This window comes from Solea senegalensis, linkage group LG8 (genome assembly GCF_019176455.1).
Source record: "Solea senegalensis isolate Sse05_10M linkage group LG8, IFAPA_SoseM_1, whole genome shotgun sequence".
In the NCBI taxonomy this organism is placed as follows: Eukaryota; Metazoa; Chordata; class Actinopteri; order Pleuronectiformes; family Soleidae; genus Solea; species Solea senegalensis.
In genome coordinates this window covers 20,279,031-20,381,106 of record NC_058028.1, presented here as the reverse complement: position 1 = coordinate 20,381,106, position 102,076 = coordinate 20,279,031, and the positions used below count along the sequence as shown (strand labels likewise).

Genomic DNA, 102,076 nt, shown 5'->3' with positions numbered 1-102,076 from the left:
AGGTGAAATAGTGTCTGGAGAGGTGGGAGTACTCACTGGTGAGAAGGGGATGAGTTTAAATACCTGGGGTCAACCATCCAAAGCAATGGACAGTGCACAAGAGAGATAAAGAAAAGAGTGCAGGTAGGGTGGAGTGGGTGGAGACGAGTGTCATGGTGATGTGTGACAGAAATATCGCAGCAAAAGTTAAAGGGGAGGTGCACAAGACTGGAGGGAGGCCAGCTATGGTGTATGGCTTGGAGACAGTGGCGCTGTCTCAAAGATAGGAGGCAGAGCTGAATATGCTGAGATTTTTGTTGAGCGTGACAAGGATGGACAGGATTATTAGAAATCAGCATGTTTGAGGGACAGCTCAGGTTTAACACTTTGGAAATAAAGTAAAAGAGGTAAGGTTGAGATAGTTTGGTCACATGCAGAGGAGGCATAGTGATTACATGGGACAAAGGATGCTGCTGGAAAAGAAGAGAAGACCACAGATGTACGTGTGAAGGACATAAGGAATATAATATAATGTATTCTAAACATAATAAAAATAAGTGAATGAAACACAAATGTCTCCCCTCTCTCTCTCTCTCTCTATATATATATATGTATTTTTTTTTCTTATTTGATTTTTTATTTTAATCTTTATATCACTACTATAGATTCATGTAGGGCTAATGCAGGAATCTTGCAGGGTTTTTTCTGTCTTCTGCATGTGTGTACTTATGATTTCTGCGGTGCTCTTTCATGGCAGCATAGCAGAGGTCTGGCTGAGTGTGCGCACATTTCGCTGCAGCTTGTCAACGCATCTTTCTCAGACACCAGCGGATGGGAGGAGAGGCGGACAGAGTAGGCAGGGAGAAAGAAAGAGAGGAGGGAGGCAAGAGGTGGATGAGCGGCTGGTTGAGACATAAAGGTGTCGCCTAATCTACTCTCAACACCCAAAAGACAGACTTCTGTCTTTTAGTGATTTTACGGGACATACAGTATGCCGTTTATTCTAAGCAGAGCGTAAATCGGGGAGTCATCCACTGCTCCTGACGCGTAAAGGCTGCCCCTATTACGCCTTTAGCCATCTCCGCCGGTAAAGGATGATAGGCGTGATTGTATAGCGTCAATTAATCACAAAGTACCATTACAATCCACAGCGAAGGAAGAGCGGGAGGCACAGCATGATCCGAGGATGATTTCTGCCAAGAAAACTCCGGAGAAGAGTCGCTTTCCTATCCACTATTTGGTGTGGCACAACAAACACCGACAGCTAGAGAAAGAGCTGGCAACGAACGAGCAGGTGAGACAGAGAGCAACGATCAAACACATATCTCCACCTATATACCACACGTGTAGGCCTGTGCCTTTATTGCCAGATGTTATAATAATGGTCATGTTGATTTAATTGACGGTGATGTACTGTAGATCCCACCCATGGACCCACCTCGCACAGGAGACTGGTCAATGAATTGGATTAGCGCAGTTAAGTGTTATCAGCAGAGTGGAGGGAGACACTTACTTTAGACTTTACATGTCAAGCATCTGTGCTTCTCACTGCACTGCATTTGGGGCTTAAAATATTCATCTTCCCAGTGATTCTTGTATGCATGGGAAGTTTTATCAGGAGTTCATCTCTGGATATATTCCAAGTGCAAATGAGTGTAACTGCTGAGTCTGACTGTGTTGCAGTGTGTACATGTACAGTGTATGTGTGAGTCACTGGTGCTTTTGTGCCTGTGTGGCATTATTGTGTGATTTCTACTCAAAATTATACAGGCTCTCTACCTTCCCACCTGCACCTATAAAGCTTTCTGTGTGGGTGAAACAATGCAGATGCTGAGCATGTGTATGTGTGTGTGTGTGTGAGAGAGAACTATAACAGTAAATACAATAATCCAATCATTAAGGCATTATATTCACTCTCCAGAGGAGGATTTTCCTCATAATCTAGAGCATGAAGAATTATTTTCCCTTGCTGGTGAAATAACTTCAGTGTAAGTTGAAGGACTCCTTAAAATACCAGCCATACTGTTGTTTGTGTGTGTGTGTGTGTGACATGTAAGAACATGTATTCATGTGAATTCAGTCATTCTATATTTTGAAAACGTACTATAGCGCTTTGCCATTACACAACAGATGCTCTGCGGGTTTACTGAACACATTTTTAGACTGCATGCTTCATACTGCGGTCTCAAGACATCACACATGTACTTCTGTCCATGCACTTTCATGCACACGCTTACCTTATTTTGGTTAGAAAATCATAACTCAGGAAGGCCTCTCTTTACACCAGGATAGTCAGCAAGTGCCCCAGCCATCAACTGGTTTACCACAATCCCTTCATTTACAGTGAGGGAATGTGGTAGTGACATTTACCAGTTAACCCTTGACCATAAACTATTAGGGCAAAACTGATCTCATATAGTGACAACGCTGAGGCTCTAAAACACAACTTAGACCTCATATTCAAGTCACACCCTGAGGTAATGTACTTAAATCTTCCAATGGTGCATTTCCACCGGCTCCACTCGCCTCGCCACGCCATGCTGCGTCTTAGTGCCTGCACCGTCGAGGTTCCAAGCGTGCTAAGTAGGTACTATGCGATGATTGGTCAGACTGAGTTCTGTCACAGGAAGAGACGTCCCACATGTTTTATACATGTCGCGTATAAAACAAAGTCTACGCAGTTTCACTGAACCGTGCAGTGATGACTCCGTCTAAGTTAAGTAGGTACTTTTTTGTAGTGTAGATGCAACCTAATCGTGCCGTGCTGTGCCATGCTGAGGCGAGGGTGGGTGTGAATGTGCAACTGAACTCAGATGCGCACCAAAGAAGCAAACTCTGGTTCACCTAAAAACATAAGTCTCGGTTCGCTTCAAGCGAACAAAATGCGGGAAGAGGATGCGTGTGGAGAACAATAGCTGGGAGAAATGGCTAAGCCCATTGTTGCAGTGTATATTCGCATAAATTAACATAAATAAATAAATAACAAGACCGATAGGATTTGATGCAACTCCATGTTTTGCTCGTATGTGGTGGAAACAGAAGTTGCCCTGCATTAACCAACAGATGAGCAAGTTATCTTGTTCATTGTTTGTCTTGTCTTCTCCTTCAGTAATTCTTGATGCAGCACTGCCTCAGGCGAGGAGGGGTATACGTTATTCAAAAGGTTTGGTTCGTTTCACTGAAGTGCAGTGTGAAAGCAAACTGGGACCAGTTGAATGTTGCAACACCCAATTGAACCGAGTCCCCAATCGTACCGAGTCTAGCAGACTATTAGGTGTGAAAACGACCATAATCAACTCTTAATATTTTTATTAAGTTTTATAATTTTAAAACGTAAGGACCTCTACAGTCATTAATGCTAACGTGTATGCTAAAGGCCAAAAGATGAATGTGTCTCAAAGCATTCCACCAGAAATGTTTAATCTCTGTCAAAAATTAAGCAGATGAACAAGAAATTAGCTTTTTCACACTGATCTCTCTACTGATGCTGATCAGAGCTGTAGCCAATAAAAACCAGTGTGCACTTCAGAGTTTATTACCCTGAGAGTGAATGCAGATTAAACATCTTCCAACTGGTAAAAAAAAACCTTTCCCTCACTATTTTCATGCCATTTCAGAGGCACTCTCTCAGACATAATTCTCCTGAACCTTATCAGTTCCCTTGGTTTTAGGAGACAGGCAGTAAAATGCTGTTCTTGTTGCCATTTCACTGTGGATGAAATCTGTAATTTTAGATGCAAACCACCTCTGTGTCTCTTGCTTATTGCATGTTTTTGTGTGTATGAAAATGTAAGTATGCGTCATGGATTTATATGTATTGTCCAGTGTTTTTTGTGTTCATATTTTGCATATTCAAACTTCCAATTAAACTAACAAACGTAGCATCACATCAGATCCCAGAACTCACCGTTTGTACCGTGCAGACACGCAACATTCTTCAGCACTAACTTTATCAGCCTAACAAGTATGAAATGCTAGTGACAGGTGTCAAGCACCCTTCATGATAACTATGGCACTCCCATAAGAAGAATAAGGTCCACCAACACACTTTGACAGCACAGGGACTCTGATGCCATTTTAAAGCTTGAGGAATAATGACAAACATTAAATGTGTAATCTCCCTCTGATAGATCCACTCTTGTAACTATCTCTCTGAAAAATGCTCAAGCACTATTTGGCTGGCCTGATTACATGCACTGACCTAAACTCAGATTTGGATGTTTACAATGGCCACAACCTAAAATTATCACTAACCTACTTTAACAATGTCCAGATAGGCCAACCAAGGAGGAGAAGACATGGTGCAGTGCAGTAAAGATAGTGATTGTACTTATGCAAATATCACTTCCACAGAAGATACTGGTTGAAGAAAATCATATTACAATCATGATGGGAAATGGTTTGTTGTAGTTGTCTAAATGTTACTTTGTTGAACGTATTGTCTCTCTGCTGTGGAGTAACATAGCTTCAGTGCTGTTGCTCTTATGCACATTGGATGACGTTAAGAAAAATATAGTGCCATTGTGGGTCGTCTGCACACCATGGTGAACCACTGATAAATCTTTCAAATATAGCATACTGTTCACAGAGAATTGCTTTTTTTAGTTGGGCTGAAAAAATAAATCTTTAAAATATAGCATACTGTTCAGATGGAATTGCTTTTTTTAGTTGGGCTCTTGAAGGGCTATAACATGCTTTCTCTGTTGTCCTTGTTCACAGCAAAACAATGCATAAGTCATGTTTTAGGTCTCCCTGTCCAAACAGGCAGCATGCTGTACTTTGTTTACTGTATGCAACACACTGACTATACATAAGTACGTCATACATCCCTAATTAAAAAAGGAGCTACCACTATAAAAGGCAGTAAACACTCCTTAAGGAACTGTCTGTTTAGAAGTACATTAGAAAGGTCGACCTCATCTGGCATACACACACAAACTTATCTAACTAAAGTGAATGCTCCCCTTAAGAAGACATTGGCAGATACATATTATGAGCCACAACAGAAAAAAGGGGAGTAGAATAGGAATATTTGAGGGAAATATGCATAATCCTTGTGGCATCAACATTATAATATAATATAACAATGCTGTGCTTTGTTATATTTGTTATATTTTCCATTTTACTGCATGATAGGCATTAGGATATCACATGCTGTTACAGTCCAAATAACAAAGACAGTGTTGTGTAGATATGACACAATAATGCATGGGCTCTGATGAATTTAGCTTTTGAGTCAGTACAGTATATCACTGGATAATTCCACAGTAAAAAGAAAAGAAAAAAAAGGTCATCTGTAGCCATCTCCATGTCAGAGCTTTTAATGGTCTGTTTGCCTTTTGTTGAAATGATCAGACTCATTTTATTGAACATCCAGTACTTCGTCTCTCGACTGCTCTCTTATTTTCTTCCTGTACAACAATGCAGCAGTTGTGAGTTGTTAGTGAATGTATTCGAAATGTTTTGGGGGTTTTTCAAGATGGGAGTGGAAGACTCCCATCTTTCCCAATTTTCCACAAGCAGCATGTACCAGATTGCATGTTGAAAATATAGTCTGCCAAGGCTGTTACAACGCAAAAAGCCAGAGAAAGGAAACTGAACTGGAAGAGGGTTAGAAGAAATGCCAGGAACACACAGCTGTCCACATAGAAAGTACAATGGGAAAGATAAAGATGAGATGTTGTAAAAATAGGAAGAATAACGTATATTAAAAAAGGGATGAGATTTCAGGTTTTAACTGTTCTGGTCAGTCATAAAACTAATAATAAAACTTGTCATGAATTAAGATGGATGGGAATGAGAGAACTGGCAGCACGATAGGTAATGAGGTCAAATGTGTAAAGCAAGGAGGCAATAGTTAATGACACAATGTACTGACGGGAAGAAGAGGGACTGACAAGGCGATGACAAGAGTGAACACAGAAGTGGAGAGGAAGTGAATAGGTAATAATGAGTGCTGTTGACCAGGAACAGTGTCTGTCTGGATTGCACACAGACGTAAAAGCACAGTGGGATTGATAAAGACCAGGGCCATTTAAGGAGTAATGATCTATCTTAAGACAAAGGCAGGAAATGACACATAGATCTCTCTTCTCTTTCTCTGTTGCTGGTCTTTGTCCTCTCTGTGTCTCCATGTGTCTGTCCCCAGCTCTCTCTTTTTCCTTCAGTGTGGGGTTTGATAATGATGCCCTCGGCAAGGTGCTAACGCTACATCAGCATTATAAAATCGTATGCCAGGTGGCTGGAATGAGGAAACAGAGCCATAAATGAAGGCTCTCGTGTCCATTGTTGTCACCCTAAGTCTAAACTTTAAATGGGACCCATATGCCACATTTGCCTCTGCCTCTGTAGCCGTCTTCTTTAAGCCTTTTCTCTGCAACCTGTCTTTCTGTCTCCTCAAATCATATCCAGCTACTATTTAAAGTTTTCCTTATGTGCTTCTCCTGGTGCACTTCCACCCCTTGTTTCCTACAGCTATTTATCTACCATCCCCACTCTCAACATTTTCATTTTCTCAGTCGAGACTGTTGGCATGCATCCGTCAGGACATATTCAGCCTGAGGGGGCCGTCAATTACTTTTTCCTGCTACATGAAGCCCAGGATGTGGCAAAGGCATCACAGGTGCCATTCTGCTGTTTTTCTTGTCTACAGCAGGGTGTTGGTGACACACCGTTTGATAGACCATGGACTTTTGTACGCACAGTTTCACAGTCTATTGCCCTTGTTTGATAATTTGGATTCATCCATTGCCTACCACTTTATCCTCCACATGAGGGTCGCAGGCGGGGGATAGGCGGGGTACACCCTGCACAGGTCGCCAGTCCATCACAGGGCACACACACACACAGGGAGAACATGCAAACTCCATGCAGAAAGGCCCTTGTTCTGACCCGCAAAGGCAAGAGTTGGTTGGGTAAATGCTTTAAATATCTAAAACGCATTGCAGCGTTTGTAGCAACTGGCCTGAAGTTTCTTTTGACAATGTTTCACATCTCATTTAAGAGGCTTCTGATAAAGTAAAGTCTTTTTCCTCCAAACATGTCAACTGAGGCAGCATCATGTCGTGTGTCCTGGGCCTTAAAACCAGTGTGTGAGTGTGAGTGTGTGACCTTAAAATATAAACAAATGTCCTTTAAACACAAAGACGATGCTGATTTAGCATATCAGTTCCACACAACGCCCTGTGTTTCTCGTTTGAACCATTTTGATCTCATGTTGCCCAGCAACATTCTGACCCTGCACATAGGAAGTGATTTGTTCTATGTCAAGACAGAGGCAGCAGCAACATTGGGTTTTTAAAAGAAGACCACTGCAAACAGGCCAGTGTAAAAACACAAGAAGCCACAAAAGGTTTCAGAAGAAGATGATTTTGCTCAACAACAAAATCCAAATGAGATGACCCAGTCAACGTTCTTGTTGAAATGGGAGGTGGGATTTCAATTTTTTTTGCCCATGATGTTCTTCTTACTGGAACATTAGTGGGCAAACTCCTTTTAAGCATATGCAATCTATCAGCCCCTGGAGTCCTAACTCTGTGTGGGATGCTGGAGCGAGTGCACTTGACTGGTTGTGGGCTAAGAGTGCTTGGGCAAGGGGAGTAAGGAAGAGCAAGATCATGGCTGGGTTGGTAAAACCGCTTGTGTTGTGTGTGTGTGGGTGTGCATTATGCTTGAATTGCAGGATCTGCTTGAACAGATGTTCAACCTTGATGAGAATGAGGAAGTGGTGCGTGTCACTTTTGGTGCTATAAGTGGTCTGGAATTACGTCAAGTTCCCCCACTCCAACATCTCCAAGGCAGCCTGACCAGGATTCACGTTCAGCAGCAAGGAACATGAGTTTTTATGGAATGTTCTGATCACGTTGAGCTCCTTGCCATTTGACTCTGGTGATGAGGTTGTAGACACAGCAGACAGGCTGGTTCACCACCAGTAGATTTATGTATGAAATGCAAGATTCACTGGAGTGAAGCGGGGTGTTTTTGTCAGGTTTTGTCTGTACATTTACCAAGCCAGAATGTGTAGTTCTGTATCCTTATGGAGCTGCAGTCAGCAAGCTGTGTCTGCTGAAGAGTAGCAGTGTCAATATTAAGTTTGTCAAGCTTGATGTTTGATGTCAAAGCTGTCTGAAAGCCCTGCACAGACACTTCTGATATACCAGCTACAGAACTCAATTAGCTAGCATATTTGTTACAATATCATTAATCAAATGAATGTCATTTAAATTTACAATTGTTGCATGTTTACAAAATCTCCAGATTTAATACAAATACAACAATCATTGACCATACAGTGACTTTAAACAATTCACCTTGTGAATTGAATTTTATGAGAGATTTTTGTGCGGGTCTGTTTTTTCGACCAGGTCGTTTTGTCCAGCTGGCCTGCCTGACCATTGTAAGCATTGCAATCTCCAGCAGATACCAATATTACTCAAACCCAAAGCTAGGTAAAACTGGATTAAACAGCTAACTATGCCGTCAAAACATTAACTGAGGTACTAAAGTTTATCCAAAAGTGAGGTCCATGGCTGGTGAGGCACTGACTCAAGGTCAGATTAACAAATACATCAACCCAAAAAAGCAGCTTATTCACTAGTCAGCTGGTAGCGTTTATATTTACTACTGGTTATATTTCATACCCATCAGCGTTTGTTTTTGGCAAGAACACATTTGCTCTGCGCCCTCCAAGAAAAAGCAGCACGAAGCACTTTCAGTGCAGCAAGGTACCGTCTGCTTCACCTTATGCCTTGTCACTGTGGTTTTATCCAATTCGCAAGACAATGTACAATAAACGCATCTGCAAAGATTATATTGGCCACATACATACACACACATCAACCCAGTGTGTGAGGGATAGCACACCGCACACCTCACGTTTCTCCCCTGTATTTAAACAGGGAATGTGCACATTCAGGGATTTTAACTATAAAAATGATTGGAATCATACTGTAAACACACTTTTTGTACAGACAAGTGGACTAATTGATTTATCATTATTAGTGTTTTACTTGTCATGATGCCAGTGGAGGCTCTGCCTCACCTGCCTTGTCTGACCGCATGTCCCTGGTCAATAAATATTTTCCAACATTTAATGTGATCTGCACATCTTCAGGCAGTGAAATCCTGAAAGTCCCAGAGAAAATGATCCTATGATTTCATTATCAGCTCTGACTGAACACAACACAATGTTTTTTTTTGTTTTTTTCCGCAACAGGCTACAGCTGCTACATTATCTGACTGTTCTGTCTCCATCTGTGGGCACGCTTGCATCTTTGAGAATAAGGAGTGAGCGTTTTGGTGAGGTCTGTCAGCTCATTGCAAGAGACAGGTGTCAGCACCTGTAGATAAGCATCAGAGAACCTCTCTCTCTTTCTGGTTGCTATTCTGACAGTTCCATCATCACCCCACTCGTTTGTGATTTCGCTCTTTAAGCCCGTGTCTGCGGTTCTGTTTCGATCATGTGTTAGAAAATAGTTCAGCGCTTTGCTATTTTGGTCCATTTGGTCTTGTTTCCACTGCTGCATTGTGCAGTCCTCTCATGCACCTTCAGGAGTGGAAATGAATCTTGGATGTATTACTGTAAACATGCTTGTTTGTTTGTCTGCAGGGCATCGGTCATGCTCACACCACCACAGGTGATGCATGATGATGGTTTTGCGCTTAAACTCTTATTTCTGAAGCAGTGTCACAGAGAACACAGATCAACGTTTCATGGTAGCCTTGCGTTTGTCCAAGTCTGCTGTGGATGGAGAATAACAGAGGCAAGAGGAGACGCAGAGGAAGGAGAAGTTATTTTTATACTCCTCCCTCCCATCGCCACCCTCTGCTCTTGTGCTTCCCATGCACAAACATTTTGGGAAAGCTCCTGTGTGTATATGCACAATTCTGTGTTTGTGTATGGTGTGGTTTTTGTATGAAAGATTGATGTTGGCCTAAGTACCTGCCAAGCTGCATCAGGCTGGGCACACACTGAGTGGGAGGTGAGAGAAGGAGCAGATGCCCATCAATAATGCAACCTCCACTGAGCTTTCTATTGAAGAGGGTGAGATGGGAAGAAATGAATGAAAGAGTGGGAAGGAAGGGGAGAAGAAGAAGAGAAAAATTTGACAATAAGACAAAGATACGGGTTAAGGACAGAGAGACTTTAAACAGAGAGCGTCTGATGCAAAGAAAGAAAATCAAAGTAATGATGACAGACAAAAACATTTAAAACGTGGTTGATCTTTCGTTTTAGAGGAACATGTAGGATTGACAGAGGATAAAAAGGAGACTAGCGAGGTATAACTTGAACTCTGTACTTTCATTAATTCAAAATGATATGCAAACATGTATGTGTGGTGAAATAATGAAGTTCTTACTTTTCATCTAAAATGCAGCAGTTTCTTCTCATAATGTGGAATTTAGGAACATTGTGTTTAATAATGGAAAAGTTTGACCTGGACTTTATTTTCAGAAGAGAACAAACCCGCAGTGAACACATACTGAAAATGTTCTCTACTTTCAGTGGGTGAAAGGCAAAACAGATAATTGATTAGGTCGTCCAAGTGGCTGCACGCGGCCAACTCTGCAGTAGCAACTGCAACTCAACCAAACTTAATATAATTCCACAGTCTGAAGTTGAAGAAAAAGCTTTTATCCCATCAAACAGATGAACACTTCTCTTCTAAAGCCTGTTTGCAGTCATCTTGCTGTACTAGCGCAATGTTCCTGTTGCCTCCAACTGTCTTGACATAAAACAAATCCCAATCACAACGGGCAACATGAGATGTAAACACCACTATATTGGGAAGTGAGAGAATAGTGTACAGCTGAGAGGCTCAGTCAGCATTGAAGGAACTCATTTGACGTTTGAATGCAACATGCATAATAAATATGAACGTGATGTTAAAATAAGAAACACACTGCTAAATCTGTGCTCACCTAAATTAAATGGTTTCATTGCATATTTTCTCAAGCCAATTAGACAGTTTCATATTTACAGTATAGTACACCTCAAGTCAAGAAAAAAGTGCTCCTCTTGAGACACACCCTTCACCTCAGACCGCACCACAGTATGCCCTCATTATGAGTTCATTGTTGAGAGAAGAGTAAGTGAGCAACTAGGGACAAGCAGGGATGACATAATGTCCCTCCTCTAACTACCAAACCACACAAGTCAAAGTCCAATGGGACACGGTTTTGTGTGCGTGAGAGAGAGAGAGAGAGGGGGAGAGAGATGGCTAATATGTATACACAACTGAGGCCTCAATCAAACAGAGGAATCAGGTTTTTCTTTTAAAATTTCAGATTTTTATTTAGATTCACATTCAGCAAAAATCCATTTTGGATCTGCAGACCTTGCAAAGCTGACTATGACCACTATGACGAGATATTGCATCTCCAGTTTCTCTGCTTCCATGATTGAAAGTAGAGCTGAAGCTATTACTCGATTATTAATCGATTACTAAATGAATCGTCAACTATTTTGATAATCGATGAATCGGTTTAAGGCTTTTTTCATTATTAAAACAAGATTTCTTATTGTTTCAGCTTCTTAAATGGGAATATGTTCTGGTTTCTTTGCGCCAGATAACAAAGAAACCATTTTAAACCTTTAGTTGCAGCTCTATTATATTATATAAAGTTATTTTTTGGACACTGAAATACTATTTGTTTCATTCACTTGCATTTAACAGAGAGGACAGTTAAGTCAATCTGTATTTAGATTGTATTCACATTTAGTCACGTACTGTACATGGTAACACAATGTGCTTTGCAAAAGAAATATTGTTTTAAAGTAGCAATAATAGAAATTATACATAGTATATGTGATACATCTGTGGAGGTACACATCTCATTGCATGTGGTGCACAGAAGTCTGCAAGATTGTTCTTTGATGACAAGTTTACATGAATAATATGTAAACATGTCGAAACCACTGCTATCCCACTCCCTCCTCCGTTTCTTCTGCACTGTTCTCATGGTGTGGATTTTAAGTCTCTAGGTGGAACGGTAAAGTCTGTCTGCCATCAGTTTCACTTTCTCTCTGTCTCGGCCAATTCTGATGCAAATTAGACCAAATGAAGAGCAGGCTGCAGTTTGAGATCGACACCGGTTCCTGGTAACGCTGCGAGGTGTCATCACAGCACATTTCTCACATTACTCCTGTTGATTTGACAATTTAAAAAAGGGGGACGTGTCATACTGCTATGATGGTTTCCAGTTAAAATGACAGAGAATTGTTGGATCGCAATATCCACACACATTAGAGATGCCTGCCTTCCACTTAAAAGATCTATTTACCTTTGAGTAAAGCAAATCGAAGCAAAAATAAATGTGCCCATGGGACAATAGAGTGTATCATGATGTAATGTAGCATCTTTTGTTGTATTTAAGTCAAGGACTGAAGGTGTAGAAAAACTGATGGGTGAGAATACATGTGTGGAGGCAGGTTTCTGATGCTCTCTCAGTAAAGGTTTTGAGGTCAGAAGCAGAAATGAGGTGTAAAACACCATGAGGTACTTTCAAGCTCATTAAGTGAGAAGCATTTCCTGAAGTTACAGTAAAAAATGCCTTCAAATCCATGCAACCAATGTAACATTTGGAAATGCTTTGTCCCCACAGCCATCAGGCTTTTTAACAGTGACTGGTGAGCTGCCGCCCCCCCCCAGATCCAAACAAGGGGCAGGTTGCAATTAATGGTGCAATATTTACTTATTTCATTTCCCCTTTTTACTCTTTATGTGGACAATGGATTTCTCCCATGGGATCGCTAGATCTATCTATCTATCTATCTATCTATCTATCCATCTATATATATATATACACATATATATATCTGTCCATCCATCCTCTGGGTTACCTGTCTGCCTCTCAAACCCCCTTTTCTTGGGAAACTGTAGCTCAGGAGGGATGAAGTCTATCATTGTGTTGTTGGCAAAGACACAGAACTGTATTTGCCCGCTGTGTCATCAGTGTGAGGATGGGATGTGTGAATGATGGAGAAGGTGTGTGTGCACAGTTCACGATGTGATGAGGTATGGCTGCATCATGTGAACTCTAAAATAAAATGCTTTTAGCGGTCAGAAAGTCTGGAGAAGAGCTGTATAAATGCAGTCCATTTCCCAGTTGCCTTCTTATGTGATAATCCCAGTCATTACCTTTACTATCACCCCTCTTTCTTTCAACACTCTCCACCCCTCCTCTCCATATTTCCTTGTTTTTGTTCACCCTCACCAACACATAGCCAATTAAAGGGGGAGCAATAAATGAAAGGACATGAGACAAGTGCTACCATAAAAAAGACAAACAAATAAAATAAAAGGAGAGCCGAGTACACCAACTTGTTCCAGTTCCTCTTGCTCCAGTTTTTCTCCCTTGTGTTTCTGACATAAATTTGATCAGATTCCCAAAACCCGATACTCAATGCTTACTATTTATACATCTCACCACGATGGACACCTTCCAATCCTTCCTCTTGACTTTTACAGTTCTTTACATTTTGGCTGACTAACATGTTTTTCTGCAGTGTCCTTTGAGACACTGCATATGCAGACACACACACACACACACACACACACACATGCAGTACTAAGAGTGTGTATTTGCATGTTGTACCTGGGCTACATTCACACTATGCAGCACACACACAAATAATGCTGACGCCTCACTTTCCTCCCTTGCGTTGCTATAACACGCTATCACATCAGTTCCCCAGCCTCCATGGCTCTTGAGGCTCACCTCCATGTTGTCGTCTCTTTCTCTCTCCTTTTCCTCCCTTTCTATTATATTTCCTCACCCCTCCCTCTACCTTTGCTTTCCATCATTTACACCAGCAATCTGTCGCTCTTTTCCATCACTCTCTCCTGAACACATTGCTACACGTTTCTTAAAGATCCACATTATTTGTGTCCATCTCGTCCTCTTGTCTCGTTCCTTTGAGGGATACAGAGAGCTGTTAAATAGAGTTACAGATTGTACAGAGATAATACGTCCATTAACACACACTTAACACCACGGTATCGGGTTCCTTATTATCGGAACTAGCCAGAGGATATGCTTGTAACATTTGGAGAGCATGTGCATGTGAGGATTCTGATGTCCACCTCTGTGGCTGTATTTGCATTTATACACTTGTGCGTGGTTGTGTTTGTCCTGTGTGGTTTTCCTCATTTCCCTTGCACATAACAGAAACAGAAGGCTGCAGTAACTGCAGTGTTGTTACATTACACAACAAACTTTTCGGTAACACTTTACATTACATTAACATACCACGCTATTAGGGCCTGAGCGCCAACTGGTGCAAAGGAGACATTGATTACTTTTCCATTGAATTTGATTGCCATAGGATTCATACTGTTATATATGCACACTATAAAAAGTCAGACACTCTGCGTTCTCCACGGTCTAATAATTTTTCACAGCTTCCTTGAGGTCTTTATTGCTCAATCAAAGCCATGCCACTTATCTCTGAAAGTAATCCTTAATTAGAATTCAAGCCCGCAGCAGACTGACAGAGCTGACCTTGGGTCATCCTACACCCTGGATAGCGGCTGACAGATGTGAGACCAGCGTGGTAAAAAGTTGCTGATGTTGGAGGAGCACACGAAGCAGAGGAGCATAAAAACCGGCTCGGGGAATCGACGGGCGGTTTCAATACAGAGCTTGTAGTTGATTAAATCAAATGAAAAGACATGACATCTCATTAGAAGCACCAGCGCCGCAGTTCATATAATGATAAACAGATTGTAAGTAAAGTGCGCTCTTTTGCAGTTTGACACAGCTACAACTTGTTGGTTTGTAGGAATATTGCTGATCAATTATGTCCCATTACTGCGTCTGTATGATACAGCAGAATGCATGTCAGAGGGAAGCGAGAGCAAGTGATTAATCAAGTGTTCCAGTATGCCTGCACCTACACTACTGGAAATCCAAATAATATAAACACCTGCAATAGACCATTTACATCACTATTCCAGGTTTGATTATAAAATGTATAGCACTTTTATCAAGCCATTAAAGTCTAAATTGTTTTGAGATGTAAATCAATTGGTTTTCTATCGCCTTAGAAGTACTCTTTTATATGTACTTTAAGCGAAGGCTTTGCTTTATGGAGATCACAATCTTATGCCACTGTTTCTACAACAGCCCGAATACACAAACCACCCCAGACTGTGTTTCACTGGAGTGAAACCTTACTGTGTAAATGAAGGTCACCCTTTCTCGTATGTAAAGCCCACTGTAGTTCCCAGACGCACTTGGGAAAGAAAAGGAGTGAGCTGTGGAGTCCTCCGTTTGATACGACCTGTAGTCTGACTGTTTGATGTCACTAATTCCTGGACTTTTAAGATGTTGATGGTAACAGGTACTTTGCCCGGAATGTATAATCTCTCCAGAAGGACTGTTTAAACTCACTAATTAACACCGTGTTTAAGTAAAAAATGAATTGTTCTTGTGCGTCAGAGAGTAGTCACTCTGATTGCAGCATTTATGATAAGCTAATGGCCTGTTGACTCCTCAGTTGTAAACATGTAGTCATTGTTTTTCCAGAGATGAGAAACACTAAGGATTTTTTTTTTAATAAATGTGGTGTGATGTGTTCCAATAAATCCCTCTTTTCGTGAATTTATTCTTTTTAAAGATGGTGCAAACATCCTTCATCGTCACTCTGAGCATCTTGGATGATCGGAGAGGATTTTAAAAGCTAACCGCAATAAATCTTTTAAATTCAGAGCATCAAAGCACGGGTATGATTAATAATAAAGATTAACACAAATGTATTATGGCTGACAAATTAGGTTGACAGCATTAATTGTGCTGTTGCTCAATGTTTTTTTTTAAGACCAGCGCAGTTTACACATTCACAAGAAAAAAAACATTGGTTTTCAAAGATGTATATGGCAGATCTAGGACAGTGCTGCTTATTTACTAGATCTGCTTTTTAGGGTGTCAGATGTAAGGCTACAGAAACAGCTCTGAGATCAGAGTTGGGGTTAAAACTACCATAAGTGGGACTCATGAGTGCAGCACCGAACTATGTGTGAGTGGTGCCAGAGTGATTAGCTCCTGTCACTCTTCAGCACACATTATTCTCTCCCTCCCTGTCTGAGCAAGAAGACCACAACAGTGACACACTAATACCCCGATTTCCTCTCCTCTCCTCTCTGTCATCTCTTATCTTCTCCTCCATCCACTCTCTTCTCATTACATCCAGACTGATTTAGAGACTCTGGACCCTCGTGGGCGGACTTCTCTCCACTTGGCTGTTACTCTGGGACACCTGGACTGCACTCGGGTCCTGCTGCAGCATGGGGCAGATGTTAGCAAGGAGAACCGCAATGGATGGACCGGTGAGTGTGTGCGTACGTGTACGAGAACGAAGGAAGAGCTGTGTACGTATGGAGAATTTTCAAGGAGGTTTGGAGTGCGTTTCAGAATGAAAGACTTTCACGCTTCGTTTTATACAATAATAACGCTGTCAAAGTAATTATGAGTCTGTGGTATAATCAGAGTAAATGATGAGGATTTCGCACACTTCTGATTAAATATTTAACTTCATTTCGAGGACATGAATATTATACATTGCTGTGAAAGCTATGTTTAACTGCAATAGATGCGCATCATCCTTCGGAGTGACTGAACTTGGTTGTAGATTGATTGCGCTCCCAAGTCTCCCAGTGTATGAAAAGCATGTGCAAAAAAGCCATTCCAGTATTGTGCGCCTTCCGACTGGAACAATCTACACAACAAAACCTGGTTTTCTGGAATCTTAATCATTAGCCTGTCACTGCTTTTAGGTTTCTACCCTTTGGCTCTCTAATGTCTGCAATTTGGCCAAGTTGTCTTTGTTGAGGTGTGCGTTTGTTGCAGTCTAAATGGCATTATCCTGGTAAAATAACAATAAAAAACAATGAAGACCTTTCTGCTCTCAGATATTAATTGCTCCCATTTTGATGCCTTTGGATAACTGTGAAGTGGCTATAACATATGTTGTTATTTTTTGGGATAATGGCTGAGCACAAGCAGAAGCAGGAGTAAATGTTTAAATGGTTTTTAGGAAAAATTGTGTCTCAGGTTCTAAATGATCAGTTAATCCAACCAATTTACTTGTCAGATTATGACTATTGTGTCTACTGTGATCACTGATGATTGCTACTTTTGTTATTGTTGCTCATGAGTGATTGTTGTTATTGAGTGAGTTTCAGGTGGACAGACAGAAGGCAGAAAGGTTGCAGCACTTGTTTGTTTGTTGGTTTTTAAACCATAAGTTGAATGATCCAGCTGTGTCTCAGAGGTGGAAATGGTCCTTACTGTTCTTAGGTATTGATAAGGAGACAGAGCTCAGGTGTGTATTGGTGGGAGATCAGGAAACAAGAAGCCATGCTCAGCCAGCAGCACACAGTCAGGCACAGAAATCAAAAGCAGTTTAATCTATCCATCTATAAATGCAAGGACTGTCAGTCATTCAGTCGGTCTGTCAGTTCATTGCATAACTGTCCAACAACAGGTCACTTGACCCGCTTCACACTTGGCAGGTGACCAGTGTGTGCAGTGCCAACTTTGGCAGTGTTTCGATAAGAAACGCAAGAGATATAAAGAAATCACTACAAGTGCCACTGTCACCCGCACACACACAACACAGCACCATGTTCCTTGCATAAATGTAGAAGAGACATACAAGAGATATTGCTTTAAAATACAAAACAGGAAAACCACAGGCACTCGTTGAATAGTGAAAAGTAAATGTTGATATAGTCAGATAAGTGTACATTTATATATAACATGAATTTTTACAGACCAAACAGTTAAAACTAGTCTACAATGTTATATTATATATTATATATATTATATTATATTATAATAGCTCTATTTTACATTGGCACTGATGGGTTTTGCAGTTTTGGTCCCTTAATGATTTGTATATATATTTTTTTTTTTTTAAAAAAACACAAATGGCTCATAATGCTTCACATTATCTTCTGCCAGATATAGTGTCTCCTCTCTGCTGGCACTGTGCAGTGTCGTGTAGTTTAGTGTGGTGTGGCGTTACAACTGGCAACGAGAATGAAAAGGCATGAAAATCAATTTGTGTTTTAACCGTGATATTATATTATACATATTGTCTGGCATAACAGCCTTCACCGAAGTCCAGTATCCTATTTTTTGTTATCACTCTCCATTTATATATCCGAATGTGAAATAAATGCAAAAACAAACATGTTGGTCCTAGTTGTATGATATTATATTTTAATGTATTAGTGCATTTTAAGTCTTTGGCACATCGTTATGTGGGTTCCTTGGATTACATTCACCTGATTTATTACTAGCCTGTACAGCTTTGTGTGTTTACCCCTATCCATTTGTTTGCTAATAGAGAAAAAGAAAGGACATTTTTCAAGTGTAGCCCATCCTGTGAGTGACGGCCTGATGAATGAAGGGGAAGCTGCAGTAATTAGTCTTTCCAGGCTTTCCTTTGGCATAATTCAGTTCGTCTTCAATTAAATTTCTCAAATACATTAATTTTAGATGAGACCTCAGTGATCGTCTCTCCTTTACTATACGTTATTCTCTGTCTCTCACTCTTCCAGTTCTCCAGGAGGCAGTGAGCACCCGAGATCCAGAGCTGGTGCGCCTTGTGCTTCGTTACCGTGACTACCAGAGGACTGCCAAGAGACTGGCGGGCATCCCCGTCCTGCTGGAGCGACTACGCCAGGTGGGATTTCGCTCACACATGCAACAATGTGAAGCATAAGCAGCAAGAGAGACAGAGAAACTCTCCCATGACATACACGCTTGCACACATACATGGACACATCATCATGCACGTCAGCAAATGGCACATCAAAAGAATTTGTAATCTTAGGTTTGTTTAAAAATAATTGCAAACTCTTTTTTTTTACCAATTTGAGAAGAGAAGTGTTCAAAGGATTCAGTGTTTCTCAGTGTTGCACAACTCTGTCTCAGGGTAATCTGAGTCATCACTATCCCCTGAAGAGGTAAGGAGCACTATCCTTCAAGCCACAATAGCACCACAGGACAATCTTGGCCCAGGAGTAGATTGAGCACTGGTTATTCTCCTAAAAGGAAACTGTGGAGATTCAATAGATTGTGGAAAAGCAGCTGCTCCAGAGTTTGTCCTGTTCAAAGGCTCCAGCTATAAATATATATATGTATATATGTATATCAATCACATACACAAGCATATGTACCCGAGAGACTGTTTCATCAGCCTGCCCTTAAATTCAACACTTCCTATGACCACATCTTTCTCTCTCTCCATCCATCCATCTTTCTCCTTCTCTTCTCTGTGTCCAGGCTCAGGACTTCTATGTGGAGATGAAATGGGAGTTTACCAGCTGGGGTGAGTTCAGTCTTTGTGTCAGTCTCATCAGAATAACAGTCCAGTGTCGACCAGTCTGGAATAAATTGTGTTATCATCTCCCCGTGGAGCTGAAGTGGCCAGTTTCTTCCGGTACATGGATGTTTACACACTTCCTCTAACAGCTCTTCAGCCAAAACCAAAAGTGGATGTTTTTTGCAGTCAAATCTCTATAGTAACAAATTGCACTTTGCATCTATGTACAGTATAAACAGTATTGTTGCTACATGTGGTAGAGCTACAGCAATCTGCCTGTCTGAATGTATTTAATGATAACTAAAGGTCCCACCATCTGTCAATGTGATAAAAGCCTGTAATTGTTAGACTCTGGGACAGTTAGACTCTGTGTTTGCCCTCAGTGCCCTTGGTCTCTCGTATCTGTCCCAGCGACACCTACAGAGTCTGGAAGAGTGGTCAGTGTCTCCGCGTTGACACCACCCTGATGGGCTTTGAACAAATGACCTGGCAGAGAGGAAACCGCAGCTTCATTTTCAGAGGACAAGGTCAGAGGTCACACTCTACTCTTTACTCCGTGTTATTGTGCCAGAAGGATACATTCATTTTTAATGTACTACCAGACTACAAATGTAATAGTCATGAGAGCAGATGCCAATTATTTTAAGCGATAGTTTACCAATTTATTTGACATTTATTCAAAAAATAATCTATTGTTAAAGCCCTCATGACATGGTTCTTCGAGCTTTAAATGAGCTGCAAGGGAGGGTATTGTCACCGTGTTGATTGGTGTTTAGAGTAGACAAAACCAGTAAATGGGCTTTACAGCTACAACACAGCATCACAAATTAGGTAAACATGGAAGACAATCTACTCTCTGATGTGGATCACCTATATCTGCGGTATGATTTTGTCTCACAGGCTCCAGTGCAGAAGTGATGGAGGTTGACCACGACAGGCAGCTGGTGTACTGCGAGACCCTGTCCGTCTCGTCCCTCGCGGTGCTTTCGCCCGGCCGGGGGAATTCGGGCGCCTCCTGCAGCGCTGCCTCAGGTTTGGGCGTTTTGGGAGCGGTGCAGCCCAGTGACGAGCAGGTAGCAGCCAGACTGTCTGCACCTGTGGTGACCACTCAGCTGGACACACGCCACATCGCCTTCGAAAGGTCAGACACAAGTCACTGCTGGTTTTAGATGAATGCAGATAGAGATGAATAAAAAGCTCCAGTATGGAAGAATTGGGGACATCTAATGTCAGAGTGCAGCTTGTCATAAATGGAGGACTCCTCCGCTCTCCCCGCTGGTTTTCTGGGGAAGCACCAGGGAAGTACAGTGGCCTTCACATGCCAGAGCTGGCACTTCGATTTTATTCGTTTCACATTAAGTTAGAACAAAGTACTCTTCTATTAATCTGTGGACAGTATTACTATCGAGCATTACTATCAACAAGTATCGCCAACAATAACCAGCCCGACATACTTCATCCATGCTTCCCAACTGGAATGTGGTCAACTCAGAGGTGATGTCACGGTCAGTTCCAACTAAACGTAAAAACACCATTTGTCTAATCTTATGAAAACCAAATGAACTACAGTAAACACACATTTAAAGGTAAAATAACATTTCCAGCTACAGCTGTAAATAAGGCTACCCCATATTTATTTTATGTGTGCTCTTCTTATTTTTTGAATAATTAAGCAAACTTTGATTCGGTGATGTAATAAATAAGGATTTGGTGCAACGTTCTAAAAGAAATGAGAAAGGAGATCAAGCATCCACCTTTTTTTTTTTCCCCTCCACCTGCAGCAGCATCACTGCACAACAATACGGTTCAGCCACAGGACATGTTCTACTCTGAGTGCTGGCTCGATTTTCTCTGAGTGGAGAAAATCACTTGTGTTGTCGTTACTGTTGAGCATCTCTCACTCGTCTCCTACACTACAACCCACAGCTGAGTGGCACAAGTCCAAGCACGTTCTCTCGTGGCTGTCAACATGTAAGAAAACATAAAAAAGCAGCAGCAGTACATGGAGAACGTGGAGACAAAGAAGCTCAAGGAGAAGAAATTGCTCGAGCTGATGTGTAGCTGATGTATCTACTAATCAAAGCGGCGGAAATTAGCCTTGGGTTAAAGCATTTTTGAGTAAATTCCAAAATGATGTTGTCATTGTTGTAATTTGAATGAACCTATGTAACCCCAGGTACGAGTAAAAACATGGAATTAATAAGTAATAAGAGAGAAATGCTTTGGGGTTTGGATGCTGCAGGCATTTTTATTCTTGTAAATCCATGATGTAAGCACAATGTAGCAACTGTGATTAAATTAGAAATTTCTTCACGTTTGCTACTGATTTTATGTGAGCAAGAACATTCTTGCAAAGGGAAAACAAGGTTAAATTAAAAATATTCTGATCGTCAGAATCTCACAGACTCTCCTAATTAACGCTTTTGATTGAGGGGCTCTATTAGACACGTCGCATAACTTAACCTTTGTTATTTAACTGAGGGCCCTGTCACATCAGGATGGATAAAATAGCTTCAAGGGCCCTATAAAGACATCATGTAATAACCAGTGGTATTTGGCAGAGGAGCCCTTTTTTTCAGATATCAGGGATGAATAACAAACTGTGGTATATGATTGAAGGGACTTGTTAAGATATGACACATTAGCATTGTTATGTGGCTTCAGGGCCCCATTAAATGATCAGGATGAATAACGTTGTAATAAAAATATGGGAACAGTAGCACTGAGGCTTGGGCTTCGGGGGCCCCCTGGGCGCGGCAGGTAATCCTTGTTTCTAAGCTAAATCTACTACACTGCTATTCTGAGAAACACAGAGCGAGAGTCATGTGGAGCTGACTGTGTGAACGCGTTTGACGATGGTTTGAATGTAACATCGGGGCGTACTACAGTTTAACACTCTTCATGTCCAGTATGAAGTGGTTGTCTAAAAATATATATATGTGTATATATATAAAAAAAAAAACTGTGTCGAGAGGAAGCAAGTTGTGAAGGTGTTGAGGAGCACATTGGCTGCAGGCTGTGTGAATCAGCGTCAGACCACTTCACAAAAACTCAACACTAACATCCCATTCCCACTGATGAGGAAAAATCTTTTTTTCACCTGCACTCACTCGGCAGTGAGTGGAGTGAGTCTGAAGGGGAAGCAATGTTTTGGCAACAGAAGTTACACACTGCAGCTTTAAAGAGAAACCGAGGTAAAAGATTGCAAAATAGTGGACACCACAACCGTGGGCAATAGTGTTGTGGTTGTTTTGTTTTTTTCTCCCTCTAAATCACCACGCACCTGACTATATCCACTATATTTAGTGTGAAAGAGGCACGTGGAGCAAAAAGACCATCATAAACTGATGACATTAAAGTGTGGGGGGAAAAAACGGAGCGATCCGTTTATGAGCATATCAATTTAGGAGCATTTTGGTATTCGAAGAGAACAGTTTTATAGCTCAGCATCATAAGGTTACATTGACACAGTGATAAAAAGGAGGTGAAATGGCAGAACCCATCTGATTCTGGTGAAGTGGGGAAATAATAGTTGATGTGACAAGAGAGGGATGACATTAATTTTTGTACAGAGAGAGAGAGACGGAGGGGGTAAAATGTAAATAGGAAGCTAAAGGGGGGTAAAACAAATAGGATGGATAAATGAAAAGTGATGAGGGGGAATAAAAGTCTTGCAGTTTGAAACAGAGATAGATGAATGGGACCCAATACTGTATGGGATAAAGCACTATGTGTAAGCCAAAAACAGTGAGGAAGAGGAGAATGACTCAGGGAGAGATGTGGCTGGGTAATCATCTCCCTGTCAGACTTGTACCTTAGTGTCACCTCTGTGAATTTTCCTTGGTCAGCACTCCTCACAACATGCCAATAATCTATTTATGATGCTTTACAGCAAACCACTCTGTCAAGCATCGTGGACAGGACATCCACTTAAGAAGTCTGTATGCACAAACAAATACAGCCCCGTGTGTTGTTATTAGAAGCGTGGAATTACAAGAAACTACACATTTAATAAATTGTGTGTGTGTGTGTGTGTGTGGGGGGGTTTTCTCTGGTTTCCTTCCACAGATCAAAAACATACAGATTTGGGGATTAGTTAAATGAATGTGAGTCTTTATGTGGTCCTGTGATGGCCTGGCGACCTGTCCAGGGTGTACACTGCCTTTCACCCTGTATCAGCTGGGATTGGCACCAGCACCCCCTGTGACCCTCATGTGGAGAATAAAGGGATGAAATCTTAGCAGGAGTTTAATCAAAAGTCAAACGATGAGATGCCCATTCAGGGCCAGCTCCTTTACTGGGGCCATGAAACAAAAGTGTCCTCATATGGAAACTATTTTTCACTTAGTAAAACATGCCAAGTCCTCTTTGGTGATAATACAAGCAGACACTTAAACTAATACTGTACCATATGCACCCGTCATATGATGTTAGTGTTGCACTTGGGGGAAGAAAAACAATAAAAGACAAACTCCAAATACACTAAAAACAGGATTTGTTTCTGATCCAAGTTACCAAAAAAATGTCTGGCTGAACAGAGACAAATGTTACGATCCATGTATTTACTAGTGAATGACCATTTTGTCCTTTTTCTTGAAAAGCTCAGTAACACAGCCTGAAGGTAGCAACACAAAAGCAGTAAAAAGTGGGGTCTAACATTATTCTCTCTTCTATTTATTTAAAATGGTTCCTAACAGGTTGCTGGCAGTGATTATAAGATAAGACAAGATAATACCAATTTCTGAAATACCATCACCTTGGGTTTCATGAAGATGGGATCTGCCCATGTGACAACTTGTCGTGATGTCACCCATAAGAATCTGAACACCCGTTTCTGAAGCCTCCAAAACTTGGTTAACACCATGTTTGTTAAGTTCTCAGGTGTCACTTGCAACCAGGCACCTATTGGACCATACCATCCGTCAGTCCACTCATGTGTGCCATGCTTTGTCTATTTTCCTCTAAACTGGAACAATAACTAATTCATATTCTAGCACTTTATCCTCCACATGAGGGTCATGGGGGCTGGAGCGAATCCCTACTGATACTACTCAAAGGCGGGGTACACCCTGGACCGGTCGCCATAGCAGGGCAAACACATGGAGACAAAAAAAAAACACTGTCACATTCACGCCTACAGTCACTTTAGAGTGTTCAATTAACCTCTGCCTGTTTGTTGACTGTGGGAGGAAACTGGAGAAAACCCCTGTGCGCAGGGAGAACATGCAAATGCCACATGAAAAAATAGAACATCATTTACATAACTGGAGAGGACCTGAAACTAGTGATTGAGACCATTAACTCAGCATGAAAAGGTTTACAGATGTTCCCCGTAGTCTTCCATTAAAACAATGTTCTTTCTGCAACCAGTGACTGTTGCAGTCCATGGCACAAAGAACAAGTGAGGAAGAAAATATTGTATTTTATTTTCAAAGAATAAAATACAATATGTTTGAATGATTAAATCAACATTGTTTTTGCTTCTTGAAAAGTGTAGTTTGATTTGTGAAAAGTGAAAATATTGACACAAATCTAATTCCGTAGGAACCTAAACGGTAATTTTTTTTACCGTGACAGTCTGAAGGAGTGATAATTTTACTTTCTGATGCATTTTATAAACAGTTTTCTCTGAGGTATGTTGTTTGGGTCGGACACCCACTGAGACTGAAACACAGAGGACTGATCTGACGTGTGCTAAATCTGTGTTTTCAGGAATAAGAGTGGTATCCTGGGCTGGAGAAGTGAGAAAACTGAAACAGTGAATGGATATGAAGCCAAGGTAAAGAACACGTTTGTTGTGTTGTTGATCATGAACTTGAAGAACATTCATCAGAACATGAAACCGCAGAGTTTCCGTGTGAAAACACAACACAACACCTGGTTGTATAAGTGCTCCTGAACACATCAGCGATGCACCTGGGGGTCATCGGGTGTTTCATTCAATCACAGATGTGCGTGTTATTCCCCCAGGGAGTCAAAGAAAACAATTGGGGTCAAGGTAATGCATGTACCCAAGGGCAAACTACCATATTGTGGGACTAGTAGAGGATTATCTAATCTTAGAGGAATTACCTCGACCCCATTTATTTTCTTTGACCCCCCCAGAGGAATCAATGGGACACGAGTGTCAGATCTGTCGCCTGTGTTTTAAAAAGCACTTCAGACAGATCCTGCAGGAAAATACCACAGCCTGAAAAGCGTCTCTTTTCTTCTTCATTATTGATTTGGAGTTACAAAGACGCACAAACCACTACTGTTGATGGCTTCTCCTCTTGGATGCCGTTTACTCTTTTCTTTCCCTTATCTGTCACCCAGTATTAACTCAGCATAAGTGTCCTGCTCAATTTTTAATCAGCATTTTCTTTTTATGGTCACCAGTGAGGAATTTTGTATTCTGCTGTGTGATCTAAGTGAAATGCGTCGGTCTATATCTTGCATATTTGGCAGTAAGGGTACAATATTAAGAAAATGCATTTGTTTTTAATTTGTATAACGAGGATACTAAAGAAAAGAAAGGTAACAAACATCACACTGCTTCATCACCAAATCATTCCTCTCTGGGATCCTGGAGACCTGATTATTTTTTTATACTCAACACAACCTCTTTAACACAGCATAGATCATGGTGCTGCCGCACAGTTACACAGATGCTGCTGGTGCAACTGTTTTATGTGATTATATGGCTGTTATTGTGCTTCTCATTGCAAGCAGACTCTACAGAGTTAAGAAATTCCTTTTCCCCTTACCCTCCATGACCATTAAAGCCTTCAACAGCTTTTGCAATTCATGTAAACATGATATATATATATATATATATATATATACACACACCGCAGACAGACACTATAAAGTCTAAGGCTAATTTCCCACCGGGACAGTAAAGTATTACCTATAATATAAAATACTTCTCTTTCCGACTCTTCAAATGTAAACCCCAGCAATAAAACATGTTGCGATACAGTGGAGTTTTATTTGCTCCAGATCAGTGATTGCCGTTGACAACACCTGTTAGAAAACATGACCCTCTCAAGGGCGATTTAGAGATGTCGGTAAAAAACCGGAGCGGGGAGTTACGTCACTGTTGTAGGACAATATTCATGTACATTTTACCATCTGCATTTTTGCCTTCTAGTCAATTTGGGGAATATTTACAGATCATATACATATACTCTGATCTGCATATAAGACTTTGATCACATCAGAAGAAAACTGGAGGAAACTCTGTAGGATTCTTGAAAAGTCACTCAGAGTTTACCGTCCTTCTATGTCAGGTTTATGCTGCGTCCAATGTGGAGCTGATCACGAGGACCAGAACTGACCATCTGTCAGACCAGAACAAGAACAAGACAAAAGGTAAATTTGTCCACTCCTTAGACCATCCTGATGTTTTTTATGTGCAGTTGAATCTGTAACTTCCTGCCTGCGGCACAACAACATCTCCAATACAAAAATCAGTGATGAGTATCCACCTGAGCTCAATCGCCTCACCACAGGGCTTCCACTAACGATCTGTAACATTTGGTGGCTCTGTCTTGTTTTCTGGTTCAGATCATAAATCAGACTGGATTAGCAACTTCAAACGGTCTGAGACAGCCACGAATCAACCTTCACAATCCCATGAGAGCGTCTCACTGACACACACACACACACACACACACTGTTTCTTCAAACAGCAGCTCAGCCAACCAAATGTCAATGTACAGACTGACTGACATCGATGACATTAATGATAATTAATGGACCTTTTCGAAACTTAAAGCACTCACTGAGTTTCTAATTTATGAGGACACCTGCAAAAAAGTTTCATACCAATAAGCTGGTCTCAGTGCTGAATGTTGTTTTGCTAAATTTCCCCTTTGCATATATCATTAATTTTACTCCTAAGGTGATGCATCCTCCTCCACCTTTCAGGATCGAGTCATACTTTAATATAAACATAGACATGCTGCATTGAGTATTTCAAGTGAATAAATATTTTAAGATAATTCAGTTATTACATAAAAGATTATTTCTGTGAGGTCTTTTGAAAAGTGCAGGCAGGAAGGTGCAGATTTAGTGAAATACTGACACAGACTTACAGTCGGTTGGGTGGACACAGTGGCAGGAATCCAGGGAAGCAGGCAGACCCAGACTCAGCAAAACACATGGACAAGGACTTAAGAGAAATTTATGGAACCTCCCAGAAACAAGAATCAGGTATTACTGAACAGATGAGCTGACCAGAAAAGACTGGGAGCACACAAAGGGGAGGCAGGGATCACTGAACACAGGTGAAACACATCAAGGCGGGACAGGTAATCACAGAAGAGGGAAACAGGTCAGGGAGTAAAGCAAAGCAAGAAGCACACACGATGGGAACTTCAAAATAAAACAGGAAATAATAAGTTCAAAGTCCACACAGTTTCAAAAGAGTCACGATTCTTTATCAGACACGATCGGGGCAAACTCACTTCACTTTCAATCAGGTCACTTACGTCAGTTTAGCTTGGCTGACTCCACTTCCCTCTCAGATGGGGGAGACCATAAATAGTGAGCCTGAAGCCTGAAGAAAAATGGCACAGCAGGCAGTTGTTATGGAGATGAATGAGTCCATTCCTCATCGTGTCATTCAGCCGCGGCTTTGAAGTCGTCTGTAGTGAACAGATAAAAACTCAGTCTAACTCATCAGTTATGTTTGTCTCTGAGCAGGTGGGAAGACTCCACTGCAGAACTTCCTCGGTATCGCAGAGCAACACATGGGGCCAAACAACGGGGTGAGTCACAAAGTTATTGTGATGTCATCTCTGCACGAGTCAGAGTTGAAAGAATGGGACGGGCTCGTGCTGGAGAGGCTGTTACTCTCTTCTCCACTTTGGCTCAATATTTCATGGACTGAAGTCCTAATTTCTATAATAATTTGCCCATTTATCGAGTACTCTCCTTTTTGAAACACCCAATTTATCTATATTTTATAATTCCCAATTAACGTCAATGAACATATCACTGGGGCGGCAACATGCTGCAGAGAACTATTTATGGATGTCACTGTTGTCGCCCCCGGGATAAAAGAAAGCAGAATCGCGACTGAGTGAATTATAATCCTCACCCTTATACTGTAGCTCCCTGTATGAATCACTGTGTCAACAGCAGAGCATGGCTGCAGAGCAAGACAGTCACTCAGCAGCTCCAGCCTGCTCTCACATATCGATTATGTTTTTTTAATTTGCTTCTGCCACACAGCATCTGTGACTCATAACTCCCTCCGACTCTGAATATTCTGACTCCCCCGTCATTGTTGCCTCTTTTACAACTCTGCCTTCTCCCTCCAGACCACTGCGTGCTCCAGCTTCAGATAGCTTGTGCAAGTGTAAACCTGTTATGTAATTTGGTTTGGATTTTGCCAAACCCTAAACGTTTGTTTGACGGAGGCACTGACTGTGATTGTGAGCAGACAGAATGATGGCCCGACTTTGACAGATTTAGCAAAGACAAACTCAGCGGTTGACAAGTGAAGCAGTAATTAGTGCAGCAACACAACAGATGCATCTATGATAATGAGGGATAATCCTGCTCTATATTTTTGGCTTGAGAGCAAAGCTTTTGAAAGAGCTGTTGAAAATGTCTGTGATAATAGGAAAGCCTTGAAATCCCAGTGGGTGGCGAGTGTTTTATTTGTGCTATTTGAGTTTGAAAAGATGTAACACTGTCATTTTTATTGAGCGACAATAATGCCCTTGCAGGTGTTATTATATTCCGCAACTGGAACAACCTCTAATATTACTCATTATTTTAATAGGCTTTGGTAACTCAGATGTCAAGCCCTGCAGTGACCAACCCCGCAGCACTGACAGCCGAGGAATACTTCAACCCCGGCTTGTCACCGACTCAGAGGGACATCGGCCACGCGTGCCAGCTCACCACCAAGACCCAGAGGTGAAAGAGAGTGACAGGGAAACAGACAGGCAGCCATGCGCACAGGAAAGTCACCCTACAAACTCACTGCCAAGTGCCAGAGCTGACAAACTGAGAGACAGAGAAGAGGCAGACACACACACACTCCACCAGCCATGACAGCTGACCACTAAGATTCTCAGATGAGAGAGTGATTCATACAAGAAAGAATGAAAGTGAGCGAGACACACACTGTATTCACAGTGGATTTGTGCAAAACCGGAGAGAGTCAGACAGTCATGGAGAGTCTGCCTGGCTGACAAGTCATTATCGTCATGTCATGATTTTACCAAAAGAAACAAAAGAACACATTAAAATAAAGCAGCTCTGCAAGGACAAAAAAAGAGGTTTTAAAATGTGAAATCAAAGGCAAACATGAAAGAAAATGCAAAGCATTTTTCCAAATACAACTAGTATATTGATTTTCAGTACCATTACATTACCCCTGTAATCATCGCACTGACGTGAGGCCTGTCTGCTGTCCGTCAGGAGTCCGTCTCATTACTCTCTGGCACTTAATAAAAAGTGACAGATCATCATGAGGATGAAGTCTTTAAGGCTGCGGATCACACTCTCAATCCCGTGTTCCTTATCGAACGCGTTCAAATATAACCATTGATTGGTCACAATTTGAACACGACTCAGCAGCTTGAGTCCGTCTCTGTTGACTGATGTAATCGATGCCTTTGTGCGCCACAGGCCAAAGAATAGGCCGTTTGAATTAGGGCTCAGTTTACATCACTTAACATGAAGCCAGGACTGTGTATTCATCAGCGCGCTCTGGACAGACGACCGGCTCATTCACAGACTGCACGTGTGTTTGTTTCCAGGTTTAAAGCCAAGCTGTGGTTGTGTGAGTCCCATCCTCTGTCCCTGGCAGAGCAAGTGGTGCCTATCATTGATCTCATGGCAATCTCCAACGCCCTGTTTGCCAAGCTGCGGGACTTCATCACACTGCGCTTGCCGCCCGGATTCCCTGTGAAGATCGGTGAGCACTGGGAGAGGGATGGATGGATGGATGGATGGATGGAGGTTTTGGGAGGTTCATTTTTAATTCAAAGAGATTGAAAGAAAATAAACAGAGAATTGGAGTAAAAATTTGAATTATAAAATAAAAACAGACCATATAATAATAAAACGAGAGGAAGAAAACAAACAAAATGGAGCATGAACTATGATAGTGCAGCATAAAACAAAAAGACAAATACAATTTACTGCAAAATTATTAAAAGAGTGTAAAGTGCAGAAGACTAAATATCCTTGAAAAGAGCGCACATGATAAAAGCAAATATTTCAGTACAGTTCACCACTGGTAGTTTGTTCCACTCGTGTGCAGCATAACAACTAAATGCTGCTTCACCACATTTGGTCTGAACTCTGGGCTCGACTTTCTGACCTGAGTCAGTGGATCATAAAGCCCTTTGAGGTGTGTACTCTTTAAATATGTCATGAATGTATTCTGGACCTAAATTATTCAGTGATTTGTCGAGCAGCAGCAGAACTTTAAAGTATATTCTATAAGTGTATGATAAGAAGTGTGAGTAATGAGCTCTGATCTCTTTGTGTTCTGGTTAAAACTCGGGCTGCAGTTGTTTAATCTTTAATCTCTTTCTGGGGAGTCCTGTCAGAGGACTGCAACAAGAAAATGACAGAGCGACCATATAACACTTGTTTTTGTCCTCCCTCCACTGGCTTCCTGTCCAGTTCACTATTGATTTCAAGATTTTATTGCTTGTTTTGGGGGTTTTAAATGGGCTGGCCCCAACCTATTTATGTGACTTGTTACATCTCCAAACTCCTGCCAGAGTCACAAGATCGAATAAGGTGCAAAACCAGATGTGATTGTGCCTTTTGCAGTAGCTGCTCACAGTCTTTGGAATAGTTCACCTTATCATGTAAGAGCTGCCCAGACCCTGAAAACACACCTGCTCTCTTTGGCATTCCTCAGGATGATCTCGACAACTTCCCTTTTCTAACACGCTGCCTCATTCTCATTTGTTGAGCTTGCTTTTTGACTTGTTTTGACCTGCCTTGTATTTGTTGTGCCTGTGCAGCACTTTGGTCAACTAAGGTTGTTTTAAACGTGCTATATAAATAAAGTTGACATTGACAATAGTCGAGCTGGACTGAAGATGAAAGCAAGGATGAGCCTTTCCTGCTCTGTTTGGGACATAAAACCTGTGACTCTGGATGTACATGTATATTCAAGCTGATAAAAGGCTGTTTTGGTTATTGATTTGATGACCGCTGAAGGTCAGATCTGAGTCTATCGGCACACCATGTTTATGGAGAGACTGTGACTGTGAAAGTATTGACTGACAACAATTACCTCAGTTTTCTCCTGATTTAACTGAAGAACATTTTGGTTCATCCATTTATTTACTTGCTTCAAACAATGACCCCGTGACTCTGTTGGACTGTAGTCATCTGGGGACAGTGCCAGATATCTGCGTGCCATCCGCACAACCATGATATTCAATGTTAGATTTCTGCAGAGTTTGACCCAACGGCAGCACATATAAGATAAACAGAAGCCACGAAAACAAGGAAAGCAGATTTTTGCCACTTGTATTAAAATCTACACTTGCTTAAGTCAACAATATCTCAAGAATAAGTTTGCCTCTTTTCCTTGACAGCCTTTTCCAGCTGTAAACTGAGAAAATCTGATTTTAAACGATGGTACATAGGAGTTGGTAATTCACTACTGACTCAGTAAGTTCAGAATGTGTTATTGTGTGACTTTGTTCGCACTAGATCAACATCTCCTGTGTCCTTGTGATCTAAAAACACTGTTTTTCTCTATGGACTTTGGTGTGCTCTCTTCTAATAACATGCACGGTTGACCGGGTAGTGAAAGCAATGCAGAGACATGGTGAACAGATGAATGCTATTAAAATGTCATATTTCACATCTCCACTCTCTGCAGAGATCCCTCTCTACCACATCCTAAACGCCAGGATCACCTTTAGTAACCTGAACGGCTGTGAGGAGGGGATGACTGTCCGCACTGACAATGAAGTTGGGGTGGATGGGGACAGACAGAGAGAAACCCCGAGGACAGACACCCCATCTCCAGGCAGTGACTCGTCCAGTGTCTCCAGCTCTAGCTCCACAAGTGAGAGCACATTCACACACACACACACACACACACACACACTACAGTGTTCTGCTGTGACACAGCTGCATCTTCTTCTCTTGCATCATCTTCTCAGCTCTCTTACACGCTGTCGATTTGTATTTCAACAAGCTCCTCGCTCTATAACTCTTCACATTCACTGCATAATGCCTGCGATAACAGAGTTTACAGTTGCGTGATAGAGTTATGAGCGGTGTTTATCACGGGCTCAGAAGGCAAGGTTATGTTCTCCGCGTTGGCTGTAAAATTACAGCTTGCTTTCATCGTCCTATGACTTGAGTCAGAATCCCAACAACACTGTTTAAATCTGCTGTCACAGCTGAGTCGAAGACGTAGAACGCCAAACAACAGAACGAGGGCAAATTTCCAATTACATCTTACTCTCGCCTGGAGTTCTTTTCCCTTCTCTCTTCCACTATTTTGCTTTTCTACGTCTTTTTTTACCCCTTTATCTGTTGTGTCTTTCACTGTTAGATAACATCCCTCTCTTGCCCTTTGCCCTCCCCTCCTGTAGTGTCATGTCGAGCTGGAGAGATTCCCCCGTGTGTGTTTGAGGCCCCACCTGGATACACCATGCTTGGTGGCAAACAGAGAGACAGCATGAGGGAGGAGGAGGAAGATCTGTTGCAGTTCGCCATACAGCAGAGTCTGCTGGAGGCCGGCTCCGAGTACGATCAGGTGCGGGCTGATGAATGTGATGAATCATTGTCTTCTGTCCTGAAATAAAAGAAACACGTAGGAAGAGTTTGTTGAAAGGGAAGTTCACTGAGCCCGGTCTACATGTGTTACTGTCAGGCTTTACATTCATTCAAACAAAACAATCAGCAGGCTCATCCTTAACTTATATATATAGACAATGAATGAATTATGGGCATTTACTTGACACTAAAGCCATAACTAAAAGCAAAAGTGTCTTTCTTTTCTTTTTTAGCAGACATATGACTTAAATAAACTGTTTTGGCTCACGTCTAAAGGGTCGGGGACTTCTGCAGATGCAGAGCAAAAACACAGTGGACATGATTGACATTTGGCAGTTGTCCTAAAACACCACTAGCCTTCGCAATAATGATGTGAGAGCTGCTGTTATTACAAGCCTGAAGCCTGAGTGTTGCTCTTCTTAGACTGTATCTATAAAAATGGATGGAGTCCAGACCTGGAAGTAGTAGCAGTTCACCACAAGGGGGAGACTGTGCTGGTTGCAAAAGAACTGAAGCGAAGTCTATGCAGCAATGACCCAACTTCTGTCTTGATTTATAAAGACAGTGACATTGTTTTCATTTGCTCGTTTCAGCTCTTCACCAATTGCACATTACAATAAGACACAGCACATAATATATGTGGACACCAGTATGATTGACAGCTGGTATTGTCCAATAGGCCTGGTTTTATGTGATCTTACAGTTGCAGAAGAAAAACATTGAGAGTCACAAGGTTCCAAGATGGTAGTTTGTTTTGCAACAGGAAGAAAATGTTCATTTTTATGTACAGCCATATTCTGAGGTACGACAGGACCTTGACAACATTTAATTATCCCGCTTTTGATTGTGTTGAATGATTTAGTCCTCCCACGTGAACATGTGCGACTCTTGTAAAGTGCAAACACCCACCACACCTCACAGAAATAAACTGCCCCATACGTCAAGCTCAACCAGGCAAATGATCAAAGAAAAGCAGCAGCTACAAAATAAATAAAGTAAACCCAACACTAGAGTAGAATAAAGCATGTGATGTGTGGCGCACAAACCCATTATGTCCAACACTGCTTCAGCACAGGTGCTATTTAGAGATCCAGTTCCTGACAGTCCTTGGCCCTCTTCCAAAGGCACAGAGAGAGACAAATAAATAGGGCTCAGTGAGACGGTTAGAGGAACATCTTCTGAGTTTTCTTACGTTGGACGCAGGAGAAGAATGTAGAGGAGAGAGAGGCGGATGTCACCGTTTCTAACGTCATCTTCCAGGAGCCTGCTGTTCACAACTGTTGTGCTGTTGCTTCAAACCAGGCTAAAGAAGGGGATGGCACTTTTATTTACAGGTATAATTATGAGGCTAGACAGGTTCTAAAGGAGCATAGTGCTGAGGTTGCTCCTTCAACGGCAGTAATAATGCACAAGCTACATTACAGCCTGTCATCGTGGTCATAAGAGTCTGCATTAATTTTGTACGGCGATAAAACCCAATTTGCAGTGTCGTCAGAGTTTGCCCTGGTCTCGCCTTGGTTTGATAGACGACAGCTAATGTTTGATAGACGACTACTACAAGGACAGTTTTATTCACACTCTGGAGGAGGTGGATAAAAATGCACGTCCAAATCCTGTATAGAGGACAAAAGCAGCACACAAGGAAAACAGAGAGGTAGTCTGTGCACTGACTCGTTCAAAAAACAGGATGGGTTAGAGGAGCTGCTTTGGGTCTTGTTAACACAAGCATTTGTTGTCACACAGTTAAACGCAGGATATTTTTGGCCATTGGCGGTGAGAAGTCTTTGGATTGTCACTGTCAAGGTTCCCAAAAAGCAGTGTGGCTGGAAGACACTCAAGAATCTTTAATATAAACATACTGCAGGCAGCAGAACAGGCAACAGGATAATCTTCTCATAACAGGGAGAATCCAGAGACAGAGATGGAAAGCAGAATGATCACGTGACAAAAAAATGAAAGAAAAAAAAAGGGAGATAAGAAACAAAAAAGGGAAGGATTAACAAGACACGGGGGACAGGTGTGGATAATCAGGATGGGTTAAGTAGGAAAACGATATACAAGGGAGACAATTAACAAATAAAACTGTCACAGACAAAAGGTAATATCATATTATTAGAAATATAAATCCATACAAATAACTTAAATACACATTTCCTAACAGAAATTAAAAGTCCACAGGCCAAAGTTCACTCTGTGGTCAAAGTTAAATGATGCAAACTTTCTTCAAACGGTGAAAATGTTCAATAAGAATAAATTCTTGCAGAGAATTAAAGTCGGTGGCTTTACATGTTGTTCACCATCTGTCAAATGCTTGTGTGCTTTCTTGTGCCTTCACGAGTGTCCAGGCTTCATGTGACCACCGCAGGGCAGAGGCAAAAGCACTAACTTAACAATCCATTTCACTTCCTCTCAATGTGGGTAAAAGCAACGAGATGCTTTTACCAAACTGATGAGCTGGAGAGAAGGTGGAAGAGGAAGCGGACATACCTGTGTGAGCAGGTGAACTGGCTTCTCTGCGGCCAGAATTAGATATAGAGGAAGAGGTTGTGGGAGAATCAAAGCAAGGTTTTCATCCATGACCTGAGCCAACAAGCAACTGCAGAAAAAAGCCTTTTGTTAAAAAGAAAATGACAGATTTGTATCAACAAAAGAGCCGGAATATATCTTTATATCTATCCTTTCACTTCTGTTATTCCTTTTATAGACGAGCAACAGATACTTTAAATCACAACTCATCTCTGGAGCCAGTATTAACTGTATAAGGAGAGATTACATCTCCATCACCCTCTTTTAAATCACACATGATGCTCCCTCTGCATGTGAGCTGCCCTGCACTTCACTCACGGTGCTAACGTCAAGGACAAACAACATAAACAGCTTTAGTTCCGCTAACTTACCAGCAACTAAAGCTTTAAGCTCTTTTTTAATCATTGAATGGAATGCTGAAGTGTTCCACTATTTCCTGCAGTTGTACACTGCTCTAACGCGGGAGCGGACAAATTGACTAGTGACATTTCAATTACATACACAAGGAATCAAAAACAAATTGCACACAATTTACTTTGCACGCAGAAAATCCTTTGAAAGGATTTATCCTGGACGAGCCCCATTTTAAAATAACAAGAGGGCAATACTTTGTTAAATTAAAATTTATTCAACAAAGGAGTGAAAAAGTGTGAGGGACGCCACACCAATCGTGATCCTGTCCACACAACGATTCACTGGGTCCAGTGGCAGGCGAGGAACCACACAGCCTACTTTACATATCTAGAAACTGAACCAACAGGGTCAAGGCCAGGGGACAGCGGCTGAAACAATAAACAAAATCAAATCATACAGAAGATGATCCTAAAATGTGATGTGCTGTGATTGGCTGATATGGTATTTGACACTGAGCGTTAGGCTCAATCAATATTAGCAAAAGTATGTTTCATATATAGTGTCTGCAGTTTACATTCAGTCAGGTCATAACTCACAGTCTGTGTGTGTGTGTGTGTGTGTGTGACACTTAAGCAAACATAAGCAGGAAAGAGTCTGCACCGAGGAGGGGGAGGTAGGCTTGTTTCACATGCCTCATCATTTCCCTGTCCCATTCTGTCCGTCTACTTCCTGTGCCCGCTCTCTGACTTCCTGTGTGGCCTCCTCTTTGTTGTTCAGGTGACCATCTGGGAGGCTCTGACTAACAGCAAGCCGGGAATGCACCCCCTGTCCTGTGACCCGAGTCGCCTGGAGAGGTCAGACTTGAATTATCTCCTCTCCTCTACCCTTTTATGTCAGTTATCAACCCAGTCCTTGTTTCTTTCTCTCCCATTTAAAATCGAACCTCCCTCTGATCACTAAAGAGCCTTTTGTTATATAAATAAATGGGATTTGTGTCACCAAAAGAGCTGGAATAAAAAAAAGAAGAAGAAGAAAAAACGATAAAAGCGATAGATTCTGCCATTCAGTCACCCGTATTGAATCCTGAACCATCTTTTCTTCCATTCCTGTGTGTGACTTTAGCCTGTTGTCTCTCTCTCCCTGTCTGTTGATAAGAGGATGAACACACACTTTGTCCTGTTTGGTTTAGTTGAACATTAAAAATTGATAAATCATTAAAGTAAAGGTTGTCAACAAGCCACCGGGCTTGTCGATGTAAATTTACTTATCACTGGTTTATAACATTCGTGCATGATTTATTCATCAATTATGGATTGTAAACAGTTATAACATGGTAAATGTGTATCTAAGGCAAGGGTCTCGAACTAGTGGCCCGTGGACCACATGTGGCGCCCCTCACTCGATGTCCTGTGGCCCCTCACTTATTATAAAGTTAGAACTTAAATATACTTAATAGTTTGTTCTACTTGAAGCTCTTACTTACTTCTAGCTCTTATATGTACCCAAATGTTTAAATGCACTTTTGTAAGTCGCTTTGGATAAAAGCGTCTGCTAAATGACATGTAATGTAATGTAATGTAAAGAATGAAAACTGGCCCTTGACCAACAGTCAACAATATTTCTATTATAATAATAATAATAATAATACATTAGGTTATATTTACCCCATTATTAGACATAATAAATTATATAAGCTTGCCTGTGTGAGCTATAAGTCAAAAGAAACGCTTTTACTTTGGAAGGGTGTGAGATATGAACATGTTTAATTTGACATATCATTATTATTATCAAGTTAGAATTTATCCCAAACTGTTAGACTTCTTTCACCTGACTGGCCCCCTCCTGACCAGACTAGAAGTTCACTGGCCCCCAGGTCATTATGAGCTGGAGGCCCCTGATCTATGGTAACCACTGTGATGTTTGTGTCATTTAGTGCCATTGGTGATACACTAAAGTGTATCTAGTCCACACACTGAATAAAATACCTCAGTAATGACAACATAGTTCAACCTCCTCCACATTATAATAAGGTATTCTGAAGTAATAACCCACGAGAATAACTTAAGCCTCGACAGGATTTACTGCCCGATAATCTACTCACTGAAGACATTTGCAAGTCATGGCTAATCACCTCCTAATTGGCTCATTAATATAATAGCTAAGTGTGAAATATTCGCTCGTGCTTTTTTAAAGCATGCTGAGAGAGAGAGAGAGAAATGGCCAAATATAAAGTGTGAAACCGCAACATAAAAGCCATCAGCAATTGCTAAATCTTCACGTCGTTACTTCTCAGCTGTCACCTTGTTTTCATGAGGAGACATACTTGTCCACAGCTGTAAGAGAATATCAGCATCATTAAAACAGTGCATGGTATTAGACTGATTCTGTGAAGTACTGTTTCATGATGGAAGTATTCTCGACAGTGGTTCTGTGTTGTGTTTAAGCCTCCAACGGCTAGGTGGCAGCAAGCTTCCGGCCATGTGACGCTCTCCCCTTTTCCTTTATATCAGGTATAAAAAAAAAGATTAAATGAATAAATAAATAAATGTTTTAACTCAGATTTTAATGCCTGCTGATGACAAAAGTGCAGAGAAATGTACTTTCAATCACAGACAAGGTGTCTCACCGTGTGCGTTCTTCTGCCAGGACCCCACAGCACAAGCCCCACCCCCCGTCCAGCCTCTGCTCCACCCCCTCCAAGAAGACGACCACCTGCAGTTACAACGAGCAGCTGCGCATCGCCATGGAGATCTCAGCACGGGAGCAGGAGGAGGCGGTGCTGCGGCGGCAACGCGAGGAGGAGGAGCTGCAGCGCATCATCCAGCTGTCACTTATGGACAAATGAGAGCTGGGAGTGGTCGGGAGAGGGGGAGGTGGTGGGTGCAAGACAACTTTCAAAACTCATGTAAGGGGCTGGGAATCAGTGTGGGAATCAGTCGCCTCCTCCATCGCCTCAGCCAGACCTCTCCCACTAAGCCATATAGTGACGCTGCTGTCCGGGCCTCAGACAGGAAGAGACGCCATGTTTCCTCTTTGTGATGCCACATGGTACGTCTCTTGACCAGTGCCAGTTTACAACCAACAATACATCCACCAGTTTAGAATGCCTCGTGTGATGAGTGATTTCTGTCTGTCTGCAGGTCTGTGTGTGAGTGAGTGAGTGTGTGTGTGTGTGTGTGTGTGTTTCAAAACCAGCTCTCTGCACAGGGGTGAACAGGTGAACAGGTCACCCTCAGTCCTGTGAACGGCGTGTGTTCGGCCAACACACACGCTCCAAACTGTGATGGTCCCTTTGCACAGCAGCCATTTTGCAGAATGTGGAAAATGGCCTTAGTCCTCCAGGTTGGAAAGCAAGGATTAATCACCAGGGAGCAACTCCACTGGTGGCAAAGTCTGAGTGGAAGTCTACGGGAAAATGAGTCACATGATTTACAACATCAGTGAACATTTTCCTGAGGAGTCCATCACTAGTTTCAGGTCTTCTTCAAAAGCACACAATGTCAATTTTGTAAAAATACATTTGGAGGAAAATGCATGAAAAACTATGGCACATATGAGTGGACACCAGTGTGACTGACAGCTGGTAAACAGTAGGAGCCTGGTTGGAGGTGACATGTGCGGAAGACTGCGTCCAATGTTTTATACACATACAGTCTATGGAAAAGCTCAGGTGTCACTGATCAAACAAACTAAATATTTTAAATATGTGTTCAAAATTTAACACGCAAAATCTGGTGCTCATGTGCAACTACAATGTTTTTTCATAAATAAAACTTGTTGTTGATACACTAATTTAACACTGAACAGTAAACTGTAAATAATGGCCACATTTTGGAAGTTATTCTGGAAAAACGGGCAAAAGCGTGTACTCACGGGACATTTTCTGGCCCTTTCATGGTCCAGACGGACATATTGATGCTCATGTGTTAAAGGGTTAATTTGATTATTTACACCTGGGATTTTCCGACTGTCAAAATGGCTGCTGTGAAAAAGGGCCCATTTGCATGGAGGACACAGTGATGAGTCAGGACTGGCGGTGTGGAGAGGACTCATTATTAAAGGTTGGTCAAGTTGAGAATCTTGAATGTCCGAAGACCATTCAACTTCCTCAGTTTTTACTGAAAAACAAATAAATAAACAAACTTTTTCTCTTTTGATTTGCACAAATTTCAGATGTACTGTACTTTAGCTTGTGGGTGGATCACATATATGACTGTTAATGGATGTAGACGATGAGCTTGAGCACAAAGTTAACCCGGGTGGGTTTTTAGTTTTAGCCTGACGTGATTGACGCGCAGGAGCACAGATGTAAACGAGATAACCAGATGTACTTCGAGTGTGGAGGAGTTTGTCGTTGGCCTGTGTGTAATCCAAACAATAAAGGGACAATGCTTATGGCTTGTGAGTGAACTGTGGAGTCGAACATAAATGCACGAGCAGATGATTCATTTATTCCTGTGTCGTCAAAGTACAGCGTGTATGTGTGTGTGTGTACAATATTACAGCATGGTCTGCACCCGTTTTTGTTTAGTCTGATGTTGATCCGGCCTGGAGACCTGCAGAATGTGATGCTGCTAATATTAGGTTTGATTATTGCACAGCAAGAGCTGCAACTAACGATTATTTTCATAATCGATTAATCTGTCGATTATTTTCACGATCAATCGTTTGGTCCATAAAATATCAGAAAACCATAAAAAATGTTGATTGGTGTTTGTCAAACCTGGAAATGATGATCATCTCAAAATGATTCACTTTTAATGATTTCTTTGTAATCCAGAGCAAAGAAATGAAGAAAATACTCACATTTAAGAAGCTTAAACTATTGGAAATCTTGTTATAATCATGAAAAAAGCTTTGAAACGATTAATTGATTATCAAAATAGTTGTCGATTAATATAGTAATCGATTAATTGTTTCAGCTCGAGAGCTCACCAATTGTAATTCAATGTAATTCATGATTACTTAAAGGTCCAGTGTGTAAGAATGAGTGACATCTAATGGTGAGACTACAGATTATAACAAACTCTTTTCCAAGCACATCACTGATGGATGATTTTCTCCTTCTGTTGCATCTACGTTTCAATTTTAAAACACTGCTTTCGTGCGGGCCAGTGCAGGCATACAATATTCCATTGTTATAAAGTATAAAGAGTATAAAGACTTGACAAAGAGTAATTGTGACCATTCTTCATGTATTATAAAAAAGATACTGATGATTTGGTATCTGTTCATCCTCCTGGTCACATGGTGCAGCATTGCTGTGCATCTGACTGCTACAGGATGTTGTTTATTAATTTTTTTAAAAATTTTTTTTAACCTGTGCCTTAGAGTGAGGAGGAGGATGTGCACTCACAGCTCAGACAGGTCACATTAAAAACACCAGGATGTCCTAACAACAGCTGTAACCAGGTTCTTCATGAGTGGCAGGGTGTTTAAAAATGCAGATTATTTTAGCCTGGTTTTCATGTTCAGTTTCCTGTTCCATTTTTATTTATTTATTTATTTATTTTTGAGAGCTATTTAACTCACGGCTTACTTGAGTAACTATAACTCCACCTTCGCTCTCTCCGTGTGTCTGTGTGTGTGTGCAGCATATTATGCCCTTGCATGCTGCAGCAAGAGAGAAAGGACAGAGAAATGAAAACAAACGTTTATCCCAATGAACGATCCAGCAAATGTGGAAACACTGGGCCCGTTGATCAAAAATGATGGTGTGACATTTTAGCAGGGTGGCTCGTTCTTTAAGCAGGAGGAACACACAGCACGGAGCTCTCAGCAGGGTGTGAGATGATCTATTTCTGTGTGTGTGTGTGTGTGGTTACACACTGGACCTTTTTAATATAGTTAATATTGCAGGACTCAAGGCGAGCGAAACACTGGGAGACAGTTTTGTTGCAAGAACTGGAACACTTTCACACACCATCAGCACAAACTGACAACCACCTCTCTACCTTTCTGTAATTCTTAATTAAAGCCTGGTTGATAAGACATTTTTTATTTTATTTTACTCTTTAAAAAATGTTGCAGAGACATTTTCATTGTGTCTGCTGGGAAGTGAGTTCAGGTAACGATTCAAATTAAAAAGCATCTTTTGGAGCAGCAACCTTCGAGTGGGTTTGTTTGTTTTTAAAATCCCTTTTAAAGTTACAAACGGCTTTTATACACTTTTGAATCCTTTGACCACCCCCCCAAACACCACCCCTCCCCACAGCGTCAGTTTTCTATGCATGAGAAAGTTTCCTGCTCCTCTCCAATGACAAAAGCAATTCATATCTCACAAGATATGGAAAGCTGCAGTCAGTCACCACCAGAGTGAACTGCTTTTTTTTTTTGTTCTCTGTGACATCAATTCCCAGCACCTCAGCCAAATCCAAGGGTTTTTTCGCGGGGATTTGACGGGGAGTAGAAAAGACAGCTTGGAGACTCTAAGCCTTGGAAGAAATGCAACTCTCTGTACCCAGGCTGCTTTCATGGTGGGCGACAGAGATGGGAATAATTTAATAATTTTTTTTAATGTGAATCGGCAGCAGTGCCACTGCAACATCGCCTTTGCTCTGACTCTGTCAGACATTACGAATAACATGAGGACGACGGTGGCTGCAAGTGTGTGAGGTGAATCTTTAAAGACCTAAAAGCACAGTGTGTGTGAGTAAGAATAGCTGAGAGCATCAGTATGCAAATAGAAGGATGCTAATGTCAGCTCTCTGCACCCAGAGAGACAAACACTCTAACTCACGCACTCTATTTAAACACTCAAGCACGGAAAACGTGAATCTTGTGAGCTTGAGAGTATATACATTTTTTCTTTTGGAAATTCTTTGTCATTCTGTGGCTGCTGTGAGCCGTTGTGTGTGTGTGTGTGTGTGTGTAACAGCAGGAGTCCCATTGGCCTACATCTCTACATTTAATTACTCTCATGACACAGTAGGTAAAATGTCAGCCTGAAATAAACTGCACTGAGCACTCACGTAGATCTTTTCCCTGTGGAGACAGACAGTACAGACTAGTTCAGACTTGTTTCTGTTGCATCTTAAGTCGTCGTGTTGGCCACAGTTAAAGGATTTTTACGTTTTTCAAATGGATGGGAAACCCATACTGGTCAAAATCACTGGATCGAATATTGGACATATAAAAATGTACTGCGCTATATCACCTGGCTTCACTTTCACAGACTACAAAAATATGAATTAAAATGAGGCATCGTCCCATCCCTAGTTTACACACATTTTGACTACATTTTACCAATTTCCCATGTTTTCTTCACTCAGTGCTACAAGGTGCAGTTCTGTGTCTGGCCAGCAGATGGCAACAAAGTCAAGAAAATGTTTTTATCAATCACCTCGTGTTTGGTCTTCACCTCAGAAAAAGTAGTCAGAATGAAAGAGCACAAAGAGAAAAAAGTCTCTGCAGTCAAAACAAACTCACCATATTTATTTACTGCTAAAGAATTTAATTAAAAAAAACAACATATCAGCTTCCCTGGTTGAATTAAAAATCTGAATAAAGACAAGTCTACTGAAACCAGTGCAAACAAATCCTTCCCAGAGTAAGAAAGAGCATCTCAAATAAAAAGAAATTAATCTAAATAGTAAAGTGCATGTTTGGAGAAAAAGCCCCTCCTGTTGCTGCTGTAGAAACTGAACAGGTTGCGAGGGTCACACACGGAAACAAATGCTTCTTGTTTTTTCTTTTCTTTCTTAAAAAAAGGGAGACCGCTGTAGTGGTGTGCACAATTAAGTAATGCACTAGTACAGTCTTAGTTTGGACATTCATATAATTTCACAACTGTACATAAAACCTCAACTCCAGTTGAGACACATCCAGTGGTTTACATGCAAACATACACTTAAACTCTTCAGTCACATCACCGAGGTTACGCAGCGTCTACACATTCATACTCGTCATGCAGACTCTCACACAGGTGCACAGCTCCAGTCATGTCCCTTTCAGTCCATTGCACATTGAGGTTACATGGTGTTGTATAGCACCGCGACGGCTCGCTGCTTCTTCTCCACAGACACTTTGCGAGAACGTCTTGACGCGTGTCCCCTCGCCTGCAGACACGACGCAGCTTCTTCCCTCTCACCAGTCTCTTCTGTCGGACAGTGGGGAGAGGCAGAGGAGGGGCAGAGAGACCGCGGTGAGGCGGAGTCGTCGTGGGACGATCCCAACTTTTCGGCACAAATGTTTCGAGACAACACTTTCTGCTTCTTCCAGGTGTCGTCAGAATGAGCTGGGGACGTGGAGAGGGAGTCCTGGGAGTGTGATGAGCTCGTCCTGATGTGTGGCCTCAGGTCCAAGTCACTGAGGTCGTTAGCTGACAGTTCCAGACAGTCCAGTTTAGCCAACGACGCTGACCTCTTCATGAGAGAAGGGGGTGTGAGGCCTGCCTGGCGGATGCGAGCCTCCAGCTCCATGGCTCTGTGCCACCCACTCGGCTCAAGGACACTCTTCCCCTCTTGTCTGTTTTGGAGCCGGTGTCCCTCATCCAGGTCTGGAGGGCTGTGTTCAATGCTCGCCCCTTTACAAGGTCCTGGTTCTGTGTCCATCCCGTCTCTCAGGCCCTGAGGCTGTTCCAGTTGCTGTACCTCACTGTCTGTTGTTTCTAAGCTGATGCCGTCATGGAGGAAAGCCTGCAGCTCTTTGAGTGTCTGCTGAATCCTCTCGAGCTCCTGACTGCCGCGTGACAGTCTGCACTGAGCATCACAGCTGGGACCACAGACTTCTTGACTGCCTCGGGAACTAGACTCTAGCTTTTCATCCGTTTCTGACTCCTGCACCGTTGCCCCGTCCAGAGTGATTTGGTCTGAAGAGGCCGGGCGCAGGGTTTGGCTGAGGAGCGGGGACTGTCCTTGGGACTGTGATGAGGTATTTAACGATGGTTCTACTGACTGAGGAGTAGAAGCCAGTGATGATGTCAGCATATGGCTATCTAAAGGTGTGTACACAGTGACAGGTATAGCACCAGAGATTTGGCTGTTATTGGAGTTAGGAGAGCAGGGAGGGTCTGAGGGTTTGTGCGTGCCTGAGGAGTCGAGACTTTGTAGTTCATGTTGTGACCCTGTTTGCTTCTCTCCATCTTTGGACTTCGTAGACACAGCCATGATCTCTCCCTGAGTGTTGCTTTGTTCTGTGGAGTGACATGGGGAGCAAAGCGGAGGATGCTCAGCACTTGGGGAGCATTGGGACAATCTAACAGGAGGGTTCTCAGTGTTGGGCGAATGCAACGGGGACCGCTGGGCAGCCGCCATCTCCAGTTCCTGCCTCAGCTTCTGCTCCAGCTGCTTGGTGGCCCGCCGCACCGAGCCCGCCGGCCAGTCGCATGGCAGCATGGAGGGAGAATGTGGGTGCGAAGGGGGAGATAAAGAGCCGGGGCTGACGTCACAAGACTCCGTCCCCTCCTGATGTGGTTCCTGGGGAATGAGCTGAGCGCTGTGGGAGGACGGAGGGAGAGATGGAGAGGGGGTAGGGGAGGGGGAAGGGGAAGGAGGTAGGCATGACACTGGATGGCATATGGCTTCGATCTCAGTGACAATATGGCGAACTGATATGCCGTTGTCGTGGCGAGGGTGATGTGAACAGTCAGGACCGGCTTTGTCATCACATTCATCAGACAGCGGAGACACCTGAGAGTCACAGAGGCAGACAAAACAGTATCAATCATGGGCTCATGCCGTTTCCCCATAGTGCATCTGTAAACCAGACACTTATATTACAGGTACTGATGATGATGAACACACACTATCTATGATTCTATTCTTGTTCTCCAGCAGGTGTCACTATGGTCCATGCAGAGTTAGTGTGTGGACAGTTTTAGTCCAGACTTTTCAAAAATAAATATGAATATGTGAATTTTAAAAGACCACTAATGACTTAAGATTACGGCTAACATCTGTTAATTAAATTAAAACACACAGATACTGTTCAATACAAACTCTATTTACACTTAGGCTACACCCACACTACTATGCCTATTAGAAAATGGTGTTTTTCACAGTGGACATTGTGGACAGTGGAGAAATGAGGAGCAGCATTTCTGTGAGTAGTGTGGATGTAGCCTTGGATGCCAGCTTCTGTTGTTGTTTTCTGTTGTTTTTGAGAATTGATCAGACAACACAAAACATCTGATGACCTCATCTGTGATGATTCTCAGTCATCAAGGTCATTTTGTCTTCAGAAATTCTGATAGAGCATGAAGTCCAGTTGCCAATATCTCATCTACTAAGATCTTGTTAATACATTTACACCATCCATAAATGATTGCCAATTCAAATATTATCTGCAGCAATACAGCTAAAAATAAAAGGTATTATATCTTAAGAGAAATGCAAGACAGGAATCAAAATCAGCCTGTACCTGGCTCCCGTTCACCTGCTCCTCTTCATCCTTTATGCCCATTTCTCCATTTTCCTCCTGTGATGTTGGAGTCCTCTGTAGTGTCTGCTCTGAAACTGTTCGAGTTCCGCCATCTTGGGCCAAGCCCAAAAACTTTTCTCTGGCGCTGAAAAAGTCGATGCTGTCTGTGCTGTGGTTTGACGACCCATCGGCGTCACCTCTGCTGTCGAGGGCGCCGCCTGTCTCTATCCCACTGGGGTTGTTGTTGTCGTCACTGGCAGGGAGTGGGAGAACCAGTGTGTGAGGGGTGGTGTTTGCAGGGCTAAGAGGGCTGTGTTTGTCACTCGATAGATCGGATAATGATTGATCTATAATGTCTGAGTCAGTGGATCCCAGTGTGAGAGGGGAGATTTCTTCTGAGCTGCCTCGGTCATGCAGAATGAGGGAAAGTTCTGCTGATTTGTGCTTGGGCACTGAAATGGCCAGATGTGTGGGAGGACTGCGGCGCACACGCTGGAGTTCTGGAGTGGGAGGTAGGATGTGGAGTGATGGTGGCGGGTGGGGTAGAGCAACAGGCACAGTGACAGCCACACTCGCTGAATTGTCCAGTCTTTCCTCTGGGACTACAGTGGCTGCTCGAGGTCTTGGGAGAGGAAGCAGCAGCATTTCGTCACAATCTGATCCGACCTCCTCCTGAAACGGTGACTCACACAGACCGTTGGTGTGAGAGTGTGACTCAGGTGTGTGTGCGGCCTTTGATTTGGCAGAGTCTTCCGGTTCAGCACCAAGTGTGTGCAGCACAGCCACACCCAGGAAGTGTTGTAAAGACGGGGAGGAGGCATTGTTGTTATTGTTGTGAGAGTCCGAGCGGCCAAGAGAGTGAGAGGACATTTTACACAGCAAGTCTGAGCGATCTAATAGGTCGCTGTCAGAGTGGGAGCGCCATAGTTTATTATGTCTTTGTTTGCTGTGGAGGAAAAGAAAAACAATGTCTCAAAACCAGAATACAGTGTACAATTACATGCAAGTATTTCCAGGACTGGGTTTCGAACATCAGTAATTTGTACCTCACTATCACCTGACGTCAGAAATAATTTTTTCAGTTGTTGAATTCGATATTCAATTGATATCCAAGCCTCAGGAGTTGATCTCAGGAGCTTTGGTGAGCATATAGGCATGCAGCAAACTGTTTGACTGAGATCGAACAGTATTGATGATTGGCTGTCTTAAAGCGTGCAGGAAGCACGAGCACGAGCAACAATGAGCAGAGATGGAGCTGAGAAGAAGCGGAAGATGGGACTTATGTGCATGTCTGTGTTGTGTTTTGAGAGGCTGTGGCTTGTTCAATGAATTCAGATGCTAAAGCTCTAAAGTGCACTGAATAAATATGAGAGCAGAAAAAAACAACCGGACCAGATAAAACAGAAGAATTTCACTATCATGTGTAATGCCATTTTTTGTTAAAATGGATTTAATACCCAGGCCTCGTTGTTTCTGTATGAACGCTCACCTGGCCAGTAAAATTCCCTGATATTCCTCCAGCTGTTTCATGAAGGAGGGGTTTGGTTTGGTTACAGCTCTTCTCTCCTTCACATAGTCAAAGGCAGTGTCCAGATCCCAGCCGTACTCCTTCATCGCGTAAGCGATCACTGTGGAGGCAGAGCGGCTCACGCCCATCTTACAGTGAACCAGACACTTAGCACCAGCTTTCCTATCAGAGAGAGAGAGAAGATTGTATTTCATTACAGCAACATTGAAAACAACCTAGAGAATGTAAACATGTGTGTGACACTGTGTGCGTTTGTTTACTTGGCTTTCGTGATGAACTTATAGGTTTCATTCCAGTACTCCAGCAGGTTGGTGGCCTCCTCGTCGTACACTCTGATGTTGTGGTACTCAAACATCCCTGGGAAAAAGTTGTCTATTTCCCTGGTCACATTCAGGATGTACCGCACCCTACATAAGAGACGGGATGAGGAGGTGTGACTTGCTGACCTTTACATGTCAATCATTGTTAACAACATCAGCATTTCATATTTCGGTGCCCGTTACTCAGATGATAAAAGTTGAGCTAATACCATGTTGAACAGACATTTGTTTGTGGTGGCTATTAGGCAATTGTATATTTGAAATCATACAATGTTTTATACATTGGTAATATGCTCCAAACAGATGAAAACCCCCAAGGTAAAAAGACATTATCATATAGTTTGTTATCTATTGTGTATATAACACATGGACTACAGAGAGATTAAATCAAATGCATCAACTCAGACGACATTTATTGCATAAAGACTTATTTAAATGAATTAACATTGAAGTAACACAGAAGTCCTGTAGTGACTGATCTCTTACCCACTGTTCTGCAGCTCCTCCATGTTCGAGGCGTTCCACTCAGAGCCCTAAAGAAAACACAGGTTCAGTTACTTTTTTATTTTATTTTTATTTTTTACCATTGTTGTTATATGTCCTTGTTTTTATTTTATGTATTTATGTATTATGTTCAGTTGAGTTATTAGTGGTAATGATGTTGAAATGTTATCAAAGAATCTTAAATATCAACATATACTACTATTTAACATAAATGTTTACATGACCAACAGTAAATTACTACAGGATGAGGATGAAGACATGCAAACTGCTCTTATTTTTTTCTCTGATCTCTAAGTCAACAGATCGGTCATTGATTGCGAGACCACGTGGCTCCTGGTTCTTACCAGATAAACATGCTCAAAGATTTCGGTGGGACTGTCCATCTGTCCCAGGATGACTATCATCTCCTTGTCTATGAACTCTTTGAACTCCCTCAGGTTGCACGCCATTTGCATCTCCAGCTCTGTTCGGATCTGGGAAAGAAAGGATTACACACTATTCAGAGATGCACCATGATTGTTAGGAAAAAAGTGGTGCTGCATTTCTGAATAACAAACGTTAACATCTAGCCCTCATAAGAATAAAATAAATAAATCATTCTGAATTTGCATTTAGATATAATTTCTGTTTGCAAGACCACGACTTATCTTCAACCTAAATGTAAATTAATTTCTCTGTGTGGCTCTCACCTCTTTACAAGTGACGTTCTCCAGGTCTTTCTGCATCATGATCTCTCTCAGACGCATTTTGATCAGCCTCTCCGTGCGCTCCCTCTCTGTGGGCCTGCATAATACACAGACAAACAAAACACCTTCAACACATTTTCTCTCACCTCAAAAAACCTTTAGACACAAAGGACCACCTTCACAGTCACAGTAGCAATTCTTGAATTCTCTTCATCGTTTCATTTCAGACTCAATGAGATTACTTGTTCCACTAGAGAATTGCCACTTTGTCCGTTTCTCAGAAACTGGAGAGGGAGCATAGGAATCTGAGAGCGTGGCCCATCGGAGATCCACAACAAAGTCCTCTTGAAGAATATGTGTGTTATTGTGCTTGGCTGTGTTTTTAACCACTGCTGAGGGAACTCAGCCTTTGGACGACACACTGATGAGGCCAACAAGTGGCGTAATTACCTCTCAGGAGAGAAGAGCTCAGTTCACCTCCTTCTTATATTGTCTATTTTTCTCTTGTTCTGCTTGCTTCTGATTTGTTAGTGTGATAATACGGAAGGGGTGAGTCAGCAGTCACAAAGGGCCCACTGTGATGGTAACAGGTGTATAACTGCAGGCATAAAAAGCATTTATTTGCATTGGATGAATCTTTTGGAAAGAGTCAGCTTGTTGATATCAATGTTGACTACTGAACTCAGGAGACTGAGTTCACAGGGCAGAGAAAAATAAAATCTTTTCACGTGCAGGGTTACACTTAAAACACAGGGTACACTTAAAACTCACAACAAGCCTCAACTTGCCCACAGACAAGCTGAGGGACAAACGGCTGGTCAGAAAAATATTACTTTCATTTGACAGAAATTGAAATTAATTCTACATATTTTGTATTGACTTATTTTGTAAATGCAACATCTAGTTATTTTTCATTACCACAGAATGAACCTTTATTTATATCAGTATCTGGATCAGCCCATTCAGTAGCAACATCACTCATAAATATTGCTAAATTCAATACACACTATATATTCATGCCCCATACATTATATCATGTTAACATGTCAACATTAAACTAGTTCCTGCTATCTCACCCTTTCACTCAGTGGTTGCACAGGGGAACAAGCTGCCATGTCAACAAACAAAGCGGTCACGTAGCTTTGGCACTCACCCTGTGAGGTAATACACAGACATTATGAACAACTGTGTGTGTGTGTGTGTAATCTTGACGGAAAGTGTATTTGGAAAGCAAACACACCTCCTGCAGAGGGATTTCCAGGCAAGCAGGCAGTAAATATGGGTGGTGCTTGATCATTTACTCATCGTCTCATTTAATTTCCCACTCCTTGAACCCAGGGGCATCAGGTAAAGAGCAAAACATCTTTCTCGATGCCCCATTCGTCCTCTGCTTCCCTCACTTTGCCTGCCACCTGCTTCTGTCCATCCCTGGGTCTGTCTAGATACCGTTTGTCCAGACGAAAATCAAGCCAGCTAAAGCCAACGGCTATTTTGGACACTCAAATACCGCTGAAGAGAACGTGTACAAATCAGAGCGACACTCCAAATAGGTAGCAAGACACATGACTAAGCAGCAAGGAGGGGAAATTCCCTGCTATTAGTAAAGACATAAATCCAGCTGCCTGTCTCGTTTCCTTTCCTCTTCATGCCCCAATGTGATCTGGTGACAACTCTGTGTTCGATGGATGAATAACAAAGGCGTGTATGGTTGTGTGCTTTTGTTTTTGTTGCTTCTGGTTACACCAAGAGGTGACAGACAGCACGTCAACCCAGGTCCAGAGTCTAGGGCTGTAAACACTGGCTTAGAGCCTGCAGTCGTCTGCTGTGGAGATGGAGCAATACTACTGGCACGTGCAGAGAGGTCATTCAATATCGCTGTTGTGAAGACATGGCTGAAATGTACTTACTGTGAAACACCTTCAGCTTTTCTTAATCTGTGATGCAAGTGTGTGTATTTCTGTGAGAAAAATATCAAGCCTTTTCATGTGATGCATTTCTGGGATTACATGTTCACAGACTACTGAACTGCATAACCACATGTAATCATGTAAATATCTACGCTAATCTACACCACATAGATATTTCATGGTTAAAATGTCAGTAATGTCAGCTCAGATCACTGCCATCTCTTGATAAAATGTTCAGATTATGTCATAGCCAGATTACCTTGTGAATTCCAAGTGATAAGATAGCTATTACTACATAATACTGGATACAGGATGATTCATAGATCATTTAGTTAATGCAGTATAGGCTGCATGGAATGCAGTGTTCAGTTTCTTGTGTGTATTCATTCAACACATCCTCTATTTTGAAAAGGTGAGCGCACTCACTCCACAGGAATTTTACAGCACACATCAATGGGGGCTGAGCTACTGTCCGGCATACAAAATAAGAACTTGTGAAAATGAGTCAATGCCCAGAATGCACCATAAACCATAAAATATTCCACATATTCCACCATCAGTGTGAAATGCTGTGGATTTATGTAATACACATCTGCCCACTGTGACTTACAGGTCTGTGAAGGGGGCAGGTGAGTTTGCACGGTGGGACTCGACGTCCTGCATGGCGTTCCACTCATTGATACAGAACTGGTTAGAGGAGATCCTGCTCTGGTAGTAGCTGATCCAGGTCAGGAACAGGCTGCCTGGGTAGTGGTTATGGCAACGAGCCACATCACATGCTTTGTGGAGTGACTGGAGGGCTGACCTGGAGCACACAGTGACACATGTGGTTGGTTTGAGAGTAATAGAGAAAATAAGCCCTTCAGTTTCAATAGTGTCCTTCCGCTCTAAAAATTACGGCGAAAGGAAGTGGGTTTTTGTACAGAGAGTAGGACTGTCACTTTTCATCTGACATGTGACTATCTGTTTGAATATCAAGGGGGTGGCGTCAAAATAGAGGGCCCAGTGAGCACCGCTTGGCTTTAGATTCACTTGGAATCCATCAGAAAAACGAGAGGGGGTTCAATTCTTAACCTTAAATTGTATGGGGTGCATGGGGTGGAAATATCCAAATATCTCTTAAGGAATATCATGTCACGTAATATTCATTACAACTTGATTTTTGGAAAAAAGTGACAGCCCCAACATAGAGAGAAAAGAGGGGAATGAACATATTGGCAATGGAAGTTAATAACTAGAAGAAACAACAGAGATGTGAAGATGGGAATGGAAAAATGACACCAATGGAGAGACATAATGAAGAGATAGAACACAGATACATTAATGTATCAGAGAATGCTGAAGCAAGACAGTGGTCAAAGTAACAATGAGACAAGAAAATGAGGAAATGAGGACAATGAATGAGGAAATGAAGAGGAAGCAGTGCATATGAGACAGAGAGACAACAAAGAGACTGGTAAGCAGACAGATAATGAGACAAAGGAGGAGAGTGAAGATAAGTAACTGTGACAAAGATCGAGAGCTGGATGTCAAAGTCAAAAAAACAAAAGACTGTATTGCACTGCATTATAATCTTCATGCAACTTTACAAAACATGTGTTGAATAAAACAAAGATCACTCACCACATGGCCTGGACTGAAACTGGCTTGAAGACATGAACCCTGTTGACGGTCGACACACTAAAGCCACTGTGGAGAAAGAGAGAACAATTGCAAAACTGCTCACAACACAATAGCCAAGTAAGACGGAGCACATGGGAGCAGTAAGAGGAAACAGGACATAGGTGTGGTGTCTTACCCATCTCCATCCAAGTGGATCAGAGTGTCACTCCACAGAGGTAGCACCAGACCCACAGTGCAGCAGCTGGCAGGAAGCAGTGAACAAGATAAGTAAGCACAGGGTGACACAGTCATGCTTCCTTTTTACTTTACTTTGAAAACTAATTTTAGCTGCTGGTCACTTCATAATTACGAGATACTAGTAGATTCAAAATGGAGGCTAATAATTAGATTAAAGGAAATCAATAATCAAAACAAAAATGTCCAAATTAAAGCAAAGCTAAAAACAGGTAACACACCATATCTTCCAAATTAACACAACAGGTAAAAAGAGTTCATGTGACACTAGAAGAGAATGGTGCACTGACCTATCAGAAGAGAGAAAGTCAATGCCGAGCACAATGCTCTCCTCTGTGTCCTGTCTGCCATTGGTGGAGACCACCACCATGTAGCGGGTTACCTGAGGGTGAACGCTCTCCAGACGAACAGCCTGAAAGAAAAGACAAAAGGGGAGTGATGAAGAAAGAAGGAGAGAGCAGAAGTGGGCAAAGAGAAAAAAGGCAGGCCTTGAAAACCATTAGACTCTGGTGGAACTTTTCTTAGCTTAAGAAAATAACCCCTCATATGTAATCAGGGATACTAATGGAGGCTTCAATATTTTATCACAAAGTTGACATTACAAATTGGAGTTTTAAAATGTGTCTACTGGCAGAGACGATCTATGAACATGCTCCTGGGGACCGATCTTGCTTTACATGTCCAGTGTGCAAAATTCAGGTGAAATATTTCTTTCTTTCATTTTTTTGGAATATTCCTTTATCACAGATGCTGCAGGCATCAAGAAATGACAGGAAAAAAACCCCAATAAGTTCAGTTTATTCAGTTTTATACATCTGAGAACAAGGAAATGAAACCAGTTATTGTGTTTCGGTAAATAATCTCCCTCATACAGTAACAAGGCTTTGTGTTTGTGGATAACTGACCAGTCGGATGGTGTCCTCTGGCCGCAGCACAGTGAACATGGTCTGGAGATGTTTCTGGAGATCACCTAGACAGACAGGATTTATAAACTCTCATTTAGATTTGGTTTATTTTGAGCAACAATTACATTCTTGGAATTTAAAGGTCGACGTAACACTGAGGATAGTGTATCATTTCCCCCCAAGGCAAGTTTCCAGTGCATTCATACTCTTTTACTTTGGCCTTTTTTCACACAACAAGCAAATACACGGACACTTTTTTATCAGCACATTTCACTACACATTCAAAGTTCTATTGCACAAGCAGCAACATATTTTTTTGCTTCTGGTATTTATGTTTTTCACTGTTATTTTATCATCCAGAAAATGCCAAAGGAATTCTCATCACCTGCCAGCAAACAAGCTGTACTTCACATGGAATGCATCAACGTTTCAAAGTTAGCATCAGCTGTCACCTATGATGCACATAAATGTTCATTTGAGCTTGAACTCCTATAGTACAGCTGCCATTTGAGTGTATCTGAGTACAAACAAGTCTTTACCTGCATGCTTGTTCCTGCGCTGGCTGACAGGAGGTGCAGAGTTAGGTGTTGGGCTCTTCCCCCTGGGAAGAAACACTGCTGCACCTTTCACCGTGAGAAAGCTCTCACTGATACTGTGAGGGAAGAGAAGAGGGAAAATGAGGACATGACTAAAAGATTCAAAAACACTGCTATCTAATTATCTATCTTGTTATTCAACCGTATTTATTTATTTTGTATTACTTATGTACTTATAAAAGTGAACTTTATTTTTGTGATCACTTCCTTGCACATATTAACCCTAATTTCTTATAATGAACACAAGATGGGGACAAGGAACAGATGGGTGTTGTCATGTGCTTATGTCAGTGTCACAATGCTCCATTCAGCTGCCCTTCGCTCTGAAGTCTCCCCAAATCAGACGGATGCAAGCAAAACAAGATCCAGGCCCCAATGTGAACCCAGAACACAATGTTCTCTGCGTCTCCATGCAGCTGGATTACACACACACACAGGCTTACTCACACTAACAGCTGCCAGTAGAGAGGGATGGGAGGATTGGGAGGAGACAAGGGGTCTGAGAGGAAAGACAAGAGCAAGTCCCCTCCTCCACAGTGTTGGCGCAGTGATAAGAGCTGGCCAGCACACAGCAGGTCATATTAAATTGTGTTTTTCTCTGAAACACTTATGGACACTACTAGGCTCGACTATACTCGTTTTTTTGTTTTTTTTTGGTCTTTGCCATTAGGGCTAGCTGACGTCAGCAGACTGCTGGTTACTGATTATGAGCGCAACGTCTATTACAAGAGTAAAACCCGCCATTTTTAAAAACTGGTGTGTTACAGTGAGCCTAAATAGCTGCTATTTACAAAAATACACTGTGGTATGCCGACAAGGTGCAGCAGTTCCTGTGTTTGTTGGTGGCTGACGTGAGGATCCGGAGAGAGCGGTGTTTGCGTTGCGTATAAAACAACATCACAGCAGTTTTGCGCAGCCATACTGTGCCGACCGTGCCCACGTTGAGGAGGTACTTTGAAGTAATGGAAAACAATGTGTCTCACACCCAAACCGGGTAAAGTCGAGTCGAGCCGAGCAATGCTCGGAAAAGCGACATTTGCCTCAGAGAATGCATTATAGACTCTGTTTCACATTCATACTGCACAATGTGTGTGTGTGTGTGTGTGTGTGTGTGGGAGAGAGCGAGGCAAAGTGTTTTATGTGTTTAGATTCTCAAGGTGACACACTAACTACAGACCTACTTCTGCAGTCACTTAGTGTCAAATGACAGCCATGGGACGAGTAAACCATTACCTTTATGATTATATGATGCTACATAAGAGGTCTTGCTGTAAAACATCTCTGTCTATACCAGTGTTTTATGTCTGTATCAAATATATCCATACTAATGCACCTGAAAATGCATAATACATGACCTGGTTGCATAGTGGAAACATTCTAAAACATATTGGAAAGGTAAATGAGATCTTATTTTGAGCTTTTGCAGAATAAAAAATGATGGTTCCCTCCTTTGGGGTGGGCCATATGTCACTGATGGCAGTCACTGGTGGTGATATCGACATGGCACGCATATGGTTCAGAAATGGCTTTGGTTCAAAAGTTGACTGATACATAACACTTATATAAAATTGACACAATTAACACAGCTATGTTGTTCTTTATGTGGTGGCTAACTTTACCAGCAGCTGCTCCAGCTTCATTTGCCTCAGAGAACTTATCAAGACTGTGCAGTTCAGGTCCAGAGAGATCAAAACGAGCCATTCACAGTGTTTCTGTTTTTGTATCGGACAAGGAACTGTAGCCCAATGCAGTTAAAACAAGCTGAGTGCTGGTGTATGGAACCAGACCCAACACTGATTATCATTGTAACATACAGTATGTCCACCTTGTGTGATGAAGCTGCTCTGCACAGCTGCCTGACAAAAAAACAAAGAATATATTGTGCCTCATTTATTGCCAATTTAGTGGAAAGATCATGTTTTCAATGGAGTATACATTTTTTTTCAATACCATGATATAATACTATATAAAAATATTGTGACGTAAGATTTAGATTTTTATCACCCAACCATTCTTCTAATAACAGTTTCCGTTAATTACGTAAACTGTGGCTGCTCGTAATAAACTCATTTACCACAGTTTTATAATGATACAATTTTTTACACCTCTCATAACAACAATAAAGATCTGTTGTTTTGCATCACTGTAGAGCTGAGTGCAGTGCTCCGTTATCTCTCTCTTACCACGTCAATTTCAAGAGAAACACCCTCTTGTTACTTTTATAGATTTTTCGCTGTATTTTTAGATTGTGACAGTGTTGTCGTAATACAGTTACAATATGACCTGAATATGCCTAGCTGTTGTAGTTCAAATGTAGTAAATGTCAGTGAAAGTTACAGTTCACTGCAATAATCAGCGGAGTTGATCGACCTGTTCTGCTGAACTTGAATGAGGGCGGGAAAGGAAAAGGACACACTAAACCTCACTCGGATAAACCAAAACAAAAGGTGATGACATCAAAGGCACGCATTTCTGTTGAAGTTACACAAACTGTTTATTAAGATAAGAAACCACTGTGTTGGATAATCTCTATGCCTTCACAGTGTGCTCCAGGTCTACACTCAATGAACCTCTACAGTTCATCAGGTTCTACAGTTCTTCAGTTTCACACTCATGGCAAACTAAAAAAAACATCACCTTTTTCGCTGTAATTTAATCTCTCCATCCTCTCAGACAGCCAAAAAAAGTCCTTCCTGGATTTTGCTGAGACAGACACAGATGTACAGAATTGGGAGACCCAGACAACACAGATGAGAGAGGAAAAAAACAACATTACCACAGCCTTTTTCTGAGCTTATTTCCCATAACTCACCCACCCTTGACCCAGCTGTTTCCTTTTAGTCCTCTCTCACTCTGTCTCTCTCTTCCTCTTCTCTGCATTTCTCACAACTTTGACTGTTGCCCTAGTTTTCATAGTCACTCTCCTCAATTCCTGCTGCATCATGTCCTGATGAGCCCTCACATACACACAGACTGTACTTGGCAATGACCATGTATAGTGAAGCTACTGTACAATGTCCTCTGTAACACAAAACTCACACTCATGCACGTGCATGCACATACAAATGACCTCTCACGCTTGTGTAGAGAGACATTGAGAAGGTGGAATCTAATCCCGAGAGCTGGAAGAGTGAAGGACTGTGAACGACTCAAATAGTATTTCTAAATATACAGCAGTCCTTCAAAAGTTTAAGCTATTCACAGTCTGTATTCAGAGAGAATGGTCACCTTACTGTACATGTACTGGACATGTCAGCAAGTGCTCAGTGCAGAGGTTTAACAGAGACCTGCGTCTAGTTAGATTACTGAGACTGGTTTTAGACAGGGTTAGGCAAACAGGCAAACTTTAAAGTCATAAAGTAATGTCACAATGACTTTTTGTTCCAGCCTGTAAATGTGCTCTACTTTGCCATACATTACATTGAACTTAATACAGTGGATTTTCAGAACAGCGGTCAATTTTGCAAATGTTACTGCATGGGGAAATCAAGCATAACATGCACAACCAAGCTTTAGTGACAGTTCAAGTTCAAAGAGGGCAGGTGATGGCATATCTCACATTAACTATCTGGACTGTGGCTTCCTGTCATTGTCTAATTTATCTTGGCATAGTTGTACACATTTTTGCTTCAGTTAAAAACAGCATAAAAAGTCAGAGTTGTGTGCAGCACTGTGTGCAGAGGTTTGGCAGACAATCAAAAGAACATGTTTTTTTACTGTCCCTTTAACACAAAATCTTCAGTGAGGTTAATGTGCTGTTATTGACATATTCAGAGTTTCAAACCTAGTGCTGCTAAGCAACAATGTTTACTGCAATTCAAATCTATGCACAGCAGGACAATGAAACAATGCTGCAATTTTGTAAAAGTAATTTATTATTTGTTAAGCTTTAGTACTGACAAGAAATGTTTCCAAAATGTCTCCAAAGGCCTCTGTTCAATCAGAGTACAGTAACTGTAATTCTATAGGGACTATAGGACTGATAAAGAGGTAGGGTGAAAGGAAAGAGGGGGAAAAATGCAATTAAATTGTCTCCACAGAGTATGTGAGTGAGTGAAAGAGTGAAGGATGAGAGCTAAAGTCAGTCAGTGCGCAGCACAGAGTGGAGTGGGTCATCTTTTGGTATTCAGTTCTCCCAGGCTATAGCCTGAAGTGAAGCAGAAGGCACTTGTTAGGGCAATAGTCACAGACACAATCATCACTATGTAAGGACCACTCCACACAGTGGGCAGATAACTGAGTGACCCCATTCCAGTTGCCCGTGTCCATATTAGTCACTCCTAAGAGGAGAGTGGGATAAATATAGGACCTGGCTCTATAGAGGACAGGGCCTGCAAAGGCCTTATGAGTTTGCACCCGACGCATATGCAGCTCAATGGGAAAAGTGGGGATTTGGTTGCTGTGTGTGTATGTGTGCGTGCTCCCAGGTGGACTATCAGCCAGTGTCACAAGCAGAGAAGGCAGTGACAGATGGATCAACAGAGGGCAAAGTAATGTATGCAGTGTCACTGTCCTCGTTTGAGTCCAGTTAAAGTTAATTTCCACAAAAAGTTTAGTGGTGGTTTTCAAAGTGGTTTTCAGTGGTTTTCAAAGCCAGAGGCACATGAAGGGATAAAATGAGAGCAGCAGGAGCTAAAGAGGGCCAGGCCAGATAACAGAAAGGGATACCAGGTCATACTAAAGATAGACTTTCATCAACCAGCAGAGATGCTAGTTGACATACTGCCCAGACCAACTGTCTTCTGTATATGTGTGTTAGAGAAGGCCACAACATTCGCTATTGCAGTCTCTAGTCCTGTTTCCTTGGTGACCCAGTGCACTTGTCATGGTGCAAACAGCAGCCATCTCAGCGAACTAAACATACCTGTCCAAGGCATGCAGTGCTATTCTGAGAAGGATTCAGATTACATTTTAACTTACAGTTTAAACAAACCCTCCAGTCAAAATGAAGCCAAATGTCGCTCAGGTAGTAGCAGTGGCACAAATACCAGGTTTGTTCCATTACCACAATTTTTTTTTAACTTTAATAGGGATGGGCATAATTAATTGATGATCGATTAATTGATCTTTAACAATTTCGTCAATGGCGTATATTTTTCGTCGATTACGTAAAACTAATGCAGGTTATGTTGCGTAGTAAGTGGAGATTGGTAGGGCGGCCATTACAGAGCCAGGGGGAGACGAGCCTGCGTTGTGTATAAATAGTGATATTTAATATAAAAACATTAATGATTAATCGATAATCGATTGTTATTTCTCCCGACGACTGATTCAGAAAATTCTATCGCATGCCCATCCCTAAACTTTAATAGTGTCCTTTAAAAAAACAGAACTTTCAGGATACGCATTCACTGACAAACACCATCAAATGACAGGCTTCACTGTGGGGTACACAAAGTACAGCTGGTAAGATTCCATGGCATTTAATCAAGTTATGCATGTTATTTGATTTTAGAGGCATCTCACGCAAACGGAAACAGACACACAATTATGAAAACTGACCTATATCCAGCTGCCTATAACCCAGATGACCTGCTGAGTTTCCCACACACAAGCATGGCACTTAGTCACGTTTCAGTCTTATCAGTTTTCTTTTTCGAGAACACCTATACAAAAACACTTAAGTAAAGAGGAAGAGAGGGGTTTACCGGTATTTCTAAAATTGCTAGGATAACAATGGTGTTTTAGATGCCATATAGCAACAGACAATACTTAACTCTATCAACTGCCCCGGGGCTTGTAATTACACACTCAAACACTGGTTAAACATTACAGAGTCTTGCTGACATTCTGGCGCTTACAGGCATTCACACTATAAGCACATCGACACATGTACACAAACATTGAACAAGCCAACATGTACACACAAGGTGCAATAAATCAAAGGACCCTAATATCATGTGATGTGACAAGCACCGCTGTCAATCCTGGATATTACAATGGGTGGGGATGAAAACAATCATTATGCACTTTGGCCAACCAAACCAGGAAGTCAGAGGATTCCCACATCTGCTGATATTTACAAGACACCCAGAAGACATTATGTGAGTGTGGTGTATTAATATATTTCCAGAAACCTTCCTTGTGAAAAATAAAAGTAAAAATAAACATACAAGTTTCCTTCGAAACTGGGTCCATTTCAACCAAAACCAGTTTCCTCAAAAAGCTCAACGCACAATCTTGTTGCAAACCAGACACACTGTCCGTCTGTGAATAACCAGACAGGAGGCCAATTCTCAAGTAGGGGACGACCAATTACATACTTCAGGGAAATCTAACAATGTTGTGGAAAACACTGTAATGCTGCAGTCATTTATGCATTGATGTCCCTCCACCCCCCATATTTACTGAGCTTATCTGAGGCCGCTCCATGTGACCGTTTGGAAACCCTGGGACAGACGAGCCTTTGATCTGTCCTGACAGGCAGACTTGTTTTCACTGTATGGACAAGTTTACTAACTCTCTTTGCAACTCACAAGCAAAAAGAAGCCTTTGCTTCACTCTGGCTTGATGTCTGTAGCTCACAGATTAGATCACAACAAGATAAGTGAGCTAAGACGATCTCTACATTTTTTCTCAGGGCTTCCCATAACACATATAATATTTAACATACACTACTGACCTGAGGGTCAAAGGGCTAAACTTAACTGCAGAGGCTTTGAATTTTTTGGTCACAAAATACAAACAGTCGTGTCTAATGTAAGCTGTGTGGCCTAGTCACACATCACATGATTTACCATGATAATGGATTATATTAAAAGCAACTTGGTTTCATAATTATCAGACATTAAATCTGCGTAATATGCTAATCTATGTGTCTAAGATTAGCTTCTGTTGAGACAGAGCTCTGCAATGTTAACTGCAGCTATAAGTTCATAAAATGTCTAAAATGTCAGCTATTAAGGAGGTTTTTAAGAACAACTGGTATGAGAAAAGTTTCAGATTTTCTCATTTTGCCAATCTTGTCTAAAAGTCGGTATATTTTTTATTTGAATGTATGTGTCTGGCACACTCTTAAGATATTGAAAAGATTTAGTTTTGTTCACTTAAAATTCAATTCCACCTCAGTAAGGACCATTATCATTGCTCTACCATTCTAATGTGTTCAAACAAGACTCAAAAACAAAACCAAAAGAGGAGCAGAAACACCAAAACAATAGCAATCTAACAAATACACTATGAATTTATGTCACTCAGGTGATATATATACAGTATGTATGTCTGGGCAAATTAGTAGCAATGCAGCTTTCCTAGAGCTTGAGTGTGTCTGGACCTGTACAACATGTTGGATGAATCACACATGTGGAGCCTTTATGTCTTAGTAAGGTCAAAAAGGAGCGGCAGCATGAGTAAGAGCCTGCTACGTCACCAGGCAATACAGCTGGAATTGATGTTGTGACTCAGTTACAAAACTTTAGACATAAGAAGTCAAGTGTATGGAGAAAAAGTTTTGAATGGTTACTACAGTGAGCAAAATCATAATATGTCTCATCTATTGCACTCACAAGTTTAAAAAATATAGGTCATAATTTAATTGGTTTAGATTCTTAAACTTAAAGAGCATAGACTTCTGTTTGCACTTACAGTGGTCAGAAACATCACATATAAGAAAAATAATGAATTTAATAACACCATAATAGGTTATGATGAAAAGATGCAGCTCACCCTTGTGGCTGCATTAAAAAAATGGTAACCAGGACTGTATTTTGGTCAGCTAGACCGGATTCATGAAATTTTAATGTTTTTCTCCATTCATCCACTACTCACATTTTGTGTTTCTGACTCCCACATAAATGTCAACAAGGTCTTTTGTACTGCAATAAAATGGTCAAATTAAATTACTAAATTAATAAACTACATTCAACTACATGTAATTGAACTCCATACTTTCAAGTTTGATTTTGTTTTTCATGTGGAGCTGAAAACAATTTCCTCCCACAGTGTGGACAATAGTTTAACCACACAAACCATGAGATTACTCAAGTAGTTAGCCATATTATTGCTTCTACCAACTAACTACAAACATGAGGCAATTTATCTGCTGTATATTTAAATGTGAGGGTTAACAGTCCACAACAAAGCAGTTTAGTTTCAGAGTAATGTTTCATGTGTGACCAGTGGCTCACTGGAGTAGAACATTTCAGACTACAGCATGTCTCAAATTTAACTTTGTTAGTTTAAACTTACAGCTGGTTGATTTCATTTTTTGTCACGAGCGCGTCGTCGCTGAAGTAGGGCACCATCTTGGCCCCACAGCAGGAACAAAAGCTGACTGCCGACGAGCTGTCAGAGCCGGACACTGCTCCGAGCGTCATGCCGCCGGTTTGGATCGCAGAGCGGAGCGGAGGGTTGTCAGGTGTACTTGGTCCCAGACAAAACTTTCAATAGTCTCCCGCAGTCATATGCTCCGGATATCCTCAAGTTTTAATTGTTTCAACACAGCGTACAGGTGATGAAACAGACACCGCAAGAAGGAAATGTTTCCAAACCCACACTATTGCATTAAATTGAGCAGCATGACGCATAAATAAATCTTAACACAACGTGTTCCAGCGTATGGCTGCCCGAGGTGTCCCAATAATACAGCCAGGGCGTGTCCCATTTTAAAGAAGTTCCCGTAACGCTTTCATAACATTATTTCGCATCGATTCACCAGTGCGCGGTCCCTCTCCGTGTACAGCGTGGGACATATGACTTGGGTCAAACTCTCACAGGAAAAGTCATGGCAGGGAGGAGCTGGAGCCACGTGTTTGGGGAAACGCAGGGAGCCAATGAGGACAACAGGGAGGAGGAGGAGGAGGAGGATGGACCGCATGTATGAGTCCCAGTACTCCTGCATGGACTCTGGTTGAAGAGCAACAGCTGGTGTGCCAAGTCTGACAACTGTGCAGAGTGAAAGGGTTTGCACCAGCAAACAGATTCCACCATTTATTCTTTCTATCTGTTAACAGGAAGAGCTTTTAACTAAACTACTTGACAGAACAGTTTGGTTATAAAGCTGCATACTTGTGGTTATTGATATACAATATTATGTGGCAAATGTGTGGCATCATAATAAGTTTCTTTTGAATTTTAAAATGATTTAAAAAAGCAGCAGCAGTCCAAATGCCTGTGCACATATTCTGAAAAAATTCTGAGCACATACCGGAAGCTCTCCCCTCTCAAATCTAATACAATACAGTTGGTGTCTATCTAAATACAATATAAATACATAAAACAATTATTGAAATAATTTAGAAATATACTATTGCTAATCCACATTTACAGTGCGTACAAAACTGTAGGTCAGGATAATATGTTTTAGTCATCCTGATAATTTCTTAATACTGTTAGAATAAACTGCTGCCCAGCAGCTGGTTGAGCAGCCTGGTTCAGCAAGGTCAATAAGGAATGTGCTCAATAAGCCAATGTAATGGAGACAATTAAACCCACATGGGCATTTGGTCTGGCAGTCAGCTCACTTGTCTCCTCTCCACTCTTTTTCTCACAGCACACAGACCTTGTGGTGGAGTTACATAAGGAGCACAGATGAAATGAGAACCAGGCCGAGAGTGTTCAGACTGCACCACTGCTGCAGCTGCAGGCCTGAAGCATCTAGGTGAAGTGGTGATATAGTAGTGGAGCCTGTCTTGTTGGGAAAGTCTGGGGGAGAAATTACCCTCGACATTGAGCTAGCATGTAGGTATCAAGTATCAACAGACTCCATGCTGTAATATGGACATAATGTTTTGGCTCATTTTATGTCCTATTAAACATTTTATATTATGCCGGCCTGCCAACATGCAAAGCCCTTTGTAACCTAACAACAATTTGAAAACATTCGTAAACACACACTCCCTCTCCTATCATATTTCACACCAGCTTCTTGTTTTTAAGTAAAACATCTGTAGTTAAATGAGCTCTGTGCAGTGCAGCAAAGCTTTAGGACACCGTTTATGTAAGGGCTGTTATCAACGGGGAGGTTTGGCTGAGAAACAGGACACTGTTAAATGTTAAACAAATATTTAGTGTATTCACAAACGGCAAACTTCTCTGTCCATTGCTAGTCCATTCAACTTGCAGACCCACACACTTTGTAAAGATTAGTTTCCAAATTACCCAAACATACAGTGGTACAATAGTGTTTTAGTTGAGTTTTACTTGGCATATACAATAATATAAATGCTGAATAGGCTATTTATCTTAAATTGCTTCAGAGCTGTGAATGTTTCACAGAAGTTTGGTCCTATTATGCTATAATCATTTTTTTTCCTATCAAAAACTGTTTACCCATCTATCCATCTGTCATCTATCCATCTCTATTGGGATGTAACAATTTGAACTTCTGAACACTATTAAATGAATGTCAAAAAAATGTGTGTTTCATGAATAAAATGTGATTCTCCGAGACAATAATTTATGCTGTAACATGTCAGAAGGTCACTGTGGAGCAGGTGATGGTGCATCTGTTTTCGACACTAGACTCCACATGTGTTTTGCTCAAAGCTAAGCTGATTACATCATATACGAAACGCAAACACACATCGTCTCCAACGGTCACACTACACCTAACTTCCTCTCACCTTCCTAATGGTAGCTCCTGCATCACATGGCAGATCACAAGCCGGCGAACTCTGCCAACGGCTGCAACTACAAAGTCAACAGGCGCACTGCTCTGCTCATGTGGTTCTGTTTAGTGTCAAATTTACCAGAATTTAGTCATATTTTTTTTTCCACGATGTTGGTAACGTGAGAGTCTGTTGTGGTGTTAAGCCAAGCACGGGGTACCATGTCCTCCTCTGTCTCTTACTTCATGGGAATGGGTAGAAACACCCGGGTCAGCAATGTGTGTGTGTGTATTTAAAAGTGCGTGTATGTTTGTGTGAGGGTGGGAGTCACATTCTGTTACAACCAAACCATTAATTATACACCTATAAGAAGGATACACTGTTCAGCCACAGTCACATTCTCTTATATTTTGCTTATTGCCTACCGTACCGGCCTGTGGGATCAGTTTTATGATCTGGGGTAGCTTCAGTTAACCAGGTCTAGGTTCAGGAACATTATGTGTTCCAACAATTAGGTCAGCTGAAAACCTACTTATCGTGAATGGCCAGGTTTCCAGGCATAGTCTGGGATGACTATGCGAAAAGGCATGGGCTGATAACCTGTTTGAAGATAAACTGCGGTATAAAATGTCAAAACCAGAAAAATGTTCTGTCATACCGTGCCTAAGGTATAAGCTCAAAATATGTGCAGTATTGAGTAACACGACCTCTACCCCTCTGGGTTGAGAAGTCAGCTGAGTGTGTGATGTATGATGGCCAAAGGAGATAACATTTTAGATCTGTAATCACAATACTGTAATATATATATTATTTGAATATATCATTCACATGTAACCTGCATGTACCATGTACCAAAACAAACTAGGTTATATGCTGTAACAGTAGGTAAAAAAATGTTGCCTCTAACTCTGTAAACAATTCGAATTAAGACTGTAAACTAAGCAAAGAACAGCCTGGACTACAACGCCTTTAGTTCAAATGTTTGCCAACTTCTCAGCCTACTGAGTTGCGACAGGAGACCCTGGAAAAACATGGACGTCCCTCAACAGCCAGATAAGAAAAAGATAAATAGGTTAGGAGTGGATGTCTGTGCACAGTAACTAAACACATAATGTGGGTCACAAGCACTAGTTGTAAATTTGCTCACTAAGTGAGATCCTAAAGGAATTATTTTCTTCGAGATGATTTTTATAATACAATTTTGATAGGATTCTGTGGAAATCGGTGAATCTAGAACATATTCAAACCCCTTCACCTTTTCCACAGCCTTAAATTGAGACAATTCAAATAATTTTTGCCACTGATCAGTTTCTCTGAATTTACTAAAACACAGCTAAATTTGAATTTTAGGAATGTTTGTAAATTTAATAAAAGGAAACACTGAAATATCTTGACTTAAGCCCGCCAATAGAAAAGGGATTAGACCTTTTTTTGGAAATGCACACATCTATGAATATAAGACTCACAGTATAAATCAGAGCAAAAATATAAGCCATGATGTCAGGAAAAACTGAGCTAAGAGAGAGGGTTTTAGGTATTGATCTGGGAAAAGCCTCAAACATCTGGTTCCAAAAGTCACTGTGGTGTCTGACAACCAGGAATCTTCCTTAAACAGACTGCCCTGCCAGGCTTCTCAGTGAGGGAGGACTTATATCAGAAAAGTCACCAAAAAGCTGATGGAGTTCCTGTGTGAAGATGGTAAAAAGGTTACTGCAGCGCTTGATTAAGAAAGGACTCCACACTGGACCAGAATCTTTCCTCCCAACAGGACAATAACCATAAGATCTCAGTCAACAAAGTAGGATTGAGGGACAAATGTGAATGTGCTTAAATTGTTCAGCCAGAGCCCAGACTTTAGCAGAATCAAATGTCACCGGGAGACTTACAAAATTGAGATGAACGGCTACGAACGGTGCTTGGGCCGATTACTGATACCCATATAAATAAATTTTTCCCTGCATCCAACTGCAGAGTTCATTTAGTCTCTGTGAAATTAATTTTTCATTGCCTACTAATATCACATATGTTTATATACATTTTCTTCATTGTGTAAAATAAATAAAACATAAAAAGTAAATAAACCCTTTCTTTGAAAAACTATTAAATATCATTATTAAATGCATCCAACGCAGCCACACTCATGAAATCTAGAACAGAAAGCACTCGCATGAAAATCTGAAGAAACCTGTCTCCACATGAAGAGTCAGTGCTCAGTTACTTTGCTCTCAGCTTTCACTTCTTGTTATAATTGCAGAACCTATTAAGTTCTAAACTGCTCGTGATTAAGTTGTTCATCTGTGTATATATGTTCATATTAAAACAGTGCTTATTAAAAAGGGTGTGAGAATTGGTACCAGAGTGACTGGTCTACACTCAGAAGATATCAGATTTCTGTTAAGGAACGCTTAAAATAATGTTGCCTATTGTCTATAAAGCATCTTGTTACCCATATATATTTTCTAATGCCAATAGAATAAAGAAAATCTACTAATATTACTCTCCATTCAAACAATACTATTACCTGTATTGTGTCATATTAAAAGAAATACTGTACAGTAGGAAGAGAATGGAAAATTAGGTCAGGGAGAGAAAACCAAACACCGCTCTTCTTTGTTCACATGGAATTTTCTCCTCCACTGCGTAGTTTGACAATACACTGATTCAGGCCAAAGCCATCAGTATTTTCTCCTATATCCAATATACTCTCAATCAAGAGAGAGTTAAAACCAGGGACTGTCACCTGACCATTGAGGTAGAGCATTAGAGATGAACTTTAACAATACTAATGCTGTTTTACAGCATAAACACAGGGATCCAGAAAATCATGGCCTACATTTTAACCTAATTTCTCCTATTGTTCAATCTATGCATTGTTCTTCTTTGTGTTTCTGTTGAACAATATAAAATATTCTGCCTGATCTGTGCAATTTCAGGCCATCAACCATAGAGGTAGACTAATCAATCAATCAAAATTTGACCAATTTTTGTCATTTTTAAATGTTTACTTAAAGGTCTAGTATGGAAGAATAGTGGTGAGACTGCAGATTGTAACAAACAGAAAACTCCTCCACTCACTTCTCCCTTGCCAAAGTACATCAGGGAACTATGGCTTTTTTGGAGTGGTCTGCTGGGGCAGTAGCATCTCAGCTAAAGCCAGCTCTGTCCTTGGATGTCCCCTTGACCCAGTGGAGGTGGTGGGGGGGAGAGAGAGAGAGAGAGAGAGGAAACATCCTAAATGTCTGAAGGAGTGTTATCGCAAGTTATTCCTCCTTGCAGCTGTTAGACTGTACAACAAGCACTGCTCTCATTAGACCACACAGGCTACTCATCCAACATGCAATATACTATTTTAACATTTTTTCAACACATTTTTAAGTGCAATATACGTATATAACATCCCATGTTCAATTTATGTTTATATTGTAAATATCAAGCCCATACTGTATATATTCTGGAAACTGTCTATAACAAACTGTCTTACATTCTTTCTTTTTTTACTTTTTATAGTCTTATTTTTAATATGTTTCTATATTGTACTTTCTTGGAAATACATGTTTATTATTTATCATCTTTATCTTTACCATCTTTAATGCTGTGACAATGTTAATTTCCCCACGGCAGGACTATCTTAACTTATATTAGGCTTATTTCAAGTCTACAAACCAAACAATTTTTATTATTTATTATTATATAGGAATCATGGTCAAATTAATCTTGAGTTGAGTCATACATTGGCAACCACACCAAAATAATCTGAAAGGTTTATTACCAGATGATTTCAAACACAAAGTGAAACATTAAAAACATGTGCTTCAATCTTGTGACTATGTGATCATTGACAGATGTATCATGTCACCTAAAAGCGGAGTTGTACTGCAGTAACATCACACTTAATTGGCATGATAAAGCCACAACATACAGCTGCTTGTGTGCATCTGTGTGAAAGAGACATTGACAGAGAGAGTCAGTGAACAGTCCACTTAATAACCAAAAGCAAAACAAACAAAGAAGTAGAAGAGCAGGAAATCACAAGAACGGAAATATACGATTAGATTGCTTAATACTTCTACTTGAATCCATATGTAGGGTGGGGACTGCACAATTAAATGAACCTCAGCTCTTATGTAATACTGTTAGAGGTCACTCAGCGAGGCCTGTTACTTCAACCTGCATGTGAAAGGGAGTGTGTGAGTTTGTGCCAATGCTCAGGTAACTGAGCCAAATGGTCGTACAGGACTAAAATGATGTCAGACAGATGGAGAATAAGCTCTACATGTATGAGTGTGTGCATATAGTACATGTAGTGCAGTTGCTGCTGCTATGTTGTGTTACCTAACACATAATAGAGACCACATGTCCTTCTCGGAATTATCGGGGTGTGTTTAAGGCTTGCAGGAGTGATGTCACCACGTTTCACTGATTTAATATGTTTTGACACGTTCCTGGTTTCATGTGCGATACACACTCAACATGCAGCAGTTGGCTATTCCTGAAACTGCTGCAGTCATACACTTCTTTTATTATTATTATTGGATGGTTGATATAGGTTTTCTGTACCGACACCAACAACCATGGAGTCTTTACAGAGCACCACAACAGGCAAAATGTACAACTTACTAACACACATTTATTCTCCTATGACTCTCCTGTATATTACACTGTCTAACATATGACACATAGTGTCACAAATGACAAAAAGTACCCCAAATTCCAGGACAAATTCCATCTGAAACAGCAACGTGAGGAAGAAAATATTTGGTACAACATGTCAGAAAGTGTGTCGTCTTTCGTATTTGCGTTATATAGTGTTTATTTGACACTACAGGATCACAATTATTCCTTGCAGCTTGGTGAGTGTTCCGCCATCGAAGCTCTACATAGACAATTCCTACAATTCCATGCTCCATTCCATTCAAACTAGGCCTTTTGTTACTGTTTTGACTGACAGACCCCAAGTGGTAGAAAGAACACACTGTGTGTTCGAGTCAGCTCATCTCTAAACCAAACAGACTTTTCCCTTTGACCATGAAAAACAAATGCAATAATTTCAACAAGCTACTAGAAACAGCTAATGATATCTAGCCAATATCATGCATGTGTGCAGCTTGCAGAACACTTAACTGAAGGGCCTGACAGTGAGCAGATGAAACCTATGCTGTGTGAATGAGCTCAGGACTGGAGACTTTGATTCTCATAAAGACTGTGGACCAGTGGGAGACAACTTTTTTTCAGACTCAATTGCTTTTGCCAGGCAAGTTCTCACTGGGCCCATGTTCTGCGACTGGGTCCAAGACATGCATTCAAGAAAGTGGAAGGAAGGAAAAAGAAAGTAACACATGCGCCCTTTCCACCGCAGGAACTTTCCTTTTACCAGGGATTTTGAAAAACCTCTGCAAATTTCAAGCGAAATTCCCCAGGGAAAAACTTTCCCTCGACCCCAACCTTCCACCGAAAGTACCTACTTGTGACGAGGGACTTTTCAGATTACCAGGAACTCTAGAGGGGCTGGGCTGTGTGCTGAAGAACACTGATTGGTGGAACACATTTTGCAGCTGTTTAAGCCAGTGCGAATGTAACACACCTTAAAAAGACCTTTAAAAGAAGACGAAGAAAGAAGAACTTGAAAACTAAAAAATATGGAGCAAAAGAAAAGGATGTACAACAAGTGGAGGGTCCAGGTTCTACTGAGGAGGAGGTTCAGCAGGACTTTGAGTCAGCTATAGGAAACAATTGAATGATTACTGGGAATTCTTTCCCCCAGGTTAATATGTTCCTGGAAATGTTGGTGGAACAGCAGCACAAGAGAAAACCTCAGCAGTGCTTCTTATTAGCACTACAAAAACTACTTAATACCCTCTATCTGATATCTACAGCCTCCTGAGAGGAGGAGATTTCACAGCATTTCACTCCAGTCCTTCAATCTGCAATAGACTCACAAGTGAAGACATCAAACTGTCTGAGGCTCAGGTGAACACAGAAAGAGTGCATCATTCAAGTTGTGTTGCAGCGTCTCATTACCTGCTATATTAAACAGTTTAAACAATAATTACAAGTGTTAATTTAAATATGAGATGTATTAAATAGCACTTTAAATCCTACAATAGTTTACAAACGCCCCTTACAAAGTTCATTACAGATGGAAAGTCTGTTCAGGATTTGGTGTTCCACTCACTGTTTAATGATTGATTGCTAACGTCTCCACATAGAGACTGTAGTGTGGATAACATTTAATTAAATTTGAAGTGATGCAGACTGTGTGCGAAACCTTCGCCATATTGAGGACCTTGTTTTTCATGAAACAAAACATCAAGACAAACACAAACAAAAACAAGAACAAGCATAAGCACGCACATGCACACACGTACACACACAAGCCCATGTGTTTAAATTCCTTCCAGGGCCGTGGCCCAGAATCCAGCTCAGCACAATGACAAAGCCACTTGAGTCATCTTAACAAAAGTACAGTAACAAATGGTGACGTCTGCATCTTTTATGAAAGTACAGACACGCACATCAGTCAACCACAACAATGAGGAAGAGCCATGAAAATCAATCCCAGCTGTGACGTGAGAGTTTACCCCAGTAAAAAAAGTGTTTAGAAAAATATTCCCTGTCGCTAGGTTGTTTTGGCACAGTCCTCAAAATGCACTGTGTGAATTAGTCTTCACTAAACAAAGTCTCAGGTGCTGTAGGAATAAGTGTTCAGATCCCTTACTTCAGTAAGTGTACTTATACTGCAATTACAATGTGAATTTAGAGCCTACATTTTAAATAATTAAAAATAATTATATTATATATTATATTATATTATATAAACAAATTATATTAATATATAATAATTTATAATTATAATTATTAAAAGAATATGTCTACATGCTCCAATATTTAACATATGACATTTTCCTCTTTTCACACACAATGTGACAGTCTTTGGCTTTTGTAAATTAGCAGAGCTTTAAAATGCACAAAAAAACTAAACATACATAAAAGAAAGGGGGGAAAACTAAATATTGTCGAACATAGTATTTTAACTTAATGTTTAAATCTTAATTAGTAAAAAAGAAATGTGTTAACATGTTGTGTTTTCTCTATATTTGTTTTGCAGAATACACAGAAAAGTATGCAACAAGGAAAATATGGTCAATGTTTTGTTGTAAACAGTGTACAACAGAACCGTAAATGCAAAATACTCAGCTGAAGTGATAAGGAAAACTGGGTGGAGCACAATTGACAGAATACCTTCAAGCAAAAGTTTTGTTTTATTATTATTATATGTGAGTTTTTTCCATTTTGATGCATACATTTACTTTTTGCATATCAAATGGAGTATTATTCTTGTCTGTATACAATGAATGTAACAGCTAAATCAGACTGAAAATGTACACAATATTTGAGTAAAAAAAGCCAGAGAAATGTGATGTAGAGACTCCCCCTAGTGGCCTAAATCATGACTTACAGTTTCTATAGACGCTACTGAACAGGAGTGTGCATAAAAACAGACTGGACATTCAGTGTGGTCTCACCTCCTTGGCTGAGAGCGGCGGTCATCCTCACCACTGCCCGAGTCCTAAAGAGGGAATTAGATAAAAAATAATCATTTTAATGTTCAATTAGATTAGATTAGATTAGACTTTATTGATCCACAAAAATTCACTATACTGGTGAAATTCACTGTCGGAGCTGCTGTAACTAGCTGCTACTCATGCACAACACACTGACCAGAGCCATTTGCTTCACATGCTGAGTCAGACTCAATTAACCTTGCATTAAAGAGTGCCACGTTTGCTGGCAGACTTTCATCTGGGACTTGAGTCAGAAGGCAGGGTCAGTGTGGTATTTTAACGAAGGCTCAGGGCAGGGACCAAGGATAAGGCTGAAACAGACTGTGTGTCCGTGCCCTACCCACTCTGTCGTTCCAAAATGCAATCATCCTCCTCCCCCACCACTGCAACCAGCGCAGTTCACCACACTGACCATTTTAATCCCTGCCTGTTTCACTAATCCCTCACAAAACTCTGGGAACTTTTTATTTGGCATCAACCCGTCAATCCTGGCAAATACACACACAGACACAAGCCAAACCGCAGAGACATTTCACAGAATGTAAAGGACCCACAAAGATATGCATGGATTCATAATAATATATCGATATTTTTAGGATATGTCCCGATATACTGTCTTAAGCAGGAGACAGGCTTTTTGTCTGAGCTGAGAGAAAGTTTTCTTTTTACAGGTCTGTGCTTCTGACAGGACAGTGACTGCACACAAATACTAGATACTGAGATATTCTAAAGAAAATCTGCATTTCTTTGGCTTTTAGATTTTTCAAGGACATTAACATAAACAATGAAATTGTCAAATTTTGCTGTAACACAAATATTCAGGCATAGAAATAGGGCTGGTCAATATATAATGCGACATCATTTTCTTCAATATCAATATAAATATGGCAATAAATATTAATAATGTGCAATCTTTGAGACACAACACATACTTGCTATTAAATGTTTTGCTTTTTGCAAATGTTTGACTTTTTATTCATAATAATTATCAATATTGATGGGTTTTTAATCACGATAAGGTTTTTGGCCATATTGCTCAGCACGACTAGAGTTGTTAAATGAGTTCTCTTTTATAATTTTATGTTGATGTATTAGGTCATCACCTATTACGACATCTAAAATCTAAAACGCAATATCTTTCACAGTTTTGATATAATATTGATATGTTGCCCAGCCATATGGCTCACTATGATAAACAATAACGATTAATGTCCAAAAGCTGGTGCTGATTAGCCCTGATGCAAGATGATGATGGAGGAGGAAGATTAGGCAGAGAGCTGAATGCAGTGGGTCAGGAGGAGCACAGGACTGAGAAGGAGGAGGAGGTAGGTGCATCTACATGAGTGATTAGGTATTGAAAGATGATCTGTGCCTCATCATCATCAGCCGCCCAACAGCCTGCAGTCAAGACTATGGTGACACAGAAGAAATGGAATCCATGCTCGGCCTCATATGCTCCCTGCACACCACAGATCTGCCGAGCTCAGCAGATTTCAAAGACAAGTGAGATACTAGTATACTATTACACCTCTACAAAGCACTCTCACACACACACCACTGATATGACGTGCTTTCTAATGTATGACAAAAGACAAAATACCATAATAAGCCTTCTCATGGTTTGGGTATAATGTACAGGCTGATCTCCATGGTTACCATGTCACTGCATGGATGTGTAGGGAGTGGTCTTAAAGCCAATGAGAACAGGGGATGCAATGTGCTGCTAGGCAGATTACTGTGCACAACCACTGAAGGGTGTCTGTTCTCCACTCTGTTGAAGGCAAGTAAAGCGAACCTTATTAATCAATGAGCTGTGTTTAAAAGTGCTGGAAAAGCAATTTCAGAGCAGCATACAGGGAAGATCCTATCACAGATACATTAAAATAGCAGTGACATTCAAGCTGCATGTTTTTCATTCAAGAACTCATTCCCAGCTTTTTCCAGCTCAGCTCTTCTGTCTCTTTCCCAGGTTGTTACTGCACTCTGTCCCCACTCTCAGCAAAAGACATCTCACAAGAGAGCTCACATGGCTGCTCCCCATCAGAAATAGGTCTTGTGACAAGCAGCTGGTAACCTCCATATTGGATCATTTCACTGCCTTTTTTTGCACCGTTTGTTTGATCAGACCTAGAATGGATATAATTGTAATGAAATTCCCTTTAAATCTCATCAAAAGCCACAGTCAAATGAAAGCCCTGAATTATACTGCCATCAAGAAGCATGGTGGCTCTGTAATGTTGTCACTACCTATAACATTTTATTTTCTTAAGGACTTGCTAAAATACCCCCACCTAGTAAAATTCTGCAAACAGTCCCAGCCAGTATATGATGTTGATGTTTGTCAACCATGCCTCTGCTGGGGATTTTCCTAATCCATTCATCATAATTTGCATGGCTGTCTCGTGATTCTCCGTCAACCGTGGCCATGATGTCTGGAAAACAGTCAGTCACTCCAAAACAGCGAGGACAGATTGGAGCCGCTTGTGGCTGAACACTGCACTGTGTCATGTTGACAAGAGGTCACAATCTTTAACTATAAGATGTGTTTCTTGACATCCAGCCACGGGTGAAGGCATCATTAGTACAGCATAGGTCTTATCTATAGAAGCCACACCACCACAATCAGCCCAGTATGAGTCTTTGTCGGGAGTTTGACAGCAGACATGGGAAGCCTCAAAGTGTCAGAGGGGATAAGAGGACTGTCCCAACAGGGTCTGACAGGACTGTCACACTAACCTGCTTTCCAGGCTGCTCCACCACAGCACTGTCTCTCTACACAGACCAGTGTAGCATAACACAACATAACATGAAATAACATAATACTGACATGATATAAAAAAACACATAACACAACAAAAAGTAAAAACTGAAAGCATAACACAACATAGGATAACAACATGACAAATAATGCAACATAACCCATAATATCACACAACACAACATAACATAACAAGCAACATAACGGGACATCACAATACAACATAGTATAACAACACCAAACATTTCAACGTATCATGCTTTTTTCAATTATTAAAACAATCAATAAAACTGATTTTTCAGCTTCTTAAATGTGAATATTTTATTATTATTTTATTGACTCCATATAGAAAAGAAAATCATTCAAACTGAATCATTTTGGTTTGTGGACGAAACAAGACATTTGAGAACATTATCATCTCCAGGTTTTGGGAAACGTTTTCTTATGCACCAAACAAGTACTCGATAATCGACAGATGAATCGACAATGAAAATAATCGTTATAGTTGAAGCCCTAATAACATAACCTCAAAACATGAACAAAATACAATAACACATAATAACATAAACAGAACTGGTTTTGCCTCTCATTATTAAAATATGTTATAGTTTGTTGATGCTCTGAAACGAAGGAAGTGTTAGCCTGTTCACTGCTAACACTGCAGAGCTAAGTTTTGGTTAGTTTTCTTGGATGGTTAACTTTAAACAAAGATAAATAACTTGGTCCAGGACCAGTCAGTGTTTCACCTGCGGGACCAGGAGAAGTTAGTTAATTAGTGACATGGTGCAGTGTGTTGTTAGCAGCCAGGTTAGCCTCCCATGAGAACCATGACCGGGTAAAACTGGGCTAACGTTTCTGAAAGTCTGACCGAGACAGAGGCGAGGACGTCAAACCACTTACAGACACGCAGGGGCTGGAGGTGGTGCTCGGTGTCGGTGACCGCTGGACGGTGACCAGGGCCATCCCGGCTGCTGCTGCTGCTGCTGCTGCTGCTGCTCTGACCTCCGTCACCTCGGAGAGTAACGTGCCGGGTCGACAGACATTATGTTCATACAGGAGCTACAGTGAAACATCCACTGAGCTCCAAGGCTTTCACTGTGGTCACTGCTGTTCGGTTTCCCTGCTAGTGTCAAGTTACACTGAATCATCGCGTGGATCCGGTGAATTCACTTTTCAAAATAAAATAAGTATTTAGGCACCGTTTTCTGTGATGGTCAAAAATGTTCTTATACTCCACCCAAACAGCTTCTTTTAGCTGAAAGTCTAAACTTAGTTGTAGTTTAGTAGCATCAATACAGATTGAATCAACAATACAAAGCAACTGTACACATGTAAACTGTTTCGTGTAATGCAAACTGTGTAGAGCGTTTGTCTACGAGTATCATCAATATACAATATTTTAAAAAAAATATTGCTGTTGGTTTTTTTATATGATGTTTTTTCAACTGTGCCTCATCTTTGAGAATCATTAAATGCTTCATAAATCTAATATTAGCAGTAATATAGTATACTAGTCGTATTTACTGCTGTTTAAAATTAATTGACCAAAAAAAACTAGCAATATTTTTGATTGATAAGGCTTCACTGTGTAGTTTTCGAAAGGTTAAAAAATGTTTTTGCATTATTAAAGTGTATTGAATGTAATCGCTCTATCCTTTTATTTTGATAGGCTTCCGTGCCCCGTCATTTCTAAGTACAACTGTAGTAACACCAAGGAGCACGCCGTGCCCCGTTGTTGTTGCGCATGCGCTGTGGTTACCAGCTGTCAAAAGGACTGACATCCACCCCATTCATCCAAAATATCACTGCCAGTCGTCAATTAAATCAAATAAACTGAAAAATGATACGGATCGATATACATTATCTCCCTCTCTCTCTCTTGCTTTTTGAGGATTAAGACTAGGGTTTAGGGTTAGAATTAGGTTTAGGTCAAGGTTAGGTATTTAGTTGCATTATGTCTATGTTTCCACAAAAAGAATACAAAACGTGTGTGTGTGTGTGTGTGTGTGTGTGTGCCTTGATATTAGGTAGGTGACATAAAGCAGCATGAATAATGCATCACGGTGTTCCTCTGTGTTTCTACACAGGATGTGCAGCGGTACAACACCTGACCTCACATCTCACTGGCTTCCATTTTTTCCACTTACCCATGTCTCCTGGGAGAGGAGAGGTGGTGGTGGGGCTCGTGGTGTGAAAGCAGGGGGAGGTGTGTGTGTGTGTGTGTGTGTGTGAACATATAGAGGGTCATGAAGGAGATGAAAGATGGGAGGAGATACGTTGCACCTTGACGGACCCGTCGATATATCTCAATTGTTGACGTGATGTGTCAAATCACAGAAGACAACAAACACTTTGTTTTTTCCCCACTGTCCAATAAAACCACTACAATCATTTTTAAGTCATTACACAGTAAGAGTGGAAGTGCAGGGATGGAGTGGGTGTTGGGGACACAGAGCAAGGCGGAGATGCATGGGTGCGAAGCTGAGGTCTATACAAGGACTCACTCATTCCATTATCTGGGTCATTGCCTCCTCCCACTCCTTCTCTCCCCGTCCTCCTCATCCTCCTTTATTTTATCCCCCCTCCCTTTTTTATTGATCAAATAATAAGCCTCAGTGAAACAAGCGTAGCAAATGAGGAAGAGAAGAAAAGGGACAGAATAAAACAGAAAGCAGTGATTACTTTGCACTTGAGGAGGATGAATGGTGGTGAAAGACAGGAGCGATACAACTATTGAAAAATCATACGATGGCAGATAAAGACATGACAGAATGATTGATGACTCTCATATTCACCCCCCTCCACATGCAGCCTCATAGTCTGGGTGGAGCCCACTAGGCCCCTCACACGATGTTGCTCCTAAAGGTTAGCCAGACAGATATTGTGTGTCCCACAGAACTCACCCCTCTTCCATTTGGGCTGAAAATACATAAACCACCTAAACCACATTTATGAGACTGAGATGTGAGTCTTTGGAAGAAGAAGAACAATGAAAAACACAGATAACCATAGAAGGCAGGGAGAAAGACCTGAGAAGTACAGATGTTAGAGATTACAAGATTTGGATTAGAGAAGAGGATGAGGCTACATAAGAGATTTATAACAATCAGGATTTAAGACAATCCTCCTTACAATTAAAGCTTCACTCTGAATCAGGTGAGGTTTGTGTTTGTGTGTACATGACATTCCTTATTTTTGTGGGGACCTAAATCTGTTTCCATTGTCTTCCTAATGGGGAAAAATATCAAGTCTATATAACCTAAATGAGTACATTTTAAGGTGAAGACCAGGAAACGTATGTAAATGCAATGTGTGTGTGTTCTTGTATGGGTATCTTTGTGAAGAACAAAAAGCTTATAAACCTGAGAGAAGATATTTTGGGAAAGTGAGGAGATTTTGGCTGGTCCTCACGTTCAGTCACCTCTTAAAAGGTGTTATGACCTAGTTTTAGGTTTAGGGTTAGACTTGTGTTTAGGTTAAGGGTTAGGATTAGGCATCAGTTGTGATGGTTAAGGTAAGGGGCTACTATCAACAAAATCTACAAATTTGACATCACATTCTAGGGTTGTTGCATGTAGCACTCATGCCTTTGCAGCAAGAAGATCGAGGTTCAAGCCCCAGTTGGAGCAAGGGCCTTCCTGCATGGAATTTACATGTTCTGTGCGTGCATGGGTTTTCGCCAGGTTCATTGCATTTTTCTGGACTTCCTACCACAGCCCAAAAACATGCAATATGAGGAATAGGTAAATTGGTCATTCTAAATTGACCATAGGTGTGAATGGTTGTTTGTATCTGATTGACTGGCGAACTGTTCAGGGTGTACCCTGCCCTATGTCAGCTGAGATTGGCACAGCAGAACTGCTTTTGCCTCTCATTATTATAATATATTATAGTTTGTTGATGCTCTGAAACAAAGGAAGTGTTAGCCTGTTCACTGCTAACACTGCAGAGCTAAGTTTTGGTTAGTTTTCTTGGCTGGTTAACTTTAAACAAAGCTAAATAACTTGGTCCAGAACCAGCGGGACCAGGAGAAGTTAGTTAATTAGTGTCATGGTGCAGTGTGTTGTTAGCAGCCAGGTCGCAGAGATGCTGGAGCCAATCCCAGCTGTCATAGGTCAAAAGGTGGGGTACGACCTGGACAGGTTGCCAGTCCATCGCCGGGCCAACATATAGAGATAACCAACCAATCACTCACACACTCACACACTCACACTCACTGGCAATTTAGATTGTTCAATTTACCTCTGCGTGTTTTTGGACTGTGGCAATCATAGAACCTGGAGAAAACACACACGTACACACATGGAGAACATGCAAACTCCACACAGAAAGACCTGGACTGTGGCCCCATGCAAAAGGGTCCATGAATAAATTGAGAACTACAGAATATCAAAATAAAATCACTGTTGACTTAAAACATATAGTTTTCTTGTACTGGCAGACTCCACATTTCAGGTATACATTCACTTAGTCATTTTCTTTTCACCTATACTAAAAAAATATACTCTAATGATGACGTCATTGTCTCTCTTCCATCCCGGCTCCACACCCTGATCACCCCTCACACTCCTGTCTGTAGAGCTCCAGTCCCCCCAGTGGCCAAATCACATCAACACAAGCTGTTCTGTGTTCTCGTGTCATGCTGATACTCCTCATAACCAACAGGGGGGGATGTGGCCCCATTTAAAAATACTCTTACACTAGAGACTAGAGAGAAAAGATGCTCTTTTCTTCAGATTGAGACGAATGAATGAAACCTGGTTCGTATGCATTTAAAGGTGTATGTAATACTGTTTTATGCCGTGTCTTATTTTGTCTTGTCTCTGCGTCTCTTGTCTCTGGTTTATGTGAACTGTGACAGCAGGCAGGTGTGTACAGTGGGAAGTGGAAAGAGCACTGAAGTTAAGTTCACTCATACTTATCAAAAGAGTTCACAATTTGTAACATAATTTGTATTATTATTTTTCATTTGCATGTTGCAGTCAAAGCTGAACACATAAGTGATTCATAAACCACAGCTCAGGTTCAATGAGGTGTGCGAGTGAGCCAGCATGCATAAATACATGAGTCCTGTGTGATTTAAAACCTACACTTACTTATTTATTTATTTATTTATGAGATACACAAATGACTGAAAAGCTCACATGACTCATGACGATGAAATTGGTTTATATTTACAGTGTGCATCGCATGTGAAAAGTAAAAGTTAAGCAAAAAATAAATAAACAAAGAAAAATAATCCGATACTATGAACCAAAGGGAAATTATATGTATATTATATGTATATGTATATGTATATATATATATATATATATATATATATAGGAGCTAGTATAAGGTTAATTTAGGCTAGGGTAAGTTTACATAATTAGTGCAGGATGACTTGTTACAGTGTAATTTGGCTAAAGCCTTTGATCTTGCAGGGAAAGGAACATGGCTATATACTGTACATATGTGTATATATATACACATATACATACATACATATACTATACTATATACTGTATAAGGTAGGTGTGTATACAATAGGTGTGAAAGATTGATGAGAATATAAAGAAGACTATTCCAATACGTGAAAAACCAGTTCATAAATCTCAGTATAAGATTATTTTATACTGCAATTCTATTCTTCAAATATAATTGTTGTGTTTTGGCAAAGCTGGTACCATAAATTATACAATATGCAATAAGTATACAATATACACATTCAAAATGAGTGTCACTTTTCATATAGTTTACATCCATGTGTGCAACCACAAGGATTCACTGGAAACAGCAGGAGGCTGATATCCTGCAGCCAAATAAAGACATGCCTACATCTGAAGAATATCTGGAAGAATAACTGTAGAATTATAACAAATATACTGTACATGCATGCACAGGTCTCTCACTTCAGTCACTGCAACATTAAATGATCAACACCAGTGCATGGTCTTCATAAAGCCAAACATAAACACTTAAAAAGACATTTCTTCTCTCTTGAGCTCATCGTCTCTCTCATCTTATCAACTGTAATGAGAAGACAAGAGATCAGGGGCCTCTTAGCGTATCTTAGCAACAATTATATGAACTAAGGAGACAGGAGAAGTGAGCACTGACAAGACAGGGAGGGAGGGAGGGAGGAAGAGTGTATCAAAGAGAGTGAGACAGACAGAAGAGGGCCTTCTCTGCAGCGATAAGATGGTATTCTCCCTTCGTGCAAAATTAGTTCATTAGGGGAGTGAGAGACAGCCATTGCAGGGAATCAAGGTTTGTGCGCGATAAAGAGCGGGAGCAACAGATTGGAGGGGGGGAAAAAAGAGTTTCATTTCCTGTTCTTCAGAGGAAGCAGTGGTATCAGGGGATCAGCACAGAGGCTGGGTATAGAGGAAGAAATGGAGAGACAGACGGAGCAAGTTAGAGAGGAAAATGCCACCGTTTCCTCTGTCTGAAATAAGGACTGACCCTCTGGATTGCTGTCAAAAAATACTTAAACCAGGAACCAAAAGAGGGCACAGTCAGCGAGGGAGTTGAAAGATATGTCAAACTCAGCTGCTCTGGTGAACTGCTTTGAATGAAGTGCGAGGGGTTTCACTGTGCAAATGAAATCCCTTTTGCATGCAGAGTTTCTCCAAATGACAGCAACCATGGACACATTTGGGAGGAAAAAGTGAGCATGCATGCACATAGATGCACTCACAAACACTGAGCCCAGGCTGGCTCTGGCTGCTCTCCCCAAATTAATACAAGAAAAGAAAAATATGAGAAGATATGGGAACTGGATAAAGAGATGAAATGAGCTGGTGGTCTTGATAGACACCTGATAGTGACAGGGCTTTGGCAGGCAGGCGGCCAGATGCTGAGATGACAGGTACAGCAGGAGTGGAGGGATACGCACCGCAGTGTTTAATATAGATCTGCTGCGATAAGGTGAGGCAGAAAACACAGGATGTGTCTGTCAGTCGAGGGGGGGGAAGGGAGAGAAAGAGGAAATTGCCACAATAAAATGCACCCACCCACCCACACATACAGTGCTTTTAGAAAGTATTCAAACCCTGTCACTTTTTTGTTATACTCACTGTTAAAATGACCTTTTTTTCCCCTCATTATTCAACACTCTAAAATAAATAAAATATACTTGTATTTCTTTTTGCAAAATTATTAACAAGGAATAGTAACTTTAATCATCGTCTTTACGCTGTTTGTGGTAAATTCAAGTGAATCATTTGGAAATGTACACACTCATGCTCAAAGTCAGGGCTGCTATAAGGCACATATCCACAGAACCTTCCTCACAAATGTGCTGCATTGAAGATTCCCAAAGTGTCACTGTGGATTCCATAGTTTTTGCACAGTTTGCAAACTCTTCCTGACTATGTTTCCTCATTATAATTATTGAGTACAGTATACCCCACACACACACACACACACACACACACACACACACACCCAAAACAAGTCCATATGAATGTCATCTCAAACCTAGGAGGTCATCGTGTTGAAAAACAGCACATGTGCAATTCATGATAAATTAATTAAACTTTAATCAGACGATCTGCTTAATTTCCTGCATGTAATGGCTATAATATACAGTATAAGTGCACATCTGTGCTGGGGCCAGTGCTCACATGGCGTGAGCTGATGATCATCCTTTCAGCAATACTTTGTATGAATCTGCACATGAACACAAGACTGCACACTGAAGCTGCTGATTGCAGATCTGCAGGATTAATCAGTGATGACAAGGAAACGTCATGTTGTTCACCTAAACACACACACACACAAACACAGAGCGTTGCGTAGACTAAACAAAGCGTTCTCCCTAACCTTAACCATAACATAATTCACGTCTTATCCCTAAACTTAACCAAGTTCCTCACAAATAAGGTTCTGCTTCATTAGGACCAGGTTTTGGTCTCTATGAGGACTACTGGTCCTGACAAGGTCAGTGTTTCTGCCACAGGCCGTGTGCTCTGCTGTGTGCCAGTCTCTTTTTAAATCAGATGAGTTATAATACAGTGGACATGATTTTTTTCCTTAAATCACTATGTTGTGATAGTTGTTACATGTGTGTCACAGATCAATGAGTCTGACCATGATGTAATGACCAGATCTGAACCAGCACTAGCACCAGGTTCACTTTGGTGTAAGATCCCAGATCTCCTGATTCTCTTGTACTATACTAACACAGTCACTGGAGGTGAACAGTAAAGTTGTGACTCACGTGTATATTGTGACACAGCTTCACAAGCAGCTCCACTGCTATTGAATAAGAATAGAATAAAGTAACTACGTTTTATAGGCATCACTTCATTAAATATGTTGGTGCAGATTTGTCATAGACTACTAAATGAATTGTTGACAGCGTTATGTATATAACAAGAGTAAATGAATTAAATGGAAAGTACCGACAACAAGTGAAAATACCACTCAGAGTAAATGGGGAAAAGAGTTAAAGAGACCCACTGACCTCACCGGGGAGTGTCACTTTCAAACTGCTCTTATATACCAGGGTCTGCCCTGATTTGAATCAGGTGTGTTGGAGGAGGGAAACACACCTGATTCAAATCAGCGCGTCGTTATCAGGCTTCCGCAGTGCCTGCTGACGAGCTGACCGTTTGAATCAGGTGTGTTGGAGCAGGGAGACTTCAAAAACATAACAACAGAGCAGTGAGTCCCCGGGACCAAGATTGAGAAACCCTGTCATATACTACATGTACTTCAATTGTGTTTCTATATTAATTTAAAATGAATGATCTCTCTCTCTCTCTTTGACAAGACAAAATAAATAAAGTGAATTTTAAAACATGTGAAACTGTGACAAACAAGACCAAACATTATTTATTTCCATATATCTTTATTTTCTGTCAATTCCCATATATTTATATCTTTATTCTATACAGGTGTATTTCTCAATAGTCTTTTATGGACATACATAAATCTTATATAAGCTTGAGGAGGGAGGGAGAGAGGGAGAGAGGGAGAGAGAGAGAGAGAAAGAGAGAGGGGGGAGAGAGTCCACTTCCTTCATAAGATATTTTGGCTGTTTACAAGACAACAGGAGTTCACATTACAGACACACATGCACCGTCTCTCACTTACACACACACTCAGTACAGTATACACACACACACACACACAGCTTGACATGCACAAGTTCTGAACACCTCTAATCCTTTTTTGCACAAGTATCTATATGTGCAGTGACAAAGTAACCAAGGTGCACACGTGCGCGCTCACTCACACACATATCCATGGAGGGAGGAGACAGGTATTCACAAGATAGATTACACCAACATCAGAGTGACTAGTAAATACACATGTAGATGTACAGTACTTGCATTATTTTAACTCCTGCTCCTATACATACACACAGTTACACACACTCTTACACACAGCCACATGTGCACACGCACAGAAACATACACACTGTTTTTGTTTTTTTGGTAGAAAGTAAAGGGAAGTAATGCTAATTTTCATATGATGATATTGTTATTGATATTCGCTCTGATCCACATTTGGTTTCCACTACTGACAGTTACGCAGTAGGCCAACAAGAGCGGAGAACGTCACTGAGATTCAAACAAGGACCATCGGCGCCGTGTCATGGTTGTGAAGTGTGATCAAAGTCAAAATTACAACAATTATTTCATGTCATAAAATAAATACACACCTTATATTGCAGTTATAGAATGACAAACACGGTAGGTTCTGTCTTTGAGTACTTCACAGTGAAAAAAGAAGTCATTGCAAATCATCACTCGACCAAGATGCCGTCAAACAGGAGAGCCGACACAACGTAACAACCACGACAATATCAAACAACTTTAGAAATATGAACAGAACAGATGTCATATTTGGCTTCAGTAACAGATGTAAAAATATACCTGAATTTTGCTACAACATAACATGAAAGTTCAACCATTAACAGTGAGATTGGACTGAAATGTAAACTCTCTGGCCTTCTGCTGATTTTAATAGGCAGTATCTCCAGTTAGAGTGCACGTTCTATTGTCTACATTTAGGTCAGGTACTTTGTGTAACTGCATTAAATATCTGTTACAGTTTTATTACCTGAAGAAAAGTTTGGTCACTGACTGACGTTTGAGTGGATGAATAGGAAGTGTGAAGTTTGCTTTGGGTTTTTCAGGAAACACTAGAGAAATCCTTCAAAAGTAAAACCAGTCTAATAAATCACAAGCAAACAAAGCTAAACAAATCTGCTGTAGCCTGGCTCCACCCAACTCCACCTTGAAACGTAGTGTGAGAAAGACAAATGAGTGAAGGAGACGAATGAAAAGAGGCAAAGACGGTGAAACGTAGCCCCTTTGTCCTGTAGGTTTGCAGTTGGCCCAGAAGAGGGCACTCAAGGTTGGAACAGTGGCACCTTCTGGAGGTCAGGGTTTGGTCAGACTGCATTGGTTACGATGAAGTCTCTGTGGTTGTTGCTGCTGGGCTCTGGTGTGATGCTTTTCAACAGACGCTGTGAATGAAGAGAAAGAGACGGATGGAGTGTAAAATAATAGTTATAGCACTCTTGATCTTTATATGTTTAAAATTAAAATGTTTAACTACTGCAGAATTGTACAGTGAACATGAACATAAACTACAGCTTCTGTCCAAAATAAGGCAGATAAATTAACAAGATTTAAGTGAAACAATCAATTTATGGTTCGTTTTTTTTAATCATTGTACAATTGTTCAGTGAATAAGCAAAAAACATCATCATCTCAATGCTTGATCAAAACATTGTTTGCCACACAATCAGAGGCAACACCAATGGTGTCCCACACAGGTTTAGAGAATGTGAGAGACAGTGGACAAACATTACAAATGTTATTTTTGGTCTCGCGCTGCCTCGTGTGTCCTCATCAGTTGACAGAGTGCGTCTGTGTCACCGTGAGCCTCGGCAGCAGTGTCAATACTGGATTGAAGCCAAAGGCTGGATCTGTCTACCATCCTGTTTGACATCCTCCTACCTGCTGTCAAACCTCAAACAGGGTATGAGAAGATAATAACATACGATAATGACGATGATATGTGTAAGATGTTGATTAAATATGTTTTGATGAACAATTTTTATCAGTTATGGTCCTTTGGTTGGAGTTAGTTTGTATGTTTGGACACGACTAAGTGCAGCAGATTGTCTTTTATTCTAAAATGTGGTCATGTAACAGTCATTGCTCTCTTTAAGATTAGAAAAAGGAAAGAAAAGGAAAGGGTACCTGTTTGAATGTACCCTTGGCATTGAGCAAGTGAAAGACCATGTAAGAAGGTACACAGATGAATGAGGACACTCCAATGCAGTAGCCCAGGACCGTGGTCCACTGTGGGTAGCGGTAGTTGAACAAGCTGACCTCTGGAGGAAAGGCCAGGAAACTGATGATGATAAACTGGAGCAAAGGCAGAGAGTAACATGTCAAAAATGTCTGTGTAAATACAACAAACTATATACAGTGTCCGCAGGTGCTTGTTCTCGAATTGATCCTTTGAAGAGGGAATGTGTGTAAACAGTTCATTCATTATGCCTCACCAGCAGAAAGGAGGGGCAGATGGCCACCCAGCAAACCCTCCAGAAGCAGCCCGGGTAGAAACCAAGCATCAACTGGACGTCATTACAGAAGCGGTTGGTGCCTGAAACCCAGTCGTACAATCACCACGGAGGCCAAACCATCAGGCTATCTTTGACTGATAATATGGCCACAGATGACTGCTATCGTCACACACAGCACCTCTCCCACAGCTTACCGTAAAACCAGGAAACAGCGATGACTTCGAGCAACACCACAGTAATAACTGCAGGGCCTGTAGCGTACTCCTCAAATAGCTTCACCACAAACGCTCCTCCCTGAGACAGAACGTGAGGGGAGAGAAAGAGAAGTTATGTATGAATGTATACACACATATATATAAATTATATATATATATATATTATAAATATTATACAAATTATATATAAATAAAAATTAAATCACATTAAAGTGTTTTACAGGACACAAATAACAAGAGGGAGGTAATTAAGAGCATTACGAGATTATGCATGATATCGAGAGACAGAGATTTACCAATTGTGCAGGTACAGTTTAGTTACACTGAAGATGACTTTGATGAAATGGAAATGGAAACTGTGGATGTGAGCATTAAAAAATGTTTCTCATCAGTAGCATGCACAGCCAAAAGGTATAAATTACTGATTTACTTTAAAACTGATGTTTCTATGTTGGATGTCATTCATATGAACCCGTGATTGTATAAGGTTGTTGTTTAACATACATATGTGAGTGTGGAGAGTGCCCCGAGGTAGCAGACGCACACCAGGCCGAAGACGAACCACTCGCGCCTCTTGACCAGGATGTGTGGGAACTCATCTAACATAGCTGTGATGACCCCCTCCAACCCTGCAAACTGGAGAGAGGACAGTGAGGAGGAGCACACAATAATCGAAGGAGGATTAATCAGAGGGTCCAGAACAAAAATAAAGAGCTTGACTAAGAAAATGGAGGATAAAGTAGCTTGACTTCAATACTCATCTACGTGTTATCAAGAAATTGCTAAGCAGCTGTGTGATACATCTGTCCATGCAGTGTCAATGTTTCTGGTTCAACCATCAACTAACAATGTGGACAGAGAGGCAAAAACTACAGCAACACTTCCAGACACACTTGGAAGCAGCACTATTAAATAGCCTTCACAGCTAATTTAACGCCAGTGTGGCCATCATTAGTGTCACAGGCATAAGAGGGTCAATTAAATATTAGAGTAGTTAACAGTTAGACCTCTACTTTAGCCTGTACAGCAGTACTAATCCACGCATTCAGCAATCAACACAGCCCTCAAGAGAAAAAAGCCAAAAACATCAATAGCTGTCATTTAGTGCCAAAATGTTGAACATGATTCCGTGCTTGAAGTAATATCCTCAGTCATAAAACTGAGGGGCATAGCCACACCAATGCTGATTCTACGCTGATTATGAGAACGTGATAAGAGCCTCACAGATCTCTGCAGCTGGCTGCTTCAGAGCCAATAAACACAGCCTTATGGAGACAAGATCGCCGCAGACAGTGATATGAAAGTCCTATTACACTGTTTCCATGGAATGCTATCCTAAATGGAACAGTGGTGACAAATTATACCTGACACTGAAATGGGCACAACAGACACATAACAAGTCAAACGGAACAAAGGCAAACATGTGAAATCCTGTCAGGTTTCAGAGAGCATACGAACTCAGTCTTTGTTCACAACAAGGACAGAGAACATTGAGCAAACAGAACATTGAGTCGACTTTTGCACAGAAATGAGTAATCAGCAAACTTACTGTGCTGTCCAGGCCTAACATGATGATCATGAGGAAAAAGATAATGGAAAAGAAAGTGGCAGCAGGCATGTTTGCTATGGCTTCTGCATAAATGATGAACAGCAAACTGGGACCTGGGTGAAACAGAAATGACAAGACATTTTGAAATCATCCTCACGTGTATCTTTGAAAACCTTAACTTAGCGAAACCTTGTTATGTTGAACAGTAGTACTTATACGATGTCAAAGCTTCCAAGAAGCAAGCAATGATCTAGACTCAATCTGGTAATGCATTGTACCACCAGTGTGAGGTTTATCAAATGTTTAATATTTTGGTTTGTTCTGGTGTAGTTGTCCTACCAGCGTCCTTGGCCACAGCATCCACATCTTGCTTCCTCATCTCAGCCATGTATCCCAGCACGGTAAAGATAACGAAGCCAGACAGGAAGCTGGTCATACAGTTCACAGAGCTGGTGATCAAGGCATCTCTGAGTGGGAGAAAGTATAAGGCTGAGCGGAACTGGGAAGACAGCAATGTCAGAGCCAAGATAAATATTCAATAGTTGTAAACAATGGAAGCATTAGGTTCTCCACTAGGCCCATTTCACTTGTGTATGAACAATACTGGATTACAAATATCACCTGTGTGTCTGAAGAAACTCACTTGTAGCAGTTGTTATGAAATGGGTTATAGCTGGCAAAGGCAAGGAGTACGCCAAACCCTGGACCCAGGGAGAAGAAGATCTGAGCTGCGGCATCTATCCACACCTTGGAGAGTTTGGGAAGGTTGATGATGGTGAATGACGACAAGGTAAAAATAAATATGGAGCAAGACAAAAGAGAGACACGCCATGGTAAGAGAAAAAAGTCTGTTCAGACGAAGCTGGATTGCAACAAATGACTTACTGTAGTGCTGAGCAGTTTCTTCCAATCAGGTTTGAGATAGAAGACGACACCCCTCCAGGCTCCGGGTAGAGTGGCTCCACGGATGAGTAAGACCAGAAGGACCAGGTAGGGAAAGGTAGCGGTCACCCAAACTACCTAATGGAGAAAAAAACACACTGACTGGTCTTTTCAGTTTGACTGTCAAGATTTGAACTGAACCATTTAGCTTTAAGACTTCTTTTCTAACTGAGTATTCTACCTATGATGATGAACGTTAATGAGGTGGGATCAACAACTGTTCTTTCCTCCAGTTCCATGTCTCCATCACTCCATCCATCCAATTTAACTCACACTCCTATCAGCCACGCAGGCACCCCCTCAGTTACCTTTCCAGACGTCTTGACTCCTTTCCAGATGCTGAAGTAGACGATGGTGAAGATGAAGAGCAGGCAGAGGGCCAGTTGCCAGCTGACAGAGCCAAGCTGATGCAGTCCTGGGGAGAGGTGGACCTGCAACACCTGGCGACTGGTGGGAGGAGACGAGGGCGACAGTTGAGGCCAAAAAAAAGGGGCACGAGAAGTTGGAAACGAGGAATAATTGGATGTTAGAGGAAATTACATGGCGGTAAATGTAAGGGGATGATATAAGAAAAGAGGGCAAGAGATAGGAAGAGTGTGAGGTTTTTAGAAGGGATTAGAAAACAGTGGGAACAGCGTGTGGAAGGAAGGACGTGATAAAGAGAGGGGGGAAAAGGAAACATGATAGGCTGGGACATAAAGATGACCATAGTCTTAGTCCAAGACAAACATGATGTATTCCCTCCAAGTATAAACAACCAATGAATGACACAGATTACATTATCTGTAATGGAATTTCTTACAAAATAAAAAGAGAAAAAAACACAAAACACAAGCACACATCTCTTCATATTAAATCAAAGTCTTAAAAAAATAGTGTGTAAAAAGGTGTTTTGAAATGAACAGTGACGTTAACATCTGGCAAAAGGTTATCTACACAGAAGACGAAAACAGGAAATTCTGGCGCCAGGGTGAGTGGTGTGATTTTTTACTTTGAAAGCTGTATTTGGGAAAAGTCCAGTATGGATTAACCCAGACTGGACCAAACAAGTTATGGTTAAGTCAACAGCTGATACGGCCAACACAGATATGAAAGACTGTGGGGTTTAGTTCTGTCTCTACAAACTAACTCTCATTTTTAAAACCTTAACTGTCGCCTTCTCTTTGAGTTAATCACTGTGTAAGAACGCGGCCAAATTCGATATTTGTTTATAGCTTTTTTGTAATATACTGTACCGTGGATCAAACTTTCTGTTTGTCAGCAGAAGAGAAAATAACAATCTGTTTCATGACAAAGTATTATGTCAAGTGTAATTAAATACATGCACACCATAGACAAATGAGCAAAGGGGACTCCTGGATATCTGTACTTTAAAATAAGATCAGAGAAAATAGATCAGAGGAGTGATTGTTGTTCTAAAATGCTAGCCTTCATACATTGTATTTACAAACGGTGATGTGTGTGGATTTTTGAGAGAAGGCGAGTGGTAAATCGTTCAAAACTCTTAGAAACCACAGCCAACCCAGTGATCCCTTTCTGGAAGATATCTTTCGTCTTTCACTTGACGTCTGCGTAGTTCTCCCCGTATGCCCGTACATCCGACTTACATGCACTTACGTATAGAACTCCTCGGCGGGGGAGCTGGAGGAGTTGGACCACGACACATTGTGGTCAGTAGACATGTAGCGGTTACAGTTGGCTGTGTTCCAGCTGTTAGTGCAGGTGGACCACGGCAGGGTGCCCCGAAACGATGACAGCAGGTAGTACAAGGCCCAGGCCATGATGGTGTTATAGTAGAAGGCTACGTAGAGGGCTATGATGCAGATGGCAAAGCCAATCCCTGGAAGAAAAGATATAGAAGATATAAAAACTGTTAAAAATTCATCTTAAATCTTACAAACATTCACCAGCTACGTAATTAGGTTCCTGTCAACACAAATATCTAATCAATCAATCAATCGTCTGGCAGCAAGTCCATGCATTTAGGCATGTAGACATGGTCAAGACGACCAGCTGAAGTTTAAAGCAAGCATAAGAATGGGGAAGTCATGTGATTTAAGTGACTTTGAACATGGCATAGTTGTTTGTGACAGACAAGCTTATCTTAGAATTTCAGAAAGTGCTCATCTGCTGGGAGTGTCATGCACAACCATCTCTGGCTTTTCCAGTGACTAAAAAAGGCCTTGTTGTTGCCAGAGGTCAGATGAGAATGACTAGACTGGTTGAAGATGATAGAAACAGTAACTCAAATAACTACTTGTTACCTCGTACAAACCTGTAAGGGGGAATGGGATAGAGCAATGTTTACTTAGTAAAGACATCTGTGAGTGTACATGTACATTTTATTTAAAGCATGTACAACGGTGTGTGAGCAGTCAGTCACTCCTCAGACATGAAGACATCAGTAGTGTCTTCAAGCTAACTCAAGTTGCTATGTGACATTTCAGAACAACAGTCATTTAAATACCATCACATTTTTGAGCATCTGGCATTTGCCATGAAAATGTGACAATTTCCATAACAGAGAGCCAGAACGTCTCCTTAGATGTACAAGACGTAAGAAATGCTCTCCAAAGGAATGTATTGAGGGGGACAAGAAGGTTAAATGAGCTGTCTCAGAGACTGACAGTTTGACACAGTCCTTCCTCATTTTACGTGTTCTTCTAAACTGTCCACTGATGTTCTCACCTTCCTTTTTTCACTCTTAACTGATTCTTTCATTTGTTCTGTTGTCTCTCCTCTCCCTCTGTTACCTTTGAAGATGGGGCAGATGTGTTTCCAGATGGAGATGCAGCCGCTGCGATGGAACTGGCCGAGAGCCAGCTCCATGTAGAAGAGAGGAACACCTCCAAACACTGCCATCAACATGTAGGGCAGCAAAAAGGCACCTGGTCAGAGACAGGGGGGGATTTTTGGGGTGAGAGAGGGAAATTAAAGGCAGGAAATGGGGGGTGGAAGTAAAAAAACAAAAAAAGAAATATTGAGTGGAGAAAAATGTGGTAATGCATGAGGAAAGAGTTATGGAACAATAGCAAAAGGTTAATTATACTTATGGGACATGCAGCTCAAGCTGTAACCTCTGTAGACCTCTCAATTATCCACAACCAACAAGAAAAAGAACAAAAATAGCACTCTGTAAAAATCATTAGATCTTGTAAGTACCATATAACTTATATTGTGCTAGCCCATTCAAAAACAACAAGGCCATGTTTTCCCAGTTTCATATCACTCTGCAATGAATGGACTCTGTGGAATTGCAGAGAAAATCAGTGCTGATAAAATCAGCACTTGTGCGATGTTGGCTTTGGTAACACTAAGTAAGGAAAGCGATGAAGGCAAACACTGAAGAATAGTAGAGCGGCTGTGTGGGAGCCAGATCTTGGGACTCTCCGGGCTGATGTACAAAGTTTGATAACACATCTCTTTCTTTCTATCAGATCATCAGCTTGTTTTATGTGCATGTGTGCACATGTGTACGTAGATGGGCCGCTGTGTTAATGCACGCTTGTGTCTCTTTGTGACATGAAATCAAAGATAAGGGTTGATTGAGCAGCTGCCTGGGAGACACGTTATTAAGGAGAAAGAGACTGCAGGCGTTCTCATAAAAAACACAATTAATAGTGTGGCCTCTATCAAGTGTCTCCCAGTCCCCATCTCTACCTCGCTCCACGAGACAAACACAGAGCACAGGAAATTGCAGAGATTTTATTATTGCAAATTCAATAAAAGTAAAAAAGGGTTGCACTGTTTGGTGCAAGGTGAGGTATGTGTCGTAGCAGTGCAAAGGTGGAGCTCACAGACGTCAGGAAAAGATACTCTTCCCTTGAAAGGAGCTAAATCAAATGATTTTAACTGTGACACTCATGTAGCTCTACATGTTCATATTTTGCTGAAATATTGATGCACCACAGATGAACTCTACCTACCTACACCGATATTTAACGATGGAAAACCTAACAGGGTAGTAAACGTACTTACCTCAGCTGTTGAAATTTATCAGAATTACACTGAATTCACAAATCAAACCTTGAAAGAGCCTCTCAACCTTCTTCTGTTCCTGGAAATCCTGTTTACTCTAGGTTGAGATATCATGTAACCTTTATCTGACAATCCAGCTCTCCCCATTTTATATAATTCAAACATCTTTTGCCTCCTCACCTCCTCCGTTCTGGTAGCAGATGTATGGGAAGCGCCAGACATTTCCCAGGTCCACAGCGTAGCCGATCACAGACAGTAAGAAGTCCATCTTTTTGCTCCAGGTTTCTCTGGGCCTCTCCAAGCTGGTCTGTTGGACCACCAGAGTCCTAAGGCCTGCCAGGGGCATGGTGGGTCCGCTGCCAGGCCCCGAGGCTGGACCCCCACAGCAGTCTGCGGTCCCTGGTCCCTCCTTGGGGCTCTGAGGAGTGGATGAAGTGAAGCCATTGGACACCTGCTGACCAGAGCATGAGGTCAGACTCTTGGGTCCTCTCTCTGCAAGACCATCAGCCAACATCAGTCTACCATTTTCCTGCTGTGTCCCCTCCTCTTCTTCCCCCACCTCCTCTTTCCCTTTGTCCTTTTCTCCCTCATTCTCCCCCTTGTCCATTGTCAACATGTTCATCATCACTGTATCTTTTGTCTCCATTGATTTACGTCAAGGTTGGCGCTGGTGAGGCAGTTAGGGGTGGAGAGAGGCTCTCGGTGACGACGAAGAGAATGTGGCACTGCTGTCTGATATGGTGCCCATGAGGGGAACAGAGAGGTGAGGAGAGTGAATCGATGTGTCGGGGTGAAAACAGGGATTGTCCTTCTTGGTCAGGTAGAGGGGGAAAGTAGAGCAGGGCTTAAAGCATAAGATGAGGCCAGTATAAGGGGAGGTGTGTATGTGTGGAAGAAAACTGAATTGTGTTGAGAAAGAGCAGGCAGTTTGGACAGAGAGGGTACGTAAGAGGAGAGATAAGGCTAGCAGAAAAGTTAGGAGATTCTTGGAACTTCTCCACAAACGACTCGTCCTCTGTGACACTGAGTGACGGGATAAACTGCAACACACAGAGAGAACATTCACCAGTGAGTGACAGGACAAGTTCCTTTGTTTGTTACTGTTCAGTGTAAACATACTAGTTGAATTCATGACTTTATTTATTTTCACTGGTCATAACTGCCTGAATTATAGGTCTTGTTCCGTCTTATACAATATTAGTTACCTACTGTTTTACTATCAATAAAAGGCTAAATTAGAATGAATAATTCACTGGAGAAAAATACTTCTCATCGTGAGCAGTACAAATTGAGGGGATTATTCTAGGACATGCCAATTTACTTAGCTTTGCCCCATGTTTCTCATTTCATGCCATCTCTCAGTTGCATAACCTCAATAAAATTATAAATGGGGACACATGAGTAGAAGTTACCAACAAAATCTAAGTTAAGCATTTAACTTCTGTGAAATATTATCCAGGTTGTTCCTGTAACATTTTCATGGGCACTAAGTGGACAAGAGACCGGCAGGGGAACAGTTAAAATATAAGCTCATTACCTTTTAAATGTTTATCTAAAATGTTCATATTTTATTTATTTGTTCTTTTATATTTAAAAATGACATTTATAATATTCATAATATTTTTACTTCACTGCATTAGCTGACATTCAACTATATCATAGTATTTCAAGATGCTATTACATGAGTAAAAGGATGAACAGAGAGAACTGTTTAAAAGTGGGTTACATTGTTAGTTCTATTATACCAGAATGTAGGAGGACTCAATTTCGTGGAATGCCGTTATCTGTAATTAAGAGCGAGCATCCAGCACTTTTACAAGGCATGGTATTCCCTCCACATGACCATCTGACTGCCACACAACAAAAACTGGAAAAGAAACACTGGCGAACCATCACACACAGATTTTTCTTATAAATCACTTTTACGTCCTGACAAAAAAAACAATCACAAGTTCTTCATTACTGACTTAATTTCCCATTTGAGTCCTCGCTGTCTGACACTCAAACTCAAATATCATATCTGACTATTTCTACTTGAAATATGTAGCAGGTTAAACGTTGTGCGAGGATATATTGAAATACTCATAATCTTCAATCTGCTAAATAATAATGTAACTTCAGTCAACTCACACACTGTATGAGCTGTCATACTGCCACACAATAGAGGGTGAGGAAAAGCAAACAGTGGTAGACGGCTTGATGCAATATTGAATCTGATCTGTATGTGTAGACACACTAAATCACCAGCTGGAAAAAAAAAAAACATGAAGTAACACACGTTTAATTATACAATAACTGAATTATTGAATGCTGAATCTTTGAATTAAATTGTTATTCCGGGATATAACATTGTTTTAATTCTTTGTACTGCTTCACTGCACAGATTTAATAAAGAAAGAGGGCGCAAGATGACAACGTCGAGATTTGAATGAAAAAAGACATGCAAGGAAAATACGAGACATGCACAAAGTTAAAAATGTAGGCACTCTTATCTTAGTGAACTTTGCTTCAACTTAAACAAAACATTAATCACCGTATGAATACTTAACAGCACAGTAGATACACCAGTAATATTTTATATCTCAGCGCACAAGCATACATTACCTTTGGAGACGGTAAAAGACAACAAGTAGAAGCAGTGGCAGCTAAAATGTGCAGATTAAGCAGCTGCAGCAACTTCTACACAAAACTCAAAAAGAAATCCTGTGGTCATGCAAAAACTTGCCAGAGAAACAACGTGCTCTAGAAGATCATGATACTGTGTTTGCCCACTGAGCTCTCGAACCTCTCTCATTTCTCCCTCTCCCTCTCTCCCGCCCTTGTTGTCCCTCTCTCCCAACCACACACACACACACACACACACACACAGATGCAGACATACAGTACGCAGAGATGGATGAGATGAGAGATGGATGCATGCGCTCACAAAGACGATAAAGTGGGAACATTATGTAAGCACACCCAGCACACTGAAGTTTGTTTTCATATAGCAATAATACAAAGGGCAATAATGAGCTGACGGACAGCTATACTACAGTATGGTTCAGGGTAGAAACACATGCACACACACACACACACACAGAAAGATAAAGCCTTGCTGGAGTCCTCACACACCCCCTTTTTCAAATTGTCTTCACTCATTTTGCTTTCACAATATTCTCATCCTTCAGTCTCTCTTTTCACTCATGTCTTCCTGCACAATCTGCTAAGATTAGATTAAGCTTTTGCTGCTTTGAGCCCAGCAACTCATAATTTTACTCATGGGTTAATTTTCTCCTAACCAACGGTAGATATTCAGGGATAAGATGTTATATCAAATGACATTTAAAGAAAAACAATGACTTTTAAAAGTCACAATACATTTTCTAAAGGTGTAGTGTGTAACTTTGGAATATTATAACAAATGTTTCATACCACTGTCAAGAGACTTCACACAATTCTGATTTAGCCTATCAGCTCCACATGACTCTCTCTGATGGAGTTTAGATCTAACAACATTCCCGCACTGCACACAGGAAGAAAGAAAAAAAATGTGATTCACCTTATGTCGAAACAGACGGAGGCATTGACATCAGCATTGCTCTTGCAAAGCGAGACGGCTGCAAACAGGTTGTAGTATGGCTGAAATCACAAATAGGCACTGAGGAAAAGTTTCAGAAGTGAATTCTGCCGCTCAGACAACCCAGTCATTCAGCAGTTTGATGGGATAAATGTGATAAATGAGAACTGCTCTCTGTTGTGTTCTGACTTTCTATCTACCAGACAACGGAAGCCCATGTACAAACACTTTCTCTTTTGTAATTTATGAAACTTTGAATCAGCAATTAAACCATATTTCATAGTGCACTTTGACACCAAACCAACCCATAAGCATTTTTGTGATCCAATTTCTTTAGATAAAAACGAAGCACGCTCACAGTATCTTTTACTCTAACACAACTCGTAAATCTTTGGGCTCTGTGCCAGCATTTGTAACAGCCTGTAGTCTGAGGTACAAATGTCAGGTAAGGTTGAGTAAAAAATAATGTGCCTCTCAGAGTCTACTCTCTGGGGCTTTTCCTGATTCATTTCTCGACTCAGGCAGTTGGCTCCATTAGCCAACTTTCCTTTTCTGATTTTAATCTCAAGTATTTGACATAGAGGATTTAATATAGGTAAGTAAAACAAAATACAACAAGCTAAAACATCTCATGACAGTTTATCTATCCCTATTAATCTGATGGATAAATGGCAAAATCTTACCAGAGACTGTTTCCACATCACCTCAAACACTGTTTCTGTGCCACAGTTTCTTTCTGCAGAATGGTTATGCAACATTTACAATCTAAGATAAGCTAATATTGGCATAAACCGGGATCATTTACTGGTTGAGTTCTGTTGTTTGCATTTCTCTCTATCTACTGTATACATAACTCTACGAACGTCTGTGAAACTCACAAAATTGGAAAAAAAAACAAATAATAATTTATCCTTCTGTCTCTTGGGGAAAGTTGGTGGTTTGGTCATAAGAAAGGCCAACCTTTGAGTTGCAATTATTTATGAGCTGCAATGCTTCAGTGTTAAGCAACTTCAGATCTCTCACATATCATAATTTACCTCACCTGGAACAGGTAAAGAAAAGAAAATGTATATGCATGCAGATTGGTGGTATATAAAAAAGCAATTCCTTGCACACATATAGACTGACTTTATCTGCACATGCACACATACAGTGGGAGCAGAGAGGAAAAGAACAGAGAAGGAGATGGACATGACAACATGTTTAACTTCTCGATAGGATTTCAACTGTGCTCCACAAGAGTAGTTCCCCATGTCCGTCTAACATCATGTCAACTTAACTCATTGGAAACAAACTCGTGCAGGGAGACAGTGCAGAGAGGTTGCTCAGGACATTATTTGCTAGTCTGAAAGCCTCCACGCTTCCCACCACATCTGCACAAACAAGACGTAACTTACCCACAGACACTTGTAGTACCGTCTTTACACAGAAAACTGCCCAGGAATTAATTTCGACTTTCTATGTTGTGGCTGCACGAAAGAAATGGAGAGTATACTGTGTGTGTGGGTGTCTTTCATTTCCACTGTGACTGTGTAATATTTGTTTGTTGATCCGGTCATGCACCCAGGACAACAGCAATGAAATACACAAATAGTGATGAGCAATAGTTTAATTCAAAAAATGTACTGTACGTTCAGTTTTTACTTGTGTAATGTTTATCTTTGATTGGGACGCATAAGGATATGGAACTGTAAGCTAAATATTTGTACTGTTTTATACATCTAAATCTCAAGCCATACAATCTGGTAATACAGACTTTTCTTTTTTTAGATGTTGCAGAAGACGTTTCACAGTCACTGACACGATTAAGTTACTCCTGTTTTCATGTTCTTGCTTTTTAATCGGACAGATTCAGAAGAAGAATTTGTCTCAGCATGATGTCATCATGGGGAAACATTGATTCCCCTACAACTAGAAAGAAACTTGAAGAAACATGCTCATACATTCTCGTCTCTACCTCCATCCATGTGTTTGATCTTGAATATGAAATTGTAATCCAGATAATCCAATAAAGCTACAAGCAGTAATCTGTGTGGCAAGAGAGAATACATTAAGCACAATGAAGACATGTCTGCTGTCTGATTAATTGTGAGTATGAATGATAACACTTGGCACATGCACATGCAGTAAGTAAAAAATACTGGTTACCATCAACAACAATACGGATTACCTAATTTCTTCATCTGTCCTCATCCACGATTATTTTCATAATTGATAATTCTGTCCATTACGTTCTTGATGAATTGATATTCCAATATAAAAATATACCAATGAATTTAGAGAGTTTACGTGGAGATCTAAGATGCAGTTTGATCTTTGGATGGCAGATGGCTGCAGTGTGTCACTTTTCTACCGTTTGCTTTTTATTTAGTATTTTTAACAGATAAGAGACAAATAAAACAAACAAGGGCACATCAGTTCTTACTGTTAAAAGGTAGACAACATCTGGTGGGATAATGGTCAAGTTCTATACTCATACTGTGGTCAAAGCATTTCCACTTGTTTGCCACATGTCATTCCTCCTTCTGTCTGTCTCTGTCCTTGTGTTCTCACCTTTCCTTCTATGCATCTCGCCTGGGATCGGCCTACGATGTCATAATAATGCCAAAAACAATCTTAAAAAAGGAGTAGAGAAAAAGTTTGTTTGCTTCAGTTTGTCTGCTTTGTAACAAGCAGAAACAAAGAATAAAAATGATCCATGGCATGCAATGGAAGATCAAACGAGGGTAGTGATTTGTGTCTAGTGACAACAAAGGTTGAAATACTATATATTCATTAGGGCAAGCGCAGTAAACAGTTCATACATGTACTGTAAACTACATTCATCACGTCTCTACATCATTCATCACTTGATTGAATATTACAAGAGCACATTTATTGAACTATCGGTGCAACATTTCACATTTCATATACAAGGTAGATGATTAAATATTCTGTATCCTTTTTTTATTTTATACATAAAAAATAATGATGGCAATAAATAATATAACAGAATGCAAGACATTAGTAAGTTTTAGGTTTCAGATTATGTTGAAATGTGTTTTGCAAAGCCTTAACATAAGACTTTTACCTGAATTGCCTAATCCTTCGCTGACACTGAAAGCCCTTGTTGTGATGGAAGGATGTTTTCCAGTCCACTATCCAGCTGATTAATTACTTGACAACGATTATAAAGGAATGGGCTTTTTACTGCTTAGATTTAAAGTCAGTCAGTGCTAAAACATTTATGCACTATGAACATTTATGAACTGAATAATAAAGCTAATTTTGTGTTTCTAATTACACACTTCTTCACATGAAAACATCAGCTGTGAAACAACAGGCTTTTCCAAGGACTCCCCTCTTTCAGTTTCTCCTGAACTATACAAATAGGCAATAATTAGAGCAAAAATGCCTTTAATAGTATCTAAACTATTTAGTTAAGCATTAAATATTCTTAATTAAAACAAATTCTCAAATCTGGAAGCGTCATTACTGGTTTACAAAGTCTTATAGGTTATATAAAGTCCTCAAGGTTATGAAAATAACAGGGGAAGGAAATTATGGATGTCAGAGGCTATAAGAAATCCCTCGCACCCAACCAAATGATGCTTATGTTAGTGCAGGACCCTGGTGAGGTAAACACACACACACACAAGCTGCATGTGTGTATGAGATATGATGGCGATCAGTACACAGTTATAGCCCAGAAACAAACAGTGATTGTAAATGATGGACCTGCAGGTAATTAAATTATGTGCAGAAAAAAGACAGGCAATGTGGTCTTACCTTGATATTTTTAGCAGGACGGCCTGCGTGGTCCGTACAGCGTCTGGTAATCAAGTGTACAAGCCTGTCGGCACAGACTAAACCCATTCATACAAATCACACATGCCTGGGTTTAGAGCAGGCCATATTCCACTCTGCATGGCTTAAGACACAAACACACATACTCAAGCATGCATGTGCCAAATCGTTCCCACACACACACACACACACACACATATGCTAAGCTTGAGAAACAGACCCTTGCCTCTAATCCAAGACTCCTGGATGCATATTTATAAGACAAGTTACAAATCATCAAGGAGAAAGGTGGACATGATGAAGAGTATAGAGTGCGTGAGAAAGATTGAGTCCCAGTTTGTCTGTGTCCTGGTCCAACTAACCCATTTACCTGCACCTGCAACTCACTGAGCCAAAGGGCAGCGTGCCAGGTAGAGCAGTCAGTGTATTTAGCCTTTATCACGCATGCGAGAGTGTGGTGAGAGAGAGATAATATATTCCAGAGGTGAAAGAGGTTATGTGTACAAACAACACAGCTGTCATCATTAAAGTTACATTGAATTTAAATATCTGTACATATCACACCCACAGTCTCATTTTGCCTTCTTATTAGGAGCCAGCCTATGTGTGAGTGTTGAACGTCATTCCAATCAGCATCAGCTGAAGTACTAGGTTAATCCTTACTGTAGCACACACAAATCCACACAAGGAATGCAGAGACACAAGCACACAACTGAAAAGGTGAAGGAGGAAAAGAGAGGAAACAATATGCACGAGAATACAGGGGGCAGGTACTGACCATGTGGTGGACTCCTGTCAAACCCAAACAACTAGAGACTCATTTTTAGGACCTGTAAGGCAATGTGGACAGTGTCATAGGTTTACAATCTCTATAATCTTCCCATAAGAAGCAATCACATAAGGTTGCCCCCAAGAGAGCAAACTTGGAAAATCTGTACACTTTATAGATTTTAAATACACATGCAACACTTCTAAACTTAAAAAAACAAAAAAAAACAAAAAAAAACAATAGAGGGATTTGACACAGCA

The 102,076-nt window shown here is 41.0% G+C and overlaps 3 protein-coding genes across 7 annotated transcripts; 1 reads left to right on the top strand and 2 right to left on the bottom strand.

Moving 5' to 3' along the window:
- Positions 1-801: 801 nt before the first annotated feature.
- Positions 802-39,444, top strand: ankrd13b (ankyrin repeat domain 13B). The gene is made up of 15 exons (XM_044032977.1): positions 802-1,273; positions 16,172-16,307; positions 18,546-18,670; positions 19,273-19,318; positions 19,696-19,839; positions 20,213-20,453; positions 25,025-25,091; positions 26,584-26,665; positions 28,001-28,065; positions 29,088-29,224; positions 30,073-30,230; positions 32,169-32,357; positions 32,893-33,056; positions 36,734-36,810; positions 38,603-39,444. Exons 1-15 carry the CDS (start codon positions 1,166-1,168, stop codon positions 38,799-38,801), a joined length of 1,938 nt encoding a protein of 645 aa, XP_043888912.1. The 5' UTR covers positions 802-1,165; the 3' UTR covers positions 38,802-39,444.
- Positions 39,445-43,375: 3,931 nt separating this feature from the next.
- Positions 43,376-76,595, bottom strand: ssh2a (slingshot protein phosphatase 2a). 2 transcript variants are annotated; one of them, XM_044032059.1, is made up of 15 exons: positions 76,386-76,595; positions 72,689-72,732; positions 54,562-54,674; positions 54,023-54,087; positions 53,408-53,529; positions 53,059-53,124; positions 52,884-52,949; positions 51,871-52,065; positions 49,357-49,450; positions 49,012-49,140; positions 48,650-48,696; positions 48,104-48,250; positions 47,805-48,005; positions 46,316-47,261; positions 43,376-45,585 (listed from the first exon to the last, which is right to left on the bottom strand). In XM_044032059.1, exons 1-15 carry the CDS (start codon positions 76,446-76,448, stop codon positions 43,927-43,929), a joined length of 3,957 nt encoding a protein of 1,318 aa, XP_043887994.1. In that variant the 5' UTR covers positions 76,449-76,595; the 3' UTR covers positions 43,376-43,926. The 2 variants fall into 2 exon arrangements, with proteins under 2 accessions (XP_043887994.1, XP_043887993.1); XM_044032058.1 differs by lacking the exons at positions 72,689-72,732; positions 76,386-76,595 and adding an exon at positions 62,806-63,323.
- A 7,719-nt stretch (positions 76,596-84,314) lies between these two features.
- slc6a4a (solute carrier family 6 member 4a) lies at positions 84,315-101,288 on the bottom strand. 4 transcript variants are annotated; one of them, XM_044032005.1, is made up of 15 exons: positions 101,030-101,288; positions 97,244-97,323; positions 93,883-94,742; positions 92,478-92,612; positions 91,342-91,564; positions 90,033-90,171; positions 89,668-89,802; positions 89,426-89,529; positions 89,122-89,249; positions 88,783-88,895; positions 87,738-87,869; positions 87,213-87,312; positions 86,998-87,098; positions 86,690-86,857; positions 84,315-85,947 (listed from the first exon to the last, which is right to left on the bottom strand). In XM_044032005.1, exons 3-15 carry the CDS (start codon positions 94,346-94,348, stop codon positions 85,873-85,875), a joined length of 2,019 nt encoding a protein of 672 aa, XP_043887940.1. In that variant the 5' UTR covers positions 94,349-94,742; positions 97,244-97,323; positions 101,030-101,288; the 3' UTR covers positions 84,315-85,872. The 4 variants fall into 4 exon arrangements, with proteins under 4 accessions (XP_043887940.1, XP_043887939.1, XP_043887942.1 ...); XM_044032004.1 differs by lacking the exon at positions 101,030-101,288 and adding an exon at positions 97,945-98,330; XM_044032007.1 differs by lacking the exon at positions 97,244-97,323.
- Positions 101,289-102,076: the final 788 nt, after the last annotated feature.

Bases quoted from the DNA above. Each gene is read 5' to 3' on its own strand.
- ssh2a (XM_044032058.1), bottom strand. From the start codon at position 62,933: ATGACGCTCGGAGCAGTGTCCGGCTCTGACAGCTCGTCGGCAGTCAGC. The intron at 53,530-54,022 runs GTCAGTTATCCA...CTTTTCTTTCAG, and splicing joins CAGAGGACACCATCCGACTG to GCTGTTCGTCTGGAGAGCGT. The intron at 48,006-48,103 runs GTAAACAAACGC...TCTCTCTGATAG, and splicing joins AAGTTCATCACGAAAGCCAA to GAAAGCTGGTGCTAAGTGTC.
- ankrd13b (XM_044032977.1), top strand. From the start codon at position 1,166: ATGATTTCTGCCAAGAAAACTCCGGAGAAGAGTCGCTTTCCTATCCAC. The intron at 18,671-19,272 runs GTGGGATTTCGC...CTCTGTGTCCAG, and splicing joins TGCTGGAGCGACTACGCCAG to GCTCAGGACTTCTATGTGGA. The intron at 36,811-38,602 runs GTCAGACTTGAA...TTCTTCTGCCAG, and splicing joins GACCCGAGTCGCCTGGAGAG to GACCCCACAGCACAAGCCCC.
- slc6a4a (XM_044032005.1), bottom strand. From the start codon at position 94,348: ATGGAGACAAAAGATACAGTGATGATGAACATGTTGACAATGGACAAG. The intron at 89,250-89,425 runs GTGAGTTTCTTC...TCTCCCACTCAG, and splicing joins TTTCATAACAACTGCTACAA to AGATGCCTTGATCACCAGCT. The intron at 85,948-86,689 runs GTACCCTTTCCT...CTTCATTCACAG, and splicing joins CCAAGGGTACATTCAAACAG to CGTCTGTTGAAAAGCATCAC.